This window comes from Marmota flaviventris, chromosome 2, assembly GCF_047511675.1.
Source record: "Marmota flaviventris isolate mMarFla1 chromosome 2, mMarFla1.hap1, whole genome shotgun sequence".
Taxonomy (NCBI): domain Eukaryota; kingdom Metazoa; phylum Chordata; class Mammalia; order Rodentia; family Sciuridae; genus Marmota; species Marmota flaviventris.
Genome location: NC_092499.1, coordinates 80,797,428 through 80,941,606, shown reverse-complemented (window position 1 = coordinate 80,941,606; position 144,179 = coordinate 80,797,428). Strand labels below are relative to the sequence as shown.

Below are 144,179 nucleotides of genomic sequence, written 5' to 3'. Positions count from 1 at the left end.
TCAGGCTCCTACAATCCCTCCTACAATACCAGGCTCTAGCTCCTATCACCCAGATCCTATCAGGAGGGAATGTGGAATCTGTGATTGCCAAGGCAAGCACAGCTTAGTACTGTTCCACTCACAGATCCAATAGTCAGTCCCCTGAGCAATAGTGGCTGCTCTGGAACACAGCCAGACTACGAGGAAAAGATCCATGGATTCTAGAGATGCTGCTGCTGTTATCCCCCAGGTCCTCTAAGCTGTGATCAATGGTGTCACTATTGCTGGGGCCTCATAGGAGTTCACAGTGACTACAATTCAGCCCCACACCAACACTTCCACAGAAACTAGGAAGCTATCAGTCATGAAGCTGCTTCTTTGGAGCCATCATCACAAAAACTAGATGTGCATGGAATTCCTGCAGCTCCAGCATGTTCTACTTTAGCCATGGACACTGCAGGCACCACACACATCTCTGAATGATACCACTTCCTCATTTCCTCTATGGCAGTCTCTGGACCTCCTGTGGCCACCCCTGATGACTCTACCCTAAATGTCTCTGCCCATAATTAACAGTCCCCAATTAGGTTAGTGAGCATGGATGGCCCCACTCTTCTTTAGCTATATAAGCATCATTCTTCCACCCTCATCAGGTGAATCCGAGAACTCCTTTCTATGGACTGTCCACTGTGCTACAGTTTTGACCTCAATAAATTCTTATTTGGATGGATTTTATTGTCTAGTTATGATCTTTGTCTTGGAAAGAATGGGCTGAGGTGGTTACAATAAGAGCTGATAATTCCAAGGGTTAATAACCCTGAGAATGCCTAGCAGCCTGAGAGCAGTGGAGAACTTCAAGGATCTGAGAGCTGTGGGAGAAACCCAGAGAAAAGGAGTTCCTGCTACCCAAGGATGCTGAGGATATTCCCAGAAATGACTAGGAAATCTGCAGACACCAGCAGCCAGAAACTGCTGGCGCTCAGTACACAGAGCTACACTAAGAGCCAAGAGTCACTGGTAGTCATGCTTAGAGCTGCTAATATTCAGGTAGATACATTTTTTCCATTAGTGATTTCTATCCTAATTAAGCAGAAGGACCCTCAACTGATTGGTAACAACACTGGTCGTACCACTACAATAGTCTCTATGGCAGGCTCTGACTTGGTTTCAGAAACTTTATTTTCTGAATTAGTATATTATTACTAATTATACAACTGCAGTGGTCTTTAAAATTCTGTGGGCTCTGTTTTGATTTCTGGAACTCTGAATCTGCAAACATTATGTTTGGCAAGCATCTGTAATTCTGTTGTCCCTTGCTGCCCTACCTGTGGGGACCCAATATGTGGTCTGTGTATATGGTTAAAAATCAGCACTTTAAAACCCTGGAATCTCTGTCTCTGCCTCTTTTTCTTGTCTCATGATACACTATCATTTCTATCTCTCAGTGAAAAGAATACATATGAAATAGTATCTCATAAAGTTTTCTGCTCAGTGAAATAATTAATGAGGATCAGTTTAAATCAGAGGTTTAAAGAAGATTGTCTCAACATAAATTGGTAACCAGGAGCACCAGCCACAAATTGGGTCTTTGAATTACAACACCAGACTCCAACTGGATTTGTTCTGCATAAAGGAGGTAAGTGAAGTTTAGAAAGCCCAGGATTGTATGAAGCTCTTTCTGGACCCTAGATTAAGGAACTTCTCTTGGTTTTATGTAATTGCCCACAGAAAAAAATCAACATGGACATCCTGACTGACTCTTACTTCCATCCAACACCTCACAGGTAGATTTCCATGCTTCCTCTGTACCCAGCATGGGAACCTGTAGCACCTAACATGGGATCACATCCTTTTCCCCCTGAGTCAGTTACTATCTCTCCTTCCTCCTCCTCTTTCTCCTTCTCACCCATGGCAGGTGCCTCTTCCTCTCTGTTTTCCCTGCACACCTATCCCACCAAGCCAATTTCCAAAGGAATTTAAGGTCAGGAAAAAAGTTGCACCCTAGCTTACTAAAAGGAATATTTTTGCTTAAATCTAATATGGATATGGGAATCATCAGGGTACATGCTCTCTTTTCAATGACAGGCTCAGCATAAGGAAAAGTCTTGTAATTTTCAGAAAAGCCTGGTAGATTCAGGGATGAGTTTCTTAAGCTGAATTTGATGATTATAGGAGGGATGTGGTTGCAGTGTTGACTCACCACTGCAACCTGATGAGAGAAAGCACATCCTTGAAAACACTGCTAACGTAGCTGATGGTCCAACAGCAACACATTTGCCATGATGTCTCAAGGCTCATTGACAATGTGGTCCTTGTACAGAGACTCCAAAAGAGCTCTGAGGGCCCTATTCATAGAATTAGAGTAGAGCATCCCATCCCTTGCATCCCAGAGGGGATGAAGAGATGCTTAGCTTAAGCCTGTCCATTACCACAGGGTCAAGGAGCTGACAAAGGAGGATAAGAAACCTGTGGTGTTCTTAAACTGCTTATCAGAGGCCACTGATGATGATGGATCCAGAATACTTGGAATGAGGGAACTTAATATCCATGCTTTCCATGACATAAACTGCTCGAGTCATTCAGAGGAAGATACAGAAGCTTGAGGCAGAACCCCAACCCTACTGTTGATCTCAACAGAAGATGCCTTCAATGTTTCCTAACAGGGGTTAGGCAGGGGAGGGGCTAAGGAGGATAGGAGAACAGAGAAAATTGCAACTTTGGACATCTTAATTATCTTATTATTCATGCATTATACATGATAGATTTATTATAGTTTACTTAAAATTATTATTTACAACTTCCTAAACAATGGTGAAAACAAGAAAAATTTTATTTCATTTGTCTAATTACACTTCTTTTTATTGTCAATTCAGCTTTACATTATGAATATTGAGATTATTTTATCATGATTTTTGTGTAGTTATTTTGTACTCCATATTTATACTTGCTGGTTCTCTTTAATTCTTCCTGAAACTTTGTGTTTTCATCTGGGACCATTTTCTTCATCCTATAGAGCTAATTTTATTGTTACATATAGTATTAAAAGTCTTCCCATAATGATTTTTTCCCTAATAATATTTTTTTTACCTTAGGAGCAACATTTTGATGTACATAGAATTATATATTGATAATTTTTCCCTCCCTTTGTTTGCTTTATAGATATCGTTGTATTTACTACTGCTTTTAATTGTTTCTACTAAAAAGTTTTCATCAGTCATAGTGTTTCTCCCCTAGAAATAATATGACTCCCTTTCCCCTTGGTTGCTTTATAATTATTTTCTTTGTCTTTGAATTTCAGAAATATTCCAAGTATAGTTGAACTTGTATATATCCTACTTAGGCTTTCCAAAGCATTATAGGGTGACTGCTCAGAAAATACTATAATTCTGGATTTAAATCAAATTAGAGTCTTTTATTATCTGGCCAGAGACTGTTTCTCCCAGAGTCCAAGTGACCCTAGGGAGAACAGCAATAGTCTGCAAATAGGTCAGAGTATTTAAAGGGAGGAAGCACATCGTATGAAATCTGCAAGTTGCAAGCAAGCATATACCTCAACTTGCACATTCAAGAAACTCTGTGTTATGGTCTGAGCTTAATCAACATATATTATAGATTATAGGTTATGAAATATTAATAAGTAGGATAATAGAATTATGTGATAATTATGGGTTGATAGCTTTGAATTCAAACACCTGCTGCTCTGCGATGGAAGCAATATGGGCATGATCAGTAGCCTTGAGGTGCCAGCTGTCAAGAGCTACAGAAAATATCACCCAAGTAGATAAACTCTAACTAGCCTGTTCCTGCTGGACTTAGCTTTTTGTTTACATTGAAGATGTTTTTCTCACAATAAATCCTTTTGGTGTTTTTTTGCCTATGAAATAAAGCACATGAAGCCTCATTCTTTGTTAGAGGTCAGATCCATGTGGCTGACCAACCCACTGGCCCCTTTTTAAACTGTTTTCATGTATTTTGTTTTTATTACTCTTTCTGATCTTTATTTTCTCAACCAGCTGACAACCTGCATGTGGTTAACTACTCATTCGCTGTACAGGACATACACTTTGGAAGTATAGATTCCAAATGAATGTCATAGATCCTATAAACATGGTTTTCAGCTTGGTCAGTATTCATCTATCTCAGTTTAGCCATTTATTCCTGATGATCATCCCTTGATTCTTGAGCTAAATGCTCTTATCTAGGGGTGGTCTCTCTGTGGGAATGAACTGAAAGTCAAGGTCTCTCCATCGAGGCAGGACCAATGATGTTCCTTCTGAAATGTTTGCTTATTTGCATAGTTTGTTAGCAGTTGTTTTTTACTAGACAGTTTAGAGTCTTGTCTTGTACATCCATAGTTTAGAAATTAATCAAGGACCTGAGATAGATTTTGTATAGTTTTTTTCTCTCCTTTTATTTAGTTCCTTCCCCTTTAGAACCCTTCTCTCCAAATATCTGCCATTTTAATAGTTGCAAAATCATAAGTGGCTCCTTTCAGAGAATTTCACTTCCTCCTTGGATGCTTTTGCTATGATTTACTTGAGAAAATACCCTGAAGAAAGAAGCCAGAGATGATGTGGAATTCACATAATAGACTCTCTTCTAAAGAATCATAGCCCTACCTTGGTGACTAGGCCTACAATTTTGTATATACTCTGTCTAAAAATTTGCAGTAATTTATGCTGACAATGTAAGACTGATAATGACTACAGTCTCTTGGTGAGCCTCCTAAAAAGCCGTATCTCAGTAATTCAGCACTCTTACCAGTACTCTTTTTCTTTTAATTTTTAAAATTAGTTCTAATCAGTTATACATGACAGTAGAACTTTTCACTTCTCTAGTTGTACATGAAGTAGAATCACACCATTGTGCAATAATACATGTACCCAGGGTATCATGTCCATCTCATTCCACCTTTTTTCCTACCCCCATGCCCCCTTCTTCTCCTCCCATTTGTCCCATCCACAGTTCCTTCACTCATCCAATGCCCCCCACCCCATTATGAATTAGTATTCACTTATCAGAGAAAACACTCAGCCTTTGCTTTGGGGGGATTGGCTTATTTTGCTTAGCATGATATTCTCCAACTCCATCCATTTACCTGCAAATGCCATAATTTTATTCTTTTTCAATGCTGAGTAATATTCCATTGTGTATATATACCACAGTGTCTTTATTCATTCATCTGTTGAAGGGCATCTAGGTTGGTTCCACTGTTTAGCTATTGTGAATTGAACTGCTGCAAACATTGAAGTGGCTGTGTCACTGTAGCATGCTGTTTTTAAGTCCTTTGGGTATAGCCTGAGGTGTGAGATAGCTGGTCAAATGGTGGTTTCATTCCAAGTTTTCTAAGGAATCTCCATACTGCTTTCCCAAGTGGTCGCACCAATTTGCATTGCCACCAACAAAGTATTATTATACCTTTTTCCTCCACATCCTTGCCAATACTTACTGTTGCTTGTATTCTTGATAACTTCCATTCTGACTAGAGTGAGATGAAATCTGAGAGTAGTTTTGATTTGCATTTTTCTGACTACTAAAAGATGTTGAACATTTTTTCATATATTTGTTGATTGATTGTATATCTTCTTCTGAGAAGTGTCTGTTAGGTTCCATAGCCCATTTATTGATTGGGTTGTTTGCTTTTTTTGGTGTTAAGTTTTTTGAGTTCTTTTTATATCCTGGAGATTAGTGCTCAATCTGACAAGCGTGTAGCAAAAATTTGCTCCTAAAATGTAGACTCTCTCTTCACCTCATTGTTTCTTTTGCTGAGAAGCTTTTTAGTTTTAATCCATCATATTTATTGATTTTGAATTTTATTTATTGTGCTTTAAGAGTCTTATTAAGGAAGTCAAGGCCCAATCCTACATGATGATTTAAGCCTACTTTTTTTTCGATTAGGCACAGGGTCTCTGGTCTAATTCTTAGGTCCTTGATCCACTTTGAATTGAGTTTTGTGCATGGTGAGAGATAAGGGTTTATTTTAATCTTCCTGCATATGAATTTCCTGTTGTCCCAGCACCATTTGTAGAAGAGGCTTTCTTTTCTCCAGTGTATGTTTTTGGCACCTTTGTCTAATATAAGATAACTGCAATTATGTGGGTTTGTCTCTGTGTCCTCTATTCTATACCATTGGTCTACCAGTCTATGTTGGTGTCCAAACCATGCTGTTTTTATTACTATAGCTTTGTAGCATAGTTAAGTTCTGGTATTGTGATGCCCCCTGCTTCACTCTTCTTGCTAAGGATTGCTTTGACATGTCTCTTACCACTGGATAGAGCTTCCAAACAATAAGTAAACAAAGAAACTATAAAACATAATAAAACAATAATTTAGACTTAACAGACATATATAGAGTATTCATCCATCAATGAATGAATACACTGTTTTCTCAGCAGCACATGGATATTTCTCTAAAATAGACCATATGTTATGCCACAAAGCAAGTCTTAAGAAATATAAAAAATAAAAAATAAACATAGATGTACTACCCTGCATTCTATCTGACAATAATGGGATGAAATTAGAAATCTATGATAAAACAAAATGGAAGCTACTCCAACACCTGGAGACTAGATAATACACTATTAAATGATGCATGTATAACAGAAGACATCAGGGAGGAAATAAAAAAAAAATCTTAAAGGTAAATGAGGAGTCCAATACAACATAACAAAATCTCTGGGACACTATGAAGGCAGTGCTAAGAGAACAGTTCATTGCATTAAGCACATTTATTAAAAGAATAAAAAGTCAACAAATAAATTACCTGACATTACATCTGAAAGCCCTAGGAAAGTAGAACAAACCAACACCAAATGTAGTAGAAGACAGGAAATAATTAAAATCAGAACTAAAATCAAAACAAAAGGAACAGTTCGAAAAACTGACAACACAAAACACTGGTTCTTTGGGAAAATAAAATTGACAAACCCTTAGCTACATAAAGAAGGCGAGAGAAAACTCAAATTACAAAAATTTGGATTGAAAAAGGAAATATCACGACAGACACTATTGAATTACAGAAGACAATTAGAAATACATTGAAAACTTATATTCCAATAAAAAAGGAAACTTCAATAACACTCACAAATTTCTAGAGACATATGATCTACCCAAACTGAATCAGGAGAACACACACAATTTAAACAGAAATAGAAGATTCCATCAAACGCTTACCCATCAAGAAAAGCCAAAACCAGACAGATTCTCACCCAAATTCTACAAGACCTACAAAGAAGAACTAAAACCAATACCCCTCAAGTTATTCCATGAAATAGAAGAGGAGGGAACAATTCCAAATTCGATAAATGAGGCTATTATCATCCTGATTCCAAAACCTGACAAAGGGACATCAAGGAAAAAAAAAGTTCAAACCAATATCCCTGATTAACATAAATGCAAAAATTCTCAATAAAATTCTGGCAAATTGCATGCAAACACATACTTAAAGAATAGTGCACCTTGATCTATTGGGGTTCACTAAGAGATGCAAATTTGGTTCAACATAGAGAAATCAATAAGCATAATTCATCACATCAATAGACTTAAAGATAAGAATCATATGATTATATCAATTGCTGCAGAGGAAGCATTTCACAAAATACAGCACCCTTTCATGTTCAAAACACTAGAAAAACTAGGCATAGTAGGAACATACCTCAACATTGTAAAAGCTATCTATGCTAAACCCAAGGCCAACATTATTCTAAATGGAGAAAGAATGGAAACATCCCCTCTAAAAACTGGAACAAGACAGGGATGCCCTCTTTCACCACTTCTATTCAACATAGTCTTTGAAACTCTAGCCAGAGCAATTAGACAGATGAAAGAAATTAAAGGGACACAAATGGAAAAAGTGGAATTCAAACTGTCATTATTTGCTGACAACATGATTCTATACTTAGAGGATCTAAAAAATTTCACCAGAAAACTTACAGAACTAATAAATAAATTCAGTAAAGTAGCAGGATATAAAATCAATGCCCATAAATCAAATGTGTGGGAGACCAACCTTACATGTGACTGGGTCACACTCCCCGGCTGGGTGCTGAGGTGCTCATTCACAGAAATGTGGTCGGTGTCTCGTGCATGGGTGTGTCTTGTTATAGCCCCATGGGTGAAGTTACCCTCACCTGTTCTTTTGTATTATAACCCCTTGCCCTGTTTAGGATAGAATCTTCCATGGAAGTGCCTTGTGTGTATCCCCTTCTCTTACTGTGCCCTTGGGTGTGGCCTACCCAGGTGTCAGTCAACCTGCTGACAGTGGACATCATAAAGATAGACTCAGCCCCCTGAAACCTGACCCCTTGCCTCATTTAAATAACTTCTCAATAAAAGGTGTCAGCTCGTGCGCTCTCTCTTTCTGCGGACCTTTAAGGTCAGAGGAGCCGTCACAGCAACCCCAAAGAAAAAGGTATTTGTGTCTCTTGTGTGGTTATTTTGCACAGCCCAGTTAGCCCAGTTTAACTGGAGTGACCCCTGAGCCTTTTAGTCGCGAGAACAGAAACCCGGCACAAATGCATTTCTGTATATTAGTGAATAATCCTTTGAAAAAGAAATTAGGAAAACTACCCCATTCACAATAGCCTCAAAATAAAATAAAATAAAATACTTGGGAATCAATTTAAGAAAAAAGGTGAAAGACCTCTACAATAAAAACTAAACACTAAAGAAAGAAATTGAAAAAGACCTTAGAAGATAGAAAGACCTCATGCTTTTTTATAGGCAGAATTAATATTGTCAAAATAGCCATATTACCCAAAGTACTAAACAGACTGAATGTGATTCCAATTAACATCCCAATGTCATTTCTTATAGAAATAGGAAAAAAGCTCTTTATTATTAACATTTTAAGTTTTTAAAAAGTCAACAAATGTTAATCTCTTCTAAGTTTTGGGTTTTAAATCTCTAAATATTTTTCTTATGCCAAAATTATGGAAGTGATTTTGTGCATTTTCACTGTTAGCACATATTTGAAGTTTATCTTATTAAATAATCTAAGCTTCATTTACATAGACTAATATGGATTCATAACTTAATTTTTAAATTTTTTCAGATATCACTTTGTTCTTGTTTGAATTTAAAAAAACATTGTTATAAAGTTTTAAAAATTAAGTATGTTCATATATAATATACTATCCATTTGATTGGCTAATTTAATTTTAAATATGAATAATGTTGCTTTAAAGAACCATGAGCAACTTTTTATGTAAATATACGTTTTCACTTCCCCATGTTATATACCTAGAAGTGAAATCGCAAATTCTTTGATGATCTGTCAGATTATTTTCCAAAGTGCTGCACCACTATTTTTTAATCACATTGGCATTGTAGGCAATATATGGAAAATATCAATTTTCCTATATCACTTCCAGTGTCTTATTGTATTGTCTTATTATAGCCACTATGGAGGGTATGAAGAGGTATTTTATTGTGATTTTTATTTACACTTTCTTAATGATTAAATGTTGTTGATCATCTATTCATGTGCTTCTCAGCCACTTGTATGTTTTCCCTAGAGTAGGAGAAATACATATGTAAATCCTTTGACAATTTTAACTGGATTATTTGTCTTTTTGTTGTTGTTATTGAAGGTCTTTATTTATCTTGATACAGTCCTTCATCAGAAATATAATTCTCAAATATTTTTTCCTAAATTGTGGTTACTCTCCTTCTTTCTTATTTATATCCAAGTTTGATTTGTGATAAAATCCAATTTATCCAAGACAAGTGTCTTTTGTTATTATCTAATCCAGAGTAATAAAAATTGCTCTTATGCCTACTTATATCATTATTTTAATATAAATATCTCAAACTTATGTTTTCATTTTTTTACAGGTATTTGTTAGGACAAGAATCAAGTGCAAGTTACAAACCACTATTTGAAGTAAAATCTCCCCAATAACTTTATGGAATATTCAACTGTTCCAAAGTCTATAGGGCTTATGAGTCACTGTATAATCATTTATTTCTTATTTTGAATCTTTGGTATTACTAAAGACATTGTCTCATATCTTCAAGAAGACTATTATTTCTCTAAGACTATTAAACCTTGATCTAATATTCATATATTATAAAGATAATTTATAGTTAAATGACACATTGCAGAAACATTTAAAGCACTAATTCAGGATAGAAATACAGAATAAGTAAATTGTAAAATAACTAAATAGGAAAATTGTGAAATACAGAGTAAAAGAGTAGAGTTAATGGACTCATTATAAAAATTATTATAACATAGCCTTATAAAATAATTTTCTTTTACTACATTATGAAAAAAAAGAGATATGTAGCAAAAACTTACTGAATCTAAACTTTTGGTTATTGTTGTCAAAGTTTTTGTTCACAATTTTTTCTTTGCTTTTGTCTCTTCAAGATGGGTAATTTTCACATCATTCAATATAACTGTGTGGAAAACACATATTGATGAATTGATTTAAATAAATTGGCCTTCTCTTATTTTATTTTTTCATAATACTACTAGTTAATTGTTTAAAAATTGTAATATATTGCTACAGTTAAATGTTATATTGAGGGTACTTTTTAATTTTTTTAGTGCACATAGTTATATATAATATTGAAGTTGATTTTGACGTAATCATACATGTGTAGAATATAATTTGCTCCATTCAGTTTACAGTACTATTGATGAGTGCCAATGTTGCAGAAAATAGTATGTCTTAGTATGTGAGAGCAAGATATTAAAGCAGCTGGTCTGCTTCTCATTCACTCCCTTTACCAGGAAGAGCATCCCTTGGAGTGAATAAAATAATGCAGGGGAACTACATTACAATCACCACTGGATTCCAGATAAATCACTTAAAGACATTTTCCAGAAGAAATAGGCCTTATCTCTTAAATCCCTTTAGCAGAAAGTGAAGGCTAATGATTACCATAGTAAGTAGAATCCAGTATCTATAAGGCATGATTCCCTGGACAATTTCATGTAAGTTATACAACTCTTGGGAATGTAAAATGGAAATATTTCACCAAATTAAAATCTTTTAGTTATGTGAGAAATCCTGTGAAATTCAATTAGAAACCCTAATTTATTCTGGGTCAGAGAAGATTTTCTGAATTTGGGGAAAAAAAACACTTGTTTTACATAAAGGAAGTACCTAGGGAATGGTCCTTGCTGCTTCAGCAATTTCTTTCTTTCTTCTGAACTTGTTCATTACCTATAAGCCACATATTATTTATTAAAATTTATAATAGATAAAATCATGGATTTTTTTCAAGATTTGATAATCCAATTGTGTATGTTAGTTGGCTATAAAAGATAAACAATAAATGGCATGAAGAATATGAAAAATAGGAAATATTGAGATTTAAATGAGAAATTATTCAACTCTTACTTTTTTTCCCAAAAGAATTGCACTGTATGCATCTTAGTTTTTTTAATGAGAAAATTAATGTCTTAAAAGTATATGAAAATAAAAATACAAACACTATTCATAGTAAGATAACAAACTACAGATATTCCACATGTAATTCACAATGCATATCATATAATAAAAAGTTACTAAACATATATAGAAGCAGAAAAAATGAGATTCATAAACAAAAAGAAAAATAAGCCCATAAAATAGAGAAGTTTGAGATCATGGAATGAGATGGCATGTCCTTAAAAAAATAATTTTCCAATAAAAATAATTAAAGAGAAAATTAAACACATTAAGAGGACATAAAATTTCTAAACAGTTATGTACCTAAAATTAAAGCCTCAGAATTCTTATATAATGCAAGAATTTATAGAACTTCAAGGAAAAAGTAAACCAACTTGCAATTATAAGTACAGATAATAATTAGCATAGAAAATAAGCATAGAAGAGGCATCTTTTAAATATCCAATTTTCATTTGTGATAAAAAAAATTCAACCACTTGAGAATTGAAAGGAAACTCCTCAGAATAAAGAGAATCCACAAAAACATCCATAACATTACACTTAATGATAAAAGACTGAATATTCTCACACTTTCAGTATCATACTGGAAGTTCTAGCCAGTGCAATCACACAAGAAAATGATATAAAAGACATCTAGCTCCAATGGCACAATCAGTTAGCACAGAGTACTTATAAATAAAAGACATCCAGATGGGAAAAATAAATAGTAAAACTTCATTTGTAGTTAGCATGTTTATCTATATAAAAAATCTGAAGGAATATACAAAAGGGTGTCTCAAAATAATAACTGAGTTTAGCAAGGTTTTAAGCTATGGGAATGCTATTATCAATTATATATACTGAATACTAACAGCAAAAATGTCTATGTACTATATAAAATACAATATCAAATAAATTTAAAATTTATTTTAGCAACATCACCTACATTGGCATGTAATGACATGAAATACTTAAAAAAATCTGAAAAATAAATGAAAAACTTATACACTAAGTTGGAAAATATTACTGATAGAAATGAAAGAAATTCCAAAGACATGCAATTTCTGTTCTAAATATTAAATACTATTAATATCCTCCCAAATTAATCCATAGATTAAATATAATCCCAAATAAAATTGTCAAAATTGGAAAACTCATTCTAGAATTTATTTGTAAATGTGAAGTACCTAGAAAAACCATCATAACAATAAAATTTTGTAAAAGTAGAAAATTGGAGAAATAAATCTACCTGATTTCAAAACTTATTATAAATATTTAGTAATCAAAATATTGTGAATTAATGTAAATATAGGCAAATAGATTTGTGAAGTCACATAACTCAAAAAATGGCCAAATGAATACCGGCCAGTACAAAAAGATAAAGATAGCATTTTAAATAAACGATGTTAGAATAATTAAGCAGGAAACAACAAAAGCAAACCAAGAAAAACAAACAAACAAGCAACAACAACAACAACAAAAAGTTGACCCACACCTCACAAAGTAAATAATTTAACTCAAAATGGACATCAGATCAAACTGTAAAATCAAAAATTATAAAGCTTATTGAAGAAAACGAAGGGGAGGGTAGAGAAGAAGATGGCAGCGAGGGGAGTGCATTGCCCCCGCGTCACTGTGGGGGAGAATGACGAGTCAGGACGGCTAAAGGCTATCTTGTTAGGAATTTCCAGCAATAGTGGGGTGCTCCAGAACCTGGAGGAAGGATTTCCATCGCACGAGGATCGGCCACGGGGACTCAAACGCGAGAGATTTGTCGCACGGAGGGTAACACTGCTTATTCAGCAAATAGCCCCACGGCTAGAGTCTGCAGCGTTCGCTGGGAAACGAGGAGATAGCGATGCAGGGATACAGCGCTGCAGTTTCTGCCAGCCGTGCAAGCACCGTACTCAGTGCTGAATTCTGGGTTCGAGACGGGGGAAGGAAGCAGTCCAATTCGGTTCTCCACACCGGTCAGACCACAGAGGAGGCCAGCAGCCACCATCTTGGAGAGCTGACATCACCATCCTTGTTTTGGACTGACCGCAGCTCATTCAGCCATAGAACAGGTAATTTCAGGCTGCCATTCACCTGCAGCTTGCAGACAGATTACTCAGGCTCAGTGCTAAATAACCCGCGGAAACTGCTTCTTGGAGCCTGCTCTTATCAGAGCATACACCGAGCACGGAGCGGCCGAGTTCCAGCTCCCGGAACTGCTCTGGCCCAGGGCTAAGGAGCCCGCGGAAACTGCTTCTCGGTCCGGGTCCTGCTGAGTACTGTGGAGGTAAATACCAACCAAGCCTTCCTGGGCAGTAGCAACAGGACTGAGACGGGGCCTGTGAGGGCCAGTCAGGACTCACCCATTGCTTTGGTCACCCGGCAAAGGGAACGAAATGCTGCCATTCGCATAGGATACCAACATGGCAGAGATCTGATGTCATCAGAAAGTGGCGGAGGAGAGAACTTCATCAATACCAGCGGCGACAGAAACAGTTGGCCTCCTGGTAGGGAGGGTGAGTCACAGACACCCGAGTCTCTCTCACTTTGTCGATGAGCCAGAGGTGGGGAGCCGGGCCGCCGCCCGCTCCCAGAGCAGGCCCAGCGGCTCGCTGGCGTGGTGGTCGCGTGACCTCAATTGGAGAGGGGGCGGAGCGGAGCCGCCAACCGCGCCCACAAGGTGGGCAGACCTGTGACCCAGTGGTACGCGGGCGTGGTAGGAGGGGCAGGGCAGAGCCGCCACCAGCGCCTGCAAGGTAAGCAGACCTGCGACAGACTGGCGGGTCAGGCCCAGCGGCCTGCCAGCGTGGTACACACGTCACCCCAACTGGAGTAGGGGCAGAGCAGAGCCTTGGCCCATGCCCGGATCAGGCCCCGCCGGTGTGGTGGTCACGTGACCCCAATTGGAGTGGGGACGGAGCGGAACCACCACCCATGCCCGCAGGGTGGGCAGACCTGCGACCAACCTGCAGATCAGGCCCAGCGGTCCATGGGCGTGGTAGGAGGGGCAGGGCAGAGCCGCCGCCCGCGCCTGCAAGGTAGGCAGACCTGCAACTGACCAGCGGGACAGGCGCAGTGGCCTGCCGGTGCGATAGACACGTCACCCCATTTGGAGTAGGGGCAGAGCAGAGCCGCCACCCGTTCCCGCAAGGTAGGCAGACCTGCGACCGACCGGTGGAACAGGCCCAGCGGCTGGCCAGGGTGGTAGGCACATCACCCCAATTGGAGTAGGAGCAGAGCAGAGCCTTCGCCCGTGCCCGGAACAGGCCCAGTGGTCCGCGGGTGTGGTAGACAAGTCACACCAATTGGAGGGGGGGCAGAGGAGAGCCGCCGCCTGCGCCTGCAGGGTAGGCAGACCTGCAACCGACCGGCGGATCAGGCCCGGTGGCCTGCCAGCGTGGTACACTCATCACCCCAATAGAAGTAGGGGCAGAGCAGAGCCGCCGCCCGCGCCTGGAACAGGCCCAGTGACCTGCCGGCGTGGTAGTCACAACACCCCAATTGGAGTAAGGGCAGAGCAGAGCCGCCTACCGCGCCCGGAATAAGCCCAGCGACCTGCCGGCGTGGTAGACACGTCACCCCAGTTGGAGTAAGGGTAGAGCAGAGCCGCCACCCGCGCCTGCAAGGTAGGAAGACCTGCGCCGACCGGCAGAACAGGCCCAGGAGTCCGTGGGCGTGGTAGACACCTCACACCAATTGGAGGAGGGGCAGAGCAGAGCCGCCGCCCGCGCCTGCAAGGTAGGCAGACCGCCGCCCGACCCTGCAAGGGAGACTTTTCAACTATACAAGAGCAATATAAATATATAGGGGAAAAAAAAAACATTTCAAAAACACAACAGTTTCACCAAGCAGAAAGAAATGCAAGCAGTATGAAAAGACAAGGAAAGAAAAGACCACAAGCAATGCAGTTCAACTCAACTTTAGAAGAGGTAACAGCTGCAGCAGATGGAATGTCAGATAAAGAATTCAGGATATATATGCTTCAGATGATCTGGAGTATCAAGGAAGACATTAGACAGCAAAATCAGACAATGAAAGATCACTTCGACAATGAATTACACAAACAAATCCAGGAAGCAAAGGATCAACTATACAGGGAGATAGAGGTTATAAAAAACAAACAAACAGAAATCCTAGAAATGCAGGAAGCAATAAACCAACTTAAAAACTCAATTGAGAATACTACCAGCAGAGTAGAACACTTAGAAGATAGAACATCAGACAATGAAGACAAAGTATTTCAACTTGAAAAGAACATAGACAGCTCAGCAAGACTGTTAAGAAACCATGAGCAGAACATTCAAGAAATATGGGATAACATTAAGAGACCAAACTTAAGAGTCACTGGGATACAGGAAGGTATAGAACTCCAAACCAAAGGAATGAGCAATCTATTCAATGAAATAATACGAGAAAACTTCCCAGACTTGAAGAATGAGACAGAATCCCAAATCCTAGAAGCCTACAGGACGCCGAATGTGCAAAATCATAAGAGATCCACACCTAGACACATTATAATGAAGATGCCCAACATACAGAATAAGGAGAGAATTTTAAAAGCTACAAGAGAAAGGAAGCAGATTACATTTAGGGGTAAACCAATCAGGATAACAGCTGATCTTTCAACACAGACTCTGAAAGCTAGAAGATCCTGGAATAACATATTTCAAACACTGAAAGAAAATGGGTTCCAACCAAGAATTGTGTATCCAGCGAAATTAAGCTTCAGGATGGAAGATGAAATTAAAACCTTCCACGATAAACAAAAGTTAAAAGAATTTGCAGCTAGAAAACCCCCTCTTCAAAACATCCTCGCCAAAACATTACAGGAAGAGGAAATGGAAAATAAGAATGAAAACCAACAGTGGGAGGTAGGACACTAAGGGGGGGGGGAATAATCAAAGAGGAAAACAAACCATGTTTAGAAACAGAAATAAACAAATATGGCTGGAAGAACAACCCATATCTCAATAATAACCCTAAATGTTAATGGCTTAAACTCACCAATTAAGAGACACAGGCTAGTAGAATGGATCACAAAACAAGACCCAACAATATGCTGCCTACAGGAGACGCATTTGATAGGAAAAGACATACATAGGCTGAAGGTGAAAGGTTGGGAAAAATCATATCACTCATATGGACTTCGGAAACAAGAAGGAGTGTCCATACTCATATCAAATAAAATAGATTTCAAGCCAAAGTTAATCAAAAGGGATAAAGAGGGATACTACATACTGCTTAAGGGAACCATACACCAACAAGACATAACAATCATAAATATATATGCCCCCAAAAATGGTGCAGCTATGTTCATCAAACAAACTCTTCTCAAGTTCAAGAGTCTAATAGACCACCATACAATAATCATGGGAAACTTCAACACACCTCTCTCGCCACTGTACAGATCTTCCAAACAAAAGTTGAATAAGGAAACTATAGAACTCAATAACACAATTAATAACCTAGACTTAATTGACATATATAGAATATACCACCCAACATCAAGCAGTTACACTTTTTTCTCAGCAGCACATGGATCCTTCTCAAAAATAGATCATATTTTATGTCACAGGGCAACTCTTAGAAAATATAAAGGAGTAGAGATAATACCATGCATCTTATCTGATCATAATGGAATGAAACTGAAAATCAACGATAAAAGAAGGAAGGAAAAAGCATACATCACTTGGAGAATGAACAATAGGTTACTGAATGATCAATGGGTTATAGAAGACATCAAGGAGGAAATTAAAAAATTCTTAGAGATAAATGAAAACACAGACACAACATATCGGAATCTATGGGACACATTGAAAGCAGTTCTAAGAGGAAAATTCATTGCTTGGAGTTCATTCCTTAAAAAAAGAAAAAACCAACAAATAAATGATCTCATACTTCATTTCAAAATCCTAGAAAAAGAAGAGCAAAACAACAGCAAAAGAAGTAGAAGGCAAGAAATAATTAAAATTAGAGCTGAAATTAATGAAATCAAAACAAAAGAAACAATTGAAAAAATTGACAAAACTAAAAGTTGGTTCTTTGAAAAAATAAACAAAATCGACAGACCCTTAGCCATGCTAGCAAAGAGAAGAAGAGAGAGAACTCAAATTACTAGCATACGGGATGAAAAAGGCAATATCACAACAGACACTTCAGAAATACAGAAGATAATCAAAAATTATTTTGAATCCTTATACTCCAATAAATTAGAAGATAGTGAAGGCATAGATAAATTTCTTAAGTCATATGATCTGCCCAGATTGAGTCAGGAGGATATAGACAACCTAAACAGACCAATATCAATTGAGGAAATAGAAGAAACCATCAAAAGACTACCAACTAAGAAAAGCCCAGGACCGGATGGGTATACAGCAGAGTTTTACAAAACCTTTAAAGAGGAACTAATACCAATACTTTTCAAGCTACTTCAGGAAATAGAAAAAGAGGGAGAACTTCCAAATTCATTCTATGAGTCCAACATCACCCTGATACCTAAACCAGACAAAGACACTTCAAAGAAAGAAAACTACAGACCAATATCTCTAATGAACCTAGATGCAAAAATCCTCAATAAAATTCTGGCGAATCGGATACAAAAACATATCCAAAAAATTGTGCACCATGATCAAGTAGGATTCATCCCTGGGATGCAAGGCTGGTTCAATATACGGAAATCAATAAATGTTATTCACCACATCAATAGACTTAAAAATAAGAACCATATGATCATCTCGATAGATGCGGAAAAAGCATTCGACAAAGTACAGCATCCCTTTATGTTCAAAACTCTAGAAAAACTAGGGATAACAGGAACATACCTCAATATTGTAAAAGCAATCTATGCTAAGCCTCAGGCTAGCATCATTCTGAATGGAGAAAAACTGAAGGCATTCCCTCTAAAATCTGGAACAAGACAGGGATGTCCTCTCTCTCCACTTCTGTTCAACATAGTTCTCGAAACACTGGCCAGAGCAATTAGACAGATGAAAGAAATTAAAGGCATAAAAATAGGAAAAGAAGAACTTAAATTATCACTATTTGCAGTGACATGATTCTATACCTAGCAGACCCAAAAGGGTCTACAAAGAAACCATTAGAGCTAATAAATGAATTCAGCAAAGTGGCCGGATATAAAATCAACACGCATAAATCAAAGGCATTCCTGTATATCAGCGACAAATCCTCTGAAATGGAAATGAGGACAACCACTCCATTCACAATATCTTCAAAAAAAATAAAATACTTGGGAATCAACCTAACAAAAGAGGTGAAAGACTTATACAATGAAAACTACAGAACCCTAAAGAGAGAAATAGAAGAAGATCTTAGAAGATGGAAAAATATACCCTGTTCATGGATAGGCAGAACTAATATCATCAAAATGGCAATATTACCAAAAGTTCTCTATAGGTTTAATGCAATGCCAATCAAAATCCCAACGGCATTTCTTGTAGAAATAGAGAAAGCAATCATGAAATTCATATGGAAAAATAAAAGACCCAGAATAGCAAAAACAATGCTAAGCAGGAAGTGTGAATCAGGCGGTATAGCGATACCAGACTTCAAACTATACTACAGAGCAATAGTAACAAAAACAGCATGGTACTGGTACCAAAACAGGCGGGTGGACCAACGGTACAGAATAGAGGACACAGAAACCAATCCACAAAACTACAACTATCTTATATTTGATAAAGGGGCTAAAAGCATGCAATGGAGGAAGGATAGCATCTTCAACAAATGGTGCTGGGAAAACTGGAAATCCATATGCAACAAAATGAAACTGAATCCCTTTCTCTCGCCATGCACAAAAGTGAATTCAAAATGGATCAAGGAGCTTGAGATCAAATCAGAGACACGCCGTCTGATAGAAGAAAAAGTTGGCTACGATCTACATTTGGTGGGGTCGGGCTCCAAATTCCTCAATAGGACACCCATAGCACAAAAGTTAATAACTAGAATCAACAAATGGGACTTACTCAAACTAAAAAGTTTTTTCTCAGCAAAAGAAACAATAAGAGAGGTAAATAGGGAGCCTACACCCTGGGAACAAATCTTTACTCCTCACACTTCAGATAGAGCCCTAATATCCAGAGTATACAAAGAACTCAAAAAATTAGACAATAAGAGAACAAACAACCCAATCAACAAATGGGCCAAGGACCTGAACAGACACTTCTCAGAGGAGGACATACAATCAATCAACAAGTACATGAAAAAATGCTCACCATCTCTAGCTGTCAGAGAAATGCAAATCAAAACCACCCTAAGATACCATCTCACTCCAGTAAGATTGGCAGCCATTATGAAGTCAAACAACAACAAGTGCTGGCGAGGATGTGGGGAAAAGGGTACACTTGTACATTGCTGGTGGGACTGCAGATTGGTGCAGCCAATTTGGAAAGCAGTATGGAGATTTCTTGGAAATCTGGGAATGGAGCCACCATTTGACCCAGCTATTCCCCTTCTTGGTCTATTCCCTAAAGACCTAAAAAGAGCATGCTACAGGGACACTGCTACATCAATGTTCATAGCAGCACAATTCACAATAGCAAGACTGTGGAACCAACCTAGATGCCCTTCAATAGACGAATGGATAAAAAAATATGTGGCATTTATACACAATGGAGTATTACTCTGCATTAAAAAATGACAAAATCATAGAATTTGCAGGGAAATGGATGGCATTAGAGCAGATTATGCTAAGTGAAGCTAGCCAATCCCTAAAAAACAAATACCAACTGTCTTCTTTGATATAAGGAGAGTAACTAAGAACAGAGTAGGGACGAAGAGCATGAGAAGAAGATTAACATTAAACAGGGATGAGAGGTGGGAGGGAAAGGGAGAGAGAAGGGAAATTGCATGGAAATGGAAGGAGACCCTCAGGGTTATACAAAAGTACATACAAGAGGAAGTGAGGGGAAAGGGAAAAATAATACAAGGGGGAGAAATGAATGACAGTAGAGGGGGTAGAGAGAGAAGAGGGTAGGGGAGGGGAGGGGGGATAGTAGAGGATAGGAAAGGCAGCAGAACACAACAGACACTAGTATGGCAATATGTAAATCAATGGATGTGTAACTGATGTGATTCTGCAATGTGTATATGGGGTAAAAATGGGAGTTCATAACCCACTTGAATCAAATTGTGAAATATGATATATCAAGAACTATGTAATGTTTTGAACAACCAACAATAAAAAATTAAAAAAAAAAAGAAAACGAAGGGGAGGACTTGTGTTTCCTTGGATTAGGGGAAAATTTTCTTACATATGATACAAAAAGACTGTTCCTTAAAAAGCATATTAATAAATTAAGTTAAAAATTAATTCAAAATTTACCTTTAAAATTACAGTGCAAAGAAAGAAGAACAATGGGGCTGGGGATGTGGCTCAAGCGGTAGTGCGCTTGCTTGGCATGCGTGCAGCCCGGGTTCGATCCTCAGCACCACATACAAAGATGTTGTGTCTGCTGAGAACTAAAAAAATAAATAAATAAATATTAAAATTCTCTCTTTCTCTCCCTCTCTCTCTCTCTCACTCTCTCTTTAAAAAAAAAATTAAAAAAAAAAAAGAAAGAAGAACAAGCCCAAAACTGGGAGAGAATAATTAAAAAGCATATCTGATAAAGAACTTTAATCAAAATAAAAAATTCACAGACCTTAATAATTAGAAAGCAAAGTACCAATTATAAATGGCCAAAAGATTTGAACATTCACTTCACCAAAGGAGATACACAAATATTTCAATAAGCATAGAATAATCCCAATATCACTGGGATTATTGTAATTAAAATTATAACCATGTGGAGTTGTTACAGTACACCTCCAGAATGATCCAAATACAAAAGGCTGACCCCACACAGTGTTGAGAAGCAAACAAATGAACTGAAAAAAATCCACATGTATACATGCAAACACATACACATTGTACTATAAGGCATTTTTCCAACAAAGAAAAATAAGAAATTACATATTTGCACAAACTTGTACACAAATGCTGGTAACAACTGCATTTAAAATTTAAAAAAAAATGAAAGCAAAAGAAATGCCTTTCAACAGGTGAATGGACACAGAAAGTGTAATATACACGTACAACACAGGCTAGGCAGATTAATGTCTCCCTCAAAGATACAGTTTAATCCCCATAACCTGTGAGTATTTTTATTGAAAGGTGAAAAGAATGTTGCCATTATGATTAGGGGTATGGACCTTGAGATGGGAATCAATCTAATCATGTGTATCCTCATAAATGAAGAACACTTCCTAGATGTAGTAAAAAGGGAGAAAGGTGTGATGACTAAAGAAAAGTCGTCTTGCTATTTTGGAAGATTGAAGGAAGTGGGCCATCAAGCAACAGAATTCAGAAGGTCTGTAGAATCTGTAAAAAAAAGGAATAGATTTTTCCCTACAGACTCCAGAGAAAACAATCCTATGCATAGCTTAGGTTTTGCCAGACAGACATACACTAGACTTCTTACCTCATACTTGGAAGATAAAAATTTACATTTAAGCTCCCAAGTTTATAGTAATTGGTCATGGCATCAACATAAAACAATTGAATTTCACTAGGCAATAAAAAGAATCAGAAATTTCTATATGCAACAATACATATGAATCTCGAAATGATTTTGCAGATTGAAAAGACAGACATGATTCTATGTATATAAAACTCTACAAAATTCAAACTGATCTTAATTGACAGAAGGATAGATCATTGATTATTTGGGAACAGGGTAGAAAGGAGGGATATTTTATCATTAGGAGGAATCTCTTGGGGTGATAGATGTGTGGTGATGTTTTGACATATTTATGTAACATTGTTTACTTGCTGCTTGCTTTCTGTGTCTCCCACTAAAATTCATGGTCTATGGCCAAAATTGGCAAATTATGGCTCCAAGGGAAAAATATGGCTTATAGTCTGTTTATGTATGGCCCAAAATCTAAGAAGGATTTTTATATTTGTAAGATTTAAAACAAAAAAGAAGAAGAATATACAACAGAAAGTATATGGGCCTCAAAAGTCTAATATTTACTACCTAGCCTGTTACAGAAAGCTTCCCAATCCCTATCCTATTTGGTCAGGTATTTGGTTTAGTATGGTAAACCCAAGTACAAAAGGTGTAAAAGGTGAAATTTTAATCCATTAAATCCAAATTTTTCAATTCTGTGAACATAATAAATTCAAATTTTGTTTCAAAGTTACCGTAAGTGATGGGTTTGTTTATTTGTTGCTTAATTTAGCTTTCTACAGCTATTCCACAACTGGGATAATGGGACACAATGGGTTACTCTGTGCATGTAAGTGTGTGCATGCAACTGTGTACATAATTACTGAGATCAGGAAGAGGAGAAACTACTCCAAGATGATTGCTTAACAATACAAAAGATAGTCAGGTGTGATGGCACATGTCTATAATCGCAGCGGTTGGGTGGTTGAGGCATAAGGATTGAGGGTTCAAAGCCAGCCTCAGCAAAAGTGAGGCACTAAGCAACTCAGTGAGACCTTGTCTCTAAATAAAATACAAAATAGGGTTGGGGATGTGGCTCCATGGTCAAGTGCCCCTGAGTTCAATCCCTGGTACCACTCCGCAAAATTATTTTATCAGTATTAGACAGAAGTTAACATAACAAAATATAAAATTCTTGTGAGTAAATTTGTTCAGTGACTGGTTTTCCATGAACCATGTTTATTTAGTAGCCACATTGAGTAAAGACTTGTGAAAGTGCTGAATAAAATGATTTCTGCTGGTTATTCATGTCATTTCAACATATTACCAACAGGAAACAGAATTGTCTTCATTCACCATCACCTACATACAGTGTGAAATGAATTCTTATCAAGGAAAATAAAATATTTTATATCATATTATACATGTAAATAGATATATTATCTTTGTGATCTAGAGATATATGCCTATGATTAATACAAAGTTGACATCAAAGTGGCACTTCTTTCAGAGTGAGAGAAGGTCTTTATTAATCATTGGAAGTTTTTACATAAACAAGGAAAAGATGAAAATAGGAAGCAAAAGAAAAATACACAAAATTTTAAAAAATAATTTAATTGCTAAGGCTGTTTTTATCACTTTTTATTATCAGATTAATTCAAGTAAATCTTTCAGACCAGTCAAAATTATTTGCTTTAATATTACAGTAATTCCATTTAGAAATGTCCAAAGACAAAGCCAAAATGTGAACAGTCCTGTGAGTTTACTTTGTTTCTAGGAAAAGAGCCTTTCTTATCATTACAGAAACCTGGCCAGGCTTCAGATATCAACTCTTCAGTTTGGACATAGCTACTTTCATTTTTTTGTTCCTCAGAGTGTAGATAACAGGGTTTAGGACAGGAGTAAAGATAGTGTAGAACACAGCAAGGACCCCCAACACCTCCAGTAGGGAGACCCCTCTAACCTGAGTGTTGGGGAAGTTCTCCACCACACCCAGGTTAGAAGGGACTCCATCCTCCAGGGGAAAGACCCCCTAACCTGAGTGTAGGGGGCAGCTCCCCACTGCACCCAGGATACCGGGGACACCCCACTCCAGAGTCCAGACACCTCTAACCTAGGTGTCAGAAGGAGCTCATATACCATCGAACCCAGGGTAGAGGGAACTCCCACCTTCAGGGGTGAGACCCCTGTATAGTGGGCGTTGGGGGAGCTCCTATAACATAGTACCCATTGTAGAGGTGACTCCCCCATAAAGGGGTGAGACCCCTCTAACCGGGGTTCCTGGTGGAGCTAGTATACCATCATACCCAGGATAGAGGGGACCCACCTCCCAGGGGCGAGACCCCTCGAACATGTGTGACTTGGGGAGCAAGTATACCATTGCACCCAGGTTAGATGGGACTCCCCCTCCAGGGGGGAGACCCCTCAAACCTGGTTGTCCGGGGCAGCTCCCCACCACACCAGGGTACAGGGGACCTTTCCCTCCAGAGGCCAGACTCTTCTAACCTGGCTTTTGGGGGGAGCTCCTATAGGATCGCACCCATGGTACAAGGGACTCCCCCTTCATGGGGCGAGACCCCTCTAACCTGGGTTGGGGGGGAGCTCCTCACCGCACCCAGGGTACAGGGGACTCCCTTCTCCAGTGGGAGATCCCTCTAACCTGGGTGTCGGGGGAGCTCATATACCATCGCACTCAGATTAGAGGGGATCCCCTCTCCAGGGGGGAGACCCCTCTACCTGGGTTCCAAGGGGAGTTCGTATACCATCACACCCAGAGTAGAGGGAACCCCCCCTCCAGATGGGAGACCCCTCTACCCTGGGTGCTGAGGAGAGTTCGTATACCATCACAACCAAGGTAGAGGGGAACCCCTTCCAGGAGGGAGACCCCTGTACACTGGGTGCCGGTGGAAGTTCCTAACTATCGTGACCTGGGAAGAAGGGATCCCCACCTCCGGGGGAAGACCCCTCTAACCTGTGTGCCGGAGGGAGCTCCTATACTATTGCACCCAGAGTACAAGGGACTCCCCCATCCAGCGGGGAGAACCCTCTAACCTGGGTGTCATTGGATCTCCCCACCTCACCCCCGGTACAGGAAACTCCCCCCCTCTAGGGGGAGACTCCTCTAAACTGGGTGTTGGGGGAGCTCTTATACCATCGCACCCAGTGTAGAGGGTACTACCCCCTCCGGGGGAAGACCACTCTAATGTGAGATTCAGGGGAGCTCCCCACCGCACCCAGGAAGAGGGGACTTGCCCCCATGGGTGTCAAGGGGGAGCTCATATACCATCTCACCCAGGGTAGAGAGGACTCCATCTTCTAGGGGAGAGACCCTTCTAACCTGGGTGTTGGGGGGAGCTCCCCACTGCACCCTGGATAGAGAGTACTGCACCCTCTAGGGGGAAACCTCCTTTAACCTGGGCGGGGGGGGGGGGGGGGGGGCTCTCCACAATACTCCGGATAGGGGGGACTCCCACCTCCGGGGGCGAGACCTCTCTAACCTGGTTATGGCGGAAGTTCATATACCATGGCACACAAGGTGGAGGGGATTCTCACTTTAGTGGGGAGACCCCTCTAACCTGTGTGTCCCAGGAGATTTGCGCCGCAACCCAAGTAGAGGGGATTTTCTCCTCAGGCGAGATCCCTCAAACCTGGGTGTTGTGGGGAGCTTGTATACTATCCCCCCTCCAAGGGGAAGACCCCTCTAACCTGAGTGGGGGGAATCTCCTCACCACCACCCCTGGGTAGAAGGGACTCCCCACTCCAGGGAGGAGACCCCTCTAACCTGGGTGTGGGGAAAGCTCATATACCATCACACCCCTAGAGGAGGGGACTCTCCCCTCCAGGGGCAAGACACCTCTAACCTGGGTGTCTGGCGGAGCTCGTATGCCATCACACAACTGGTGGAGGGTACTCCCCCCTCTAGGGGGGAGACCCCTCTAATCTGGGTGTCGGGGGAGCTCCCCACTGCACCCAGGGTACAGGGGACTCTTCCCTCCAGGAGCGAGACACTTCTAACTTGGGTGTTGGGGGAAGCTCATATTACCATGGTACCCAGGGTACAGGGGATTCCCTCTTCCAGGCGAAAAACCCCTCTGCACTGGGTGTCAGGGGGAGCTCTAATCACTCACACCCAGGGTAGAGGAGACTCTCCCCTCCCAGGGGGGAGAAGCCCCTAACCTGGTTGTCAGGCAAAGCTCAGATCAATTGTACCCAGGGTAGAGGGGACGCCTTTCTCCAGGCGTGAGACCCCTCTAGCCTAGGTGCAGGGAAGGAAGAGGGGACTACCCCCTCCAAGCGGAAGACCCTTCTACCCTGGATGTCCAGAAGAACTCGGATCTTTGCACCCAGGGTAGAGGGATGCCCGCCTCCAGGAGGGAGACCCTCTTCCCTGGGCGTTGGGAGAGTTCGGTTCACTAGCACCCAGGGAAGAAGGGACTACCCCTTCCAGGCAGGATACCCCTCTTCCCTGGGTGTCGGGGAGAACTCAGATCACTCGCACCCAGAAGGAAATAGGTTCTACCCTGGGTGTCGTGGGGGGAGATCAGATCACTCGCACGCAGGGTAGAGTGGACTCCCCTCTCCAGCGGGAGACCCCTCTACCCTGGGTTTCGGAGGGATCTCGTATCACTTGCACCCTGGGTAGAGGGGATGTCCCCCGCCAAGCAGGAGACCCCTCTAGCCTAGGTGTGAGGGGAGCACGGATCACTGGCACCCAGGGTGTAGGGGACTCCCTCCTCCAGGAGGCAGACCCCTCTACCCTGGGTGTGGGACGGATCTCTGATCACTGGCACCTAGGGTAGAGGGGACTTCCCCCTACAGGCGAAAGACCCCTCTACCCTGGGTGTCAGGGTGGGGGGGGGGTCGAATCACTCGCACCCAGGGTAGCGGGGATGCCCCAATCCAGGCAGGAAACCCCTCTACCCTGGGTGTAGGAAAGAACTGGGATAACTTGCACCCAGGGTAGAGGGGACTCCCCACTCCCAGGGGAGGAGACTCCTCTAATCTGGGCGTCGGGGAGAACTGGGATCACTCGCATCCAAGGTAGAGTGGACGCCCGCTCCTGGCAGAAGACCCCTCTACCCTGGGTGTCGGGGGGAGCTCGAATCATTAGCACCCAGGATAGAGGCATCTCCCCCCTCCCTCCAATCTAGTTGTCAGGAGGAGCTCGGATCAATCACACACAGGTTAGAAGGGATGCCCTTCTCCAGGTGGGAGACCCATCTTGCCTAGGTGTAGTAGGGAGCTCGAATCACTGGCACCCAGGGTAGAGGGGACTCCACCCTCTAGGCCAGAGATACCTCTACCCTGGGTGTCGGGGTGAGCTCGGATCAGTGGCACCCAGGGTAAAGGAGATGCTCCCCTCCAGTAAGGAGACCTCTCTACCTGGGTGTTGGGGGGAGCTTGGATCACTGGAACCCAGGGAAGAAGGGACTCCCCCCTCCAAGCAGAAGACCCCTCTACCCTGGTTGTCGGGAAGAACTCAGATCTCTCGCACTAGGGTAGAGGGGACGTCCCCCTCTCAGAAAGGAGTCCGCTCTACCCTGGGTTTCGTGGGAAGCTCATATCACTCACCCCAGGGTAGAGGGGACGCCCCCCACCAAGCGGGAGACCCCTCTAGACTAGGTGTGAGAGGAGCATGGATCACTGGCACCCAGGGTATAGGGGACTCCCCCCTCCAGGTCAGAGACCCCTCTACACTGGATATCGGGAGGAGCTGCGATCATTGGCATCCAGAGTAGAGAGGACTCCCCCTTCTATCCTGGATGTCGGGAGGGAGCTTGCATCACTGGCACCCAGGGTAGAGGGAACTCCCCACTCCAGGCGGGAGAGCCCTCTTCCCTGGGTGTCGTGAGAGCTCGGATCTCTAGCACCCAGGGTAGAGGATAAGCCCCGCTTCATGTGGGACACCTTTCTACCCTGGGTGTTGAGGAGAGCTCAGATCACTGGCACCCAAGGTAGAGAAGACTCCTCCAGGTGGGAGACCCCTCTACCCTGGGTGTCAGGGGTAGCTCGGATCACTGACACCCAGAGTAGAGGGGACGCCCCCACTTGGCGGGAGACCTCTCTACCCTGGGTATGGGGCGGGGGGAGCTTGGATCATTTGCATTCAGGGTAGAGGGGACGCCCTTCTCAAGCCGGGAGACCACTCTAGCCTAAGTGTAGGGTGGAGCTGTATCACTGGCACCCATTTTACAGGGTACTCCTCTCTCCAGGTGGGATACCCCTGTACCATGTGTGTCAGGGGGAGCTCGGATCACTCGCACACGTGGTAGAGAATCCAGGTCCAGGTACCAGGCAAAGGGAGTATTACAAAGGACAGGGGCCAGGAGAAGGGCAATGGGAGGGCCTGGTGGGGGGCTGCGGTGGGTGAGGAGAGGGGCAAGAGCCAGGACCCAAGCAGGAGCCCAGACAAGGGACTCATCTGACCAAAGAGGATGAAGAAACCAAGAAGCAGCAGACAGGTGCATCAGGGGAAAACCTGAGGGGAAGGGGAGAAAGGGGCTCGGCTAGGACCAGGAGACAGCTGGCAACACAAGAGGCACAGAGGGGAGCGTGCTAGGGGGCCCAAACAAGGGGCCGCAAGATCAGACTTGACAGGAAGTGGCTCTGTGCTACCCCATGCAACACTAGGAACTAGTCAGGGGCTCAGGCAAGCGCACAGGCCTAGGAATGGAGCGCAATGGGTTAGGGTTAGGGAGGGCTGGGTTGGGGTAGGGGCAGCATGCAAGGCAAGAGGACAGGGGAGAAAAGGGAGGGGATAGCGCAGGGCAAGGTCAGCACAAGTCCCAAGTTCACTGCCAGGTGTCAAGTTTCAGGGGGCCCAGGCAAGGGACAGGGCTGAGTTTCCCATAGAGAGCCCTCAGCACCCAGACCAGCCAATTCCATTCCTCTGTCCAAGATGAGTAGCTCCTCAGAGAGGGACCTGGACCAAAGGAGGGCCAAAGGAGGGCAATGTGAGGGATACCTTGCCTCCGGAGGTGGAGGGCACTGGTGGGAAGCCAGGACCCATTCCAGGAGCGCAGGATAGGGAGAAGCAGGGAGTGGTGTGGGTCTGGGCAGTGCCAGGATACCACAGCACAAGGGGAACAGAGGGGAGGCAGAGGAGAAGGCCAGAAAGGGGGCCTGAAATCAAGGAACAGGGACAGGGTCCTAGAGAAGGGAAGCCTGGGGCTCAACAAGGAGCCAGGCCCAGGAATGGAGAGCCAAGTGCAAGGAAAGGCGCCTCAGTGCATAAAAAAAGAACAGGGCTGGGGAGGAGAGGGAGGTGAGAAAGGGAGTTGGTTGGCCCAGGGGGAGGAAGAGTCAAGGCCCAAGTCGACTGCCAGGTGTCAGTGATCCAGAGCCGGGGCAGGGCTGAGGGAGGCCAAAGGGCCCAAACAAGGAGCAGGGCTACATTTTCCCAAAGAGAGCCCTCAGAGCCAAGAAGCCAGGTCCAGTCCCCTGGCCAGGGTGAGCATCCTGGGAAAGGGAACAGGAAAAGGGGCCTGGCAGGGACAATAGGAGGGCCAGAGAAGAGCACAGCCTGAAGGGCCAGAGGATGGGTGTACGTGGGATGGGGGGCCAGGACCCCAGAAAAAAACCTCAAGTTAGGGACCTAGAGGAGGGCACATGCCAGGGGAGAACAGGGAAAGGTGGGGCAGCACTAGGATACTGCAGTACAGGGAAGCCAAGGGGAGCAGGGAAGCAGCCCCAGAGAGGGGCCCTCAGACAAAGCCCATAAAAGCACGGAGCAAGAAGGGCCACCAGAGGCTCAAGCGAGGAGCCAGGCTGGGGAATGGAGAGCCAAGGGCCAGGGCTGAGGCAGGGGGCTCAGGTCAGTGGCCAAGGTTGGGCAGAGAAAGCAGAGGATTCGGCAGGAAGTATGCAGTCTCCAGGCCCAGGGCCACTGCCAGATTTCAGGGTTCCTGGTGCAGGACCAAGGGCCTGGAAAAGCAAGGGGCCCAGGCGAGGGGCAGGGCTCTGTTTCCCATAAGGCACTCTGGCCCAGATGAGAATCCAGGGCCAGGGACCAGGCAAAGCAGGCCTGGCAAAGGACAGGGGCCAGGAGGAGAGGGACTGGAGGGCTCTGAATGTGGTCACAGTGGGTGAGGAGAAGGGAGAGAGCCAGGACCCAAGAAAGGAGTACAGACAAGGCACCAACCACACGGACCAAGGATGAGGGAACCAAAGAGCAGGAGACCTGCGTGAACCAGGAAAAAGCTTGAGGGGAAGGGCAGGAATGGGCTGCACCAGGACCAGGAGACAGTGGGCTGAGCAAGGGGCATCTAGGGGAGCACGTTAGTTGGCCCAGGCAAGGGGCCCCAAGTTCAGGAAAGACAGAAAGGGATGCCAGGCTACCCCGTGCGACACTAGGAACATGGTCAGAGGCTCAGGTGAGTGGCCAGGCCCTGGACTGGAGAGCAAAGGGTCAGGGTAAAGGAGGGTAGGGTTGGGGTAGGGGCAGCATGCAAGGCGAGAGGTCAGGGGATGGAAGGGAGAGGTCGCTCAGGGCAAGGTCATCGCAAGTCCCAGGTCCACTGCCAGGTGTCAAGGTTCTGGCAGCGAAAGGGGCCCAGGAGAGGGGCAGGGCTGTGTTTCACCTTGGGAACATTCAGGGCACAGAGTCCAGCCAATTCCATTCCTCTGTCCCAGATGAGCAGATCCTCAGAGAGGGACCAGGACCAAAGGAGGGCCAAAGAAGGGCACTTGTGGGGAAACCCTGTATCCAGATTCTGGGGCTGCGGTGACTGGGTGGGTGGGGAATCAGGACGCTTTGGAGGAGCCCAAGCTAGGGAGAAGCAGGGGGAGCGGAGAGTCCGGGCAGTACCAGGATACCACAGCACAAGGGGAACAGTGGGGAGGCACAGGAGGGGGCCGCAAATGGGGCCTGAAATCAAGAGACAGGGACAGGGTCTTCCAGAAGGGTGGCCAGAGGCTCAAGGAAGGAGCCAGGCCAAGGAATGGAGAGCCAAGTGCAAGGCCTGGGCCATGGTGCATGAAAACAGACAGAGGTGGGGAGGGGAGGGAAGAAAGAAAGTTGATCAGGTGGCGCAGAGGGAGGAAGGCTCAAGGCCCAAGTCCACTGCTGGGTGTCAGTGATCGGGAACAGAGCCCAGGCTGAGGGAGGCCAAAGTGCTCAGGCAAGGGGCAGGGCTATGTTTTCTCAAAGGGACCCAGAAGGGCCAAGAGACCAAGTCCAGTCCCCTGGCCCGGGTGAGCATCCTGGGAAGGCTATCAGGAAAAAGGACCTGACAGGGACAGGAATGACAGGAAGACCTAAGAATGACACAGCCTAAAGGGCAGGAAAATGGGTGTTGGTGGGTGGGGGCCAGGACCTCAGCAAGGAGCCGAAGTTAGGGACCTAGAGGAGGGCCCAAGCCAGGGGAGAGCAGGGAAGGGCAGGGCAGGCCATGAAGGCAGGGTGGCACTAGGGCAGTGCAGTACAGGGAAGCCAAGGGGAGCAGGGAAATGGCCCAGGCTAGGGGCCTGCAGTCAAAGCCCAGGAACTCATGAACAAGAGGGGCTGCCAGAGGCTCAAGCGAGGAGCCAGGCCAGGTAATGGAGAGCCAAGAGCCTGGGCTGGGGCAGGGGGCTCAGGAAAGAGGACAAGGCTGGGGAGAGAAAGCAGGGGATCTGGCAGGAGGGAGATAGGCTCCAGGCCCAGGGCCACTGCCAGGTTCCAGGTGCAGGACCAAGGGCCCGGGAAGAGCAAGGGGCCCAGGCAAGGGGAAGGGCTCTGTTTCCCATAAGGCACCCTGGCCCAGATGAGAATCCAGAACCAGGGACTGGGCAAATGGGGCCTGGAAAGGGAAGGGGGCCAGGAAGAGGGAGATGGGAGAGAATTGCTGTGGGTCGCATTGTGTGTCAGGCAGGAAGACAGCCAGGACACAAGCTGTAGGAGCCCAGGCAAGGGACTGACCTGACCAATCTAGGATGAGGGACCCAAGAAGCAGGAGACCTGTGAGCGCCAGAGGAAAGCCCTAGGAGAACAGGAGAAAGGGGCTGCACAAGGCCAGGAGACAGAGAAAGGAGCAAGGGGCACCGAGGGGAAGGCGCTAGAGGGCCTAAGCAAGGGGTCCCTGAAGTGGCACCCCCTTTCTCCAAAGAAAAGCCCTCTTCTCCGTGGCTGATTTTAGGGCCGTCAGCAAAAGAGTCTCTGCAAAAGAGTTCAATGTAGATAAACTTCCTATTTCCGTGTCGCCCTGTTTACTTGGCCACTGGCCAAGAAGATACCAGCACTCCAGCTGCTGGACACCCCCTTACTAGTTTTTCACAAACATATCCAGTATAGTACTTTGAAGAAATGTGCAAACAAGGCCTCTGGCCTTCAGCTGGGCTTCACAGAGATGTCTACACTTTTAAGGTAAGTTACAATTGGACTCCATGGTAACAGCTGGCAGGGGGAGGAAAGAAAGGGGAGAAGAAGCTCTCCCCTTCTCAGGTGTTGTCCTTGAAGAATTAACTTGCCCAGGACAGTGAAAGAAAAAGCTGCTTTTATGTGAAGTTCTGCAGACTGTGAACTTCTGAGCCCCTCCCCTTACATGTTGAGTATAAAGTTCTGAGACTCCCTGAACTCAGGGTTCAGGGGATTAATTGATTACAGCAAAAGCTGTGCCCTCTGAACCTGGCTGCAGACAAATAAAACTGTTTCCTGCTGTCTTTAGTGCCTTGCCTCGTTTGTCCCTACAACATTTTTGGCAGGGGCTGGGGATTTGGCTCAAGCTGTAGCGCGCTCGCCTGGCATGCGTGCGGCCCGGGTTCGATCCTCAGCACCACATACAAACAAAGATGTTGTGTCCGCCAAAAACTGAAAAATAAATATTGAAATTCTCTCTCTCTCTCTTTAAAAAAAAAAAAAAAAAAAACATTTTTGACGAACCAGATTGGCCAGAGGAGGTCGGGATGGCTATTCTGCCTCTCTTGTCTCCAGGGACCAGCTTTCCTGGGTCAATGGGGGACAGTGGTCCCCTAGGCATGCCCAGGCCACTCTTGGCCTGAAGGAGGATTGACTCACCCAGCGCCCTGGGGCTGCCACCCCAGAGCACAATGGAACCCACCAGCAGCAGGAACCAGAATTAGTGTTTTAGAGCACTGCCCAACTGAACAGGTAGGACCAGGATCCATTTGGTTTAGCAGTCCACCTGACTTCCCCTTCGAGGCCTAAGTGGATGGAAGAGAGGCTTGATCAACCTCTGTTGGGTCCCGAGTACCCTCCAAAGTGATTGGAGCTGAAACGAACCCGAGTAGTCTCTGTTTGGGGTCAGCGAGCAGAGGGGAAACCGTGACTCCCTTTTTGTTTGGTTTGGAATTGTTGGAATTTGGGCAGTATAGAAATTCTGTCCTGAACATGTCTGTGTGAAAGTGTGAGAAAGTGTGTGACTGAGATGGACAAAGGCAAGGGTTCCGACACAACCCGAGGGCCAATGCAAGTGCAGAGTCCTGATCCGTGGTTCCATGGAACCTCATACAGTCTATGGCGGAATTTCACCAACCAACGTCTAGGTGAAAGCTCCAGGTCGGGGGTTGATACTGACCTGCAAGGCTAAGAGGGCCCTAAGTCTCTGCGAGGGGAGCAGCCGGAGACGAGTCTTGTCCTAAGTGTGTTTTGTTCTAAGTGTGCAACACCGACGCAGGGTGGAACATGGGAGGCACACTAAGGAAACTGAGCCTTCTGAAATGTGTGTTAGAAACCTTCAGGAAGGTTTTCCTGGTAACTGTGGGGTGAAACTCACTCCACAAAGGTTGCATACTCTGTGAATTAGAGTTGCCACCCAAGATGTGGGCTGGCCACCAGAAGATTCCTTAGATGAGAAGTCATTGCTGAGGTCCTTTTGATTGTTGTTGGAACCCCTGAACCAATTCTCTTACATTGATTGCTAGCAAGAGATAGTTCAGAAACAACCCCCTTGGTTGACAGCCTGTCTAGATGGACAGTCCAAGCTGATGTTAGCCAGGAGCATAGTGGTCTCTAAGACCCAGCGGAAAGCAGCTAAACAGAAGACCTGACTAGGAAAGACAAGAAAGAAAATAGTTTTCCCCGTGAGCCAGAAGAGGACCCACCACCTTATGTGCCACTCTACCCAACTTTGCCAAGACCACTGGGACAACAGACTGTCCCCTAGCCTCCTTGTCCTCAGAGGCAACAAATGATGGCCCCCAATACTGACTATTCCTTCCTCTGTGATGTCTTCAGAGCCAATGGCTTCCTAGGACCAAAGACTCTTTCACCTCCCAAGATTAGTGGGAGATTTGTCCCAAGACTAGAGCTACAACTCAGATGAGAACCCTCCAGATGTTCCTGCAAGAGACTAAAGGACCTGCCCATATTGACCAGAGGGAAGCACCTGAGACAAGGAAGTTTTGTATGCCAGCCTTTCTCCACCATTGAGCTCATAGGCTGGAAAAATCATACTCCCTCCTACACAGAGAAACCCTGGGCCATGACTGATCTGATGCAGCCCATTATCCAGACCTAGGACGGGGCCCCAACAAAGAAGAAGGTCTAAAGATAAAGAAATGTCAAGAAGCCCTCAGAGAAAGTCTGAAAGAATAGAAAAAACAGAACAAAACACACTGTCTGCCCAAGAGTTAGAAAGAATCAGAGCCAGCCCTGAGCCCTAGCCTAAGCCGAGCACATCTGCAGACAAACAGAGCCAAGCTAAGCCTCCCACTGCTCCAGCATCTCCCCTCTTGCACCTTTGATAGCCCTGAACATTTCTCTCGGCCTAAGAAACTTAGGCCTATGAAACTGGCAGCAATAATCGAAAGAGATGTGCCCAACTGACTCAGAGCTAAATGTCCAGGCCACTGCTGCTGCCGCCCCTCTCCCTGCCCAGAGGCGCCCGGGGGAGGAGGGGCACCACAGTGCAAGTTTGTCAGTGAAGAAATGCACAGACACAAGCGACAGGTGATCAATGCAGCCTTTGTGGGACAAGCTCAGATAGCCATTTGCCAAAAATTACAATCCTAGAGGACTTTACTGAAAAGTGTGCCAGTGAGCTGATTAAGGTGGCCACTACAGTTTTTATCAATCAAGATCCAGAGACTCAAAGACAGGCAGACCAGAAAGATAAAGAGGAGGATGGATCTCCTTACAAACCCAGAGGTCACTCAAAGGGGGGTCTCACTAGTACAAAGCCAATGGTCCAAATGTTTATAAGGAAGAAAACAGCATGGCCAGACAAAAGGGGAAGCCTCCAAAGGCCCCTTATAGCCCACTATTGGCTGTTAACATGAACATATTCCTGGTTCATGTGGGGGCTTGCAGCACTGGGTCTCATGCATCAGATGCAGTTGTGTGTGTCTATGGGACCCCTGCCATATTCATCAATCATCAACTTCCAAGTAAGTGGGAAGAAGCTGAAAGGAGGAGCTGGGGCCAAAGTCTTGGGGGAAAACATTTACTCCTTCTCTGTTCAAGTCTTAGCTTTTGAGCATGGCAGTGGGCCATAGGGTGCTCACTCCAAAAGGACATGCCACCCTGGCTCCAAGCCACATTCTGTGAGCCACCAGCAGGAAGGGCCACAGAGCCCCATGCACCCAGGCATACTGAACAGGGCACACAGGCATAAGCGGGGCATCTACAATATACAATTAGAGCAGGATCCCACCTGGCTGGAGGATAAAGCCACATAGACAAAGAACAACACCTAGGTGGGCACGATGTGGCTGCCACACTGGGACCTGCAGCGGACCACACTGCTGCCCTCCATCCTTTGCAGACGGCCCACAGAGAGATTGACATAGGTGCCTTTTACACAATGATGCCCCAGGTCATCAATCTCTGCTAAGATTTATATTAGATTTAAGAGTTGGAGAATCCTAGCAGCCAAGATCCTGCACTGGGAGATAACAAAAAAAATTCCTGCATCTTAAAGCATCAGACACTCTATGTTCACCTCCCTTCCCTAAATGACAGTTCTTTCCACTGGCTTGAGTACACCATCCTTGGGACAGCACTGGACTCTGACTTAAAAGCCCATATCTATCAAGAAAAAATTCAAATACCTTGGTTACCATCTGACTCAGCAACAGAACAGATCAACCACTGGGCCTCAAAAGAAACAGGAGATCTGCTCAATTCCAGTCCCTTCAACCTGCCATCAGACTAGAAAATTCCTGGGGGCTACTGGATTCAGCCATGTATGGATCCCTAACTTTTCAATTATGACAAAACCCCTCTATAAAGCCACAAAGGGGGGAGAATGGGATCCTCTAATATGGAGGTCAACTAAGCAAAAGGCCTTTGAGGACATTAAACAAGCACTCACTAGTGCACCTGGATTAAGGCTCCCTGACCTCACAAAGCCTTTCTTTCTGTATGTCCATAATTGATCTGGAGTGGCTATGGGAGTTTTGACTCAGATGCTGGGGACATAGCCCTGTTCAGTAGCCTATTTGTCCAAACAGCTGGACTCTGTAGCCCAGGGCTGGCCACCTTGTTTATGGGCCCTTGCAGCCATAGCTGTTCTGTTGTAGGAAGCTGATAAACCAGCCGTGAGACAAGAACTGGTTGTCAGAATTCCTCATTCAATTTGACATTGTTAGAATATAAAGGACACTATTAGTTGACTAATGAAAAAATGTCAAATATCAGGGCATGTTATGTAAAAACTCATGTATCCACGTTGAGGTCATCAGAACTCTAAACCCAGCAACTTTGCTGCCGGACCTGGAAAACCTGATCACAAATGTGTTGAGGTCGTGGATGAAGGGTTCTCCAGCAGACCAGACCTAACAGACCAGCCTCTCAAGGACACTGATGAAGAGTACTTCACAGATGGAAGCAGTTTTATAAAAGATGAGGTATGTTTTGCTGGATATGCAGTGGTCACTCTGGACTCGACTCTACTGTAGAGGCAGAACCTCTGCCTCAGGGAACTTGAGCACAAAAAGTAAAACTTATTGCTTTGACTGGAACACCTCAATTGACAGCAGGAGTCTGTGTGGATATTAACATAGACTCAAAATATGCATTCATTACCTTTCATGTTCATGGGGCCTTATGTAGGCTAATTAACTCAGGAGAGAAAAAAAAGGGGGCATTGAAAGAATTCCCCACGCAAAGACACTTCGCCGGGAGAATTCCAATTTTATTGCAAAAAGCAGTGTGCTTATATAGAACTAAGGGGGAGATGGTAGGGTTTAGATAAATGGCAGGCAACCCGTTTATTGGCAAGTTCTTTCAGATATCAGCTCCGGAGCCCAGGAATTTGTTCTCATTGGGGCTAAGGTTCCCCGCCAGCGAGATTTGAAATTGGCGCTGGCGGGAGAGTTCACACGGGCGGGAACTTTTCGCGCCACTGCAGAAAAGAAGAAGGTAGGAAGAAGAGGTGCTTAGGCACCATGTTGGGTTTTTTTCTCTGGGGTATGGCTGCCGTTTATACTTTTCCCAACAGGCATGATGTATGGGCAAGAAATTCTTAAACTTTTGGATGCACTGTGGGCTCCCAGGAAAGTTGTGATTATGTATTGCCAAGGTCATCAAAAGGGAAACACTGTGGTTTCTCAGGGCAACCAGAGAGCTGACAGACAGGGCAGGTTAGCTGTCTGCAAGAAATGGGAAGAAAATCCAGTCCCAGGTTTAAATGCTGCCCTTCTGTCTGGCCGACTATTTAACAGAATGGGAGCCAACATATTTCCAACATGAAAGTAAGTGATATAAGACTGAACAAGAAAATTTTCTCCCAGGAGGATGGTGGAGATTTTCTGATGGCCAGCATAGTCATCCCGGGAATTCTAGCCCCAGCCTTTATCAGACTGTTTCACAGGAAAACATGTTGGACATACAGCACTTGAGACAGTTCTGAGTTGACATTTCTATGTCCCCCAGCTCACAAGCAACACCTGGATGATCTGCAAACAATGTGAGGTTTGTACTCACAACAATTCTTGTCAGGGGCCAAAGCTTCCACCAGGAATCCAATCTATAGGAGGAGCACCTTTTGAAGACTTGGAAGTAAACTTTACTAAACTACCAGGCTCACAGGACTGTAAGTAACTTTTGGTTTTTGTGTGTTCCCACTCTGACTGGGAGGAAGCCTTTCCTACCTGCACTAAAAAAGGCTAGGGAGATACTAGGATGATTCTCTGGGAAATTATTCCCAGATTTGGTGTCCGAATAACTATTGGCTCAGACAATGGGCCAGCTTTTGGGCAGAAGTGATATGATTACTGACCAAGAGTTTAAATATCAGATGAAAGTTACATACTTCCTATAGGCTGCAGAGTCCTGGTAAAGTTCAAAGGATGAACAGGACTTTAAGGCTCAATTGGGTAAGCTGTGTCAGGAGACTCACTTACATTGTGATGAACTTCTCCCTATTATACTGCTGAGGATTAGATCCACTCCCACTAGGAGGACTGGATTCTTTTCTTTTGAAATAATATATGGGAGGCCCCCCTCTTATTAGGAGACTTAAGAGAGATAGGAAAATTCACCCTGAGACGACAGCTTCAGGTCTTACAGAAAACTTTATAGGTTCTCAACCAATGGGTTAGAGAAAGATTGCCAGTAAGTTTGACCACAGGTGCACATTCCTTCAAGCCAGGAGATTCAGTCTGGGTCAAAGAATGGATATTCAATTCTAAACTTCTTTGGAAGGGCCCTTTCACTGTTATTTTATCCACCCCAACTGCAGTTAAGTTTGCAGGGATAGGTCCCTGGATTCACTTCACCAGACTCAAGCCTGCATCTTCGGACTGAGAGTGCTCTCCAGATGGTGATACACCCTTGAAGCTGACCATCCTGAAGAAAAAGGAGCACCAGAGAAGCTTAAGGATCAGAAGGACAACAGTCCTGCTCCAGTCACTCCGGAACCTGGGTCTATGCAAGCACGGCCGAAGCTTGAGGAGACTATGGCTCTGTTTCAGCCACATGGGAGGGACTGGCTGATCAATGCACAGTGAAAGATAAACTTCCCACCAGGACTAGTGAACTCTTTCAATCTCTAAGATAGTTCTTATACTATAACACATTGCCACCCCTTGCTTCTAGATAAATAAATAGTTCTCTGTTTGGGTTTTGCTACTGGTTTGATAATAGTAACTCCTACTGACTGGACTCTGGGTAACAAAATTTCACTTATACTTTTTTATCTTGCTTATATAAGTTTTCTAGGATTTGTTTGGTGTTATTAGTTTGGCTTTGTTAATTTATGCTGTTTAACTTACGCTAACCAAAATGTTAGTCTATTATTTAGTTTGGTCTCCTTTGATAACCATAAGGGATTCTGCCCTACTCCTATTCCAACCATGGAGATCATGTGAACCATGTGTCAAGACAATCCATTATAACTAAGAGGTGGTAAAAAATTTATTTAGGACCTGTCCTGCCAGAGGAATGCTATAGATGGATGACTGTTTGGAAAGGAAAAAGAGGTCCATTGGAAAGAAACTTGATTTAGAAGGTGACCAATCTTGGGGTGAAGGTAACTGGCCACTCCAGATTATTGCCACTTATGGTCCTGCTACCTGGGCACAAAATGGCAGTTGGAGTTATAGAACTCCTATTTACATGTTAACAGAATTATTCACTTACAAGCTGGACTAAAAATTATTGTTATTCAAACTACACAGCCTTTGACCTTCTGGCCACACAACAGACCAGATGCGAGTGGCTAACTATCAAAACTGCTTGGCATTAGATTACCTACTACTGGCTGAGGAAAAAGAAATATGTGGAGAGTTCAATAGCTCAGATTGTTGCATCCAAATGGATAACAATAGGCAGTTAAGAATATAGCCAAAAACACAAGATAACTAGCACATGTGCTAGTTCATACCTAGAAGGGCATTAAAATTTGGGTCCCAAACATGCTTTTGGGAGATGGTTTTCAACTCTTGGTAGATTTAAAAGCTTAACTGGTATAGTTGATAGTCCCAACCTGATTTTCTCTTAAAATTGAGAGCCATCTCGCAACAAAGCCATGAAAAGATAATTTCGGCTTTACTATAAATTATTGCAAATTCTGAACTAGCTTGGAATGCCTGCTCTTGCCTTGAACTCGCCCATGCCAGGCTCTCTGACCAGACAGCAGCCCTCTCTGAAACTTTAGTGATGTCTCATCAATCTTGGCCTTCCCTGGCCAGACAATGACCCTTTCTGAGGCTCTAATGACCTTCATAAATTCTGATGTTGGGGCCAGAGTTTTGTTATCTGTAACCCCCCTTTGTGTAACTTTCTGGGCTATAAAGCTGGGCTGCAGGAAAGCTGCGGCTGCTGTCTTGTTCCCGTGGTTTGGGGAGGGAGAGGAAGCCTGCCCGGTCGAAATAATAAGCTTGCTTTAATTTGATTTTAATTAGAGTCAGTGGTCTTTTCTTGCATCCTGGTCTAACATAGTGGATATTTTGCTGTTAACCTGTTCATTGCTACCATGTTTGGCTCCACTGTGCATTAAACTATTGGGTCCACTATAGAAGCTGCTGTTGAAAGGATGACAACAATTAAGGTTTTGACATTGTATAAGGCTTTAAGCCAAGATAACGGTAATGATGCTCTTAAATTTAAAGGATTAAATTATGGGGAGCATCATTAAAGGGGGGAATTGAAGTGGCACCCCCTTTCTCCACAGAAAAGCCCTCTTCACCATGAATATTTTACCAAAAGAGTCTCTGAGAAAGAGTCCAATGTAGATAAACTTCCTATGTTCATGTCGTCCTGTTTACTTGGCCAAGAAGATACCAGCACTCCAGGTGCTGGACACCCCCTTACTAGTTTTTCACAAACATATCCAGTATAGTACTTTGTAGATCTGTGCAAACAAAGCCTTTGGCCTTGAGCTGGGCTTCACAGAGATGTCTACATTTTTAAAATAAGTTACAATTGGGTTCCATGTTAACAGCTGGCAGGGGGAGGAAAGAAAGGGAAGAAGCTCTCCCCTTCTCAGGTTTTGTCCTTGAAGAGTTAACTTGCCCAAAACAGTGAAAGAAAAAGCTGCTTTTATGTGAAGTTCTGCAGACTGTGAACTTCTGAGCCCCTCCCCTTACATGCTGGGTATAAAACTCTGAAACTCCCTGAACTTGGGGTTCAGGGAATTAATTGATAACAGCAAAAGCTGTGCCCTCTGAACCTGGCTGTAGCCAAATAAAATTGTTTCCTGCTATCTTTGGTGTCTTGCTTCGTTTGTCCCTACTACATAGTGACGCATAGAGTTGTAATGCCAGATTTGTGGGAACCCCCAATAGACCTTCAGGAGCCAAATCCAATGCAATCACACAAGAGTCTTTATTGCAAGCTCGAGCCTGGACTCAAAATCATTTCCGATACAGGGTCCCGAGGAGTGAGTCCCAGCCCTTAGTTCAGTGAGGATTCATAGGGTTTTGGGGGATATTCTGTGTGTCACAAAATCACACAGCAAATCATTTCACACTGCGGGAAAAATCAAACAACAACTCTTAACATTGATTAGTACATTCACTGGCAGGAACAAGTTGGGTCAGAGTGATTGGTTAGTTCAAGAGGTGGATATATTTGAATTGATTGGTTTAAGCTGAGAGGGGTGTAGGCGCTAAACTACATGGTTTCCTAACAAGTTATCAATCACCTAAACTACTGGGAAGGTCCCTTGGTATTTCAGGCATTTTTCCCTGTTGCTGATTGGTGGTTGCTAGGGGGTTGCTATGGGCCCTTACCTAACTGAATCAGAGACTGATTTATTTACAGACAAACAACTCAGCATGGTGAGTATTTGCCTAGGAGTGCTCTGTGGGTTTTTCTGAGGACAAGTGTCTTGCCCCGTCCCTCTGGACAGGCCTTGAGGTAGAAGCTGGTTTCTCAAAAATGAGTCACATCAGTTTCTCAGAGTATCCCCCAAAACTTATAAATCCTCACTGAACTAAGGGCCAGGACTCACTCCTCAGGACTTCTGCATTGGAAACGTGAGTCCCAGCTCAAGCTTGCAATAAAGACTCTTGTGTGATTGCATCAGATTCAGCTCCTGGAGGTCTATTGGGGTCCCACGAATCTGGCATTACATGGGCACACCTGGGAACCCAATCCCAGATTTCAGCACCAATGAAAGGAAATCGAGAAAAAACGGGGAGAGGGACAAGCTAGAAATGAAAGATGGAGACCAGGCAGAGATACAAGGGGGAGATTATTTGTCAAAGCTGACAAATAAAGGCCATCTCTCCCTAGACAAAGACAGGGTTGGGGTTGGAGACTTTTAAGGGAGCGGCTCAGAAATTAGAGCCAGGTGGGTCCTAATGGGCAATTAAGGGTGTGGTTGATATGCCCTTGGGTGGGATAGAATGCAGGTGCTGAAGGGTTGGTTTGATACGAGGGAGTGGTGAGCCATTCTCAGAAAGGCCCTAGGGAGGGAAAGCAAAACCTTTTCTTAAAATGGCTGCTGTCACTTTACATGGCCACGCAGATGCTAAACAAGGATCTTAAAGCTTCCAAAGCCTCTTTTGCTTTGGGGGATTCCTGCCTTCCTTCCTTGAACTATATGGATTGCTTCATCATCTTGGTCTACTTTGAGAAAAAGGAAACTGAACACAGTAAAATTACAACACCGGTGGCCATTTGGTAAGCTCCCTGGGTGAGCACCTCGAGACCCTTGATTCTACCCTCCTGGTTCCCCTTTGTGGGAACATCTGATTCCCATTTTTGTGGGGACATCTGTGGTGCTGCTGGTGTAGAAGTCGTGGCTAAGCAGGAATTAGGAACTTAAGGAGTTTTTCACCTAACTGGTCTGTTTTAAAAGTTCTGGTCTGTCTTCCATGGTTTAGGGATCCTCTCAGTCTGTCTCTGTTTTTTTGTTTATATCTGTTTCTTGTCCTTTAAGACATGGGCAATACTGTGTTGATCCCATAGAAGGTTTCTTGGGAAAGATCTTGGCTGAATGGGCCACCTATAGGCATAAATCTGTCTAAGAAAAAGATGATGTTTTACTGTAACAATCTGGTCTTTACATGGTTTTCTGAATTATTGTACAATCTTTCAACTGGAAGTTGGTCTGTCAGAGATAAAATAAGTGAAAGATTCTGTATGCACAGGCATGTATACAATAACATAATAAGGAGTCTAAACAGTTAAAAACTAAGTTGGATGCAAAAAGGTGCTGTGCCACTGTCCAGCTGGGCAAATAACCGGGAGGTGACAAGCAACTTGAAGGTTGAAATGGGAACTGCTTTATTACAGAATAACAGTGGTATATATACCTAACTGAATTACACAAAGCTTGACTCAATTAGCATCATCCAGATACAGCAATCAGCCAATAAGGAATCTCCACCATCCTAATGGCTCACTGGCGTTGCCTCACAAACCACTCCTCCTGGCAAACTGCCAGGCACCATCTTGACTTGATTTGCATCCCCAACATCTCCTCCCTTTTGTTTTATTAAACAACAAGTATGTGGCGTAGGGACCATGCCTGTTTTAGGTTGTCCAATACTACATATGGTCCTTATCCGTCATTGGATGGTCTGACCTCAAATCGTCAGCCTCCTGTCTTAGGTTGGTACCATTGTAATTGGATCTTACCCGTCTTTGACTACCGGCCCAACATTATGTAGCCATACTTGTGGATAACGACCATAGTGGTTTTTACACAAACACCATAAACAACCTGCCACAAGCAGAAAGAGGAGGATACAAAATGCCACGATACCAAGCCATTGACTGCTCCAAGTGAGAAACCCCTGGAAAAACTGCACCACAGATGACACCATCAGCAAAGATACCCTGGTACAATTACAATTTGTTGTATCAGTTCATAATGCATATAAGTGATACACAGTCCAGGTAAGTTCCGCAAGCAGCTTAAAGCAAAGGAATCCATTAATATGTCTATTTCTTCTTGAAGTAAATATTGATGCAACAGTTTGTACAGTTTGTGTGATAGCTATCACAGAAGCTTCAGTAGCAGCAGCAGAAACAGCAACAGCTGTGATGATGGTAGCTGTAATTCCTTCTTCCTGTAACTTGCATGGGGGTTTGAAGGTATTCCCACAAGTAAGCCTCAAGGTTTTTTACATTTGAAATAGGCCTTAATGGTGCTCATTATTCATTAGCCTCCAGGTGTGGGAGAACCATTGTCACAGATGTAAGGATAGCTAAAATGGAGTTCTGGATATCAGCTGTTATGGATTTGAGCTAAATCATCTTCTTTTTGGTCTGTAGAAATCGCTTTAGTTAGTCTCTCTGGAATCCAAATTGGCTGATGTTCTCCCTGTTGAAACACACAAACAGACCCTCAACTCCAGACAATCACTGGGTCAGGACCTTTAATGATAATAACTGTAAGCTGGTGCAGCTGTGGTGAAAGCTGTAAAATACCAAAGCATAGCATTCTGAACATTTGTATCCACAGGAATAGTGAGGAGTCCCGTGGCAGCACCTGCAGCAAATAGGGAAAAACTGACAACTCATTAGTTATTGGCATTGGAAATGGCCAAACATCAGGGGCACCGGGCGCATCCTCCGCCACCGGCCACAGTGTCCTGCCCCCCGAGCAGCCCCATGGAGGGGGGCGGGGAAGAGCCTGCAGCCACCACCACTACTGACTGGAAAGTCCCTGCTGCGCAGCAACTGGCTTGTGCATGCGGCAGCCGCCGCACCATGCCGCTTCACGCACCCTCTTGGTAACGAAAAGTGTTTAGTAGCAGCCTTTTGTTGTAACTCCTTCCCTGATAGTCCTTCCTCCTCTGAACTTTCTTCCTCTTTCTGACTAGAGTTCCTGGGCTTTTATCAACGTATGCCCTAACTGTTCTTGGTTTTACTGGGGTGCTACCTTCCTTTAGCAATTTACTTAGCACCCTTTCAGTTTGGTTCCCACCAACTTCTGATCCCATATTTCCATAACAAAGACAATACAACACACCAAGACAAAACAAAACAAAAACACACTGTATCAATCTTCTCCATTTTCTTGAAATGGCCATTCATCCTCTCGCCCTATCTGCTTCCTCAGGGGTGAGCAGGTTTCCTCCTGTCCTATCTATTTCTAGGGACAGGCAACTTTCCTCCCATCCTATCTATTTCTAGGGACGGGCAACTTTCCTCCCATCCTATCTATTTCTAGGGACGGGCAGCTTACCTTGTCACTTATGCCGGAGTGTCCCGGGGTTCCCCTGTACAGGCCACCATTTGCTGCTGTCCGGCTGGGCAAATAACTGGGAGGTGACAAGCAACTTGAAGGTTGAAACGGGAACTGCTTTATTACAGAATAACAGCGGTATATATACCTAACTGATTACACTCAGCTTGACTCAATTAGCATCATCCAGATACAGCAATCAGCCAATAAGGAATCTCCACCATCTTAATGGCTCGGTGGTGTTGCCTCACAAACCACTCCTCCTGGCAAACTGCCAGGGCCATCTTGACTAGATTTGCATCCCCAACAGTGCTGCCTCTAATGTGTAAGAATAGCAGGACACCAAAAGAGGATTTTTAAAAAATGTTTTTTAACCCAGTGCTGACAGTCTGAGTACTGCTTCTCAGCCTGGCCCCTGGAAGCTGCAAATCATTCTGCTGTGGGTGAAGGACATCAGTCTTGGTGATATTGTTATGCCAGATTCATGGGACCCCAATAGACCTCCAGGAGCCAAATCTGATGCAATCACACCAGACTCTTTATTGCAAGCTCAGCCTGGACTCACAACCATTCCTGATGCAGCAGTCCCAGGGAGTGAGTCCCAGTCCTTTGTTCAGTGAGATTTTATAGGTTTGGGGGGTTCTCTATGCATCACAACATCACACAGCAAATCATTCCATACCGCGGGAAAGTCAAACAACAACTCTTAACATTGATTAGCACATTCAATGGCAGGAACAAGTTGGGTAGGGGTGATTGGTTAGTACAAGAGGGGGATTTCTTTGAACTGATTGGTTTAGGTCACAAGGGGTGTACGTGCTAAACTATATGGTTTCCCAACAGGTTATCAACCACAATAAACTACTTGGGGGTCATCTGGCATTCCAGGTATTTTCTCTGTCTCATGCGGATTGGAGGTTGCTAGGGGGGGTTGCTATGAGTCCTCACCTAGCCTAACTGAGTCAGGGACACCTGGCACTGCAGACCTCTCCTGTTATTTACAGACAAACAGCTCAGCAGGGTGGGTAAGTGCTTAGGAGTGCTGTGTGAGTTTTTCCAAGGACAAGGGTCACTCCCCCTTCCTTAGGACAGGCGTTGAGGCAGAAGCTGCTGTTATTTATTTATTTTTTAAAATGGAGTCACATCAGTTTTTCAATATTGCCAGTTATCAGAGATGAGTTCTGCTTCCTCAAATGTTGAAGTTTGAACATTAGAGAAGCACCAAGCATATAAAGCAGGTTTTATTTTAAAAATAGTAACACAGGGGCTGGGGTTGTGGCTCAGTGGTAGATCGCTCACCTCACATGTGCAAGGCCCTGGGTTTGATCCTCAGCACCACATAAAAATAAATAAAGTTATAAAAAAATAGTAACACAGGGCTGGGGTTGTGACTCATTGGTAGAGTGCTTGGCTGGCATGTGTGAGGCACTGGATTCAATTCTCAGCACTATACAGAAATAAATAAATAAATTAAATAAAGGTATTGTGTCATCTACAGCTAATAAATAAATAAAAGATCAGAAAAGATCAGGGAGAAGAAGGCTGGAAAACATGTAAATTTCAAAGCCAAAAGGGATATAGTCAAAGCATCTTCAGCATTACACAGTGAAGGTTATTTTTAGATGAGTTTAATTATTAAATCAATAGATTTTGACTAATGCAGATTACCATCCATGATGGGACTTGAGCCTTGATAATCAATTGATGGTTAAAGAGGAGTGTGGAGGCCAGACACCTTGTCAGGAGGGGGTAAAATTGTGATGTATGCAGTTGAGGGGAGAAATAAGGAATGTCCACGCGCTTCTGCCCCTTTAAATGCTTTATTCACTCAAATTACTCAAAAAAATTTCACTCTATAGGTTCTTTATGAAGAAAACGACAATCCTTAATGCTAGGCACTGCAATAGACATAATCAATTCACAGCAAACAATTCTAGATTAATTCTAAGCACTGCAAAACACACTTAATCGTGACAGTCTAATGACAGACATTTCCTCTGTGTGCTAAGTTTAAAAGTCTTAAGCCTTAGGCTTTATGTCCAGACGATGTACACTCACTTAGACCAAGGTGACCAGGTCTGGAACCAAGGCAGGCTTTTCCTGGTGTGGAGTGGACAACTGGTTGAGGAGAGGGTCATAGGGAGAAGTTGTGACTCTCACCAAGGACCAGCAGGTGGTAGAGTTTGAAAGCAGTGAGGATCACACAGAGTATCAGTAAACGATGACAAGTGATGGGATGTCAGGACCTCATCAGGCTCTCCAGCTCAAGTGCATCTTTGTTTTAGCTGGCTGAATCCCTGTTCATCAACTCTATTATTTATACTAAATTGGGGGCTTTTGACCCCCCCTTTCAATCCTTATGAGCTACCACCGGATTTCTCCATGATATCATTTACCCTGGGGTCAGAAACATCTGGTCTGGTGGTCTCCATCCTGATCCTCTCGCCTTTCCCTCTTACCAGGCTAGGACAGCCTGCCAGGGGCTTCACACTGTTTATCAGGTGCCGCAGTCCGGCTGCAGCAAAATAACCGGAGGCTGACGAACAACTTGTGTACATTGATACAGCAGGAGTGGGAGCCGTTTATTGTAGGACAGGAGGGGTATATATATATACATTCCACACAGCTTATCTAATTAACATAAACGCGATACAGCAGTCAACCAATAAGGAATCTCCACACTTAATGGCTTGCTGACGTTACTTCACAAACCACTCCCTCTGGCAAAATGCCAGGCGCCATCCAGACTTGTTTACAGACTCTAACATTTGCCAGGCACCATCCTGACTTGTTTACAGACTCTAACATTGGGTGAGGGGAAATAACTTGTTTGAGGTCATACTGGAGGTCTCTGTGATTGTGCCTGGTGAGACTGCAGGTTTCAAACTGGAGTTTTTAAAATGGAGTTGCTTGGGCTCAGGCCTAAGGCCATCCTCACACACCTCCTGAGAAAAAGGCTCTCTATTGGTTACGTTACTCTGGAGAGCCATGACTAATACCAAATACTATTTTTTTCTTTCATTTTGGTCTAAAAACTCTTTCCTTGTACTCAGTCATAATGTGCATGGTACAGCTGTTGCTAACAATTCAACTAACTCACAGGAGAACAGAGGGGCAAATTACTGATGCCATTAGATTCTCCAGCCCTTCCCCACAGCCCCTCAGTCCCTATGCCTGAGAACCAATTCTTGAGGATGGCAAGAGCCAAAATATCTCTGAAGAGAGAGACCAGTACAAAAATGGTTAAGATATTGTTGTGCCATTTTTAGGAAGAACCATAGAAGGAACAGCCACCAATTACCCAGAAACTTTAGACTGTGCCTATGTAAATTCCCAGCAAAATGATTTATAGCCTATGCTAATTAAATGTTATCAGGTAAGGTTTCTTGTTAACAAAGGTTTTCTGGATCTTGTCAAAGCTCAGGTGAAAGGTTTTTAATTTGTTCATTATTATTTCCTCCTCCTCCTCCTCCTCCTCCTCCTCCTCCTCCTCCTCCTCCTCCTCCTCCTCCTCTTCTTCTTCTTCTTCTTCTTCTTCTTCTTCTTCTTGAAAATTGTTTTTGTTTTGTTGTTGTTTATTACTTATGTGGTGATGGGGATTGAACCCAGAGTCTCATGCATGCTAGACAAGTGCTTTACCACTAAACAGACACCCAACCTCTGCTCATTTGTTTTCAATGAAGTCAATATGGAAGTCTCCTCTAGAGCAATGTCTTTAATTGGAGAGTGCTTCCTTATTCATGAATGAACAATGTGTCTACCCAGGTCATTGATAAGATTCCCTCAAATGAGCAGGAAACTATGGTGGTGCTCTATTCAGGATTGCAGAAACATCTGGAATATTGCTCTGTAACAAGAGCAGAACATTATGGGAGGAGAAAAGTCAGAAGACAAATTATTTTTAAAAGGTAAGAAATGAAGAAAAGAATCATTAAAATACAAAGCACCATGATCAGGTTCAAAGATAGGTCCATGACAAAGTCAGTTGTGAAAGAAAAGTGAGGAGAGATGGAGGAGAGAATGAGAGGCACTGACATTCATCTGAGTGGCCAGTGGTTTAAGATATTAGATCTTTTGTTTCTCCTCATTACAGGAGATGAATCTTCTAGATGAAGATTCTCAGATACTTTGCTGTCCTTTAAAATGTTTCTCTTGAAAAAGACCATGTAAAAAAGTGATAACCATGATTGTGAAAAAAATGATCACTTTTATTAATTAAATAAATATAGGCAATCAAATTTAGTAATTCAAGTAACCCCTTCCTGGTCTTATCCATCTTACATCTTATTTTTAATTTCATTTCATTTATTTACATTTGAGTCATACTAGGGATTGAAATTCACCAATGAGCTACATTCCAACCCTTTTTATTTGTTGAAACAGGGTCTCACTGACCTTGAACCAGGTTGTCCTGCCTTCCTTGTTTTTATTCTTTTTTTTGTTTTTTTTCTCCAGGATTGAGGATTAGACCCAGGGGTGCTCTACCACTGAGCCACAACCCCAAACCTCTTTATTTTTATTTTGATACAGGGTCTGGCTAAGTTACTTAGAGCCTTTCTAAATTGGTGAGGCAGCTTTGAACTTGGGATCTTCCTGTCTCACCTCTGAGTCACTGGGATTACAGGTGTGCTCTCTTCCACACCTGCCTCTTCTTTTTGTTCTTAAATAATCTCACAGAGAAAATCAGTTTCCCTTTCTCTCCCCACCCCCTCTTTCTCTGTCCCTCTCTCTCTCCCTCTCTCGCTAGCTCTCTTTTTTCCCTCTGGTAATAGAAGTGAACCCAGGGCCTCAGGTATGTTTATTTTACTTTTATAAGCACATAGACTTTAAATTTATTAATATTCATATTTTAAAAAATAATTTTAGTTGTAGTGGACACAATACCTTTATTTTATTTATTTATTTTTATGTGGTGCTGAGGATCAAACCCAGTGTCTCACACATGCTAGGCAAGCACTGTACCCCAGCCCCTGATACTCATATATTGACACTTATACTCTTTTAGTTCCAGAATTGACTACATCTCTATAGAGAAATATCTAAAATTTATTCAGTGTTCATTATATACTGAGCATTGATGGATGGTTTGCTTATGCTATCTCATTTGATTTCACAATAATCTAACATGGTAGAGATCATTGACAGATGAAAGAGAGGAGAAGAAAGAGTTTAAGAAACTTGTCCAAGGTGATACAGGTGTTTGACCATAAAAGAAAAGAATTAACATTTTAGGCCAAGGTTGATTGATTTAAAAAATGATCCCACCCTCCACCCTGGGTATCAGGGGGAGCACCCACTGCACCCAGAGTAGAGGGGACTGCCCCCTCCAGGGAGGAAACCCTTCTAAACTGGGTGTCGAGAGAGCTCCCAACACACCCATGGAAGAGAGGATTCCCCGCTCCAGGGGGGAGACCCCTCCAATATGGGAGTCGGGGGAAGCTCCCACTGCACCCAGGATAGAGGGGATTACCCCCGCCAGGGAAAAGACCCCTGCAAACTGAATGTAGGGGGGAGCTCCCACCCCAACAGGGTAGAGGGGACTCCACCATCCAGGGGGGAGACCACTACAACCTGGGTATTGGGGGAGCTCCCATAGCACCCAGAGTAGAGGGGACTCCTCCCTCCAGAGGGGAGCTCCCACCACACCAAGGATAGAGGGGAATCTTCCCCTGTAGGGGGGAGACCCCTCCAACCTGGGTGTTGGGGGGAGCTCTCATCACACCCAGGGAAGAGGGGATACCCCCTCCAGGAGGGAGACCCCTATAACCTGGGTGTCCACAGGAGCTCCTAAACCATTGCACCCAGTGTATAGGGGACTCCCCCCTCAAAGGGGGAGACACCTCTAACCTGGATATTGGGGGAAGCTCATATACCATCACACTCAAGGTAAAGGGGACTCCCCCTTCACAGGGGAGACCACTCTAACCTGGTTGTAGGGGGGAGCTCGTATACCATGGCACCCAGGGTAGAGTGTACTCCCAGCTCCAGGCGGGAGTTCCCTCTAACCTGGGTGTCGGGAGGAGCTCATATGCCATCACACTTAGGATAGAGTGGACTCCCTCTCTAAGGGGGAGACCCCTCTAACTGGGTATTAGGGGGAGCTTATATACCATTGCACCCAGAGTAGAGGGGACACCCTTCTCCATGGAGATGACCCCTCTATCCTCAGTGTCCAGGGAAGCTCATATACCATGGCACCCAGGGTACAGGGGACTCCCCCCCTCCAGGGGGAAGACACCTCTAACCTGGGTGTTGGGGGGAGCTCGTATACCATCGAACCAGGGTAGAAGGGACTTCACCCTCCTGAAGGGAGACCCCTCTAACCTGGGTGTCAGGGGGAGCTATTATACCATTGCACCCAAGGTAGAGTGGACTCCCTCCTCGAAGGGGGAGACACCTCTAACCTGCGAGTCTGAAGGAGTTCATATAACATCGCACCCAGGTAGAGGGTACTCCCCCCTTCAGCAGGGAGACCCCTCTAACCTGGGTGTCGAGGGGAGCTCATATACCATCACACTCTGAGTAGAGGGGACTCCCCCCTCCAGGGGGGAAAGACCTGTAACTTGAGTGTTCAGTGAGAGATCCTATACAATGGCACTCAGGGTATAGGGGACTCCCCCTCCCGGGGAGAGACACCATGAACCGGGTTGTGGGGGAAGCTCCTATACCGTCGCACCCAGGGTAGAGGGGACTCCCCCCTGCAGGAGGGAGACCCTTCTAAACTGGCTGTTGGGTGAAGCTGGTATATCATAGTACCCAGGGTTGAAGGGAATTCCCCCTCCAAGAGAAAGACCTGTCTAACCTAGATGTTGGGAGTAGCTCATATACCATTGTACACAGGGAATAGGGGGCTCCCACCTCCAGGGGGGAGACACCTCTAACCTGGGTGCCAGGTGGAACTCCTATACCATTGCACCCAGGGTAGAGGGGACTCCCCCCTCCAGGGGGAAGACACCTCTAACCTGGGTGTCGTTGGGAGCTCGTTTACCATCACTCCATTAATAGAGGGGAATCCCCCCTCCAGGGAAGAGACACCTCTAACCTGGGTGTTGGGGGGAGTTCAAATACCATCGCCCACGGTAGACTGGACTTCCTCCTCCATGGAGGAGACGCCTCTAACCTGGATGTCAAGGGAGTTCGTATACCATCGCCTGTAGGGTAGAGTAGACTCCACACTCCAGGGAGGAGACACTTCTAACTTGGGTGTTCGGGGGGAGCTTGCATACCATTGCACCCAGGTAGAGGGGACTCCATTCTCCAGGGGAGAGACCCCTATATCCTGAGTGTCATTGGGAGCTCGTATACCATCGCATGAGGGTAGAGAGGACTCCCTTCTCCTGGGGGGAGACACCACTAACATGCGTGTCATGGGGAGCTCCTATACCATTGCACCCAGGGTGGAGGGGACTCCCCTTGCAGGGGATAGACCCTTCTAACCTGGGTGTCAGGTGGAGTTGGTGTATCTTGGCAACCAGGGTTGAGGGGACTCCCCAATCCAGGAGAGAGACCCCTCTAACCTGGATGTTGGGAGGAGCTCCTATACCATCCACCCAGGATAGAGGGGACTCCACCCTCTTGGAGGAAAACTGCTCTAACCTGGGTGTATGGGGGAGCTCCTCTACTATCACACCAAGGATAGAGGAGACTCTCCTCCAAGCGGGGAGACCCCTCTTCCTCCAAGGGTGTCAGGGGGAGCTCCTATACCATCGCACCCAGGTTAGAGGGAGCTCCCCCTTAAGGGGAGAGTCCCCTCTAACCTGAGTGTCTCTGGGAGTTCATATACCATCGCTCCCAGGGAAGAGGGGACTCCCTACTCCAAGGGGGGAGACCCCTCTAACCTGGGTATGGGGGGAGCTCATATACCATTGCACCAAAGGAACTCCCCTCTCCAGGGGAAAGACTTTTCTAACTTGGGTGTTGGTGGGAGCTCCTATACCATCCATCCAGGATAGAGTCGACTCCATTCTTCAGGGGAGAGACCCCTCTAGCCTAGGTGTCGGGGTGAGCTTGTAACCATCGCACCCAGGGTAGTGAAGAAGCACCAGGGGAAAGACACTTCTAACCTGGGTGTTGGGGGAAGCTCCCCAAAGCACCCAGTGTATAGGGGGCTCCCCACTCTAGGGGGGAGAAACCTTCAACCTGGGTGTCGATTGGAGCACCCCATTGCACCCAGGGTGGAGGAGACTCCCCCCTCCAGGGGGAAGATACCTCTAGCCTGGGGATCAGGAAAAGCTTTCCATCGCACTCAGGGTTGAAGGGACTCCCCCCTTCAGAGGTGAGAGCCCTCTCACCTGGATGTCAGGGGAAGCTCCTATAACATTGCACCCAGGATGGAGGGGACTCCCCTCTTCAGGGTGAGACCCCTCTAACCTGGGTGTCAGGGGGATCTCCTATACCATCAATCCCAGGGTAGAGGGGACTCCCCCCTCCAGGGGGGAGACACCCCTAAACTTGGTGTTGGAGGGATCTACTATACCATGGCATCCAGGGTATAAGGTACTCCCCTCCCCAGGGGAAAGACACCTCTAACCTGGGTTTCCGGGGATCTGTATACCATTGCCCACAGAATAGAGGGAACTCCTCACTCCAGGGGGTAGACACCTCTAACCAGTGTGACTGGGAAACCTCCTATACCATCCCACGCAGGGTAGAGGGGACTCCCTTCTTTAGGGGGAAGACACCTCTAACCTGGGTGTTGGGGGGATAATTCACATACCATCACATTCATGGTAGATGAGACTCCCCTCTCCAGAGGTGCAACCCCTCTAACCTGGGTGTCAGGGAGATCTTTCCATCACATACAGAGTAGAGGGGACTCCCCCGGCCAGGGGTAGACACCTCTAACCTGGTTGTGGTGGGGAGCTCCTGACTGCAACCAGGATAGAGGTGACTCCCCTCTCCAGGGGAGAAACCCCTATAACCTGGGTGGCTGGGGAAGCTCCCCACCAAACCCTGGGTGGACAGAACACACCCCTTCAGGAGGGAGACAACTCTAAACTGGATGTCAGGGGGAGCTCCCCACCACACCCAGGGTGTAGGGGAATCCCCACTCCAGGACACCCCTCTCCAGACATCTCTAACCTGGGTGCTGGGGTGAGATCCAAATTGCACCCAGGGTGGAGGAGACTCCCCCCTCAAGAAAGGCACACCTCTAATTTGTATGTTCAAAGGGCTCTTTACCACAGTTAGGGTAAAGGGGACTCCCCGCTCCAGGGGGGAGAAACCTCTAACCTGCGTGTCATGGGGAGCTCCCCAGAGGCACCCAGGGTGAAGGGGACTCCCTTCCTCATGGGGGAGAAACTTCTAACCTGGGGGTTGGGGGGAGCTCTGCACTGCACCCAGGGTGAATGGGACTCCCTTTCCATGGGTGAGACACTGTTGTAGGGACAGACAGGCAAGGCACCAAAGATAGCAGGAAACAGTTTTATTTGGCTACAGCCAGGTTCAGAGGGCACAGCTTTTGCTGTAATCAATTAATTCCCTGAACCCCAAGTTCAGGGGGTTTCAGAATTTTATACCCAGCATGTAAGGGAAGAGGCTCAGAAGTTCACAGTCTGCAGAAATTCACATAAAAGCAGCTTTTTCTTTCACTGTCCTGGGCAAGTTAACTCTTCAAGGACAACACCTGAGAAGGGGAGAGCTTCTTCTCCCCTTTCTTTCCTTCCCCTGCCATCTGTTACCATGGAGCCCATTTGTAACTTATCTTAAAAATGTAGACATCTCTATGAAGCCCCAGCTCAAGGCCAGAGGCCTTGTTTGTACATTTCTTCAAAGTACTATACTGGATACGTTTGTGAAAAACTTGTAAGGAGGTGTCCAGCAACTGGAGTGCTGGTATCTTGTCCGCCAGTGGCCAAGTAAACAGGGCGACATGAAAATAGGAAGTTTATCTACATTGGACTCTTTTGCAGAGACTCTTTTGCTGACAGTCCTAAAATCAACCATGGTGAAGAGGGCTTTTCTGTGGAGAGAGGGGGTGCCACTTCAACACCTCTTACCTGGGTATCCAAGGGAGCTCCCCACCACAAACAGGGTGGAGGGAACTCCCCTCACCAGGGGGTAGACACCTCTAACCTGAGTGTCAGGGCCTGGGTGTTTGTGGGAGTTTTTATACCATCGCTACCAGGGTAGAGTGGACTCCAAGTGGGAGACCCCTCTACCCTGTGTGTCAGAGGAGCTCGTATACCATGACACCAAGGGTAGAGGAGACTCCCCTCTCCATGGGAAAGACACCTCTAACCTGAGTGTCTGGGGAAATTTATATTCCATCGCACCCATGGTAGATGGGACTCCCTTCTCCAGGGGAGTGACAACTCTAACCTGGATGTTGGGGAGAGCTTGTATACCATCACACCCAGGGTAGAAGGGTAGAAGGGACTCCCTCTCCAGTGGGGAGACACCTCTAACCTGAATATTGGGGAGGAGTTTATATACCATCACATCCATGGTATATCTACAAGGGGGCAACCCCTCTAACCTGGGTGTTGGGGAGAGCTTTCCATTGCACCCAGGGTAGAGGGGACTCCCAGCTCCAGGAAAAAGACACCTCTAACCTGGGTGTTGGGGGGAGCGCCCTACTGCACCCAGGGTAGAGGGGACTCCCCCCCTCCAGGGGGGAGATACCTCTAACGTGGGTGTCAGTGTGAGCTCCCCACCGCAACTAGGGTGGAGTTGTCTCCAACCTCCAGGGGGCAGACTCCTCTAACCTGGGTGTCATGGGGATCTTCCCACCACACCCAGGGTACAGGGAACTCCCCCTTCCATAAGAAAGTATCCTCTAACCAGAGTTTTCGGGGGAGCCCCCAATGCACCCAAGGTAGTGGGGTCTTACCCCTCTAGAGGGGAGACACCTCTAAACTGGGTGTTCGGGAAAGCTCCGAACCGCACCCAGGGTGGAGGGGACTCCTAGCTCCAGGAGGGAGATAACCTAATTTGGGTATTGTGGGGATCTCGCCACCTCACCCAGAGTGGAGCAGACTTCCCCCTCCAGGGGTGAGACCCCTTTAACCATGGAGTCAGGGGGAGCTCCTTACCGCACCCAGGGTGGAGCAGACTCCTTTTTCCAGAGGAGAGACCCCTCTAGCCTGGGTGTCGGGGAAGCTGGTATACCATCACACCAAGGATAGAGGAGACTCCCCACTCAAGGGGGGGAGACCCCTCTAAGTGGATGTTGGGGGAGCTCTATACCATCGCACCAGGGTAGAGGGTTCTCCCTTCTCCAGCGGGGAGACCCGTCTAACCTTGGTGTGGGGGGGGGGAGCTCGTATACCATCTCTTGCAGGGTACAGGGGACTCCCTTCTCCAGGGGAAAGACACATCTAACCTCGGTGTCAGGAGGAGCTCCCATCGCAACCAGGGAGGAGTAACTCCCCGCTCCAGGAGGGAGACACCTCTAACCTGGGTGTTGGGTGGAGCTCCCCACCGCACCCTGGATAGAAGGGACTCCCCTCTCCAGGGAAGAGACACCTCTGACCTGGGTGTTGCACCTAGGGTATAGTGGAAAGCCCCCTCCAGGGGAAAGACCCCTGTAATGTGGGTATCGGGGGAGCTCCTATATCATCGCACCCTGGGTAGAGGGAACTCCCGGCCCCAGGGGGGAGACCCCTCTAACCTGGGTATCAGAGGAGCTCCTATACCATTGCACCAAGGGTACAGTGGACTCCCATTTTTAGGGGGGAGACCCCTCTAACCTGGGTGTCCATGAAAACTCATATATCATTGCACCCAGGGTAGGGGGCTCCACCTCCATGAGGGAGACCCATCTAACCTGGGTGTCAGGGGGAGCTCATATACCATTGGTCCAGGGAAGAGGGGACTTCCTCCTCCAGGGGGTAGACACCTCTAACCTGGGTGACAGGGGGAGATTGTATACCATCGGACCCAGAGTAGAGGGGACTCCCCCCTCTAGAAGGGAGACCACTCTAACCAAGTATGGAGAGGAGCTTCTATACCATCGCACCCATGGTAGAGGGGACTCTCCTCTCCAAGGGGGAAACCCCACTAACTTGGGTGTCAGGGGCAGCTCATATATCATCACACCCAGGGTAGAGGGGTCTCCCCTTGTGTCAGGGGGAGCTTGTATACCATTGCACCCAGGGTAGAGGGGACTCCCCTCTCCAGTGGAGAGACATCTCTTACCTGGGTTTCGGGGAGAGATCCCCACTGCACCCAGGGCAGAGGGGACTCCTTCCTCCAGGAGGAGACACCTCTAACCTGGGTGTCCGGAGAAGCTCCTATACCATCTCACCCAGGGTACAGTTGAAGTGGCACCCCTTTCTCCACTGAAAAGTCTTAACTGGGCCTCTCTAGAAATCTTCACCTAGACTGACTGTAGGACTGTCAGCAAAAGAGTCTCTGCAAAAGAGTTCAATGTAGATAAACTTTCTATTTTCGTGTCATGTGGTAAGCCATTGTTATAGATCGTGGCCGCCATTAGAAGATGGCGCCGGCTCCCACTGTGGCCTGTGGTAAACAACTCCTTTTATGGAGAGTTGGCGCGCAATCCCTGACCGCCCTATGAGAAAGATCCACGTGGCGGCTTAAGATTGGTATGCGGGAGGCTTTATTAGGCTATGCTTGGGCGCTCGGCGGGGGATCGCTAGAAGATGATACTTGAATCAAGGCCTGAATAAACTGCTGAAAGAAGAATCTTGTGTCGTGTTTTCCCTTGCCGGCGAGGGGTCGCAACAGTGTCACCCTGTTTTACTTGGCCACTGGCTGAGAAAATACCAGCACTCCAGGTGCAGGACACCCCTTACTAGTTTTTCACAAACATATCCAGTATAGTACTTTAAAGAAATGTGCAAACAAGGCCTCTGGCCTTGAGCAGGGCTTCACAGAGATGTCTATATTTTTAAGATAAGTTACAATTAGGCTCCATGGTAACAGCTGGCAGGGGAAGGAAAGAGAGGGGAGAAGCAGCTCTCCCTTTCTTAGGAGTTGTCCTTGAAGGGTTAACTTACTCAAAACAGTGAAAGAAAAAGCTGCTGTTATGTGAACTTTTGCAGACTGTGAACTTCTGAGCCCCTCCCCTTATATGCTGGGTATAAAACTCTGAAACTCCCTTAACTCGGGGTTTCAGGGAGTTGATTTGATTACAAATTATTTCAGGTAGTTTAATTGATTACAGCAAAAGTTGTGCCCTCTGAGCCTGGCTGCAGCCAAATAAAAATTTCCTGCTATCTTTATTGCCTTGCCTCGTTTGTCCCTACAACAGTGGACTCCCATTTTTAGAGGGGAGACCCCTCTAACCTGGGTGTCGAGAAAATTCGTATATCATCCCACCCAGTGAAGAGGGGAATCCCTCCTCCAGGGAGTTGACCCCTCTAACCTGGATGTCAGGGAGATCTCCCCACCATACCCAGTGTAGCAGGGACGCCAATCTCAAGGGGGGAGGCACCTCTAACCTGGATGTTGGGGGAAGCTCCTATACCATCGCACTCAGGGTAAAGTGGACACCCCCATTAGAGGGGAGATCCCTCTAACCTGGGTGTGTGGGGGGGAATTGTATTTCATTGCACCCAGGGTATTGAAGACTGCCTGGACCAGGAGGGAGACCCCTCTAACCTGGGTGTGTGTGGGGGGGGGGGGGGGGGGGAGCTCGTATACCATCTCACCCAGGGTAGAGAAGACTCCCCTCACTTGGGGGGAGGCTCCTCTCACCTAGGAGTAGGGGGGAGCTCCTCATTGCACCCAGCGTAGGGGGAGTCCTCCCTCTAAGGGAGAGACCCCTCTAATCTGGGTGTTGGGGGGGGGGGGGGGGGTAGCTTGTATACAGCGCTCTGCTATGGGGATCTTGCGGGTCACGCCGCGGCCAGGCTTCCCGCAAGGTCCCAGGGCATGCCAGGCTTTTGCTGAATACCAGGGGCTCCAAAGCCGAGAAGGTATGTGCCTATGTAAGTGCGTGTGTGTGTATGTGTGTGTGTGTGTGTGTGTGCGCGCGCGCGCGCGCTCGTTACTATTGGGCCCTGAAGGCGTGGACTGAACCTTTATGGGCCGGGTAGGGCGGGGCATGGCTGCCTTGGATGGAAGGCAGATAGATGTGAAGGGTCCCCATCCTCGGACCTGGGAGCTCTCCTCTGCACAAAGCCAGAGGACCCAGCCCCGCTGGTGTGCACCCTTCAATAGCTCAGCTGGAGCGGAAGATTGTAGACTGGACAGACATCTGGGGACATCCTTAAGTCGCTGGTTCAAAGGAAGTGCATGGGGGAGGTTTTACCCCCATGCGCGCGGACACGCCCGCCTGATGAAGCCCCTGCCACTGCAAGTTGCACCCTGCCTTCTTAGCCCAGAGCAGGCAGACTCTCTCTCCAGACCGCCCACCTCTTCCATCGCTGACCCCCGCACTTCCCCCCTATCTCTCCCGTGCTCTCAAGGAGCTGTCCTGCCTTCTGCTGCCTGCCAACGCCAGGCCCCAGTTCTTGGACTGCCCATTCTTCACTGGACGCCCAGAGACACTCCTGTTCTCCCGCGATCCCCACCCAACCGTGTTGCAGCAAGCAACCCATCACTCCTGCCCCCACATATCACACCCCTACCCTTGGCTCCCAATGCTGCCACAGCCAAGGATGCCGTCACAGGCCCCGCCACCTGGGACCCTGAACGGGGCTTCAGGGGCCAGGCTGGTAGGCACCGGCGGATCGCGGTGTCCAACAGACCCTGCAGCGGGGGTGGAGCTGTGGCTGTGCTAGGTGCGCAGCCGCCTCCTCTTGTCCCATCTGGTTCTCCTCCATCCCCAACCCACACCCGCGCGGTCTCCACATCCCCGCCTTCCCCGCGGGGACGCAACCTTCCCCTGGGTCAGTCTCAACCGGGTGCCCGGCCCCTGGCCCTCTCAGGCCGCCTCAGTGCCATCCTCTTAGACACCAGTACAAGGCGGGACGCAGAGGGTTGGCAGAGGGGCAAGAGGGCAAGAGCGCAACAGGCAGGAGCCCTGCGGCGGGGATCTTGGCGGTAGCCGCCAGGCCAAGCCCCCCGCCACCACCCAAATCATGCCAGGCTTCCGCTGGATACCAGAGGCTCCCATGCCGAGTGGATGTGAGCGTGTGTGTGTGTGTGTGTGTATGTGTTTGTGTTGGTACTGGGCAGGGTAGGGCGAGGCAGGGCTGCCTGGGATGGAAGGCAGACAGATGCGATGGGTCCCCACCCCTGGACCTGAGAGCTCTCCTCTCCCATCTGCACAAAGCCAGAGGAAACCGCCCGGCTGGTGTGCACCCTTCGATAGCTCAGCTGGTAGAGCGGAGGACTGTAGACTGGATAGAGAGAAGTGGACATCCTTAGGTCGCTGGTTCGACTCCGGCTCGAAGGAGGTGCCCCAGGCTTTTGCCCGCACGCACGGGGACACGCCCGCCCGAGGGCGGGGGGGCTGCCAGCCCGAGAGGGGGGACTGCCACTGCCAGCCCAGAGCACGCAGAGCCTCTCCAGATTGTCCACCGCCGACCCCCGAACCCCGCCTCCTCCTAATCCCCCCTCACTCCCGAGGAGCTGTCCTGCCTGCTGCTGCCCGCCAACCCCAGGCCACATTTCTGGGACTGCCCATTCATTCTTCGCTGGCTGCCGGCAGGGGCTCCTGCTCTCCCCTCCAAACACGCGATCCCCACCCAACCGCCGCGCTGTGACAAGCAAGGCAAGCAACCCACCACCCCTATCCCCGGCCGCTGACGCACCTCCCCCGCTCCTGCACTTTTAACCACACGGCATTCCTCCAGCGCCTCAGCGCCTGAGGCTCTTGACAACACAGAGGCAGGCTTCCATGTCAGTCAGCCCTTCCCACCTGGATCATCATGGACTTGGCTCTTGGGAGTAGCGAAATGTCCAGAGCCATGGATGTGTTGCTCAGCGATCACCCTGGCATCCTCCCTGAGATCGCCACATTCCATTCTTCTCCACAACTCGCCCCGCACGGGAGCCACTAGCCATGTGCCACCACCTCACGTCTGCCCTCTCCATCTTTCTCACTTTCTGACTCTCTCTTTCATCTTCTTTCATTTCCATGATGCCCTGCCAGCTCTCTCCTTTCCTCCCTCAGTCGCCTCCATCTCTCCACCCACAGGAAATCAATCTCTGTCTCTGTCTCTTGCGCCATTCCCCGCCTTCATTTCTGTCCCCCACGCTAACCCCTGTCTCTGTTCCCCTCTTTCTCTGTTTATTGGTGAGAAATGTGTGGATGGATAAGGTAGGAAAATGTTCATCCCAGCTTGGTTAGGTGACCTGGTGGCCTCCGTGGCGGTGGCGGTGGCATGCGTTCAGTTTTCCCTTCCTGTGAGTGTGCCCCTCCCACCCACAGGCCACCAGCCTCACCTTTCCTGACCCTTGAGGAATAGGGTTGGAGCCACAGCAGGACTCAGTTGTCCTCCTGGAAGAGCCAGCACAAGCCAGGTTCTGCTCTTCACCTCGGGAAGGTGGCAAAAGCACCTACCTGTTGCCGTCGTCCTGGTAGGGGTGAGCTGAGTGGGGAGTGAGAGGGAGTGAGAGTAAAAGCCGAGTCAGGCAAGAACTCAGGGTCCCCTCCTCCACAGGGAGTGGAAGCTGGTGGTTCCAAGGCAGGCAGCCAAATGACCACGGGGGGGGGGGCGCTATTGTCTGGCAAAGGGCACTGAATCGCACCCCCTTACACAGACCACTGGGGTGTGAGCAGCTTGGGAGCTTGAGCGCCCAGTTGGAAGTGGAGCTTAGCAAGAAGATGCTGAGGACCAGCCAGAGAGTGTGCAAGAGGCAATGGGCTGGGCTTTGGACAATCAGGAGGGGATGGGGTGGGGGCGGCCAGAGCAACACCCCGGAGTGTCCCTTGATCTCAGCCTTTCCCGGAGAAGAGATCTCCAGAGCCTGATGTGCACAGAAATCCAGTCACAGACAGGACAGTCAGTGGAACCTGCATGGGAGGCAGCTCAATGCAGCCTGGGGACAGGAGGGGAAGGGGACAGCCTTGAACTTCCATGTCCCCTGGTCGCTTGAAGGCTCTCATGGAGGGCAGGTGTGGTGTGTGTGTGTGTGTGTGTGTGTGTGTGTGTGTGTTGTGTGTGGTGTGTATGTGTGAGAGAGAGACAGAGACTGGGAGGGAGGGGGCAGGTATGTGAAACTGAAGGACTCAAGGGGTTGTTCCTGTCTACCCGTGGAGGCCTCCTAGCGGCCTGGCTCCCTTTGCAGCACCCCTCCCTGCAACACTGTGTCAGTACCTCTAAGCAAAAGAGATCAAGCATCAGTGGCAGCGGCACTGCCTGGCACCCAGTGCCAGGGTGAGACTGTGACGCCCGCACGGCTTCAGAAGGATAGAAGAGTTGTGCAGCCAGAGAGAGTCCCCTACCTTGAGTGACCCCATCTACAAAGACCAGCCAGCAGGGTCCAAAGGTAGAAGGAATGGCCTTTTGGGAATCACCCCTGGGCCTTGGCCACTGGTTCCTGGCACCTGGTTTTGTTGCTTTGGCTTAGAGCAAGGGGGTCCTGGAGGCTGCTCTTGCTGCCCCACAAACTGACCAGCTGAGCAGTGCTAGGTTTGGGGAAGCCCCTGGAGCTGGGCCCCTCCCCTCTCCCAGTACGAGGGGTTTTGGTGTGGGGTTGGTGAAGCGAGTGAAGGGTTAGGGGTTCCCTCAGGGCGAGGGGGGGCCCTCTCCAGCCCCGGCGCCTGAAGAACCTGGGCAAGACAGCCTATCAGGGGCATGGACACACACCGGCAGGGAGGGTTGGGTCACTGGGGAGGGGCCGGCCTGTGCCTCCCCGGGGATCTGGGCTAGGCGGCTGGGAGAGGAAGGCGATTTGGGGCCAAGAGTGGGCGCACAAGAATTGGGATCCCATCTAGGTGAGACAAGACTTGCTCCCTGGGACAGGAGCCCAGCCCCACTTGGCCGCCTATGTTCTGTCCTTTTGGCCTTTCTTGGAAGCACCCAGGACCAGGTGGGGTTATTTGGTGAGGAGAGGCAGCAAGCCAGGGCCTCCTGTTGAGAAACTGATGTGACTCCATTTTTGAGAAACCATCTTCTACCTCAAGGCCTGTCCAGAGGGGACAGGATGTGACTCTTGTCCTTGGAAAAACCCACAGAATGTTCCTAGGCACATACCTACCCTGAGTTGTTTCACTGGAGGGATCTGCAGAGCCAGGTGACCCTGACTCAGTTAAGCTAGGTGAGGACCCATAGCAGCCCCCTAGCAACTACCAATCAGCATGAGACAGGGAAAATACCTGGGATGCCAGGTGACCCTCCCAGTAGTTTTGGTAATTGATAACACGATTAGGCCACCCTGCAGTTTAGCATATACACTCTTTCCACCCCTGTCGGCCTAAACCAATCAGTTCAAATGTATCCACCACTTGAACTAACCAATCACCCTTACCCAACTTGTTCCGCCAGTGAATGTGCTCATCAATGTTAAGAATTGTTGTTGATTTTTCCCCGGTGTGAAATGATTTGCTGTGTGATGTTGTGACGCATAGAGAATCCCCAAAAAACCTATAAACTCTCACTGAACAAAGGACTGGGACTCACTCCTTGGGACCGCTGCATCAGAAACGGTTGTGAGTCCAGGCTCTGAGCTTTCAATAAAGACTCTTGTGTGATTGCGTTGGATTCGGCTCCCGGAGGTCTATAGGGATCCCACCAATCTGGCATTACACTGTGCCCTGCCAGGGCTGGCTCCCTGGCACCGGTATCACTGATGCTTGTGCAAGGTCAGGACGGGGCGCGCCAGCGCAGCTGCCCCTTCCCCTAACCCTCTGTCCTTTCTGCTTGCATGTGTGGCCTGGACTGAGCCAGTCTGGGCAGGGTAGGGTGTGGCATGGCTGGGCTTCCTCCAATGGTAGGCTGTCATCTTGGAGGAGACTTTACACTGGACCTTTGTACTTCCGGGAAGCTCTTCTTCCACATCTGTACAAAGCCAAAGTACTTGGTCTGGCTGGAGTGCGTGGTATGATAGGTCAGCTGGAAGAGTGGAGGATTGTATAGTGAATAGAAAGCTCTGAACATTCTTAGGTCGCTGATTATTTTCTGCCTGGGAGAATGTATCCTATGCTTTTGCAAGCACATGTGTGTTTTTGTCTTCTTACATGTGCCTTGAGACTTCCCTGTAGCAATGATTCTCTGTACTAACCATCCAGTTTGCCTACCTGCTTCTTTAATGACTTTTTCTTTTCTTTCCATGTTCCTCTGTTGTGGTAACTGTTAGGTGCAGGACAGACTGAACTATGTTATCTGCAGGGCAGGCTGAACAAAGGTTAGCTGCAGGATAGCCCACGCACTCAAACCCCCCTCTGTCTAGTCCTTTATCACCTGTTTGTGTCAAGGTCTGAACACTCAACCCTGCTCAAGGCTGAACACTTAACCCCCCCACCTTGTGCCAACAAGGCAGCTTGCAGACCAAGAGACCCCATTAGATTTGGGCTATAAAAACTCCCTCCTGCTGGGCCCCTCTCTCTCTTGCTCTCTTGCTCTATCTCTCTCTCTTGCTCTCTCTGTCTCTCTTGCTCTTGCTCTCTCTTTCTTCTCTCTCTCTCTCTCTCTCTCTCTCTCTCTTTCTCTTTCTTTCTTTTCTCCTTTGTTGCACTGCTGCAATAAAGATCTCTTGGTCGCTCCCAGTGTTGTGGTCACTTTCCTTTCAGTAACTTCGTTATTCTTGAAGTAAAAATATGTCAAAAAATAATAATAAAAATAAGCAGAATATGTTGAGCACTACTTTTTTGTAATGGTCTGTTTTCTTATTTCAGTTGATTTTTGCATTTGTAGTTTTACAGTTTTCTTTTCCTTTCATTTGAAATGTTAATGTGGAAATGTTTTTTTGAGTTTCCTTTATGTTGACCCTACTTTCTTTGTTTCCTCTGCACTGTTCAGATTTTTAATATAGTGTTTTGTTATTGTTTTATTTTTTCTTTTCTCAATTAATATTCATTTTTTTGAAAATGTTAACTCTGAAAATCTGATAGTGAACTCATTAACTTCATTAATTCATTTTTTGAAAATTACATGTCTGTCCTTCCTTTTTGGCTTACACAATTATTCTGATTTGTTCTGTCAAAGACTGTAAGTGGAAGTTTTGACTTTTCTTCTTTTTCCGCCTTTTTTTTAATTAATTTTTTTTTTTTTTTGGTATTTTTTTCAGGATAATCTTTTACCAGAGTGCTTTTTACTCCCCATTCTCAATTTGATTTTTGTCTTCTCTCTCTCTCTCTCTCTCTCTCGGTGTAGTTGGACACAATGCCTTTATTTTATTTATTTATTTTTATGTGGTGCTGAGGATCAAACCCAGGGCCTCACAGGTGCTAGACAAGTACTTTACTGCTGAGCTGCAACCCCAGGCCCCTCATCTTCTGTCTCTCTGTACTCATTCGTTACTTAATTCTTCCCCCTCATTACTGTGTGTTGATATTGTTATTTGATGTCTTCATGAAAGGAATTCCTTGAAATCTGAGACAATGTAATAATAATTTTGTTATCACCATTAGCTTTCAGAGTATCTTGCACCACAGAGGCCCCTATAACATGTTTCATTATGTTCTGGCCTTATGATATTTAAACTTCAGTTCAAGGAATATGAGAACCTGAATAAATCATTACATCCTCTAATAATGAATAGAGACCTACTTAAGTGGAAAAGAAAAAATAGCTCACAATCTCTCCTAAGACAATGTGATCAATTTCAGGCAATGGTCCACTATCTTTTGTGATAAAGAAGCAATAGGGCTGAGTATATAGCTTGGTTGGTAGAGTGCTTGCCTCACCTGTACAAGGCCCTGGGTTCAATCCTCAGCACCAATAAATAAATAAAATAAAGCAGATTATAGAAGTTACTAGTAGGATATTCTTGTCAATTATATTACCAAGAAAACTTAAATCATGGTAAAATATATAAAAACATGTTCTCCAATGATATTGGAGAAATAATGAAATAAAAACTTTAGACAAATTCTGGAAAAGGTCCAAAGGCACTAATCCACATTGATAATACTACAAAAATTCCTAGATATGTCAATATAACTCATTTTAGGAAACCAAAATGTATCTTTTACTAACAGTAGAGTAAATGAAATGAAAGAGGTATTCACTAATGTATTCAGCTGTTTTCAGTCCCACAGGCCTGTAATCCCAGCAGTTTGGGAGGCTGAGGCAGGAGGATCATAAGTTCAAAGCCATCCTCAGCAGAAGCCAGGTGCTAAACAAGTCATTGAAACCCTGTCTTTAAATAAAGTACAGAATAGGCCAGGGGGTGTGGCTTAGTGGTTGAGTGCCCCTGACTTCAATCCCTGGTACCCCCCAAAAAATATATGGATGTTCAAACTATAAACAAAAATTGGCAGTCACAATAAAGCCAAATATAAAAACTATGGCTAAGGGGGAAAAACAAAAGAAATTAGAATAAACACAGGTTACCCCAGGAAAAAAAATATAAAAGCTATGCCTGACAAAATTGGAGCTATTTTGTTTTAGGATTGATTTTACATTAGAAAAATTATCCAAGTTACCATACTCACTGATGAAAGGAAAGAAGAATACAATTATCTTAACAGATTCCAAAATTACATTTAATAATTTGAACATATTTTATGATAAAATTATGCACAATGTAGGAACAGAAAACAGTTTTGTTTGATAAAGTGTGTCCCCAAATATTCAACTCTTATTTTAACAAACAGAGTATTTAATGGTAAAATGATACCTTTGGGACTACAGCCCCCTCCTACTCTCTTTTTGCTTACCAGCATGAGGTGAGAAGATTTGCTCTACCACAGGCTTCCCACCATTGCCATATGGCACACTCACTAGAGGTCTTAAAAGCAGTGGTTCTACCCATCATGAACTGGACCCTCTAAAACTGTAAACCAAAATAAACCTTTTCTCTTTAGAAGTAGATTATCTCAGGTATTTGTTATAGTGATAGAAAGCTGACTAATACAAGGTTGAAACCCTCATGAGTAGGATTAGTGACATTATAAGAGATGAGAAGGCTAACATGCTCTCTTTCCACAACATGAAGACAAACAAGTAGCTGACCCTCTGTAAACCAGGAAGAGGGCAGTCACTGATAATCTGGCAATGCTGTCACCCTTGTATCAGGCTTCTGGCCTCAACTGTGAGCAATAAATATCTGAGGTTTTTGTTTGTTTTCTTTCATATTTTGCTTTTGTGAGATTGGAACCTAGGGTGTTGTGTATACTAAGCAAGTGTTTTACCACCTCTCGCCCATAAATGTCTGTTTTTTAAGACACCCAGTTGATGGTAACTTGATATGGCAGTCAGAACTAAGATATCCTTTTACCATAGCACTTTCTGATGGCACTCTGTCTTGTTTTCTCATGTTGTCAAAAATGAAAAAGGAAGGAAAGAAAAAATATTTTAAGGCATTAGTCATATTGGAAAAGATAGGCTTCTATACTCCATCTGTTATTTTAATTCTATCTCCTAAACTCTGATTTTGGATCAGAAAACAGGTTGTTCCTGAAAGGGTTGAATTCCTCTTGGAGTTGGTAGTTCATTATAGTTTTACATTTTGTGGGCTCTGGATAGCCCACATGGTATTTGACATTCCCCAGTGACTGGCTGGTTAATTTTGTAGAATTAGTTTCCATCTTCGGGGAAGTATTTTTGAGATTCATTAATTTTTAACCAAAAAAAAAAATTCTTATATTTATAAAAACTATAGTCTTCTTTCAGGTATTTGGTGGTCACTATATATTTCTAAGGCATTTTATTATGAACAATTTCAACCTACAAAAAATAGCTAGAATAGTTATAATGAACCAATTCATGACTAAGCTAGCTTTTATACTTCCAACTTTATTTTAAAGAAAATCCTAGATATATCATTTTGCTATGACTTATTTTTATTTACACAGTGATAATTAAATTTTTAAATACTTTTTTTTTAGTTATACATGGGCACAATCTTTATTTTGTTTATTTTTATGTGGTGCTGAGGATGAAACCCAGTGCCTCACATATGTGAGGCAAGTGCTCTGTCACTGAGTCACAACATCAGCCCAGATAATTAAATTTTTGATAAAAGTCTACCATAATCGTTTTTACAAATAAGTAAACCTGAAGTAAAAGAGATACGGAAAAATAGAGAAGTATATTTTAAGAATGTTGCAATTGTTGCCCAGTAGATTTGTGGTATACTGGTAGTCTCTTAGTTTAAATATTTTCCCTTTGCTCTTGACATACATAAAGGGAAAAATGTCCAGGGCATCTTAAAATTAAGAAACAAAGTTCAGACAATGTAAGAAAGTCACAACTAAATAAATATTTCATCATTTGCTTGTATATACCCTTCCCTCCCCAAAGAAAAATAATAAAAGAGTGCATATTAAAATAATAAAAATGGTTAATTAAAGAAGTTGGTATGGAGTGGATAGGAACAAGGGGGCACTAAGACTTTTTTCTTTTCATGGTTCTAGGGATTGAACTCAAGGTCTAGTGCATGCTAAGCAAAAGCTGTACCACTGAGCTATACTCCCAGCCCTATTAATCTATATATTGTTAATTTTAACTTTTGAACCATGTGAGTATACTTCAAAAATACATTAAATCTAGAACATCACATTGTACATCTTTAAGATAAACAAATAAATACAATCTTTGCTTCTAATATGCTCTACTGTTAGGCAAAAACTAGGAAAATCTTATGGACAGATAGGTTTGAAAATATTATTCACCAAATACCGAAGTCATTGTCAATTGGAATTGGAAAAGTAAATCCATTGTCATTGTCAATTGGAAAAGTAAATCTCTAATTTTTAAAAAACTGTTTGACCTTGATCTCATTCATCTCCTTTTACAGTACTCTTAATTATTATAGCTCAATTAAGATTAGAAGATGTGTATTGATTAGTGATCTTTACTAGTTCTTAGATTTTGTGCATATCTTTTTCTTAGACCCCGTCTTTCCACAGCCCAACCAACAAGGGCTCATTTCTGGTATAGTTTAGTTTTATTTGACTCAACCCAACCAATTCTCCTAGTCTTTGCTCCCACCTCCTGCCCTTAGAATCTAGTGACAGCACTTCCTTTACCTTACTTCTACTTTTTTTTTAGCCATTTTCTTTTCTCTAGAAAGAATTATGTCCAGTAGGGATGGAATGCAGCCAAACTGAGTCCCAGAGGGCCCTTGTATATTCTTCTTCCCTGCTCAACACTTAATTGGTGTTCAACTCAAAAGAGCAGCTGCCCCTCAAATCTGGGGTTCAGTGCAGTTCAGTACACAGGCCATCTTTTCCAGCATCTAGTATGTGCCAGGCACTCTGATCACTATTAGAAATGCAGGCATGTTATCTCTCACCATGCACAAAAGTTAACTCAAAATGGATCTAGGATCTAGGAATTAAATTAAAGAGATTTTGCGTCTAATAGAAGAAAAAGTAGGCCCTAATCTTCATCAAGTGGGATTAGGCCCCAACTTCTTTAATAAGACACCATAGCACAAGAATTGAAACCAAGAATCAACAAATGGGATGGATTCAAACTAAAAAGTTTTTTGTTTTTTTTTTTTCTCAGCAAAAGAAATAATCTGTGAGGTGAACAAGGAGCCTACTTCCTGGGAACAAATTTTTACCCCTCACACATCAGATAGAGCTCTAATCTCTAGGGTATATAAAGAACTCAACAAGATAAGCACCCAAAAAACAAATAATCTAATCAATAAATGGGCCAAGGACCTGAACAGACACTTCTCAGAAGAGAATATACAATCAATCAACAAATATACAAAAAATGCTCATCATCTCTAGCAATCAGAGAAATGCAAACCAAAACTATTCTAAGATTTCATCTCACTCCAGTAAGAGTGGCAGCCATTATGAAGGCAAACAACAACAAGTATTGGCAAGGATGCGGGGAAAACGTACAGTCATACACTGCTGGTGGGACTGCAAATTAGTGCAGCCAATTTGGAAAGCAGTATGAAGATTCCTTGGAAAGCTGGGAGTGGAACCACCATTTGACCCAGCTATTCCTCTTCTCGGACTATACCCAAAGGACCTAAAAACAGCATACTACAGGGACACAGCCACATCAATGTTTATAGCAGGACAATTCAAAATAGCTAAACTGTGGAGCCAGCTTAGATGTCCTTCAGTAGATAATGGATAAAAAAAAATGTGGCATTTATACACAATGGAATATTACTCAGCACTAAAATAGAATAAGATCATGGCATTTGCAGAGAAATGGATGGCATTAGAGAAGATTATGCTAAGTGAAGTTAGCTAAACCCCCCCAAAAAAATGCTGAATGTTTTCTCTGATATAAGGGGGGTAATTCAAAGTGGGGTAGGGAGGGAGAGCATGGGAGGAAGATTATCTCTAGATAGGGAATAGGGGGTAGGAGGGAAAGAGAGGGGGAAGGGGAATAGCAAGGATGATGGAAGGTGATGGTCATCATTATACAAAATACATGTATGAAGATGTGAATTTGGTGCCAACATACCTTATATACAATATACAATCAGAGATTATAAATTGTGGTATAAAGGTGTATTAAGAATTGTAATGCAAAAAAGAGAGAGAGAGAGCTCATGTATAATGGCATAATTTGGCATGAACATACTTTATATACAGAGTTACGAAAAATTGTGCAGTGAATGGATAATCATGAATGTAATGCACTCCACTATTGTCATGTATGTAAGAAAGAAAGAAATAAAAACAAAAAACCTCAGTGTAACAACCCTCAGATTTAACTATGTCTTCAAATCTTCATTTATGAAGGCACCCATGTCACCTAAAACTTACACTAAATAAATGTGTATGCTTTTCTCTTGTTATAAATAAATAAATGAATGAAAAGAAATGCAGGCATAAAAATATTCCTACCCTAGGGACTCATAGACTGGCAGGGATACCAACAAGAAAGCAAAGTTATAATAAATCAGATTAAATACTGAGTTTGAGGTCAGCCGAGTTTGTCATGGTTCAAGTTGAAAAGTGGTTAGAATGCTGGGATTGAGAGGGATGAGTAGGAAAACCCTTAGAACTAAGTAAACTGAATTTTGAACATGAATGAGAAATAGTCAACTCTTTAGTTAGGCGCATAGAATGTACATGGATAGAAAAATGTAAACAATGGTCCAGAATTTTAAATAATATTTTGGGCATGTGGAATCATATATACTTTTAGTAGGGGATAAAGTACAAGTCAAGCAATACAGGAAAATAGGGATGAGTCAGGGAGTCTTCCTCTATCTTAACATGCATGCCCTTGGGGCTCTCATCATTTCTTAACCCAAAAGCCAAGAAAGCGTTTCCCAACATCATTTTATGTCCCCAGGGGAAAGAGATGATTTCTGTGTTACTTGGGATACAAACATTTCCCTTGAGTTCCATGTGGGAGGGAGGAGGGTGATGGGCATAGCCTTCTATAGTTGATCAAACCCCACACTTTCTCTCATTCTCATTGTTAATGTTCCTATTGCACCTACCTGACTTGAGGTTGATGAAAGACAAATGCAGAAATATTCCCAGTCACTGTTTTCTGAATGAAGGCTCAGTCTCCTTTTCAAATTTCCCCTGGCACAGTCTGGGAAATTTCCGTTGAATTGCAAATCTCACCTGGGTCTCTTAGGAATTATTCCCTCTCTTTCCCCATTCCTCTTATTTTCTCATCATCTGGCTACCCTTATCCAGCTAGCACTGATGCTAGCTGGGTTCCTGATGTCTGAAACATCCTTATTTGAGAGTATCTCCATTGGAAACTGAAGTTATACATAAAGGATCTACATTTCAATAGAGTCTGGTTAGAAGCCAGAGACTTCAGCCTTCTTCTTCTCTACTCTCAGGAAGGATGGGGCCTAAAAAAGAAAACTGATACTTTGTACTTAAAATCATCAGAAAAAAAGTGAAAGCATGGCTGTGAATGGGACAGTTTTCAATCACTGGAGATAAAGAGAGCCATAGGTAAGTGTGACAAATCTTTACAGAGATAGATGAGCTGTGTACTTCTCCATATTCACCCCTTGTCTTCCAGCCCACATAGTTCATGTAATGACATACCTTGGAGCAATTTGAGATAAGTGTCTCTCATTTCCAATGTGCCTGGTGAAGCCTATGACAATGATCACATTGTAGAAGACCATTCTTTCTACAGGATGACTTGCTTCTGACCACAAGAAGGGGCAACGTGGCACAGCCTCCTTAGGACCAAAAACCCCTTTGTTCACCGGGCAGAAGATCAGCAGCTGAAGAAATATACCCGGGAGGAAAGCCCAAGAGAAGAAGCAGATTACCTGACTTCGACTTGCTTCCCAAGTGCTGTGCTCATCCTCTAGAACTCTGAGGATACCAGGCTTTTGTCAGGATCACAGCACAGGGCATGGGAAGGACTGCAGGGTGGAGCAGAATGTTTGATCATAAACAGGGAAAGAAAATTATTTCAGGATGACCCCCATCCTCCTAGAGACATCGAGTCATGCAGTAAGAGGAACACCTTCCATATTCAGAGTTGGGACTCAATTTTTCCTGTTAATTCAGTAATAGGGTTTACGTTTGGGACAGTGGCGTGTTTTCACAGGGCATAACAGGGCACCAGAAAGAGTACCCTTTGAGGTGACCAATGCTTTCTCACTATACTTCACCCCTTATGTTTGTACATTAGCCTAAATGTACTATATTTACATGCGATTCTTTTTCACTCTCCTGTCAATGCCATACTCATTTTCTAGCACTTATTTTAGTCATCACCTTTCTCCAGAATACTGCCTGTCTCTCCAAGTCTTACTGCGGTTCCCTTTCTGTCTCCTGCAGTACTATATATGTATCCATAGCATTCCATTTGACACACATCCTATTTTTTTTGTCATCTCATAAGGCAGGAGCTACACAAACATACCAACCATGTCTTCCTCATCTGAGTCACCAAGTGAAGCATTTGGTATATAATGAATACAGAGCAAAAGTCAAATCTGACAATACAGCAATTTCTATAGAAGCTGGAGAGAGCCTCTGGATGAATGCCTAAGGGAAAAAAACCACAGAACTATTTTATCCTAGACAATAGGTCCAAGAATATTCCTACTCACACATCTGTGACCCACGGGTGAGAAATTGTAAGTTAAGAGCCTAATGTTTGTTGGGAACAAAGACTGACCAGCTGTGCTAGAGAATAACAGAACCAGCAGAGAACCAAACATCTTAAAATCAAGTCTTATACTCTGCATGGTTACAGGGGATCAGGAGGGTTTTTTAAAACAAGATTTCAGAATATTATTGATTTGGTTTTTGTAACTCATTGTGATCTCCAGAACTGGAAGGATTTGAATCAAAGGGTAAGGACTTCATTTCTTATTTCACTAATAATTTGCAGCCCCAAATCCATGATTGTATCTTTGACAAATCATCAAATAGAGCCCAAATTTGTGAAAAGGTCTTAATTAGTAGCTCAGTAGACTAAAATATCATGGATTTAAAAAGTTAAGGAACAATTTTTTGGGGGGGCCGGGAGTACCAGGGATTAAACTAGGGGTGCATAAGCAAAGGCTGGCTTTGAATTTGTCATCCCTATGCCTCAGCCTCCCAAGCCACTGGGATTACAGGTATGTACCACCATACTCAGCAAAAACTCCTCTTAGTATCCTTCAAAATACTTAAGTAGTATGGAAAACTGATTGATGGATTGAATTCATTAATATAGTTTATACCTATTTTTCTTTTTTTATTAATTCAGGTTTTTAAAATATTTTTTAGATGTTGGTGAACCTTTTTATTTTGTTCATTTATTTATATGTGATGCTGGGAATTGAACCCAGTGCCTCACACATGCTGGGCAAGCACTCTACCACTGAGCCATAACCCCAGCCATAATTTTCCTTTTTTAACATGACACAACTTGCTTTATAAATGCAAGCCCTTTATGGAGATCTGAGTTTAGTAAGTCCCTTGGGTTGTTGGGAAAGTTCCTCACGAAAGGGTGATTTAATTTAATATGTGTGCAAAATGGCCTAGATGCTTGTCACACATGTTATAGCTGGGAAATTGAAGTATAAACAGGGGCTAGAACTCCTTGATATTTTTCCAAGGTAGCAGCAGGACAAGCCTAGATTGTGGTGTCCTAACTTATAGCCCAGGGCTTTCTCTTACCACATCACATGTCAGTTTAATCTTGGAAACTCTTTTAAATTCTTGCACTGTTATTTCATTTGTTTCTTACAGAATATTACAATTTTAAAGAACATAAAGAACTACTCAGTCAGTGAGTGGAGATGTAGGGATTCAAAGATAAGCCATCTGGCTCAAGTTCTGATCCTGATTGAATGGGAGTCATGTTCTTCACAAAATGATTTTTCTGTTGTTTTCTCCAAATAATATGCTAATGATACTATTATAATCACAAGGTATTACAATGTAAGATCTGCGAACAAGGAGTGTGAATATAGAGGAGGTTCTTGGCATTTTTTTTAAAACTTAAGCTTTAGTTATCCTTTATTGAAAAACCTCTCCAGCTCTAAATCCAAATGATGATCTTGGGAGCTTTGAATATTAACAGGATCTGTGATTGATTGGAGAAAGTGGAGATATATGTGCCATACCATGGCAAAATAAGCTTTAGGACTACTAAGAAGAGGACCCCCTCTCACCAGTGTCATGTTCATATTGTCACACAGGAAAAAGATAATGGCACCAAGTGGGAACCAGACCAGTGGTATGACAGAGTTTGTCCTTGCAGGCTTCCCAAATCTCAACAGTACAAGAGTGGAACTGTTTTCTGTGTTTCTTCTTGTCTATCTGCTGACTCTGACAGGCAATGTATTGATTGTGGGGGTGGTAGGTGCTGATACTCGTCTACAGACCCCTATGTACTTCTTTTTGGGTAATCTGTCTTGCCTGGAGATTCTGATCACTTCTGTCATCATTCCTAAAATGCTGAGCAATTTCCTCTCAAGGCAACACACTATTTCCTTCGCTGCATGTATTACCCAATTTTATTTCTACTTCTTTCTTGGGGCCTCTGAATTCCTGCTATTGGCTGTCATGTCTGTGGATCGCTACCTGGCCATCTGCCATCCTCTGCGCTACCCCGTGCTCATGAGTGGGTCCGTGTGCTTTCGCATGGCATTGGCTTGCTGGATTGGTGGACTCCTCCCTGTGCTTGGTCCTACAGTAGCAGTGGCCTTGCTTCCTTTCTGTAAACAGGGTGCCGTGGTACAGCACTTCTTCTGTGACAGTGGTCCACTGCTCCACTTGGCATGCACCAACACCAAGAAGCTGGAGGAGACTGACTTTGTCCTGGCCTCTCTTGTTATTGTATCATCATTGATGATCACCGCTGCATCCTATAGCCACATCATCCTTGCTGTCCTACGTATTCCTTCTGCTTCAGGTCGTCAGAAGGCCTTCTCCACCTGCACCTCCCATTTGATGGTAGTGACCCTCTTCTATGGGAGTGCCATTTTTCTCTATGTGCGGCCATCACAGAGTGGCTCTGTGGACACTAACTGGGCAGTGACAGTGATAACAACATTTGTGACACCTTTGCTGAATCCATTCATCTATGCCTTACGAAATGAGCGAGTGAAGGAAGCTTTGAAGGACATGTTGAGGAAGGTGGTAGCTGACTTTTTAAGAAATCTTTTACTTACTGAGAATTTGAATCAGAAAGCAGTAAGGTGAAACTGAAGGATCTCAGTAATTAGTCTTAAGTCCAGACATTCTCCATTTTCAGTCTTTCCATCATCATGGACCTCACCAAAAGATTGAATTCTGGAACCACGAAAAAACTTCAAAGTTATCGGGTCTGCCCTTTTCCACTTTCAGCCAAAATTTATTGATTCTATAATATACCTAATAATAACCCAAACAATTTTTGATGTATCTGATCAACATCATTGTCATTTTATAGGACTTTCCAACTTGTAAGATCATAAACTAAAGATTTATTATCACTCAGGGAATCTAATGATGTTTCAGAAAAGTTATAAGCCTAATTAGATATCTAAATTTTATGTGTTTGAACACATATGTATTTTTCTGGGTAGGGGATCCATAGCTTTAGCCCAACATTGAAACATATCTGTGTGTATCTTCAAAAGTTAAAAACTTATCATCTCAGTAGAACCTTCCAATTGTTTATACAAATCAAGAATTTTAAGGAAAAAAAAGTGTCATTATAATTGAAAAGAAAATAAAATGGACTTTTTAAAATTTTGTATGTTGAGACAAGTTCTTACTAAGTTTCTTAGGGCCTCACTAAGTTGCTGAGGCTGGCCTGGAACTTGCAATCCTCCTACTTTCACCTCCCAAATTGCTAGGATTTAAGGTGGATGCCTCCATGCAGGGAAAAAACAAATATACTCTTATTTTGAAACAGTGTGTTCTCACAATAGTCTTGTTCTTTGGTTTCCCTGGGACTATAATTGCCTGATTTTCTCTCATTTCCAATTGCTTTTTTTTTTTTTTTTTTTTGGTCAATGGACCTTTATTTTATTTATTTATATGCAGTGCTGAAAATCGAACCCAGTGCCCCACACATACCAGGCAAGTGCTCTACCACTGAGCACAACCTCAGCCCCTTCAGTTGTTTTCTTTTTGTTTTATTCTGTAAGTGTATCCTCCTCAAAAAGTCATTAAATAATAGGGTTTATGAAGATATAATCTTAAGGGTTCTTTCCTTTTTTTAAATTTTTTAATGGTAGTTAGACACAATACCTTTATTTTATTTATTTATTTTTATGTGGTGCAGCGGATCTAACCCAGGACCTCACATATGCTAGGCCAGCGCTCTACCGCTGAGCCACAACCCCAGCCCCATGGGTCCTTTCCTTTTGTCCTTATACTCTGCTAGGAAATTCTATCCTTTTAATAAATATGCAATGATGGCTGCCATATTTATATTTCCAGACCTAATCTATTAGCTTCAGACTCATAGATGTTACTGCCTATATCACAGCTTCATGGAGATGTGTCACAATCAGTATGCCCAAGACTGAACTCAATTCTTACCTTCTGTCTCCAATCTTGATCATCTTTCTTTGTTCTCTAAGTAAATGTGGTGGAGCAATATTCATTACATAAATCAAAAAACTAGGCATTTGATCAATTTGTTCTTAAATCCAGTCTATTTCCCAGGACGTATCCTTACTAAATAGTTCTCAATTCCTCCAGTTCTCTTCATTTCCATTTCAACCTGATTGATCTTTTCAAAAGTACATTTGATTATGTCATCATCATCTACTCTCACATGGCCACTTCAGTACTTTTAATGGCATTCCACCATGATAAGATAAATCCCCCAAATTGATTGTAATCTATAAGACCATGCATGTTAGGTTCTTTGCCTACTTCATGAGAATTTCTCACAATATACATGTCACCATTACATCGTTACACTTCACTTTTCTCATAGATTGGCCTTCATTTAATCCCTCTCTTCTTCCAGGAGTCCCTTTGTATATATCTACTGCTTTTTCAGAGGTTCAGATACCTTCTTAAGAGTTGTGCCCTTGGGCTGGGATTGTGGCTCAGTGGCAGAACCTTCAGAGCCTTGCCTCGCAAGTATGAGGCATTGGGTTTGATCCTAAGCACTACATCAAAATTAATTAATTAATTAATTAATTAATTAAATGTATTTGTCCATCCACAGCTAAAAAAATATTTTTTAAGTTATGCCCTCTATAAACTTTCCATATTGTCCACTTAACTTTAGGACAGATTTCTGCTGTAAATTTTTATGGGATTGCACTACTTTGCTCTGGAGAAGTTAGCCCCATTTTTAGGAAAATTACCATTAAACTTTATCTATTCCCATTCTTTTGTCTCTAAACTCCATAATAGAAAGATTGTCTTCTCATCTCACTATTATAATAAATGGTTAACATTGTGCCAACATATTGTAGGTACTCAGTCATTACTTGTTGGTGAAAATAAGGTAAAACACAAGAAATAAATCATTTCTGGAGGCTTAAAGAAGGCTCTAGAGAAGAGTTCTCAATTTGTTGCATATTTAAAGGAATATTTAGAAAGGGGCTTGCTGACCAGAAGGATAGACAAAGCTGACACATATGAAAATATGTGGTGTTTTTTCAGATACCAAGCAGTCTGATCTAGGTTGGATTATGGAAGGAGAAAAGAAAATGAGACTGGAAAAGAAGTTTGTGATCCAGTTGGAAAAGACATTGAATCTTCCTTTGTAGACCTGAGAAACTGAGGAAAAAAGTTGATAACCGTGACATAATCAAATGTATGCTTTTAAAGTAAACTCCAACTGTACTGCAGATAAAGAATAGGAGTGGTAGAGAATGAAAGAAGGCCAATGAAGATGCCATTGTAGTAGTTAAGCAATAATAAAGGCCTGAAATTACTTTTCTAGTAATATGGCATACTAGATAACCTGAAAAAGTATTTAACAAAATATACTGATAAGTATTTTAAAATATTCTTTGAAAAGTTATCTAACTTTAAAAAAAAAAAAAAATAAAGCCTATTTCCAGAGTTCACAAAGAAAGAGGAAGATGACTATGTGTCAAATACCTAGAACAGAGTCCAGAAAATAGTAGGGGCCCAAGAAATATTTATTGAATGAAGGAAACACTAACGAGCAGATCATGGCCCCTTTCCTGAGAGATACCATGAACCTCATATAATGAAGAGCTTGATAATTGCCATACTTCTTACTCCAGTAAGGGTTTGAAATGGAATCTCCCTCATACAGTTCTAACTCTTATGAGGATGCTGTCAATGAAAAGCGTGACCCAGATGAAACTTTTCCTTGCTATAAAGGAAGACAATCAATAAAACTTTCTGCCATAAAGAAAAAGTCAGTAATTTTCCTTACATTTCAACTTTTAATTGATGTTCTGCCTTCATGTACAAAATTTGTGTCATCTGGGAAATGCCAAGCTAATATATTAATGTAAGTGTTGTTTCTAGCTAATAACACCTATAGGCAGAATGTTTACAAAACTTCTCAGGGAGATCTTACCTAAAACCCAGACAGCACCAGACTCCCTTAGATAAGGCTTGCTTGAACACAAACTCACAATTCAGAATGAAAACACATACAAAGAATTTCATCAAAACTTAAAATTTTGTTCTTCAAAGGATACTGTTAAGAAAGTGAAACGGACATCAACAGAATGGCAGTAAATATTTTAAGTCATATATCTGATAACGGACTTGTATCTAGAATACATGAAAGCACCCATTCAATGATACAAAGAGACAAAGTAAAAAGTGCACAAATAGGGCTGGCCGTATAGCTCAATGGTAAAACATTTGTTAGCATGCACAAAAATCTAGGTTTGATCACCAGGATGCCCAAAAGCAAGAAAGCAAACATACAATAAAATGCAACAAGAATGGAAAAAGAATCTGAATGAACTTTTCTCCAAAGAAGGTATACAAACAAGTAATAAACACAATAAAAGACTCTCAACATAATTATTCAGCAAAGAAATGCAAACCACACCACAATAAGATACCACTTCATGCCTACAAGTATGGCTATAGTCAAAGGACAAATAATAAGTATGGAAGAAGATAAGAGAAACTGGAAACCTTACACATTTTTGGTGAGCATGTGAATGTTGCCTTTATGAAACAGTTTGCCTGGGAACACTCTTGAATCAACACAGGAGCTTTTGAGGGATACCTTATATCCAAATGTTAATATAAGTAACAGGACTCTTAAGCACAGCAGATAAACAATAAAACATAATTGTTCTTTTTAAAACTTTGATAATGTAATCATTAGAAACAGATTATAAATTAAGAATGCTACACTGTAGATGTAGCTCAGTGGTAAAGTGCTAGTCAACATACACAAAGTCCTGAGTTTGATCCCCAGCACCACAAAAAGTTAAGAAATTAAATTATTTTAAAAAGTTAAGAATGCTATGGACTGGGGGTGTAGCTCAGTGTTAGCGCACTTGCCCAGTATGTGCAGGGCCAGCGGTTCAACCTAGGCCCCATTTTTTACAATGCTAAAAATGTTTAAAGAAATAAAAGAAAAATCAATAGCATTATAAAAGACAATATGGCACAATTTTTAAAAATAGCATGATAAGCTATATAAAATAAAAATAGAGGCAATTTTCAAAAAGAAACAATGGAAAGTCTAGAATGAAAAATATTGTTGAAATTAAAGACTGAATATCTTACATAGAAAATTGGGCAATATTTAGGAAACCAACAATAGATCTTAAGAAATTTTTTATATTATTTTTAAAATATTTTTAATTGTAGATGAATACCTTTAATTAATTTATCTATTTTTATGTGGTGCTGAGGATCCAAACAAGTGTCTCACATGTGTAAGACAAGCACTCTACCATTGAACCACAGCCCCAGCCCAAGAAATTATTTAAAATGCAGTATATAAAGAAAAAAAGGCTTAGGAAACATGTAAAGGAAGCTGATTCTCTAGTACAAGTTTTATAAGGACAGAGCAAACAGTTTAAGTGGCAACTTCACAGTGTGACATTTTATGGAAGTTGGAGCTAAGTTATATGAAATGTTCTGAGTAGAGCTAGATTTCCTCGACGGTTCCATATGAAGAAATTTGTAGTGAGATTTGGAAAGTAAAAAGATTATGGTAGATACCATGTTCTCACTTGCTGACAGGGGCTGGAAGTGGGTCTACAACTTTTCCTCCAGCAAGCCTTGGTACAAGTGTGTAGATAGATAGGTCCAAGACAAAAGTTTCCAGCTTCTTCAGCAGGTCATCCACATCCACAGAGTTGGAGGCAGTGAGAGACAGGTAGAGATTCCAGTTTGTTCTTGTGGATTTTGTGCGTCAGTTTGCACTTACTGTCTTCATTTCATATCTATATTTTCTTCCCAACTGCCCATCCAAAAATTTCAGGACCAATTCCAGTTACAGAATCAAAAATCTTGAGTAGACTTTCTGTCTAGCTCCCACAGTTATGTGAGGGTGAGAAATTGATGTGACTCCATTTTTGAGAAACCAGCTTCTACCTCAAGGCCTGTCCTAAGGAAGGGGGCGTGACCCTTGTCCTGGGAAAAACCCACAGAGCACTTCTAAGCACATACCCACCCTGCTGAGTTGTTTGTCTGTAAATAACAGGAGAGATCTGTGGGGCCAAGTGTCCCTGACTCAGTCAGGCTAGGGGAAGACCCATAGCAACCCCCTAGCAACCATCAATCAGCATGAGACAGGAAAAATACCTGGAATGCCAGATAACCCCCCAGTAATTTATGGTGGTTGATAACATGTTGGGAAACCATGTAGTTTAGCACATACACCCCTCGTGGCCTAAACCAATCAGTTCAAAGGAATCCCCCTCTTGTACTAACCAATCAACCCTACCCAACTTGTTCCCTCCAGTGAATGTGCTAATCAATGTTAAGAGTTGTTATTTGACTTTCCTGCGATATGAAATGATTTGCTGTGAGATGTGACACATAGAGTATCCCCCCAAAACCTATAAAATCTCATTGAACAAAGGACCGGAACTCACTCCCTGGGACCACTGCATTGGGAACGATTGTGAGTCCAGGCTCCAGCTTGCAATAAAGACTCTTGTATGATTGCATTGGATTCAGCTCCTGGAGGTCCATTGGGGTACCACGAATCTGACATTACAAGGGCAACTTCCCGTAATAAATCTCTATGATCACAATAGTAGTTCTACTTCTTTGATTGAACCTTAACTCACATACTTATTCTTGCAAAAATTGGCACCATTTCCCATTTGCCCATTAGATTGCAAATCTCTTGATGACAGAGACAGTGTGACAGTTGAGTTCATTTTCCTGCCACCCATATTTGGTACATAGCAAAGTCTCAGTTGTGGAAGGTAAAATGACTTAAGAGATGTGAAAAGGAGTGTCAAATAGCTATGCTTACTGGTCATTTGTTATGAACTCCTTCTCACATTCAAGGCAGGCATTGTTGATGACAGTATATAGTACTAAAGGCCCACATAAGCATAGAAGTGTCATGGTTCTTGCTCAGGAATGAGGAAGACACAGTGTACCCACTCTATCTAACTGAGATTGTTCAGGCCTTATCTCTACTGGCTGAGTTCCTAAGTGGTGTATGGTGCAGAAAAGTTCAGTACATGAGCACAGTCAAGTCCCTCTTTAAAGATCCCCATTTCATGAAACTATGACTGTGAAAATTTGCATATGGATAACTTTCTTGGATCTTTTTTTTTCTTTTTTTCTGAAAAGCAGGTATCTGAAACAATTTGAGATTTGTCAATACATTTGCATACATTAAAGTTTTCTAGGAACTAGGCTTTCTCTGAGACTCCTAACATTCCTCAGGATGAACTGTTGGATCTCAGCTCCAAGAAGAAAAAAAATTACTTGCCAGAAGTGACTCCAAACAGACTCAGCTGTGGAAGCTGGTGCTGTTCCACTTAGACAAAGCCCAGACAGTCAAACCCAATTCCTGTATTCCAGAGAAGTAATACCTACTGAATCTTCCACCAGATTTTTCTGGTTCCCAATGGACATGAGTTTCTTTTATTTTCTCTTTTGGTTGGGGGCAAGGGTGTACTAGAAATTGAACTTAGAGAATTGACCTGAGTTGACCAGTGAACCACACATCCCCAGCCCTATTTTGTAATTTTATTTAGAGACAAGGTCTCACTGAGTTGCTTAGCATCCCACTTTTGCTGAGGCTGGATCTGAACTCAAGATCCTCCTGTCTCAGCCTCCTGAGCTGCTGGGATTACAGACTTGCGCCACCACACCTGGCCCAATGGACATGATTTTCTTAAAAGAAAAAGGATCTTATTTGGGTTTTGGAACTCCCACCTCTCTTGCAACTAAAATTATCTTAAATCTTCTTCTACATTTCAAAATTAACTCTCTTTTCACCTTCCTCTTCAGGCCAAGAGCTCTTCCTTATTAATTATCCCTTGTGCATTTTTTCAAGTGTGCCAAGTTATTCCTGTCTTAATTGGGGATCTGGGCTAGTGTTTCTGTCTCTTATCATAAGAGAAGGAGTACTGCTATGACTTTCATCTGTGCTGGTCATAAAAGCCCTGAGGAATCAGAATGACATACTTATGGCAGGGATCACACTCTGACTGCAGTTTCAGAGCATAGAAAGAACTCATAAATAATAATGGAGCTACCAGCCCGATGTATGTCCTGTGCATGTCTTCCCCTCCACAGCCAAGTTCCTAGAAATAATTATCTTCCTACAGGTCTTCACCTTCTCCTCATTCTTAAACCTACCCGGCTCTGCCATCTTCCTGAACTTTCTGCTTCAAATGCTGGCACAGATTGTTAATAGCCCTAGAGTAACTCAGTTGTTAGAGTAAGTGACTACCATGAAACTTCCTTCTTCAATTTCTTCACTCAAGGCTTTGTGTTCTCAACATTCTAAACACTGGTATTCGTCAGAGTCCTGTCCTTACATTTTCTTTCTGTGAATACTCTTCCCAGTGGGAGTTTTGCACAAACCAGTGTTAATCACAGCCTTCTGGTTTTGATGCCTCAAATTTCTTTCTTTAGTTTGGATTTTTCTCTCAAACCCCAGGACTTTAAATCCAATTTTCTATTGAGCATCTCTACTTAGGATGTCATTGAATAAACACAGAATCCCATGCTAGACATAACACATTCCCACAGAACAACCAACCTGTAAATCAAGGCATCTTCCTTCTCTCTACCTTTCCTCCAATCACAAAACCCTTTATTCTCTACTGGACATTTGTCTCTTCCTAGCAGAACTTCAAGAAGGTCAAATATCATGAGTCAGACATGTCAAAGATTAACTGGATACAAGCAGTTTAGAAAGATGAGCACTCTAAGATTACAGGTGGAAGCGTTTGGTGTTAAAGGGGAACAAAGATCACTAAAATGTCTGGTCAGGTTTTTGCCAGACATAACCAAAATGACTAACACTTTGTTATATTGCATTTTGGAAAAATAACAATAGGAAAAAATTCAATTGTATTCCTTTTGAACTCAATGGATGTCTGTGCCCTCTGAACCCTAGGATTCTTGGGCAGCGGATTTGCGTTTGGACCAAGGTGACAGCAGTTACAGCGGTTGTAGCACTTGCAGCTGCGGGATTGACGGTTTCGTAGGACCCGTAGGCAGCTCGGCGGTTGCAGGGACCAGACTTTGCCCTATCTGGCCAGCTTAGCACGGAAACCCGGGTCTCAAGAAGTGGATTCTGCCCCGACTTTATGACCCCAACACACCATTCCCTCCCCCACCTTTGTGCACTAGCGACAAGTGCCCTGATTCCCTGTCTCCACCCCTGCTGCAGACAGTGTTATCCTTTCTGAAATAGCAGGTCGGTGCCAGACTGGGGGTTAGCAAATAGACTCTGCTAGCATCCTTTTTGTCCTTGAATCTTTGGACAGAAACCGTCAGTTTATTTTACAGTCTTATCTCGACAGGATAGATCGCTGAGATGGTTAAAAAATACACAACTGGGCTCGTCCGGGATTTGAACCCGGGACCTCTCGCACCCAAAGCGAGAATCATACCACTAGACCAACGAGCCACATACAGACCACCCCCCTTCCTTTTTGGAAAGTTCTTTTCTGTTGTTAGTTGTACCACAATGCTCAGTTTTTGTTTTCTTTTCTTCAGTCCAGCGAATTCTTCCAAACTGCAGGAGTACCAACGTGCCAGGTGGGAAAGACCTGAGCTGCAACATTCCAGAGGTAGAAATATTCATTTCAGGACTCGCACAGCTGGTCTTTAGACCCAAGAGTCTGAGAGGACCAGCACCATCTCTGGTAGCTTGGGGTTAGACCCCCCCGGGAAAAATAATTGTCAATTTCACAAATTAGGAGAGAAGCCCGAACTCATGTACCCAAAGGAGCTGAACTCTAAAAAACTCTTAGTCTTTTCAACTACATCGTGTGCTTTATGCTTGTACTTTTGCCACTTCCTTTCAGTTTTATTTGGTTAACTGTGTATTACAGGAATTGCAAGAGAGTGCAGGAGGTGCCCTCAGAGAAAAGGTGCTGGTGGGGGAAAAGATGCTGGCTACAGTCTACAGAAGAAGCCCACTTCTCCACTCCCCAAAAGATAGTAGATGGTCCGGGAAGGGCTTGTCCTTATTTTGCATGCTCCTGGGCTGTGGCTTTAACTTCCCCAGCTGAAGGCAGTGTTTGCCTTAGTAGCATTGTGTACCCTAGTGCTACGCTAAGCACTGGGTGAGAAGCTGTTGGATGAATGACTGAATTCCTTAATCTAGCGCCAGACTCCAGCTCAGGTTGAGACCAGAGGAGAGAAAGGGAGAAGAGAGGCTTTTTCCCCCCCAACCCTCTTGATAAGACGCCATTTTCCATACATTCTAGGCTTCTAGCTGGGAGCTTAGAAGAGCCCAGAGACCCAGAGAAAAGGGGCTGTCTCCACCTCCCCTGCCCGGCAACTACTGAGTTGTTAGGAAGAGAAAGTTTAAAGGACTAAGGAAAGGGCTAGTCCTCTTCTAAACTTACAGGAATCTGTCTCTGAACCTTACTCTGCTGAAAGGACAGCAGAGGCCTGGATGCTTTCCAGCCCTCACTGTCTTTAGGTCCCCCAAACTTTAGGTCTGAAGGGTGTGTTCTGTGCTGGGAGAAAGCTGCCTCCACTCAAAACAAACCCTCAATTTTAGTCTAAGTTACTTTTATAAGAATCCATCCAGGCTGGTGGTCTTTCTTGCACCCTTCTCTTCTATAAAGCACTGCATTCTGGCCTGCTGTTGCTTGAGCTCCGGGACTTGTCTGGCCTAAGGCTGAAGAGCATATATTATGGACTATCCATCCTCCAGGAACTTGCATACCAGTTTAGGCCTAGTTTAAAAAAAAAAAAAAATCCAAAACAAATTCCGTTTGGTCTTAATTATGTGTCAAAATCCACTTAGGCATAAATGCCATTTGCTTGACATTTTTATAAATTTAACAGGACCAGTGGTAAGGGTTGTGGTCTGGTGGCTTCAGAGTTCAGGGTTTAGCATGGTAATCCTCTATGGACTGGGGTTTGCGAGTTCAAATCTCACTGGAAACACTGGTCTCTTTCTAGGTCATTGAAGGGATGCGCTCTCATTTTGTCTACGGCTGAAACAGACTTGAAGAAAGGAAGCCCTTTGTGGTCTTTCCGTAAAATAAGATCCTGGAGATTGGGGGAGGAGTCCATGATGGATCCCGAGAAAATGGAAATTTGTATATCTTTCCGCACGTGGGGAAAAAACTAGGATTCTCGGTCTCTTGGAGAAAACTCCGGGAGTTAGTGGAGTCCATCTTTGCGTTTGTGGAAGCGATGGAATTCACCTTGGCTTAGTGGTACCCCTGACTCCTGGAGACAGGCGCACTTTCCCTCTTGACAGAACGCTTGGCGCCACAGCTCCTCCTGCGCTCCTGACGCGAAAATGGGTTTGCAGATAACTTTGGGCCAGCTAGTCCAGAAGCTACGCGTAGTCCAACGTATGCAGATTTTCATGTTTCCCTCGTCGGCTTCTCGTTCTCAGACCTCGCCTGCTACTGCCTGAAGAATGTTCCCAGGATCTGTTTTATCTAGATCCAGCTTTCTGGGAGCCTCTTGAACTTCTGTCTGAATCAGAGCCTGGAATGCAAAGAAGCCAGACCTCGCATTAGCTACTTCTAAGAACACAAACTTCCACACTTGCAAAACCTCATGGTCCCCTTCGATAGCTCAGCTGGTAGAGCGGAGGACTGTAGTCACCTGTAGTCATCCTTAGGTCGCTGGTTCGATTCCGGCTCGAAGGAGGCACGTGGGGCTTTTGCATTCTGTAAGTTTCCCAAAAGTAGAACCTTCTAACCCCCTGAAATTTTGCTGACCATGAACCTTACTTTCGCTTGTTCTCTTTGTGATCCCGCAGAACATTCGATCCTATTTACTCAAGACTTGCGAATTAATGACGTTCTTTTTAGATTTAAAATCGTTAATCTCGTGCTGGAGTTGTAGCTCAGTGGTAGAGCACTTGCGTCTGGTTCGATCCTAGCACCACATAAAAACAAATAAAGGCATTGAGTCCATATACATTAAAAAAAAAAAAGTTAATCTCCAAATCTTTCAGACTAGCATGCATTGACTGAATTTCGAACATAATTCTTCATCTTCATTCCTACCCTTTTTCATTACCTTGAATAATTCATATGGTAATTCACGGTTCAAAGAGAAATATTTTAAAAAGGTCTGCTCTTTGAAAGGATATAAATAATAGAGATAATAAACAATGTATATGGAAAGTATTCCTTAAGAAGAAAGAAATACTAGTTAAAACAAAGGGATTTATTTGTCCACCAAAGTACTTATTAATATTTAATACAAAAATGCAATGACAAGGACGTTCTCATAGAATGTCAACGACTTTCTTGTAGAATGTCACTACTTTCTGGAGAACAACTAGCCATTGTAAATCAAGAAAGAAAGTTATTCTGCTTCTAGAAATTTGTTCTAAATGATAAAAGTTATCATTTAAAAATTGAAAGAAGGGAATATGACATTTGTCTGTGGGTAATTAATATTCTTTATACTTTTATGTATTTTTCAAAATATGCCACTCATATCCATTACACTTAAAAATAATTTTGTTGTTGTTGTTTTCTTTTAGTTTACAAAATGAAGTTTAAAAATACCCTGCACTATTATGGAGGACAGTTTTACAGTTTCTAACAAAATTAAACATACACTTCCCATGCAACCTAGCAATCACATTCTTAGGTACTTGCTCAAATGAGTTAAAACTCATGCTCATTCGTTAACCTGCATGTAATGTTTATAGAAGCTTTAGACCTAATTGCCAAAACTTGATAGCAAACAATATGTCCTTTGGTAGGTAAATGGATAAGTAAACTGGTATATACAAACAACAGAATAGTATTCAGTGTAAGAAGAAATGAGTTATCAAGCCATTAAAAGACATGGAGGTAAATTCAAATTCATATCACTAAGTGAAAGAAGGCTACATACTGTGTGATTCCAACTGTATGACATTCTGAAAAGGGCAAAACTATGTAGATAGTAAAAAGAACAGTGGTCTTTAGGAGTTAGGGAGAAGAAGGAATGAATAGGTGGGGCATAGAGGATTTTTAGTATGAGGAAACTACTCTGTATGATACTGTAAGGATGAAGGGTAGATGTCATTATACATTTGTCCAAAACCATACAATGTACACCACCAAAAGTGAAGCCTAATGAAAACTACAGACTTTGGTTAATGATGATGTTTCCATGTTGATTCCATGTTGGTTGAAGCAACATATACAAGTGAGGGAGACAGTATGTGTTGGGGAGAGGTTGGAGTATGTAAGAATTGTGTCATTTCCACTCAATTTTAGTATAAACCTAAAGCTACTCTTTAAAAATAAAGTCTAGCCTGCATCAGCAGTGCAGGCCAGCAGCTTGGGAGGCTGAGGCAGGAGGATCATGAGTTCAAAGCCAGCCTCAGCAAAAATGAGGCACTAAGCAACTCAGTGAGACCCTGTCTCTCAATAAAATGTAAAATAGGGCTGGGGATGTGGCTCAGTGGTCGCGTACCCATGAGTTCAATCCCTGTTATCAAAAATAAAATAAAGTCTAGCAGGGTCAATAGCACATGCTATTGGGAGGCTGAGACAGGAGGATCAAAAGTTCAAGGCCAGTCTCAGCAAATGAGTGAAGCCCGGTCTCAAAATAAAAACTAAATGAAGAACCCCTTAGTTTTATCCCCAGTACCAAAAATAAAGCCTATTGTATTTTTAAACTGCGACTTGCATAATTTGCAGTTTAGTTGGAGGAACTATGTAGGTAATACTGTGTTTATCTACTGATACTACCAGTAAACATTTACAACACAATATGGGAGCACAATTAGGAAAATAAAAAGGAGCCATCAGAATGATAAGGAAAGACAAATGGAAGAGAATTTTCAGCTAGAATTCAATAGAAATATCAGTGGGCTGTTAAGCCATTAAGTCCCAAGTTTTCAACTGTGCAAATATTTCAATAAAACTGACATAGGTGCATTAAAATAAGATAGAAATTATAATTATATATAGTATTATGTTAATTAATATCAATTACAATTTTTATAATTATATTCTAAACTGTATACTACAAGTTTTTATAGGTGTTCTACATATGGGGCTATGGGACAAAATGGATTAAGTGCGTAAAAGGGTTTTAGGTATGTATGTGCGATAGAATGACAAAAAAATCGGGGAGGTGGATATGTTGGGAGAAGTGACAGCCAGAGTGCCAGAAAGGAGTGGGGGTAGAGGATGTGGCAAGGCGACAGGGTATATAGCTGGAGGAATGGCAGGAGATTTCAGGAGGAAAAAGAAAAGGGGACACAGGGAAGGATAAGAGTTCAGGATTAATTTAACAGTAGCAGTAAAAAGGCAGGGAGGAGTGAAGTGTAAGTGAACGGGAACAGAAGCAAGGAGCATCCTCCCGTCAACAAGAGATGGTATTGACTGGCACTAAGAGACAGTAAAGGTACTATGGACACAAGAAGGCAAGGAACAAACCAACACAAACAAAATCACTCCAAGGTGGTGCTCTCCAGAGGCTGGGAAATGCTTTTGTCATTGGACAACGGTGGAGAGTCCTGGGAAAGGGTCTGACCAGGAGCATGGGAGGGGGATGAGAACAGGGCTCCCAGTTCACTCTCTTTTGGAGGAAGATGATAGCCTAACAGGAGGCATTCTCTAAGGCCTTGAAAACATCAAACTATGCTACAGAGTGTGGGGTGCAGGCCTGTAATCCCAGCAATTAAGAAGGCTGAAGCAGGAGGATCACAAACTCAAAGCCAGCCTCAGCAATTTAGTGAGGCCCTAAGGAACTTCGTGAAACCCTGTTTCAAAAAAAAGGTCTGAGATCTCAGTGATTAAGTGTCCCTGGGTTCAATCCCTGGTAACAAAAAAATAAAAAATAAAAGGACTGGTAATGTAGTTCAGCAGTAGAGTGCTTCTGGGTTCAATCCTAGTATAAAATCAAACAAATAAATAAGCAAACAGTAATCAAAGTAGATCTGATAACGGGGCTGGGGTTGTGGCTCAGTGGTAGCGCTTACCTAGCATGCGTGAGGCACTGGGTTCTATTCTTAGCACCACATACACATAAATAAAATAAAGGTCCATCAACAACTAAAAAATATTAAAAAAAAATAGATTTGATAGGACTCATTAGAGATGAACAGAAAACAAAATCAAATGAATCTTGGGATAATGCTCAGAATTAGAGTTCAGAACAAAGGGAAAACAAACATTAGAAAACAACAATTGCCCTGTGAAGAAAGGAAGGGCAATGACATGGAAATTATGCAAAAAGGGAATTTTACAGAAATGTCAGGAATGTGCAATTTATCCATAGGTACAGGGTTTTATTTATTTATTTTTTACTTTGGGTGATGGGGATTGAATTCAGCATTTTGTGTGGGCTATGCACATGCTCTATCTGGGTGCTATATTCCCAACCTTCAGAGCCCCCCACCCCTACCCAGTAGGAACTGGGAACAAAGCAAGTTTGGTCTCTCAATTTCTGAGACAAAAACAAAAAAAAAACAGCCTCTTTGTTGAGAATTTGGAGTGAGATGGGTGAAGAAGAAAGGAACTTGTTTGGAGATCTTTGTGGGGGTGGGGTGGGCAGCCTCCAAAATGAGTAGATTCACTTGGAAGGGGCAGGAGTGGGGCTGAGCCAACAACATTCACAGCATATCCCCTGGGCCCCACATCAGCATGGCATGGAGTAGTCAAGAATCACCTTTTATATATTTTGGAATCTGATAAAAGAAAAATTCTGAAATGCCCTAAATTTAATTGCAAAAGGCAGAGGATGAAAGAGAGACATAAGGGAAGTTAATCAAGTATCAAGTCACAAGCCTAAAAGAACAACAGACTATTTCACATTCTTGACTGTATGTTAAAACATTAAATTCCATCACCATTCTCTAGGCACAACCATTCTGCTTACAACCCTAAATGATTCAAAAACAATTACTTCTTCTTGTGTACTATCCTCCCATCCCAAAGTTTCCCCCTATTCATGTTATCACAGCCCTCTTATCTGTAGCCAATGTAGGTTCAATGTTAACGATTTATGTCTTCCTTCCCCCGATTTTTGTTATAAAAAATATTCTTAACTTTTGTCCACTGGACATTTTCCCAGATGCTATCTGGCCCTGCTGCTGGGGGCTCTGAGAACTTATCCCAGGACTAGTCCCCCCCCCCCATTTTTTTCTTTCCTGTGACTGTTAAAATCTCAATAAACCCTTTTATTTCAGACATCTCTTGATCTCAAGAGTTTTGGTTTAACAAATCATACTTAGCTGCAAAATCAAATTCAAGTTAACTATCTACCTGGCTATTTCTTTCCCATGGCATAATGATACCTGAGTGAGAGCTCCAAGCCCACTAAGGTTTGGCTTTCGGGACTCTCATTCATTCCTCATATTCCATTACAAGAGTAATGCTATTTAGAACCGAAGCAGGGTCTCTTCAGGATATTTCGGGAGCACAGAACTGCACCCCTTGAAGGAGGCTGCGCATGGTGCCTAAACCAGATCATGAGAATGATTCAGTGTGAACCATGAGTTTTAGGAGAATGGAAAGTGGTCCTGATCGAGGAACGCGAAAGCAGTGAAAACCTTGGGTTGAAGGAGGCAGGCTCAATTTAAGAGTCAGTCTAGGGGCTGTCAGATGACACTGCCCTGACATCGGAAGGAAATTTTTACAGGAAACCGGGATTATTTGAGAAGCAAATAAAGATTTCAGAGTGAACCACACCTGGTGACTGGAAAGTACTTTAGTTGGAAAGCAGCTTTTCCAATTATCGCACCTACACTTTTAAATCAAGACTATTAATTGTTCGGAATTGGGCTCAACTAAAAACGTACAGCTGGCAGTGGTGGGATTCGAACCCACGCCTCCGAAGAGACTGGAGCCTAAATCCAGCGCCTTAGACCGCTCGGCCACACTACCACGTGAGACCCTACTTGTTTCTATTACCTTTTTCATCTTTGGGCACTTTGCCCCAGGGTGAAAGCATGAAATTCTGACTGTTTTTTTTTTCCCCTGGTGGAAGTAGAATGTTTTTATTCATCTCTGGAAATCTAAGCAAACCTGGAGACTAGATGACTCATTGTATTCTCGCAAGCTCTGGGAAATGCGTTAGATAGAAGGTGCGAAAGAAATTTGAGAATTATTAAAATTACACTGAGATCTCATACTAGTCAGAAGGGCAGTCAATCAAACCGGAAAATTATGAAGGAAGAATTCTTAAGCATGATTGACTGATGATAACCAGGATTCTGCCAGAACCACAAACTTATAAGAGAGGCCACCATAAACTTATATGAAAAGTATTTGTGCAAGGACAGTTGCTTAGGAACTATCTGTTCAACCTTAGATTGACATTAATAATTGTAATCAAAAATTATTATTTCAGTATATCTGATGTAATCTTCCACATTTTTGTTTTTTGAAACTCTGCTTTGCCTTAACCCCTTTGAATATGCCCCTAGTTTAGTATGGCATGCATATTTCCCTTATAATGCCTTGCTATCTCAGATAAATATTAGTATATCAATATTCTTTAGAGAATCTCTCTAATTTTTTTTTTAGATTGACACAGGCAATCAAAAATTATCAGTATAAGTGTCCTTTGAATCGTTCTTTTTTCTTTAAAAAAGCAAGAAGATCCAGAAGGGGGTGCGCAGGGGGTTGGGGTGGGGGTTTCCCTCTGGGGACTCATTGAAAGTTATTAGAGAAAATGGAAGAATAAGAAACTCGTTGCTGTTAGGTGGAGGGTCTGTGGATAGGAATTTTGCTTAGAGTGCTATGAGTCCAGGTCTCCTCTGAGCCCCCTTTTCTTAGCGAATCTGGTGAGCCTGTCCTTGTGCTCAAAGAAAATTCCTTGGCCTCCTCCTGTAGGTTCAGAATGGTGATGTGGAGTCTAACTTGTCAGTAATTGAGAATGGCCTCTCTGCACGCTGGGTAAACTGAAGCCGGAGGTCACTGCTGTAGCACCAGAACGATGTGCCTAGGGAGCAATCACATTTCAAGACCACTCTCAGCTCAGAAAGGGGCAGTTCCCAGGCTTCCTTTGAGCCCGGGGCTGCTTACTCTGCATTTTTTCCTTGGAAAAGAGCAGAGGGTAAGCTCGAAAAAGTTTAAGAGGTGATACTAAGGATTTCCTGCAACCAAAGTGAGAATCACTCACTGCCAACGAATCCCACTCGGCCCAAAGTCCTGGTTTATGTATTATTTATATTCTTGGTCATCTCTGATCGGCCGTTTCTTAGTCTCTTGCAATTCCCTTCTAGGAGTCTAATCAATGTTTCCTAAACTTGAGTGCAAGTCACTGTCTCTCCTTGCTGAAGGCCTCTCCTCAAGGTATCTCCTCAAGCCCTGTGGCCTGAGGGGTCCAAGGTCAGGGTAGGTAGAGAAGGGCAAGGTTGTCCTTTGCCAGATCTTCACGAGGCGACTTTCCTTCCAGTTCAGGGTCACCCATGCCAGGAGTGGGAGGTGGTGAGAGAGAAAGAAGTTGAAGAAAACTGCTTAGAAACAGGACTCAGGAGCACAGGATAAACGTTGATCTAAGACAAAGAGGCAGGGACCATACGAGAAGCTGTCCCGGCCTTAGGAGGTCGAAGATGGGTTTTCCTCCAGCGTCCACCCCGCAGTCCCGGTATGCGGCAGTGGACGCTCCCGCACCTCTCAAACCCACAGGGTTTGTTCTCACCTCTTCTTTATTCCTTGTCGCTCCCTGGTATTCCCCTTTCCAGCTCACAGGCATGCAGAGGTCTCTAACGGAGCTGATGGTCCACCCGTAGGCCCTGACCAGGTTCTCTTTCTCCCCAGAAGCTACAGGAGTCAGGAGAGAGGCACCTGCTAGCAGGTGGTCAGCGCCCAAAGCCTGGAGCGCACCGAGTTACATGTGTCAAATCTAGCAGCATGTTAAGAGTGAGGCTTCCCTGGTCACCTGGGGCGGAGGGATTCAAATCACCTACTGTCCTCAGCCTCTTTGCCTGAAGAAACAACTTCTAAGAAATTTCACTTTGTTTTCAAAGTGTTTGTCTGGCACATGGCTATTACTTAAGACTTCAGAATGTAAGTAGTCTAGACTTTAGCATTCTACAATATTGCTAGAGAGTTTAACCTTAAAATTCCTGCTGTCCTCACCTTATTAATAATCCAAATGATGACAAGAAAGAGATTTACTTTTTTAAATTTTATTTTTTATTAGCTACATATTACATTACAATGATCTTCTCAATTCATACATTTGAATCATTGGGATATAATTTCTCATTTTTCTAATTGTACAGATTGCAAGACCTTTCTACTAAAAGTGTGATCCAGAGACCACTGCTGCTAGCAGTATTTCTTGGTAGCATATTAGAAATGCAGATTGTTGCGTCTATTAAATTAGAATCTTAAGTTCCTCAAAAGCAGTTGGACACTTGAACTTTTGAGAGGTAGCTAAGTACTAATCTATGTACCATATATTCTACACTCATTTAGAACTTTCAAATGTTCTAAATGAGTGTAGAAAGATTCCCCAGCAAATCTTTCTGGATCAGTCTTCAGCAGGAGATACATACTACATTGCAATGGAAAGCTCTGTCCCTACCTCTAATAGAGACCCCTATGCTGTAGGCTGGAGGAATCCTTCTACATGTGCTACAAAATCTTGCTAAAAATTCAATACCAGTAAATAGTCTGTTCTTTTTGATGAATGCACTATAGCAATCCCTGAATAGCCTTTGCTTACTTTTATTTGGTTTGCCTTTTTAATTTCCTTAAATTAAATCAGCTTTTACGTAAATATTTAGCTTCTATATGAACTTGTATCTGTATCTCATTGATCATCACACTAATGCAAAACATTGTAATGTACTTAAAATTTTTCTAATATAAATGCCCTAAGAAGAAAAAGGAAATATATTTGCACTTTTTTCTTAAATTGTAGGTGGACACAATACCTTTATTTGTTTATTTTTAGGTGGTGCCTGGGATCAAACCCAGTCCCTCACACATGGTAGGGAAGTGCTCTACCACTGAGCCACAACCTCAGCCCCTGCACTTGTTTTTATAATGTTCTCTAGAGTCCATGGTCTCCCATAGACCAAAGAGATTTCAGAAGCAATCTTATCAAATTGATCACCGTGGAAAGGTTTAGGTGAAAAGAAATGCAACCCTGACCTAGGGCATGGTCAGCAGGAATAGAAAGGGGAAGGATATGAGACATTTTGATTTATTTGTTTCTGTTCATCTTTATGGTATCAATGTCCTCCTTCCCCATTCAGAGCCCACAGATATAATAGTCTGGGTGTTTGGGATTTAAAAAGATAAAGTCTATGTATAACTGATTTTCTCTTTGATTTCTCTCTATTGCCTTTTTCTAGCCCCTGATTCCAATTCCACAGAGTACCAAGTCCTCAAACCTAAGTCAGCTTCTCAATAAACACACAAGAGTGCATTTAATGGATTTAGTCTCTCAGGGCCAGGCAAATGGAAACATCTTCTAGAAATTCTTTTGGGACTTGGAAATACGATCTTCCTTCAGTTCTTCAAAATAGCACTCAGCCCATTTCACATCCATCAAACAAATCTGTTTTATTATACTCAAAAAAAAAAAAAACTTTCCTCTAGTATGTGCATATACAATCTCCAAATGGCCAAACCATATATTAAAAAAAAGAACTCTAATCCACAACTTACATTTGGTTCAGAAAATCAACCAATTATCTACAATGACTAGCCCAGGAATTCAGCCTACTCTCTATACACCAGATTTACAGGAAGTCAGACCACTATCTCCAACAACCAATCTAGTGACCAAACAATAACTTACATAAAAATCAGCTCCAAGTAACCCCAGGGAGGCTGGGGCAAGAGAATTGCAGGGTTGAGGCCAGCCTCAGCAACTTAGCAAGATACTATCTCAAAATTAAAAAAAAAAATGAAAAGGACTGAGGGGTAACAGTATAAAGCACTCCTGGGTTCATCCCCAGTACCCCCCAATAAATAAATAAATAAATAAATAATCAACTCCAAACAACAAGGCTTGATTAATGATTAATGGCTTATCTGGTATTTTTTCCTGCTTCTAACTTAGTATCAACCAGAGAAAGCCAAATATGTATGTCTAACCACATACAAATATGTATGTCTAATCACATAAGATGCTCTGCATCTATGTAGCATCTCTAAAGGGGCAGTGAGCTTACCTACAGTTTCTCCCATGCTTATATACTCCAATATGGCATCCCCCAAAGCATTTCCTTTGTCCACTAAAAAGTTTTCCCACTCTTCTGCCTGCTATTGAGCCTCTGCTAAAACTCAAGGGATGTGACTCCCTTGCTACAGCCAGCTATGAATAGCCTTTATTTGTTCTCATTTATTTATTTGGTCTTTTTTTTTTTTAACCTCCACACTAGGATTAATGTTTTTCAAAATAAAAAGTTGAGGGGAAATGAAAGAATTACAAACAAACAAACAGAAAAGTGATTAAAATGTTCCTATGACCCCAACAAGGGATGAAGTTGCTCAGGGAAAGAGGTGCTCGGGATATGCCAGAGCACACTGAAACACCCAGGTTCAAATCTCATAAACTAGCAGAAGGGGCTCTTGGGGTCTCTTGAAGTCAGACAGGCCAACTAAAGTGAGCTGTGTGTTCTGAGGGTTGGGAGAGTATAAGAGTTTGACATAACTCTTGGGACAATCATTAAGGGTAGGAGGTCAACTGGATGTATATAGGGTCTATTGGACAGAGGTTTATTTATGTTGACAGAAGAGTGAGAATCCTATCCCTAAAGATAACTTCTGTGTTGGAAAAACAAAAAATGTCAGTTCCATAGTTGTTACCCTGGCTTTCTCCTTGGAATTCGTCTTTGAGCATTTTAAATTCCTCTTAAATGTGGTAAATCAGTCTACGTTAAATCAGTCCAGTAGGGAATAGAAGTGAGCTCACCAAGTTGGGACAGGGTGAGAATAAGGAAACATATTCCAGAAAAAGGAAAGAGAAGTCAAGAATATGATCAGAGAATGACAAGTAAAGAAAGGAGGAGAAACAGCAAGGAGGGAAGGAGGTGAGAGGTAGTTTTGACTGTTTGCCTAAGGCTAGTGTTATGGCTTAGATATGAGGTATCCCCCAAAAGCTCATGTGTGAGATAGAGCAAAAAAGTTTGGAAGTGAAATGATTGGGTTATGAGAGCCTTAACATAATCAATGCAATGATTCATTTGAATGGAGTAAATGGGTGGTGACTATAGGTAGGTAGGGTGTGGCTGCAGGAGGAAGGTCACTAGGGGGCAAGCCTTTGGGCTTGTCTCTGGTGAGTGGATCTCTCTCTCTCTCTCTCTCTGCTTACTTCTCACCAATTCCTGGTACCATGTTCTGAGCTGCTTTCCTCTGCCATGCCCTTCCATCATGTTGTTCTGCCTCACCTCAGTACCAGAGCAATGGACTTGGTTGTCTATGGACTGAGACCTCTGAAACTGTGAGCCCCAAATAAACTTTTCCTCCTCTATGTTGCTCTTGTCAGGTCTTTTGGTCACAACAGCAAACAAATAAATAAAAAACAAAAACAAAGCAACCCACCCCCCAAAAACTGACTAAAACAGCCAGACTTTCTGAAAATTAAAACAATAACAAAGATCATAAGAATGATGATAAAAATGAATGCTCGTTGCTGTGGCCCCATCTCAGTCATGGCTGTTAATGCAGGGAAACACCAAGCAAGAGGTGATGGGGGATTGAGAAAAGATAAATAGACACACACAGAGAAAAGGCTAAGGCCAGGTGGGACATCATCCTCTAAGGGAGGATGATGACCCAGAGCTAGTACAGCATGTTCATCATATAGGTTTCATCAAAAGGTTATTTGTGAGAAAGTTTCATCTGAAGGACACAGGACTAGCAAGACATTAGGGTTATCTTGTTATGCTCAGAATTCTCTATCCCAGGGAGTTGGTGCCTGAGCTCAAGGTCCTGACTGACACACACTGCTCTGTGTCTTTTTGAGAAAGCCTCCTCAGGCCTATGTTACCATAGCAACTGGGCCATCTTGATTTGTACCTTTGCACAAGAAGTTCCCAGTGCAAAAGCCACGAGGCAATCAGAAACCATGGTTCATGTCACTGCTTTCCACAGCTCATTTCCAAAACAAGGACACTGAGACATGGCAGAGTTAAATAACAGACCAAACTCAGGTTTTTTTTCTAACCACTGCACTATGCACTCAATGTCTACACACTCCAACATTCACATTCCATCTATGACCCACTTTGTTTTGATTGGGTTTTCCTGTTCTAGAAAGCCAGGCAACACTACTTCCTGAAGTTGTGAGGCCTCTCTTTAGTTGCAAGGTCCAAAGAGATCATCCTGTTGGAGGTTAACTGCAAAGAAATGCTTTGTAGGCAGCGGGATACAGAGACCTCCTTCTTGATTCAGTTAAAGCCCAGTCTTGTTCTCTTGAGAACATGGAGGCCAGTGCCTGGCATAGGAAGACCAAGGATTGAATGCTCACGAGTTTTGGGAACAGCAGTGCTTATCAGGACACAGAGTATTCTGCAGTCTTTCTCCGGTGTTGTGTTCCTATTCATCTCACCTAGACTCATCCCCATTAGTTATCTCCAACCTCAGAATAGTTGCCACTAATGCTTTATTTTGCCTATACCTAAATAGAGAATATCTGTTCCTTAAAAATTTGAAAGATCAGCAGCATTGTTTAAAGGAGACCATCAGAAATTTACAGATTTCCGACAAACTTTGTGATCTAGGACAAATGAAAACATTAAAAAGTAGTGAGTTTAAGAGCAGATTTGCGACAGAAAACTCTCTTACTAAGCAAACTTGGTTCACTTCTTGGGGTTGCACCAATTAGGCCTTTTCTGCAATTCTTATCTACAGCTATATTTGCAGTAAGAAATAGACATGATTATTATCTAAACAAAAATTTCAAAAGTTGGAAACACAATTTTTAAAATAAAAACCGTATTCTTTTTATACCGAAGATATGTAAATCTGTGTATATCTTTAGAGAAAGATTAAACTCTTTCTCTCCAACACTCTTTTTCCTTGTTTGCTCCTCCCGTTTGATCTTAGGCATTCACTCTAAAAACGCAAAATTAAAGGTTTGTCGTTCTGGATTCAGAAAGTATAAAGCCTCTCACCCCGTCCCTGAATTTTCCCACCGCTTGAGTGAGAGGAGTGAGCTCTATTCCCTTTGACAATCAGCCTCCAGATGCCCTCTTATAGCCCAGGGGGGATCTTCCAGACACCCCAATATCCTGAATTATTATCTCTGCACCATAGAGGCACAGCAGGCGACGTTTCAGCAACAATGATGAGTAACAGTTTCAGTTTTGTAGCAGAATACGGTGCCCTGCCCCTTTGTTTGGAATAAAACAACGTTCAGTACTTCGGAATGCTAGGTTTACAGTATGAGTCTATAAGACAAGAGAAAGAGGCCTTACTTACAGGTGATGGCTCCATAGCTCAGGGGTTAGAGCACTGGTCTTGTAAACCAGGGGTCGCGAGTTCAAATCTCGCTGGGGCCTGCAGTAGCTTCTTTTGTTCTCTTTTGCACAGAGAGAGATGAAGGGATAGTGAGCCCCGGATGGCTGGTTCGGCACGTGTCCACAATGCTGGTGTCAACTCAGGAAATTCTTCAGCAAATCCGATTCAGTTCTGCCTGCGGAAGCCTCCGGTTTCATCTAGCTCTGTCACAGAAAGTGAGCTCAGCTTCTGTGTGAGGCCCCAGCCTGCTGTGTTAGCAAACACACATTCCCACCGATAGAAGGCACTCCACCCATCTTTTCCCAGCCAAAGGATGCCGTCAATGAGCCTTGAGGCAAAATCAAAGAAGTTTTCAGACATGGCTCGTTGGTCTAGGGGTATGATTCTCGCTTAGGGTGCGAGAGGTCCCGGGTTCAAATCCCGGACGAGCCCAAGTTTTCTTCCTATCTTTGCTTTTAAAAATGGCATATAAAGTCTCTGTGTAGGTGTGAAACAACAAACTGAAGGCATCCCAAATTATCCTCTGTTCTTTCTGACAAAGTGCTCCCCTCCCGTATCGGCTTAAAGAGCAATTTATTCTCAGGGCCTCTCAGTGCGTCTGTTGTGCTTGGAAACTTGCTCCTTTCCCTCCAGGAATCCTGTTCAGCCAAATTTCTGGGAAACTCTAGCCCTAGGTAAATATAAGGAGCTGTTTTCTTTCCTGGGAAGGAATTGGCAGCTGATACACATTAATATTACCACCTTCTGTAAACGTGTGATGTGCTATCCTTTTAAAAGAGGTTTATATTCTGTCACATAATAATGATCTTTTCTTTTCCTTTCTTCCCTCATCACCCTCTTTTCTCCCTTCCCTTTCTTTCTTAAAATATTGTAGATGAACACTCAGTAACTTTACTTGTTTTTAATGTGGTGCTGAGGATTGAACCCAGTGCCTCACACATGCAAGGTAAGAACTTTACTATTGAGCTACAGCCTCACCCCTCTTTCTTATTCTTTTTCCACCACAATCCTGAGATAAGTAATGAATTCTGTTAACTACAGTGAAACAAGACAGTATTGAGGGTCTATAAATTACCAAAACAAAAATTAAATGTTAAATTAGAAAAGAATATTTTGTGGGCCCCTGGGAACCTTCTTTATTGTATAAATCACTATTAAAGACTAGAATGACCCCATTAGAAGGGAACTACATCTTCTTCCTGGCCGCAGATTGACCAACTTATTGACACTCATATTCTCCTTTCTGTCCTCTTACTAGGCTCATCATCATTCACTTCTACTTAAGGGCAGCTCCTCCAGTTGCACCTCAGATGACTCCCATTCCCTCTCCCCTACCCTAGGTCTTGGTTCCTGCAATGACATGCCCCCCCCCCCCCAGCAACTTCCACCCCAATACACCCAGCAGCTATTTTTCTCAGTGTGAAAGTTCAATCCTGTTAGTTTACAAACTGTAAGTATTGCTAATCCTAAAACTAAATTCCTTCTTAACTATCTTTTCCATCTGTCAAACCAATGATCTTTTATTAGAAGAAAAAGTTCTTAAAAGTTATGCATTTTGTGTCTCTGTTTCCTCCCCTATGTTCTCTTCTCAACAAAATAGGATAAGGCTTTTTTTCTCCACCATTCCACCAAAAGGACTCTTGTCGAGGTCACTAATAACACTGATGTGCCAGTCCCCATTTTTATCCTACTTGCCTTTTCAACTGCACAGGAACACTACACTACTCATGCAGGAGGCTACTTTCTTTTGCTGGCTCCTCCTTTCCTTACCTCCCAATTCTACTGTTTTCTTGCCCTCCTTTTTGGCTGTCTTTCTATACTTACTCATACAATCATGTGGCTTCTCCTAATTTTATATCACAAACCTTGTTAATAACTTTGTACATATTATCACCAACTTACCTCATGTGAAGAATTATAGGCATCTCAAAAATTAATTTTAAAAAATGATGCTCCTCTTCCTACTGCTCTATCACCACCACCTATGGAAATAGCTTCTGTTATTCATCCAGTTCCCCCAAACATCATGTGGAATCCACCAGTGAACCATGTTGGCTACCTCTCTTCATTTCCCAACCAAGTCACTGCTATCACCCTAAACTCTCCATCTCTCCATAGACTCCCACAACTCAGCTTCCTACTTTCTTTATTTCCTAAAGAGCAGCCAGATTTATGCTATAATTAATATTAGTAGCATATGCAAAATAATATTCTCCCCAGCTTAAAACAGCCAGTAACTTCTCCTCACACTTAGAACACATTCTGTGATCTTCCACTTGTGTGTTGTGGCCCTATTCCAGCTATCCTGACCTTCTTGCTGCTCCAAAAATAAAGGGTCCTTGTGTCTTGTTCAGGACCTTTCACTTGCTTTTACCTCTTCCTTTGGATATTTGTATGACTTTCTCCCTATTCTTGAGTTCAAAGGTCACTTCTTTAGTGACATCTTCCTTGACCACCTTTTTCAAAACAGCCTCCAAATGTAACTATACCCTACCAGACTTTGCTTTTCTGCACAGCACTTATCACTCCTGAATATTATTATGTACCATAGTATATATAACATTGTTTCATGTTTTTCTTCTGCTTTCCCTACTAGGATAAAGCCTCAAAAGGGCAAACATTTTGTTGTGCTTACTTCATACCCTCAGGACTTAGCAATGTGTACGATTCATGGCAGGTTGTTAACAATGATTGAAGCAGTATTAATACAGTTCCAGCCACACCTGCTGGTCTCCAAAGCCACAATTAAATAGGATTTATTTCTGTTTTTTGTAGATTCGGATTGGAATCTTCTCAAGAATAGGGGCCATGGCCATGGGCTTACATTAAAAAGAGAAAGCCTAACTTGAACTTCCTCACTCTGTTCTAAGCAACTTACATGTTTTACTATTTTTCATATTAGAGGGATATGCTGTTCTCTCCACTTCACAAATGAGCAGATGAAGCCTAAAGTCACACAGTCAGTAATGTGCACTGGAACCCAGCCATGCTGACAGTCAAATCACGCTCCCTTTGCCTTCTTCCCCACACCACCACACTGCCTTTCCCAATACTGTATTTATTTTCCGATGATGTCCTTACATGTTTCAAGACCATTTTGAAATTGTAGGGTTTACTTTTCCGGTTTGGCCCGTGAACTTCCCTTTTGGACAGGCATTATATTCTATTCATCTTTCTGTACTCCTTAACAATTATGAAAGGGCCAATTACAGGACAAGTGCTCAAAACATACTCTTCAGCTGAGCCAACAAATGCAAAGCAAAACTTACAAATTTATGATGTTAAAGACCTAGCATTTTGTTTCTGGGAAACAATGATTTCCCAAAGGCATCTATGGTGCTGTTTATTAGGTATTGTGCATTATGAAAAACTTTGAAATATGACCAGAAGAGTGAATATATCTTTTCTATCAAGCTGAGACAAGAAATAAGACACCAAAGGAAGGTGAAGAAACCTTGTGTTTTAAGGTGTCAACACCATCGCCGATAGACTGTCACAGAGCAAAACCTTATGGCAGCGGTGGGATTCGAACCCACGCCCCCGAAGAGACTGGAGCCTTAATCCAGCGCCTTAGACCGCTCGGCCACGCTACCTGCTGGTTGTCTGGGGGAAGCATATTCTCTACCATTTTCTTCTGCCCCTCCTCCCACCTCATGGTGCATATTTATAAATTTATCGGGTCGTGTCATTATTTTATATTTTCTGTCTGGTTTGTTTAGCTTTCGTTCTTCATTTAAGCCACGGTACTCGAGGGTGGGGGAAAGAGCCGAACAAGTTTGGGAGGAAGTTCAGAGAAAAGGAAGACCACTTTTGGTGTAGCCTGCAGGCCGCGCTTCCTGCGCCGGGCACAGGTCGGGAGCCTGGCTGGGGGCCGGCCAGGGCGACCTCCCCAGCCTCGGGCGCTCGGTGCTCGGCACCGCGCAGCCACAGCTTCGCCACACCAGCCGCCGAATCGAAGGGTTCCGGGTCAAGGGAACCCTCCCGTCGCTAACTCACTGGGACTGTCCCTGATTTCCTTCTCCCGATTCCTGCAGCATCTCTGGCCCATTTGGAATAAAAACACGCATCACAATTGTTCTCGCTGACGTCTAAAAAATTCTTCCAAAAAATAATCTAATTTCGGGATCTCGCTTTCCGGAAATTGGCCAAGGAAGACAGCAGTTACTTGCTTCATCCACTAGGCGTCACCCCATACCCATAATTATTAAAAACTCTTGCAACCAACTGTGGATGTGGCTAAAAGTTTTCTTATTGAAGTTATAAAATCCAGGAGACCTTTCACAAGTGGCTCGTTGGTCTAGGGGTATGATTCTCGCTTAGGGTGCGAGAGGTCCCGGGTTCAAATCCCGGACGAGCCCACGTTTTAGATCCTTGTTTTTCAACTGTGCATCATCTCATCAGTACATCCACAAATCTATTGACATTAAAGTCGCACTGAGTATATCTTCGCACAAATTAGGAACCATCTACACTTAGTATTACCATATAAACACCATTTTATGCTCCAGTATTTCAGATTCATACGCTTGATCCAGAAATTGTTCACTCAGGACTTAGAGATGCTTATTTTATATTAATAGTTTTACATAATCCTCGGTTTATCTCCACTGTTATTACAAGGGCCCATCTTTGGATGCTGTAACCTGTGTGGGGAAGCAAATGTTGTAAGGTGTCTGGTCACCTAAAGCCTGGGTTCGTTCTTAAATTCAGGCCATTTGTGTGGTTGTAGTAGTGGGGTTAAAAGAGTCTAGAGTAGTGTACCCCTTGGGAAGGAACCTTTCAACAGATTTTCAAGTCTCATTACACTGACTTGTGGAAATTTTTAACCTTTCACTTCTGGGTCCAACCCCATAACAATTAAGTTGGAATTTTTGAGGATGGGGCCATGGGTCATGGTAATTTCCTAAGTGACACCCCAGGTGTACTTAGAGATGCCCTAGGAGTTATAGATTCTACCAAAATGTTCTATAGGCCCTGCTGAAGACCACACCTTGTATCCTAGCAGCTCTAGGCACACTCTGCGCCCCACTTCCCCCTCCTCGGACTCATTCCTTACATTGGTACCTTGTCTTCCTTGATTAAGTTTACTTCTGCATCCTTCATGTGCCACATATAGTTTGTCTCTATGATCCTTTTACTTCTCCAAGCCACAGAAATGGGCTGCATTAAGAGCAAGCAGGAAACTCAAAAAGAGAAAAGAAGCAATGCAGTGGTTCAGCCTACTCACTTGAGGAGAGTATATGGATATATGGGGGAAGCTTTCAACCCCTATGGCCTGCCATTATTCTCCTCACTTCCATTCTCTCCCTTCCTGCTGGGTATATGTTCACTGCCTGCTCTGCAGCCAGATGTTATCAACTGATGAGCAATGGATTGAAGCCCCTTTCAAAAACTCCCTTCTAACAATGTTGTTGAGCATTTAACTTCTGTAACTCTTCCGCTCTTTGAAAGAACTATGAAATAAACAATTTTGGAATCATCCGTTACTCCTCTCTCTTACAACTTGCATTTCCATTTCATTCAGCACAAAATCAAAACTCCTTGCTATAGCTCTAAAAAGCTCCAATGTGATTTTGCCACTTCTTGAATGTTCTTTATTTCTTTGACCTCATCTCTTTTTTCTTTCCTTGTGCTCATTCCATTCCAACTACATTAGCGTCTACTGACCCTCTGAAATGTCCAGCTCAGTGCCCCTGTAACTGCTCTTCTCTCTGTCTGGATTCTTTTCTCCCTGATTCCTGTAAGGATCAGTCCTTCACTTCCAAGACATCTGCTCAGATGTTACCTTTCATAGCTGGCTTCTCTGACCCCTCCAGATAAATAATCTCTTCCCTTTTCCTCTCTATTTCCTTTCCCTACTTCAATTTTTTTTTATTGCACATACCACTGCCTGACTTTTGCTGCTGGCTTTTTGTTTGTTTTGTTTCTAAAGATTAATTCTTAGCTGGGCATGTTGGTACACGCCTGTAATCCCAGGCAACTCGGGAGTCTAAAGTAGAAGGATAGTGAGTTCAAAGCGAGCCTCAGCAAAGGTGAGGTGCTGAGCAACTCAGTGAGACCCTGTCTCTAAATAAAATACAAAATAGGGCTGGGGATGTGGCTCAGTGGTTTGGTGCCCCTGAGATCAATCTCCAGTACAAAAAAAAAAAAAAAGAGTAATTTTCTCACCCCCACCACTAGAACTGAAGTTCCTGGGGAGTGGAGGTTTGATTTACAACTGGAATATCAGAGGCTACAAAGTTAGTTAGCACCTAAAAGATACTCAATAAATATTTGTTCAATGAATTGTGTGGGTTTTTAAAAAATTATGTGTGCATTTTAATTACACAACATAATGGGTTTCACTGTGATGATTTCATATATACATATCACATAGTTTGGTCACATCCATCCTCCCTATTTCCCCAGCCCTAGTCCTCTTCCTTGTCCCTGGTAATTCCCCTTTTGCTTTCACGTGATCCTTCTTAAAAACTTCTGGATTCTATATATGAGAGAAAACATGTGATACATGTCTTTCTGTGTTTGTCTTATTTCATTTAACATGATAAGTTTCCAGTTCCATTCACTTCATAGAAAATGTCAGGGTTTTGTTCTTTTTTTGTGGCTGAATAATATTCCGTTATGTAATATACCACATTTTCTTTGTCCATTGATCCACTAATGAACATCTGGGCTGATTCTATAACTTGGCTATTGTGAATAGTGCCATGATAGAGTTATTGCTTTAAATCAAAAGTTATAAAGGCTGTTAAGGAAGACTTGATCTTGTGACATTGGGGGATATAAAAGCAGAGCTGCTTTAGTACAGGGCTGCATGAGGCTCTTATGACTGAGCAAACTGTGAACCACATGGTGTTTGGGGTCACATGGCAGGGTTGCATGTAGCAGGGTCATTCTAGGAAGGTCTGTTAGAACTGATTTAATAAGATGAGAAACAAAACTCCATGCTAGGGAAATCTGAGAGGAAGGGAAAGACTTAAATTGGAGAAGGGCTGGCGAAACCCAAAAGGACTTTATCAATCTCACTTAACTAGGTTTTTGTGATGGGGAATCAATTGCTATGTAGTTCTGAAAAATACTGCTGGCATGTGGAGATGGTGGAGAGAGGAATATAAATGGGAGAGTGAATGAGAACTTACTGCTGGACACAAAACACACGTGAATAGGACAAGTGTCTGCTTCTGCCTCCAAGTCAAACTGGAAACTTCCCCCTTGTGGACAAAACAGGTATGGTCATGGGTTTTCCATTTAAGGTTTTAAAGAATCTGTAGATGGAGTCTTCTAGCCACTGCACTGCTTTTTGCCCATGGTCTGTATACAGGAGGTGGATATGGAACTCATAGGGAAGAGAGCTGTGTTGTTGTCTAGCAAGGTGGTGTTCAGGCTACCTTACTTATTAAGGTGTTCAGGCCACAGTTACTTACTAAGGTAGATGGCAGACCATGGATAGGGAGGGAGAATAGCACAGCTAGAAGGAGCCAATAGAGACTGATCTAGTTTTTAACAACTGAAATGAGGGATTCAGAGAAGTGTAAGCCCTTGATTCACCTAGTAAATAGAGGTGAATCAACTTTTTTTTTTTTTTTTTTTTTTTTTGCTTTTATTGATCTTTCTGACCCTACGTCCATATGGTACTATCGGGTCCCACCAAAGTAACCCTCACAGAAAAAGTATTGAATTTTATAAAGAATAGCTTGCTGATATTGTAGCTAAAGTGCAAATATCATTCTTTTAGGCCATTCATTCTCAATACATACTGAACAACATTTATGAAACATCTGTTGTACTCCAGGCAGAGATTGAAACAGAGATTACTGCAAAGAACCAGAGAAATGCGGCCTCTGCTGTCATGGAACAACCAGATAATTTTTTTTTTTTTAAACAGAGAAATATAATTAATTTAGGACGCCAGTGATTTGGGCCACAAAGAAAAGTACAGGGGTTTATGCAGCAAAATGGAAGCCACTTATGTTCTCTGGGATTTCTGGGAAAGTGTGTCTAAGGAAAGAAAGGATTAACCAGGCAGAATGGGGAGAGGGTGAGCAGAGTCAGGAATATTCCATGACAGGAGAATGAGATGTATTAAAAAATTTCAGTGGGAAGAAAGTCTGATGAATTCAGAAAATTAAAAAGAGGAGGGTCTAGCAGGAATATGGACATGGAGGGAGAGAAGATTTTAGGTGAGGCTGACTCTGCAAGACCTAGTAGGCACAGGGAAGAACAGTGGTTGTTATATTAAGACCAAGGAAAAGTTACCACCATGTTTTAGGTGGGGATGGGAGTGGGCATCAGAGGCAAACGACTGGATTTGTGTTCTAAAAAAGATTTCTGTGATGCACGAGGGTTGACAATTAGACACTGAGACCTAGGTCAGCTTTCTAATAGACAGGCAGAGCCTTGCTTCAGAAAAAGGATTACTCATGAGCTTCAGCCAAAACTCTTAGCGATTTCCATCTCCTCAATCCCACCAGTTCTGCCAACACCCAGACACTTTGGAAGGAAGCCAGAGAGGCCCAGGGAACTAAGTTCAGGGTCATGGGGCTGGTTAGTGGCAGGGCCAGTTTTAAGGCAATAGCCCAGCTTTCATGCCTCCTAGGCAGTTGCTCATCCTGCCCCACTGGGAGCTTCGAATAGGGAGGGTTTTTTATTTATTTGTTTTGATTTCAACGTATCTGGGTGCTTTAGAACCTTGATGATTATTTGGGGTTAAAGCAAAATTGTTTATCTTTTTTTTCAAGAAACTTTATCTGATTTTCAGGGAAATTGGAACTGGTTCAAAGAGGAGGGCAGAGCCTGGAAGTTCTTTGAAAGATCTGAATGTCCCAAGAGGCACTAGAAGAGAAGTCTGGGTTAATGGTCCTTCTGCCGTTAGCATTCAGAGGGGGCTGTTGAGAGATCAGCCTAAGGGCACACACAGAAAGTCAAATATGCAATAATCAAAGCATTTTTACAGGTAGAAACTGAAGGAATGGGCCTACCAAATATCTGTTAGAAGGCATGCTTAGGGCAACCTGTCTCTCTTAGGCTATTACCTGGTGGTAGTCATTTCAGGAATACAAGAGAAGTTATAAAACAAGAAATGACCTGGTCTCCCCACAGGGAGGAACAGGACCTCCCATGTGCATAGCCTGGGGCTGCAACTACAAGGCCAAAATCTATAGCCCCTGATTCGGAACATGTCCTCTCCAAGATCAGGAGCAACTTGTTCTTGGATATATGCAGGCTCCAGTCTGCTGCCTCACCTGGATAAGGGAATAGGTGAGGTAGTGGGAGGGGAGTTGGAAGAGTGCCCAGGAACTTGTAAGGGTATTGCATGAATCCTTCAGTTACATGTCTAGAAAACTGCTCTGCAATTTCCAAAGGTAATCAATGAACCCCTCCAGGTTAGGGGTTCTTCATACATTTTCCCACAAATAGTTATCATTTTTGGAGGTGTCCCACTGACCAGTTTGCCAATACCATAGGCCAATTCTTAGGAATAGTCTTCCATACTCTTAATCAAGGTTCCCCATTTCTGGATCTGCATCTAGTTCCCTCACCTCCTGCTTCCTCACTGCTCATCCTGACTCCAGGTTGGGAGGCAGAGACCACCTCTCTATTCCCTCAGTGTGCAGGGAAATAGAACTCTTAGCCAGAGTATTGTCATCTTAAGAGAATGTCAGGTGGGTTGTTTTAATTAAGCTAGCACCTTAGTTTGTGAAAGCAAAGTGGGAATTTATAAACAGTCAAATTCTTCCTTTATTTGTTCCTACCATCCTCGTTTTAAAGATGAAGGAACTGGGACTCTGAGAAGTAACCTCACTTTCTCACAATCACACAGCGAGTTAGTATCAGAAATGGGACAAAACCTGATATCTTTTACCTACTCCACAAGCATTTGCCATCTGAGAAGTACCAGGAATACAAGTACCCTTGTTTTAGCTCTTTAAACACACAGGGCATGTGGAGAGAAGGCCAGGCAGGTAGCTGGCAAGCCTGTATAGCAAGTTATGGAAAGAAGTATGGAGGAGGGTTTCTTAATGGACATTCATGCATGAGAAAACCAGGGTTCCTGGAAGAGTTGTATTATACTCGGAAATGTTTCTTGATATATGAGCTTGCAATGAGTGCCTGAGAGCTCCTGTAAACCAGTGGAGAGTTCCAAATGGGCGTATACTACTTCTGTAGTTAGAAATATCCTCAGAATCTTATCTGATCCTTTGTCACCAGGGTAGTAGGTGAGAATGTATGGGAAGCTCTTAAGGGAATGTGAAAAGGAGAGGAAATAAATCAGGTCTCAACCTTTTTTGTTGTTGTTGTTACGGGGATTGAACTCAGGGGCATTAGAACACTGAGCCACATCCCCAGCACTATTTTGAATTTTATTTGGAGACAGGGTCTCACTGAGTTGCTTAGCTCCTCACTTTTGTTGAGGCTGGCTTTGAACTCACTATCCTCTTGCCTCAGCCTCCTGAGCCACTGGGATTACGGGTGTGTGCCATGCCACTGTACCCGGCTTTTGCAACTTCTTAATTGTAAGTGGTATCCTAAGAGATGGTTTCTGGGTGAAGGAGAAAAGGAAAGGAAGGTTAGAAAATGGAGGAGAGAGGAAGGAACTTTGTGCTTCTTATGATCTTCCCCAATCCAGGGCATTCCCAGCTTCTGCCTCGGTCTCCTTCCAAACCCACTGGTAGATTCTTCCTTCTTCGTTCCATGTGCAGGACCTGGAGCCTCTCTCCCTGGTGAACTCCACTCCTAGGTCACTCAAGCTCATCTCCAGGACCTGATGAATTGGCTTCTGGAACTGCTAAAAAAATATGCAATTTAGAATTTTGGAAAATACAAAACAACTCTCCTCCTGCAGTGAATGTTTAGGAGGCAGACCCAGAGTCCAGGGAAGAACTGTTCTGATGAGCTGTTTTGGTCCCGTGGAAGCTCTACACCAGGGCAATAATCCAGACACAGAAGTTTCCTACTGGGCTACTCAGGATTCCCTATACTCACAAATGGGTTTTGTTTTTTGTGGATGGGTGCAACTCTTTAGAAATGAAGATGCTGTTAACCAAGTTGAGGTTCATCCATTGGGAACTGATTATAAATGCAGCTTCCAGGGCTTTTCAATAGGTCTATAACCTGGCAAAGGCCCAGGTTTCTCTATTTATAATTCATAGCCACAAAACTCTCATAGATTTCACTTGACGACCCCCCCACCCCCCATACACACACTTCATTTGCTTCTTTCATAATCTACAGTAACCAGAAAGTCAGTGGCTGAGGGCTGGTGGTGGGGTCATTAGTTCTTCCCAATTATACTCTGTAGCCTCCTTCCATTCCCATTCTTTAATATGGGCAATACATGTTTTTTAGTTTTACATAAAATACTAAGAAAACACCTCTTTAGGAACAGAGTGGAGGGCCCTAGTCCTTCTTCTGGTATGATCCCATCTCCTAGGCCCTCCTCCATAGAAGCTCTTTTGGTCACCACTAAAGATGGGCCATGGGAGTCTAGGATTTGGAGAAGATTTAAACAGAGAATAAGGGGAATAAGCAATCCCCATATCAGACTAGCCAGTGCACAAAAGAGACAGTGCAGAAGACCTGTGAGGGGGAAGGTTAGGAGTAGTAGATAAATGATCACCATTTAGATTTTTTTTCCTTACTGGGGATTGAACTGAAGTTTTCGCTATCACTGAGATACAGCCTTAGCCATTTCTATTTTTTACTTTGACAGGTTCCCTCTAAGTTGCTGCTTGAATTTGAGATGCTCCTACCTTAGCCTCCTAAGTAGCTGGAATTAGAGGTATGTGCCACCATGTGGAGCCAATGCTAAGATTTTTATTACCTTTTGTAATTAAAAGTTTTCAAAAAGTCCGTTTAAAGCTCATATTCTTATGTTCAGTGTACATTTGAGAATAAAGGGCAGGGCCTGCATCCAGCCTTTGGAAGGATGGTGAGAGAATGAAGCAGACTAGAGATAGCTGTCGCACCATGGAGAAGCATGATGAGACACCAAGGATGGACTGTCTCCCTCTTTCTTCCCTCTCATGGCATGGGTAGGGAGATTGGAGGGGTGGGGGGTGGGGAGTATGGGGGGGGGGAACAAACCTATAATGGCTGGATCTACTCTGACCATCTTATTTAAAATTATGCATCACTTATCTTTAAACTTTTTAAATAAATATATGTAAATATATACAAAAAGTAGAGAGAAAAAATAATGTATCCCATCACACAAACACCAAATAATCTCACTTGTGCATGGAATCTAAAACAGTGGGATTTACAGACATGCATAGTAGATGGTGGTTACTAAGGTTGGGGGTGGAGGTGGGGGAAAAGGGAAATGTTAACCAAAAGGTACAAAGATTCAGTTAGACAGAGGAAATACGTTTTCAAGATCTATTACACAGCATGGTGACCATAGTTAATAATGATATATGATATATTTAAAAATTGCTAAAAGAATAGAGTTTAGATGTTCTCCCTATGGTTATGCTAATTAGCTTGAAAGAATCATTCTACCATGTATTTGTATATCAAAGCATCACATTTTACCCCATAAACATATATGATTATTATTTGTCAATTCAAAAAATGGATGCATAGACAATATGGTAGATATCCATCACATAACATAGTGAAATTAATTCTTAGATATTTTCTGAAAATTCAAATAAGATTCAAAATCTGAAAGTTCATATAATCTGTAACAATTTCTCCCTCTGTTTTGGCCATTGACTTTCTGAAGAAACTGGTCATTTATCCTGTGTAACGTCTCATATTCTGGATTGGTCTCATTGTTTTTCCTTGTGAGACTTTTTTTTTTCTTTTTTCCTTTTTTTTTTTTTTTTTTTGGTACCCAGAGGTGCTTAACCATTAAGCAACATCCTCAGCTTTTGTTTGTTTGTTTGAGACAGGGTCTCACTAAATTTTGGAGACTGGCTTTGAACTTGTGATCCTTGTGTCTCAGCCTCTGGAGTTACTGGGATTATAGGCTCCTTGTGGGACTTTCAATCTTGTGCTTCTTTTCCTTAAATTTTCTATGAACTGCAATTTAAACTCAATTCTTTGGCAAGAATACTTCATAAACCCTGTTATGTATTTCCTATCACACCATATTAGGAGGTACCAATAGCTAGCTTTCTTCTTCCAGTGATGTATAGGTCCAGTGATGTTGTAGGTGGTGACAGCCAGCCCTCTTCTAACAGTTTAATCACCCAGCAGGTAATTTTATTTATTTATTTATTTATTTATTTATTTATTTATTTATTTATTTATTTACTGGTGCTGAGGATTGAACCCAGGGCCTTATGCTTGCAAGGCAAGCACTCTACCAACTGAGCTATATCCCCAGTCCCAGCAGGTAATTTTTTCTTGGTTTAATTATTTCATTAGTGATTGCACAATGTGAATTTTCTGAATTTATAATTCTTTTCATATGTGTTTGCCACTATTCTTTTCTGAAGAATTTTCCCTCATCACATGAAAGCTGTTTGATTATTATGAAATATATATATATATATATATATATATATATATATATATATATATATATATATACACACACACACACACACTAATTTTTTTTTTGTAGTGTTGAGAATTGAACATAGGACTATACTAGGCAATTGTTCTACCACTGAACTGCATTCTGAATCCCCTTTTTATTTGGAAACAGAGTCTCCCAAAGTTGCCCAGCCTGGTCTTGAACTTGTAATCCTCATGCCTTGGCCTCTCGAGTAGGTGGAATTACAGGCATTCACCACATGGCTCAATCTGATATATAGTTCTTTCAGTCTAGGTGGAATAAAAATATAATTCTTATATTTTAATTGCCAATTTTCCAGGCCCAGAGGTAGAGTGCTTGCCTAGTGTGTGCAAGGTTCAAAGTTCAATCCTCAGCATCATAAAAAAGGAAAAAGAAACTAAAACTTTCAATTACCAATTTTCATATAGAGGGGTTGATTCAGAGTCACTGGGAGAGATAGGTATAGTTGTCTTTTTACTAATGTGTCCCAGGTGCCTAGTATAGTGTCTGCCTCATGTAGGTATGTTCAATATATATGTGAATGGTAAAAGTTATTTATCATAAGTGACAAAAACCTTATAAAGTAAGTTGTTAGAGCCTGTAAACAAGTCAAGATGGCACCTGGCATTTTGCAGAGGGAGTGGTTTGTGAGGTAACGCCAGTGAGCCATTAAGTGTGGAGATTCCTTATTGGTTGACTGCTGTATCTAGTTTATGTTAATTAAGATAAGCTGTGTGGAATGTATGTATACCCCTCCTGTCCTACAATAAACGGCTCCCACTCCTGCTGTATCAGTCTACAGAAGTTGCTCATCACCCCCCCCCCCCCCCGTTATTTTGCTGCAGCCGGACTGCAGCAGATGGTGGCCCGTACGGGGAGCCCGGGAACACTCAGGGTTAAGTGACGAAAAAAAAGCTGCCTGTCCCTAGATAGGACTGGAGCAAATCTGTTCGTCCCTAGGCAGATAGGGCGAGAGGAAAAATGGCCATTTTGAGAAAATGGAGAAGATTGATACAGTATGTTTGTGTCTTGTTTTGTCTTGAAATGTTGTATTGTCTTTGTGACGAAAATATGGAAGGGGTAAGAAGTAAATTACTAAGGGAAGAAGGCACCCCAATGGAACCAAGAGCAATTAGGGCATGTGTTGATAAAAGCCCAGGAACTCTAATCAAAAAGAAAAAGAAAGTTCAGAAGAAGGATTATCAGGAAAAAAGTTGCAGCAAAAGGCTATTACTGAATACTTTTCGTTACCGGAGGGTGCATGAATAGGCGGTGGCTGCCACATGCGCGAGCAAGGACTTTCCAAGCAGCGGCAGCCGGCTCTTCCCCGCCCAGGGAGCGGGATGCCACTGCCGAGACCCAGAGGCACAGTCTCACAGGCTCTTGCTCCCTGTGCCCAGTGGCAATTTGAGTCCAGAACACTCCCCGGACTCTCCCCAGGGCCATCTGGGGCTACCCAGGACATGCAGGCAGAAGATTTGGGCATCAAGGATCAGAAACAGCTGGGGCTTCTGGAGCTGCTGGGACATCTCTTTCTGTCCATGTGAACTCTCTTTGTGGTAATCTCAACATAGTCATACTTAGCACATAACAACTGAAGTTTCCCAGAGTAAATGTCCCAAAAGAGCCATCGCCAAGCTGTATGACCTAGCCTCAGAAGTGGTATAGTATCACTGGCACTATATTGTATTAGTGGGAGCAAGCACAAAAGCCATCCATGTTCACAGGAAAAGACATAGACTCTACTTCTTGATGAAGGAATGGCAAAGTTCTGGAAAAGAATGTCGGATGGGAAATGGTTTTTTTTTTTTTTTTTTTTTGATGTTGCTGGGGATTGAACCCAGGCAGGGCTTTATGCACGCAAGGCAAGTACTCTACCAATTGAGCTATATTCCCAATCCAGAATAGGAAATATTTTGTGGCCATTTTATTTTTTGCCAATAGTCTGCCACATTGCCTTAAAGTAAGCACAGTTGTGGAAATTACAGAAGCTGTGCAAGGGTGACCAACCACATTTGTAGTAGATTAAGTAAATTCCATAGTTTCTTGTGGGAGAGCTGAAACAGATGGAGCCAGGCATCTCTTTCTATCCCTGTGGTGTCCTTATGTGTCCTCACATCATCAGACTTTGTACACAGTGACTGAAGCCACCCAGAGCAGGTTTTCACTTCCTCTGTTATTATCTTGAGGCCACTGCCCAGAATCAATCAATACTGGAGCTAGGTATGTCTCTTGCAATCCTGCAGTGCAGTTTGCTCCTTTGACAAAATGCATAATTAAGGAAATTATTAATAGTGTTTTACATCCTGATACAAATTTTAGTTTCTAACAGCTGTTTGCCTTCTCTATTCTCCTTCTGTGAGTTGAACCAGGTCTTTATCCTTGTCCTAGACACCACATGGGAGTGAAATTTGCTGAAGCTAGAATTCAGGTGTTCAGCATTGAGAAAGTGAGATTCTTGTTACCCTTGTAATTTCTCATCTTCACTTTAACCTTTCTGCAACTTGTTTCCTTATCTGTAGCTCCTTCATGGGTTTGTGGTAAGGACTGATTGAAAATTTTAAAAGTGAGCAATACTGTGGAAAGACCACATCAGAACTCCACTAAATGTTGTGAAAAGTCCATGCTTGTATCATGAGAACCCATCTGGGACCTGCCTCACCTACCTTTCCCTCTGAAGGTAACTTCTCTTCCTTCCCAGTGGCACCCAAGCACACTGCTCTACAGGTCCCTCCCTTTCTGCTCTTTCCACTTTTGACCTCCCCACACCCAACTGGCTCCCTGTCAGTTATTGTCGGGCAACAGCAAGGCACCAGGGATTTTCTCAGCTCCATGATCAAAAGGATATGTTACCTGTGAGGGCAACAGCAAAAGGAACAGGTGAGAGAAGGGAGCACAGACCCAAGCAGGAGCCATACCAGGAGGAATTGAGAAGAACAGACTGGAAGACGTGACTAAACACATGTGGAATTGGGTAGAACTAGGGCCGAGAAAGCTATGGGGAAGGAAGTCATTCATCAGTATGAATAAAACAATTTGGCATGGGCATTTTTGAGCAAATTCTGTCTCATCGGCCCTGTGTTAGGCATTTTGAAGGCTTTGGGAGAAATAAGAGATGAAGTACTTGTTATCAAAGAGCCTGTAGAGACAGAACAAACAATGGAAATAACTAGAAAACCGTTAAATACAAAGCCAGGAGCTGATGTGGTCTGAGGGGCTTTTTCGGGGGAGCAGTCATTCCAATCAGATCTTACAGGTTCAACGTGATTTTAATTAGCAGAGAGTCAAAAATGAAGTTTCCTAAAAGGATGGGGGTGCAGCCAGGGGGTGGTGCAGTAAGAATCTGACTACCCTCTCTTCCTTTCTGTCTCCCTTACTTTACAGGAATTAAAGCTCAAAATGTAAAGGAAATCTTACCCCTGATGATACTAATGGTGATGGTTTTCTTAATGCTTCTGTTCTGGGAAAACGAGCTGAATGAGGATGAAGTGGGATCATCCATAGAGCACTTGAACGTGGACTACCCTCAGAATGCCATTCCTGTGAGGTACTGTAACCACATGATCCTGCGAAGAATCATCCGGGAACCTGACCACACATGCAAAAAGGAGCATGTCTTTATCCATGAGAGGCCTCAAAAACTCAATAATATTTGCACTGCTTCTAACAAGGTGACTTGCCGAAACCACTCCACCATTTTATGCTACCAGAGCACAATAACGTTCAAAATGACAGTTTGTCAACTAACTGATGGCACCAAATATCCTGCTTGCAGGTACCGAATTGCACCCCCCACAGAGGGGTTTGTTCTCATCACTTGTGATGAGTTGGGGCCAGTTAATTTCCAGGGATATGTTTTATAAGTTGAGATCAATACCTGAGTCTGCAATCCTCCGTGGTCCTCTCTCAGCAGCTCTTGAGCTGGTTGTCCCTGAGGCAGACCTGAACTTTGGATACGGGTAAAACCTTGAGTGATATAAGTAGCCATTAGTAATTAATTTGTCCTTCCAATGTTGCTGAGTTGGAATCATTTAATTCTGCATCAATAAAAAAAATTCACTGAATTAAATCATAAAGTCTGCATATGCTTCATTTTTTTTTTTTTGTTCCTTGTCCCTGAATCATTTGATGAGAGCCAAGAATGAATTCCATCCAGGCAAGTGTGGGATTAAGGTAAAGTGAGGGAAAGTAATTTAAGGTGCAAAATTTAAGGGGGCACTGCCTCTAAAACCCAGTCATCTGGATAAATAATATTTTAATTCAATATCTTCTAAAAATAAAAATGAATTCAAAAATTCTGATGTATAAAATATCTAAAACTTCGAAGAGCCAGAGTGACAAGACTAGGATTAGCGTCAGATTCTACTATTTAAATTTTTAATATTTGTATATTAAGTATTATATTGCATTGAATTTATTTTTATTTTCAACAGTTTTTAAAACATTGCATTAAAATATTATTTATCTTGATTACTGAGTGTTTTGACACCCCTTTATATTTTGTGCCTGGAGTAAGTGCTTCTTCATCACTTAATCCTAATCCCAGTCCTGACCCCTGATCCAGTGTAAAAGCAATTGGGATTACTCTTAGGGTCTTTTATAAGGATGGTACAAGCTCAAACTGCATCTGTTTCTATTCAATACCTCCTTCTGTGCTTCAAAAGAAAGGATAAAGGAGATCAGACAGAGCTTGAGGAATCAGAAACTATTCCCCTTAAAGACTGGAGAGAAATGGAGAAGGATCTCCCAGGGAGGAGTTGAGACTCTCAGAGCTCAGTGTTTCTCCCCTCTGCATCTCTGGAGGACACAGAAAGGACTTTGAGCCAGACTGTGAACTTCTTTCCCTCTTTAGGTCTTGCAACTGAATCCACTCTTTAGTTACCTGACATTCAGCTATGGGCATTGTAAGCTTTCAAGCAGAGGGAGAAGGAAGAAGAGAAGCTCCAAATTCTGGAAATTTCATCAGGTCCTGTTCGTCTCTGACCATTAGTTTCTTCATCTGTAATAGATCTCAACAAGGTAATCTTTGAGGTTTGTTCCAAGTCTGTCCCTCTCCAATTCTATTTCTGGCCTTGTTAGGAAGGTTTGGTATTTAGAGACAGTAAGAAATAAAGAGTTATTAGCAAGTAAAGGCCAACTTACGGGGTGAGAACTTTTGAGCCATGATGTTACAGTGCTATACCAGAGACTCACAGTGAACTGGAGCAGGCATGAGTGGTTCCCAAGCTTTAGAGGGCACTTTCTGTCCTGGTCTTTTCAGTTGAGCAACTTCAACTGTTGCACTGACCATTTAGATTAATTCAAGATCATATCCAAGACAGAGGTAGACCAATGCTAATTGTTAGCTCTGTCTTTTGTAAGCATCAAGCTCTGATGAAAACGAGGTTATTCATAGTGATAATACCTTCACTCTAGAATGACCCTATTTCCCTTTTCCTTTCTCCCACCTCTACAAATCTCCTTCTCTTATACATGATTACCTTTATGTCCTTCATAATCACTGTTCCTTGCTCCTCCAATTCCTTTAATACACCACTTTTCTAAAAACATTAACCTGGCATTGACCTCAAATAAGTGATTTTCTGCATGAGTCAATTTATGGAGGAAGAAAGTGAGATTATCAGTAAAGGATGCTTTATAGTCTTGTAAGTAGGCAAATCTTACCCATGGATAATGAAACTCAATTGGAAAACTACCCATCTGGGGGGGTAGTTTTCCAATTGAGTTTCATTATTCATTTTTTCTGTGGGAATTCTGTTTCATTGTTATCTTCAAGGAACTTTGGGTCTCACCAAATGAACAACCCTCAGCATCTGAACAGAAATTAAGAAGGAACAGGTAGTCCCTAGCATAGGACTTGAGTCTTGCTAGCTTCATTTCCTGTGCGAAACTTTGGAATAGATTAACATTCCTTTTAGGGCCCTGCTGCTAATTCTGATTCCTTTTCCTATCAGTATCCCTAGGTTTCCTCTCCTCTCCTTTCCTTCTCAGTGGTTTTTCTTCCCTGTCTTCCCCAACCTTCTCTCTTCTAATTAAAAACAAATCTTTCAGATAAATACATTCCCACTGCAGCGCAAGGAACTGAGACTCCTGTGGAATCTATCCTCAGAATACTTTCATTTAATAGGGATCAAAATTCAGTTCAAATGAATTATGACATTTTGGTCATTTGTAATTTAGGGGGTTATATATATATATATTTTAATGAGCACCTACTAATTTGAAATGAATCCCAGGCAGCTGTGCATTCTGCCCATTTGAAATACATATTTCAGAAAATCTGGGCATCTGTGCCTGCTCTTCTTCCTGTTTATTTTTCTCCTCATTGTCTTCCTGCTTTCCTGTTATCATCTCTCTATTAATGTCAATGGCAAAGGAAGTAGAAGTTTAGAAAAAATGATTCCCTTTTTTTTTCTTAACAACTTCTTCTTCCTTACTTTCTCCAATATGTACCAACATGTACTATTCTTAAGGTATCCTTTCAAGGTACACACATGAACACATCCACTTCTTTTGTTGTTCCTGGGATTGAACTCAAGGGCATTTGACCACTGAGCCACATCCCCAGCCCTATTTTTTGTATTTTATTAGAGATAGGGTCTCACTATGTTGCTTAATGCCTTGCTTTTACTGAGGCTGTCTGTGGACTCGCAATCCTTCTGTCTCAGCCTCTAGAGCCACTGGGATTACAGGTGTGTGAATCTGTCAATAATAATCAACCCAATAATTAAGGCTTATACATTCTTGATGCTAAATGTTTGCTCTAATTTTACACATAGAACATTTTAAAAATAAAATACAATACTTTAAAAAGTTTGTGTGTACTAATGTCAAGTTAGTGGTATAAGAAGTGAATGATAAATACAGAGAACTAGGACATGAATTTGATAGACTTAAAGGGTAGGAAAATTTGTCAAAAAAAGGATGGGATCTGAATTAGGATTTGAAGGATTCTAAGAGGCAGAAAAGAAAGAACAAAAAGGTATGATGTGTACTCAAGGAAGAGAGGGTCACACTAACTGACTGGAGCAGGTTTGTGTCACAAAATGATGGGAGATAAACCTTGAAGGGCAGCTTGGGATCAGATCAAGTAGAGACTTGGCTAGTGGGCTCATGGATTTTACTTCCTTTTGCAGAAATGAGGAATATTTAAAGGATTCTGAGATAGTGTCATTGCAAGTGGTGTTTTTAGAAAAGTGGTGTATCAAAGGAATCGGAGGAGCAAGGAGCAGTGATTTTTGAAGGACATAATGGTAATCATGTGTAAGAGAAGGAGATTTTTAGAAAGGAAAGGGAAATAGGGTCATTCTAGAGTGAGGGTATTATCACCATGAATAACCATGTTTTCTGGGATTCTTATGAATTTCCCGGCATTGACCTCAAATAAGTGATTTTCTGCATGGGTCAAGCCGGGCTATATTGTTAGCAAATACTGTTAAGGAACTAGTGTGTGTACTGTTCAGTACACTAAGCTGTGCAGAATGATGATGATGAATGAGAATTTGTGTTCCAGGCTCAAGGAGTTGTCAGCCTCAGTAAGGGGGTGGAGGGACTGAAATGTGCCAACTAACTAGAATAATGAAAAACATACAATGAAATGCACCATAATCCATGCTGCAGGGTTTCAGAAAAGAAAAGAAAAAAATCACTCTAGGTTGAAGTATTGATATGGGAGATTTCACAGAAAAGGAAGCAGAGGGACTTCCTGGGTCACTGAAATTCTGATGATCCCATGGACATTTTGTACAGTTCTTCCTTGGTTCCACATTAGCTCCTCCATCAATCTCAGAAAATCCTCTCTACCCCTTTCTTGCTCCTCCTTCCCTTAGTTAGATACAACAACAGAAACTCCCAGGAAACAGTTTCACTTGCCCTGCATCAACCTGGAATCTTTCTGTGCAGGATCAACTTGCCAAAGGATCAGGTACAGATGGATATCTCATGGATGAAAATGGGGGAAAGAAAGGATAGATGGGGAGATGGCACTGTGTGCGATTTTCTGCATGTGTGTTTAGTGTTGATTTTTTTTTTTTTTAAGTAACTGCCATGTGCCATATAGCCGGGCTAGAGGAGACAGTGAGGAATGTGTTAGATGAGATGATTGGTGCCCCACCATGGAGACAGTAGACCTACCATAATGGTGTGAAAAAGGGAAAAGGAAGGGAAATGAATCGTTTGTTCCAATACTTTAAGCCTATCACCATAATGATTCTTTTTCTTTCTTTCAATAGGTAAAGTGAAGTTATATGAGGTTGAGTGAATTGTTTTTAAGTGGATAATCAGGTATTTGAACCTGGGTTTAAAGACCACATAACTGAATTGTCTTTTCATTATATCATGCTTCCATTAACATATGGAGGAGTCTTACGTATAGGGGTCATTATGGGAAATATTTATTATAAGGATAAAAAACTATCTCCTTAACATTCTCCTTGTTTTTATCTTTTATCTTTTTATCATTACTGCAGAAGAGATTATATTAGATCTGAGATGGAGACCTTCTCTCTGCTGCTGCTTGGTCTGGGGTTGGTTCTTGCAGGAACTTCAGAAAGCATAACGGAGATCATTAAAGAATTTTCAAAGGAAGAGGTGCAATATGACATGGTAAAAAGTGGCCAAGAGAGGTATTAGTGAACTTGACCCTGTTAGATAAAAATACCAGCTTCAGCATGTCCAAAGACGTTTTTCCTTCCTTACTACTGACATTCAGAAAGTTATGTTACAGTGTTCCCAAGGGAAACAGGCCAGGTAATGACAAAGAGAGTTACAATAATATGACTGACTGGAGAAAAGTTTTAGAAGCTAATGGGTCATGCAAAATAAGCAATATTTTCATTCATGACTCCATGGAAGTGATCCACGGGGTCCACAAGGCCCCCAGCTGCACATGTGGACAGAGTCCTGGCATAAGCTGCTGTGAGAGCACAGAACTGGAGAACACTATGTGCCAGCTCACTACACGCAAACAACACCACCGGTGCCAATACCACAGTGTTACTTCATTGAAGAAGATGTTGATAGTGCTGACAGGTCATTCTCTGATGAGCTGGTTAGTTAGTGGCTCTAAATTGTAAATCTGACAAGGCTTTGGGACTAGGGTCCATGTAAAGGACATCTTCGTGCTCATTATTGTTTCTTTCCTTCTGTTATTCACATCTACCCCTTAACACTATAGGAAACTCGATTATTGATTCTAACTGGATCCGTGAAAAATCCAAAACTGGATAATGAAATTTAATTTATATCTGATCCTGGAGTTAAAATTCTGTCTCTCACATACACACATACTCCCTACCCCACCCCTCCACACACACACCTGCTCTTTCTTTGAACTAAACAGAATTCTGTTCTAGCTCAGCTATAAAGCCAAAAACCAGTCTTCCCCAATTAGGCAATTTAAGGAAAGAGGCTCTGAAACAAAATGGGTAATTAGAAGTTAATTGTATTGCCAATGAGACTGTTCAGAAAAATTAGTGAATGAGTATGGGAAATATTATTGCCGCTGCCCTTCAAAGAAGTGTGTGCATTGATGTGTGCAGACAGGTGAGCACCCACCTCATAACCCTGGATTGCCTATCCTCCAGGGGATGGCCGAGGGAAAAGACCCTTTGCCTTTAGCTGCTGCTCACAGTGTCAACAGCTCCAATACTACTCAGTCTCTATACCTTGGCCCTCTTCCTTATCTAATAGGTTGCAGTAAAGAGAAGTAATAAAGCTTTTATTGCATTTTTGTTTTTTTCTCAAGCAAAGTCTTGCTATTCTTGGGCCATGGGAAAGGAGTAGAAAACCATGAGGAATACAGAAAGATGGGAATAGAATGTCTCTGCTGAGTTCCAGACAGATGGGTTCTTGATTTGATGTTTTATAATACTGTAGTGAGTCTTCATGGTTCACCGCTCTGCTTGAAGCATGGCAAGTATCTTGTTCTTTGGTGTGTGCATAGATGCTCCTGTTTTTAACTCATACATCCTCTCTCTATCCTGAGACCACTCTTTTAATGTTCTAATTTAAAATAAATGCACATACATGAATGCTATGTCACTGTAACATTTTTCTTGTTGTACATATCTCTTTATGTCAATTTTCCCAATGTTTTTCACATTTGGTGCAGAATTCTCATTTTATTCGAATTGCAAAACTCGGACCATCAACCAATAAGCAGGACAATCACATTTTTTGTCCTTTTGCTGAGCTTTTCTTGTCAGTGTGGTGGCTGCTTAAATCAATATTCACTGTGGGTTTGGCCAAACAGGTATGTAATAAGCACTAAATTTGTACTCAGCAGCTGGAGGACAGCATCTTAAGAGCAATGCCTGACTCCCAAAGGCCTCTCCTCTGTAAAAAAAAAAACCTGGGATACAGGAAGGGAGAGGTACTTAACTGAGTCCATTGCAGGGATAGTTCCATGTAGCGAGTCTGATACTACCACTCATTCACCAAATGGAAGGGTAGGTTGTATTCACAGTACAGTGGTCCAAGCAGGCTTGATTCAAATTTAGTTCCCATTTCAGTAACTTCTTTCCAAGAGCATGTCTTCTGGCTCTGGGTAAAGAACATGTCAGCCCCAGAGACAATAACTATTTAAACTCTGCAACAGTTTTTTTTTTTTTTTTTTAATGTGTAAGTAAAAAACCTAGTTAGTTCAAAATTGAGTACATATTTCTTCCCTCACCAGAAAGAGGAGTAGGAATCCAGAACAAATACTTCTCTCTAGGCCAGGAGCATCCTTCAGAGAGGCTTAGTTAAGACCCACCTTCCACTTCTCTGAAGGAATCAGGAGTTCTGCCTTCCATTTCTTGGGTACCCTGATCTCCCAGGTTTTAGCTCATCATCATACTATTAGGATGTCTGAAAGGTACAGAACTTGAAGGTGCTGTAGAGAGCTAGCACTTTCGACCTTCAAAGCCCATGTCATAACGTGCAACCTAGATTCCCCCATGAGGCAACTGGCCTACGATTTTAGATTTTTCAATGTTACATTTTCATAATGTCCCATTTCTGCTTCCAAACAAGAGAGAGCTTCTTTGGTCTTGAAGCTTCATACTTAAGTCCCTCAGGCGGACTTTAAAGCCTGTAATGCTCTGTCTCATCTTGCTCAACCTGTCTCTGGGTTTTGAGGCTGCCGTCCTCATTGCAAAACTTGTGCCTCTGTCTTTTCACCCTTCCTTTCCCTTTACTCACTCATCTTAGTCCACATTGGGCTGGCCTCCTTAGTGATTTTTTTCCTCAATTGCACAAGGAGCATCCAACCAGTAATTGTCCAAGTATTCCTTTCACTTATTAAAAAAATAACTGAGACATAGACACATTATACCCTATAGATGAAAGGAAAAGTTAGAGGGAATGAAATGAGGCAATAAAGGAGAGAGATTCAATTGTAAAAATGGTCTGAAAGGAAGATTTGGATAGAGAAATGAGGCTGAGCTGTGCTGACAGGTTATACGGCATATGAAAATTCCCTTCTTGTCTCTAACCCTTCCCTCTATTTTCCCAGCATAAAGTGTACTAAATTTCTTTTAAGTGACAATTCTGAAATGAAATCAAGCACTTGGCCTCAAGCACCCGAGATGATATTGAAGGAAGGAAAGTCCTTTACCACCACAGATAAATCCTCATGTAGTTTGGGGGAAGGGGCTCACTCCTAAATGATATATCCTCACTGGGATTCGATTTCCTTATCTACGCCATGTGGATGTTGGACTAGATCTGGGTTCTTAGACTTTGGTATGAGTCAGGATCACCGCAGCAGAGTTCTCACATTTCTATCCAAATCGACCCTCCTTCTTCTCAAGACACAGAGGTGCAGTGAGGCTGCAGGCTTCCAGCCACACTTCCTTTCCCAGGCTTTCTGAGCAAAAGTGATGTCTTACAAGTTCAGGTCTTACCACACCGGACTAGCCTCCCCTGTGATTGTTCTCTCAATAGCTAGATCCCTAATGGATGTGTGTCCCCGTCTTCAATTGTGCCACTGCTGATAAAGTCCTAGGAACAGACTAGAAAGCAAAATGGAAGCCTCATCTCTGAGTAACTATACTAAGCAGAGTTATTTTGTAAATCTGTACTGCTCATGTTTGGGCTGTTATATGAGAGGAAAAGTAAACATTTATATTTTTAAATGCACTATACTCTAAAATTTTGTTTCATGAGCTTGCCCTTACCCTAACAAATTTAATAGCTTTAGGAGTCGTTATTAAAAGCCAACCCCTGGGCCATAATTCCAGAGATTTGTGTTCCAGGGATCAGAGGCAGGACTATAGTATGTAGTTCCCTCAAAACGATGTTAGGTTTGCTGATGGGCTACAAACTTTGAACCCCACTGACTAGATGAACTAAAAGCTTTCTTGTCATAACATATTTTGACTTTAGTTCTAAGGAGAGAAAAGAGGTTGCTGCCTAAGTACTCAGAGCCTTTGAGTACAGTACTGAGGCCAAAAAATTCAAATTAAATCAGAGTGTCCACCTCCTACACAACCTCCCCAAATAGCAAGGCATTCTTTTTATCCTGAAAGTCTCCAGCCATACATAAATCTGGAAGACAACAAAAGTGACTCATTTTTCAACCACAGTGGCTGAGAAGCTGGAAGAGATATTACACCCATGAAATGCACCCTTTTTATTCCTCTGACCAAAAAAACTGGTAGGTTTGGAATAAGACAATTTTAAAACCTTAATCCTGCCAGCTGGTGGCTTTTACCTGTAATCCTGGTGACTTGGGTGACAGAGGCATGAGGATCGCAAATTTGAGGTCAGCCTGGGAAATTTAGTGAGAACCTGTCTCAAAATTAAAAAAAAAAAAGAACTGAAGATGTAGCTTAAAGGTAGAGCAGCCCTGGATTCAACCCCAGTACCACCTAAAAAAAAAAAAAAAAAAAAAAATTCCTCAATCCTTCTTATTTGTAAAGTTTGCTGAAGTTTCTCAAAATCTCACACAAAAATTATCATGGGGCTGTACATTAGCAATAACCAAACAATTATTAAACAATAACAAAATTTGAGGTCTTGTGATGTGCTAGGCATGGGCCTAAGATGCACATATTCTTTTTATTCTCAGAACAACCCCCACAAGTAGATACTATTATTATTATTATTCCCATTTTATTGGTGAAGGAATAGGAGTACAGACCTTAGGCAATGTACAAAATCACACATATAATAAGTGGCCCCTTGGGAGCAAACAAAGACAGTCCAATTCCATAGGCCACAGTTTTAGTCACTCATCTTTATTTGATAGAAAAAAAGCAAACTTGCTCAAGCAATACAGAAAGAATTTCGGAATTCTCTGGAACAAATTCTACCTTACTACGATATTTTGAGGGTTAAATGACAGTTGTCATTATTATTTTTATTATGACTAGTCAGGGCACAGAGCTAATAAGTGAAAAATGATTTCTAGTGTATCTGCCTATCAAAGAGTTGATGTCTTTAATTTATAAAGAGGTCTTTCAGTTTAATTAAGAGAAAGATGAACACACCTACAGAAAAAATAAATGAGGGTCGCAAACAGAAAATTAACCAGAGAAGAAATAGTCATTTAACATTTGAAAAATGTTTTTCTTTCTATGTAATATAAGTAAAAACAATGTGCTATCATTTTTGATCCTGCCCAGTCTGCAGGTAAAAAAGGAAATAGCATAGTTCTGGCACAGGTATAGGAAAGGAGACCTTTTCATGCTCTCCTCCTGGTAAAACAAACGGCTTCATTTGCTCTTTCTGTACAGCAACTAGAGCTAAGCAACTGAAGCAAAGACCTCTGCATACCTGGCTGCTCACAGGTTGTTACAGGAACTTCATGTTCTCTGTGAGTGTGGACTGAGCCCTCTGACCTAAAAATGCCCCTTCTGAAGTGCTCCTGGGTACAGGAAGGCTGAGCCTCTTAAGAGAAAGAGTGTGGGGTGGGGGCAAGGCTGGGATGGTCTCTGGAACAAATCACGAACAACATGACCACTCTGCCTTCTTTCCCCTTGTCTCCTTCTCCCCACTCCTCAGCCAACTTCCAGATTCTCTCCGTTTGAAGAGACTGTGCCCTCAATTAATGTCTCCAGTTTGTACACTGCCACGGTGGCCTCTGTATTCTATTTTCCTTTAAGCATTGTACCATTCAACTTTGTGTTGTTTTTTTTTTTCTGTGTGGCTTCCTTTCATGCCTTATTACTGTGCAGCATGATAATGTCTATGAACTTCATTTAATGTGTGTCATATTACATTGATTTAATTTGTACTGTTTGAAAATCTGTTCATACATTTTTTAAAAAAATGTAGGTTTATTCCTCATGTCAGAAAGTCACCTGCCAATAAATTTAAAAAGTTGAAAGGCATACTCAATAGGCCTTGAGTGGTTAATTGAGTCATTAGACCTAGTGGAGAGAAACAAGATTAATGTGAAATGGCCTATTATGAGAGTAGAGTAATAATCAAGTAGTTAACAAACAGAAGATGGTTACAGGCCAGCAAGTGAGAAACTTTCATATATAAGTAATTGTACCAGCCACTGTGAAGATAAGGCACAAATAAGACACATGCCTTCAATGTACCAGGTGTTGGATATAGAACAATCATATCATATCTTAAGAGAGGAATATATCTCTGTGGTTCAAAGAAATCAGTTTAGGCTCCTGTAAAAGAAGAAATAAAATCTTGAACTTTATGGAAGTTCCATTGCAATAACTAAGATTTGAACAAAAAAGAAAAAGATACCGGAAATAAGAAGAAATACATGAGTCAGAGTAGGTGGGAGAGATGGAAGGAATCCTTGAGAACTAGGATAAATAATTTGTGTGTATATATACTTTCCCCTACAGGATTGTGGTAGGTCCTCAAAAATGTTAAGGTCCTAATTCCCAGATATTTTTCTCCACATATACATAGACTGGTGCCTTCACATAAGTGTGTGTATATACATTTTTAAAGCATAAATTAAATCATATTGTACATTTAATTCTGGAACTCATTTTTTTTCTGTAAAAATATGTTCTGGTGCTCTTTTATCTGACTTTTTTAACATTTTATTTTTAAAAAATTATTAAACAATGGGAGTTGTAAAGTTGTACATACTATCCCCCTTTACCCCCCACCCCATTTCCACTTCCCCTATGTTGGGTGCAGAGCAGGCTGAACTATGTTGTCTGCAGGGCAGGCTGAACAAATGTTAGCTGCAGGATGGCCCACGCACTCAAACCCCCCTCTGTCTGGTCCTTTATCACCTGTTTGCGTCAAAGCTGAACATTCAACCCCGACTCAAGGCTGAACACTCAACACCCCCCCCCTCCCCGCCTTGTGCCAACAAGGCAGCTTGCAGACCAGAGGCCCCATTAGATTTGGGCTATAAAAACTCCCTCCTGCTGGGCCCCTCTCTCTCTTGCTCTCTTGCTCTGTCTCTCTCTCTTGCTCTCTCTGTCTCCCTTGCTCGCATGCTCTCTGCTCTCTCTCCTCTCCTCTTCTTTCTCTCTCTCTCTCTCTCTCTCTCTCTCTCTCTCTCTCTCTCTCTCTCTCTTTTCTCCTCTGTTGCACTGCTGCAAAAAGATCTCTTGGTCCCTCCGAGTGTTGTGGTCACTTTCCTTTCACCCTACCCTCCCCCAATGGAAACATCTTATATATCTATATCACAGAATCAAAACAATACAAACTAGACTATGGTGAGTATTCATATTTTATCAGTCTTTTTTAAAAAAATACTTTTTAGTTGTCAATGGACCTTTATTTTTATTTGTTTATATGCGGTGCTAAGAATCAAACCCAGTATCTCACACATGCTAGGCAAGCACTCTACCACTGAGCCCCAGCCCCAGCCCCAAATTTTATCAGTTTTTACATGAGCTTAGTTTGTATGTGGTTTTATCACCACCAACGAACTGTCCTCTTCCTGGAAACTACTAATTTGTTCTCCATCTCTATAATTCTTAAACTTTGAGATAAAAGGAATCATATGGTTTGTAATATTTTTTGTTTTGTTTTTTAATTAAACTTCTAATTTTGGGATTATTGTAAATTATAAAAAATAATCCATAAAAAATAATCCAGAGTAATCCATGTATTACTCCAGTGCTAACATCACACAAAACTATAGTACTTTATCAAAACCCAGCTAGAACATTTCGAATACAGAACATTTCCATAAATTCAAGGAGCTTCATTTGTGGCATTCGTAATTTACTCTCTCACCAACTGTTTTTAACTTCTTGTAACTGCTAAGATATTCTCCTCTCCACTTCTATAATTTTGTCATTTCAATAGTGTTATGTAAATAGAATCATCTAGTATGTAGTTTCTGGGAGTTGATTATTGTTATTCAGTGTAATTCTCTGGACATTCATCCAGGTTGTTGCAAGTGTCAATAATCCATTCCTTCCTACTGCTCAGTAGTTTTCTATGATATGGATGAACCTCTTTGAACTATTCATCCATTGAAGGAAATCTGGGTTGTTGCTAGAGTTCAGCTATTAAAAATGAAGTTGCTATAAATATTCATGTAGAGCTTTTCATGTGAACTTACATTTTATTTCTCTGGAGTAAAGGCTCAGGAGTGTAATTGTTGGGTTATATGGTGGTTTAATGTTCAGTTTTCAGAGAAACTGCTAAACTGTTTTCCATAGTGGCAGTACCGTTTTATATTCCCATCAACAATATGTGAGTGATTTAATTTATCTACATACTTATAAACATTTGGAATTGTCATTGTTTTTAATTTTAACATTATGATAAGTATGTGATGATTCTCTTATTATGGTTTTCATTTGTGTTTCTCTAATGTTGTTGAACATCACTTCATGCCTTTATTTGCCATCTGTGTATCCTCTTCTATGAAATATCTCATGTCTTTTGCCCATTGTCTAATTAAATTATTTGTTTCTTCACTGTTGAATTTTGAGTCTTCCTTATATATCCATATATGAGTTTTTTATTAGATAAATAATTTCCAAATACCTTATCCAAGTCTGTACTGTATCTTCTTTTCCTCATAACAGGCCTTCAGAGACATGAGCTGGTAGGAGAAGCAAAATTACCTCTGGAGGCTGCAAAGGTGAAGTCATTGTCTAAGGATGATGAAGCCCTGGCAGGAGAACACCAGGAATAACAGACAGATCTTGTCAATCTCTGTGGGGCAATCTCCGCGGACACTGTGGACACAATCTCTGCTGAGATGTTGGAAGCTGGGCTCTGCTTTTCCTCCTTACACTCCTCATAATTGGCAGAGAAACATAATCTAGAGTTTATTACATAATTTGTTATTAATAAATACTATCACTAGTAATTCACCTGTTATTTTTCTCAAAAGAATAGAACTCTAAAAACATAAATATTAATTTCAAATTTACCATAAGTGATATATTTGTTGCTCAGTTTAAGTTTTCTTAGATATTCCATAAATGGGATGATGGAACATAACGGATTAAGGTCAAATACTATTGGCTCCCTCAATGTCATAGGCACTAATAGATCCTACACTAGCATAACCTCACGTGGCACCTGTTAAGTGTCATTCCTGATTGCTTTCTTATTTCCTATAAGACCAGCACACCAATCCATGCATTTCTCAGTTTTTGTATCACTGACTATAGATGGTCATTTGAGTGCAACTTTGCCAACACGCTTTTCTACTAAAGCAAAAAGAGAAACCATTTAACTGGGTGCAGTACCTGAGGCAGGAGGATCACAAATTAAAGGCAATTTTTAGCAACTTAGCCTTTGTCTCAAATTAAAAATAAAATGGGCTTGTCACAACCCATGTGATATTTACTATTTCCCCCAACCAGGGTGATGAGTCATATTAGAAATATTAAAGATATGATAAATTTAAGAAATTAAAACTAAACACAAAAATAAGTGAAACAGCGGGATCCTATGGGAACCAGCTCTGATGGTGACTGAATCTAACAAACAACAAGAGCCTGTGGTTTATTTTTATAGATAGGAACATCAAAGAGTTTCAGTGTTATAGGCTTCTTGAGAAAAACAGAATGAAGATGGCAAAAACAACTTGTTTGGCATTTAGCAGTTTACTCCCACCTCCACCTCCTGGCTGCTGTGATTTGAAATCAAGGCTTTTTGAATTAGTGAGTTCCATGACAAACACAGAATTTCCCCTCCTCAACAGGAACCAACTTACAAATAGTGTTCCTGAGGCACCCTCACACTGAGGGGTTCCCAAGGAGCAGCGTTTCACTGTCCAGGATTTCACATAGTTCAAAGCAATGATTTATCAACTGCCCAAGACAAGGGCTGAGGATGTAGCTCAGTAGTACAGCGCTCGTCTAGAATGCATGAAACCCTGGGTTCTATCATTAGTACTTCAGAGAGAGGTGCCATTTAGCTCCCTAGACTTGTAGAGAATATTTAGACAAAAATACTTCAGATTAATGCTTAAGTAAAAAATTTAAAATAAAAGAAAAAGAACTTGGATGATCTTCAGCCAAGATGGAGTGATATGCTTTATCTTCCCACCTGAAACAATTTTTTTAAAAAAATTAACAAAATGCTTGAAAATTATTTTCAAGACCCTGAACATAACACAACAAAGTACAATGGCTAGAGTCTCCCACCCGAACTCCATCTCCCACCACAGCCACCACAGCCAGAACTGAAAGCTTGGGACTTACTGGGTTAAATGGATCTTATTTGCACTGGTAAACTACCAAAGTAGAAGGAGCTGAATTCATCCCATTCCCAGGCTTGTAACATGGGCCTTGGAAAACCTGATGAGAACATCATTACTTTCAATAATTATTGCTTACTTTCTTTGTGATAATTATTGCTATATAGTTAGGATTACATTCAATAATTTATGTGAAAATAAAATGAAAAAAGTCTTAGTAGCTTAAGAGAGATTGAAGTTCTTCTTTCTCAAGTAAAAGAAACTTGGAGTTAAAGCTCTCTAGGACTGGCATGAAGGGTCCGTGTTTTCACTCAAATGTAAGTTCTTGTGGCTTCACTCTGCCAACCTCATAGTGTAGTTTCTATTCTCAGGAAAATTCTCAGTCCAAGATGCAGCCGAAATTTCAGTCAATACATGCATGTTCAAGGTCAGCATGAGAAAGCTTGGTAGGACCAAAGAGATCTCCCCCTCTTTTAAAAAACCATCCTGGGAGTCCTGCAAAAGAGCACTTCTACTTATATGTCATTGGCCAGCATTTGGTCATGTAAAAACCTTCATTGAGATTGAGACAGGGAAACTCAATCTATATAAGCTGAGTTTTGTTCCAAAGGGCAAGGGAAACATAAATGTTGAGGTTGGTAACTGGTGGTAGGAAAAAAAATAAAAGTCCTATTTTAAATAATAACTTCCATAAAGCCCATGTTTCAAGAAGCTTTTATGTAGAGGACATTTATCTTTTGTGCATTATTGAGATTTTTCAAGGAGCCATTTTGGTATTTTATTAGGATATAAAATGGCATTTCATTTTTATTGCAGTAGAAGCCTAGAAAAGAAAGGGAGAACTTCTTTATTTCTATAGCAGAAAGAAGTTGTCATACCTTGAAAGAAATTGTCTTGATGGTTCAAGTGGAACCAAAAGTTAATGGCATTTGTGTTAAATTTTTAAATTTTCAGGTGTCTGAAAAGCAGGGGAAACAATATTATACTCAATATTAAGATCACTTATAACAAGAGAAGCTGTGATAATGGCTATTGAATACCCACATAAAAGCAACTGAACTTTCCATTTTATTAGGTCAACCCCAGGTCCCTGGATTCTTTTAGTTTGGTAAGAAAGGTGGAAGACATCTAAAATAATAATTGAGATAAATTGTGCTATTACCCTTGACAGTTGGTGTTTGGGATATGTTGGCTTTAGAAAAGAAATTGGACATTTTTTTTCACACCTGTGTAAAAAAATTAATTCACACTGCAGAGATTTAGAAAATATTTTTCCCAAGTTGTTATTGGTCTTTCAAATTTATATTTGGTGGCTTTGACATTAGTGGTAATTATTTTGTTATAGGTTTTTGATGAAACTTTTTGTGTATTCATGTACATGAGTATGTGATTCAGTCAATGTGTGTGTAATCAAGTCTTTTAATAATTTACTTTGTGCCTATGCGCTCATCTTATTTAGAAGCATGTCTCTTAATGACTTTAAAACTATGAAAATATTCTGGTTTTAGTTAATATCCATAATTAAGAATTATTTTTATTTTTAATTCATCATCAATTGGGTAGAATGTGTGTCTGAGTTTATGTGAAGCTGGGGTATGAATACAGATATCTATGAAGTTTTTCCATAATATTGAGTCCAACATCTCACCAGGTATTTCCCTTTTCAGAGGCAAATTCAATATGATATTTTATCCTAATATATTTTATACTTCTGTTTTCAGGTTACTACCGATTTCTGAGAAAGACCAAAATATAAAATCAATCAAAACCAGTGGTCTAACCTTCAAATATTAATAATATATGTAATAATTATTTTGTTATTAGTTTTTAACATTATAGAAAAATAGCAAACATCTATCTAACATAATTTTAATTTTTTTTCTGGAATTGTGAAATAAAAAAGCAAAACAAGATTGGGCTGGAGATGTAATACAGTGGGAAAGTGCTTGATTAGCATGTGTAAGGTCCTGGGTTTGCTCCCAGAATCACAAGAAAAAAAAAAAAAAAAGAAGCAAAAGAAGATGTCAAAGTTACTCCTGAGCTCCTCAGCTGTGCTCTTTTTATTTTTAAAATATTTTTTAAATATTTTTAGTTGTAACTAGATCTTTTATTTTATTTTATTTTATTTATTTATTTGCGGTGCTGAGGATCAAACCCAGGGCCTCACACATGCCAGGCAAGTGCTCTACCAGTGAGCCATAATCCCAGCCCCATCAGCTATGCTCTTAAGGTTGATTTTTGTTTTAGTTTAAAAATATTTTATTTACCAAATATCCTTCATATACAAATGTAATTATTGAGTATAATTTTGACTTCTGTTGCTATATCATTCGTACTTGTCAGATCACCATTATACAAAATTTATTACTTAGTGTCACATAGTTTCCTTAATGAATAAAAACAATCATATTATGTTTGCTCAAATATACACTTCATAAAAAGATTACTCATCATTTTTATGCTCTAAGTTACACCTAAGTAACCAGTTGGTAAGTACTTGCTTCTTTCATTTTACTCAGAGCTTGTTGTTTCTATGAATAGTGAAATTTTATGTCTGTTTTCAACCAGAGTTTTATTAGTTGTTGAATCTAAATTTTTTTGAAAGTTCTCGAAACACTGGCCAGAGCAATTAGACAGACGAAAGAAATTAAAGGCATCAAAATAGGAAAAGAAGAACTTAAATTATCACTATTTGCAGATGACATGATTCTATACCTAGCAGACCCAAAAGGGTCTACAAAGAAACTATTAGAGCTAATAAATGAATTCAGCAAAGTGGCAGGATATAAAATCAACACGCATAAATCAAAGGCATTCCTGTATATCAGTGACAAATCCTCTGAAATGGAAATGAGGACAACCACTCCATTCACAATATCTTCAAAAAAAATAAAATACTTGGGAATCAACCTAACAAAAGAGGTGAAAGACTTATACAATGAAAACTACAGAACCCTAAAGAGAGAAATAGAAGAAGATCTTAGAAGATGGAAAAATATACCCTGTTCATGGATAGGCAGAACTAACATCATCAAAATGGCGATATTACCAAAAGTTCTCTATAGGTTTAATGCAATGCCAATCAAAATCCCAACGGCATTTCTTGTAGAAATAGAGAAAGCAATCATGAAATTCATATGGAAAAATAAAAGACCCAGAATAGCAAAAACAATGCTAAGCAGGAAGTGTGAATCAGGCGGTATAGCGATACCAGACTTCAAACTATATTACAGAGCAATAGTAACAAAAACAGCATGGTACTGGTACCAAAACAGGCGGGTGGACCAATGGTACAGAATAGAGGACACAGAAACCAATCCACAAAACTACAACTATCTTATATTTGATAAAGGGTCTAAAAGCATGCAATGGAGGAAGGATAGCATCTTCAACAAATGGTGCTGGGAAAACTGGAAATCCATATGCAACAAAATGAATCTGAATCCCTTTCTCTCGCCATGCACAAAAGTTAATTCAAAATGGATCAAGGAGCTTGATATCAAATCAGAGACACGCCGTCTGATAGAAGAAAAAGTTGGCTACGATCTACATACTGTGGGGTCGGGCTCCAAATTCCTCAATAGGACACCCATAGCACAAAAGTTAATAACTAGAATCAACAAATGGGACTTACTCAAACTAAAAAGTTTTTTCTCAGCAAAAGATACAATAAGAGAGGTAAATAGAGAGCCTACATCCTGGGAACAAATCTTTACTCCTCACACTTCAGATAGAGCCCTAATATCCAGAGTATACAAAGAACTCAAAAAATTAGACAATAAGAGAACAAACAACCCAATCAACAAATGGGCCAAGGACCTGAACAGACACTTCTCAGAGGAGGACATACAATCAATCAACAAGTACATGAAAAAATGCTCACCATCTCTAGCAGTCAGAGAAATGCAAATCAAAACCACCCTAAGATACCATCTCACTCCAGTTAGATTGGCAGCCATTATGAAGTCAAACAACAACAAGTGCTGGCGAGGATGTGGGGAAAAGGGTACACTTGTACATTGCTGGTGGGACTGCAAATTGGTGCAGCCAATTTGGAAAGCAGTATGGAGATTTCTTGGAAAGCTGGGAATGGAGCCACCATTTGACCCAGCTATTCCCCTTCTCGGTCTATTCCCTAAAGACCTAAATAGAGCATGCTACAGGGACACTGCTACATCGATGTTCATAGCAGCACAATTCACAATAGCTAGACTGTGGAACCAACCTAGATGCCCTTCAATGGATGAATGGATAAAAAAAATGTGGCATTTATACACAATGGAGTATTACTCTGCATTAAAAAATGACAAAATCATAGAATTTACAGGGAAATGGATGGCATTAGAGCAGATTATGCTAAGTGAAGCTAGCCAATCCCTAAAAAACAAATGCCAAATGTCTTCTTTGATATAAGGAGAGTAACTAAGAACAGAGTAGGGTCGAAGAGCATGAGAAGAAGATTAACATTAAACAGGGATGAGAGGTGGGAGGGAAAGGGAGAGAGAAGGGAAATTGCATGGAAATGGAAGGAGACCCTCAGAGTTATACAAAAGTACATACAAGAGGAAGTGAGGGGAAGGGGAAAAATAATACAAGGGGGACAAACGAATGTCAGTAGAGGGGGCAGAGAGAGAAGAGGGGAGGGGAGGGGAGGGGAGGGGGGATAGTAGAGGATAGGAAAGGCAGCAGAATACAACAGACACTAGTATGGCAATATGTAAATCAATGGATGTGTAACTGATGTGATTCTGCAATCTGTATATGGGGTAAAAATGGGAGCTCATAACCCACTTGAATCAAATTGTGAAATATGATATATCAAGTACTATGTAATGTTTTGAGCAGCCAACAATAAAAAATTAAAAAAAAAAAAAAAAGAATGCAAAGAATTGGGCTGGGATGTAGCTCAGTGGCAAAGTGTCTCCCTTGCATTGGCAAAGCCCTGGGTTCAACCCTCAATTCAGAAAAAGACAAAAAAAAAAAAAAGAATGCAAAGAATGATGTGTAAGATTGCACAAACCCCCAATTAAAAAAAAAAAAAATAAGAATGCAAAGAATGATGTGTAAGATTGCACAAAAATTCAAACATTTGGTTCTTTTCCAACCCAGGAAGAGCTCATTTTTTCTGTAAACAGATCACAATAGGACACATGGAAAAAATGATATATAGTTTAGTGCCAAAGAGAGAAAAAGGCTAAACAAATCACTATGATTTAATATATGAAAATTGGACAGTATTTTACATAACCTTTATTAATAAAATATGAAAAACTTTTGCAATACATTATACAAATAAATGAACACTAGAGTATATATTGAAAAACAAATAATCCATCCTGAGTCTGTTAATCTGGCAGTCAAGACACTGAGTAATAAAGAAATACTTTTAAAAAAAAAATTTTTAGTTGTAGATGAATACAATACCTTTATTTTGTTTATTTAGTTTCACTAAGTGCTGCGAATCAAATCCAGGGCCTCACATTCGGTAGGCATGTACTCTACCACTGAACTACAACCCTAGCCCCAAATGAAGAAATTCTTAAAGAAGTAAAAGTTTTTTAAGTGCTAGTGAAACAGTGATCCCTTCATCTTCTGATTGTAGCCCTCATTGCTCTGAGGCTTATTTTTTTTAAAGAACATTTTTTTCCTCTCTTCTGTCTTCTCCCCCCTCCCTAACAAGATTAGGAAGACAGTGTTATCTTTTCTTCCCCTAGTTAACTGCCCTTGAACACTCTCTACAGGAAGGAGATACCTGCTGAGGACCTGGGAAGTGAATATCTCCCAAATTAACAAGTGAATCCTAACCCACCATCAGGGTGCCCTGGGACCCCCCCTACCAGACAGAGCACACCTGGAATGTAACCCTTAAAAACACCCCTATCCCTTCTTTTGGGGAGAATCACAGCCTTTGGGACAGGAGTGTGTTTTCTCCTTTGCTAGCCAAGCAATAAATCTTCTTTTTCCTTTTTCTTACTGGATTACTTTTTCTTATTGGATTGGCATGGGGACAAGGACCCAGCTTTTGGTTACACTAGAAATAGGAAGGCAGTTTCTTGATAGTTGATTTCAGTGTTGAAAACTAGCCTTCTGGTTGCTATAAATGTGTTCATCAGCCATACAGTTGGATAACAGCCCTGTTGTTCATTAATGAAAGCAGTGTCTTCAGTCAAATCCAATGGTGTCCAGCAAGTCGGGTCACTTGAACTGCATCCTTCCTTGATGAGTTTCAGATGGTTAACCATTTGTGCTCTTACAGTGTATTCAGACTGAACATCTTTTCTGAGAATATGGCCGTAAGCAGAAAAATTTCCTCTTGTAGTAGGTATTCCAAATTTTTAATGCCTTCTGATGCTAAAATATTCCCCATGTCTACTAAGCTTTCCTACATTACAACTTGTGCCTGAAAATGCTCTCTTCAACATCTTTGTTCCTCACTCCTGGATACTCTGTTTATCTTTCTCTTAGAGATCAGTGCCCAGAACAGAACATAATGTCCAAATGTGTTCTGAAGGTTTGAGAATGTGGAAGACCACAGGTAAGAGGCAAATTTCTATGTCTTGTTTACAGGCATGCTAACCTAGATTCCGGAGTACCCAGAACGTGGTTGGAGTCCTCAGTTTTTTTCATTCCAGGAGAAAATGTATTCTCAAGTAGAGAGCTGAGAAACTTGCCTTTAGAGAGAAAAGTTGGATGATGTTAGAAAGCTCTACTGCATGAGCTGGAGCTAACAGTCTCCCTATTCCTCCTTCCCAGGGCAGGCTCCATAGCTGAGAGCTGTTGAGGTAAACTCCCAGGTTCAGGGAGGCCCTGCTCTGGGCACTGTTTGCAGAAAACAGCTGGCTGCTTGGAGCAGGACTTGAAGTAGCAGGATATGGGCAGCTGCCCCAGTCCAGAGCACAGTTCCAAAGCAAAGTTCAAATTTTTTTTTTTAATTATTGAACAATTTTTGTTTTATATGTGTCTATTCTGTGTACATCCTTCAGCTCTGACATTCAGCTATAGTGGCCATATGTGAGGAAATGTCTCACAATGAGCAAAAGGCACAATACATCAAAGAAACTGTTTATACTTAATTCCCTTATAAATGTAATTTTTTTCTTCAGATTTTCAAACCTGATACTATTATTCATTCATATGGTCATGGTTGTGAAGGTATGGAACATAAATATTGTCTCAAAATATTTGTGATAATATAAGTTTGAAACTGGTGAATGCCTAGATTTTTCTTACTAAATTTAATATTTAACAAGAGGTATCCTAGGATTTATCCACAATTATTCTAATTCTACAGATGGAAGTTTATACTCACTTTGTGCAACTCCACGAACTAAAGAATTGGCTATTCCTGATGCTGATGAAAAGTGGGAATTCCAGGATATCAGATTGTGAGTTTTGGGGAAATTGGTGCTTCACATTTGAGATCAAGCCCAATTGAGATCTTAAAAATTCATATCTTCAATAATGCTTTCTTTTTTGTATTTGAAAAATTGACAGTTTTACAGATAAGAATAAGAAATGAGCCAGAAGTGTATCATTCAGAAATAACACTTCATTAAGATTTTATTTTTTCTTTTCTCTCCTATGTAGTCTACATTTTTAATAACTTGGATCCTCTGTTAGATAGTTCAGTATTTTTATCTCTCCTCCCCGCTGCCCTAATTATTCACAATGTGCTTTTCCATTTGGTCTCTCTTTTTTCTTTCTTTCTTTTTTTTTTTTTTTTTTTTTTTTTTTTTGAGAGCAGCAGGGAACAGCCATGTTTTGAGCAGTTGAAATTCTGCTGGGGTTTTAATCCTGTGGTTCTGGCTTTACTTCTCCAAGAAGAGTATTTGTTTCAGGTTAAACAGTCAGAGGTCCCCAGATCTCTGGGTTCCTTCACGTGACAGAAACAAGGCCAATCAGAAGAGCTGTTTTCATGCTGGATGAAGATAGGACAGGATGGCATTTCCTACTCTTGCCCTAAATAAAAGGCCACAAAGGTGACAATAATTGACTCTGCCATTACATGGAGACACTTACACGGGAACAGATTTTATGTACAAAGAGTGGAGTGGGAGACAGTAAAAACAAGAGTCTAGTGAAGAATTTGATTTCTTCTTGCTGGTGTACCTCTTGGACTTCCATCTTCTGTGAGTCAATATAGTTCCCTTGAGTTTAAGGTATTTCATTTGGGATTTCTCTCACTATCAACAAGACACTGCTAGTACTGTGATATTGTGCTACCAAATACTTTATGTCTCTAAAATTTCATTCACAAATGTGTTTTTAGATATCTGAAGACATTTCTTTTTAAACTCTATTGGGCTAAGAATCATTTTATGCATTGGCCTAAAAATGCCAATTTCTGGACCCCACCACAAAGACTTTGGTTAGTGATGCACTAAGATGAGCCAAGAAGTCTACTGAATGTACTCTGTACTCTTTCCCCTCTTGTTTGTAGTTAATCCCCATTCCCTCTCCTTCCCCAAGTGCCTACACATCTATTTTTATGTATCTCTGTAGTTCACATTTCAATAAGAAGAGGAGTGAAGATTGCTTTAGTCTCTAAAGTAAAATGTCTTATAAACTGATAATAAGTAAAATAGCATATTACTGGCATAACAAAACACAATACAGTGCTCAGAAACAGAATTCCTTAATATATAAGGAAGCTTTTAAAATTCAGGGTGAACGAATGAATCCCCCTGCACCCCAGTATATATACTGGAATTATATATAAAGCATGTGGACAGAAAAAAAAAAGCCCCAACATCTTATCATACCTGATAATAAATTCCAGTTGAATAAAATGTTTTCTAGAAATCTGTAGAAAGAATCTAATAGGGTATTAATGTAAATACATATACTTTGAGATGAGAAAAATTTTGAAAAGCATGAAACCAAAGGTGGAATTCATAAATAATGGAGTAAGAAGCTTGGAGAAATAGAAAACAGAGAGTTTTCCTGGACAGGGCTGAATGTGTCCTCAGTAGGTCTAACAGGATCACTCTGCTGAGGAAACTCCCTGGGGTCCCCTGAGGAGGGTGTGAAAGCAGGGGTAGAGGAATGGGTTGTGAACATGGCCACACCAAGACTGCCCACGCTATATCACCACTGTGGATGAGTTCTTATTTTCTGTCCTATACTCTATGCTCCTGGGCTCCACTGTCCTATTCTCTCCAACTTCCAACATGTGTCCCCAGCATCACCCTTGCTTTATCCCCCTCATTCTGCAGACTTCTGTATGCACCTACACACAACCTACCCAACCTTGAGTCAGGGGCTCTCCCCCTCCAGCTTCAGCACATGTGGGCCAGGATCTCTGGATTGTCACTGTTACAGAATCACTCATGTTGCCCCAAGGGAGAACTTGTATTACACAAGAGCACAGTAGTTAAGAAAACCCAGGAATCTGCTTCTGCAATAGAACAGCTGGGCTTCCCTGAATGTGGGCAGATTCGTCACAGTACTCTAATGGCCCAAATATAGTCCTAGTGTGGACTGTTTTGGTGATCGCTGTGTTTCTCTTAGTCTATTCTCATTTAGTTAAAAAGTCAGCCTGGAGAGAGTGGTGGGGTGGGAATACAGTCTAGACTTTAGAGGGGAAAGTAGACAGATAGATAGCATAGAAAAGCAGCTGAAAACAGAGATGTGGAAATTATGAAGAACTGGACTTGAATCAGAATTCTGACTAAATATAATGCCAAGAATTTTTAAGCAATCTCTGTTCACGAAGAGATGCTAATTATAACAACAATAATAATACTAAGAGGCTTTTATCCTAAGGTTGTTTGAATGACAGTGATATGTGTATAAATAACTTAGCCTAGTGACTGAAACATAATTGCTCATTTTGCTATTATTGTTTATCATTGTTTTTACTTTGGGGTGACTCCAAGAATGTATTTATCTAAGCTGCTCAAACTTGGTGCTTGCTTCACTTCTTCCCCAAGGACAACTATGGCCAGATATGAGCCAAAACAGAATAAAAGGCCTAGTCAGGGAGTTTTTCTTCTCAAAGCGGGATGTTAAATGGGGGAGGCTCATTTCAGAGCAAATTCTCCACTCTTAGGAAGGACAAGATGCTTGTGTTCCACATGGAGAGAACATGTGAGCCTCTTCTCCACCTGGGTCCCACTCTCCCTCTGCAGTCTACATTGCCTGTTCCTCTCCACTCACCTCCATTTCTTCCTTGCTCCATCCCTCAATCTTTCCTTGTTTCCTTTTCTTCCTCTTTACTTTTCTGTGTTTTCTATTCTCCTTTCAAATTCTCCCTCCTTTTCATGTTCCTTTCTCACAATCCCTAGATGGGCTATTGACCTTATATGGTAATTTTTGTTCCTAATCCAGAGGAATTGAAATAGAGTCTGTGTTAGAATCTATTTAAATTCTTTAATTTGATTACATTTAAATTGATTCCAAGACAATTTTAAAATGGTGCAGAATTGTAGAGCTTAGAACAGTAATAGATGGTAGGAAATTCCCCTGCACAGGAAGTAGAAGCACATACATTATCATAATAGATCATATCTCTTTATCTCTTTTAGTCTCTACAGAAAAAATGATAAGGACCCTGGTGACCAAGCATCCACTGCTTCTGTTGCTATTGGTGCAGCTACTACAGCCACTAATACCTGACCGAGAATATTTGCGTGTATCAAGAGAAAACAGAGATGAATATGATGAAATTTTGGCGGAATTTTATGGTAAAGGGCCTATGAGATCTTACACCAAAGAAAAATTCGAAAAGTTTAGCATTATTGCACCTGGAAGACCACTGTCTGATTCCAGCTATTGTGATGACATAATCAAGGAAAGAAATGTTCAACACAGGAGAAACTGTATGACGGAACATTATTTTGTTATTATGGAATACAGTGAAATGCAAACTCTTTGTTACTCGCAGTATGCACCGTGTAAGAATGGAGTTAAGAAATGTAACAGGAGCAGGCGTCTAGTAAATGGACTATATTGTAAACTCACAGGAGAAGCTAAACTGCCAGATTGTAAGTATGAATCAGTTGAGAGGCGAGGATATGTCCTTTTCACTTGTCGATGGCAAGATGATATTAAAAAACTTGTTCCTAAGAAGATAAATGATATTATGGTGCCATCCCGACAGTAAACCTCCTTAGACAAAGAAGATTATTTTGTCAAAAGTGAGGGTGAAAACATCTACTCTAAGAAAGGAAAAGATAACTTTCACAATGAGGAAGAGTATTCTCTAAAAAAACAAACAGTGGCACACCCCTTAATCCCAGGGACTCAGGAGCCTGAGGCATAAGCCTCAGATGTTCAAGTTCAGAGCCAAGCCAGTTGGAGCAACTTAGCTAGCACCTGTCTCAAAACAAGAAGAGCTGGGGATGTAGCTCAGTGGTAGAGTACCCCTGGGTTCCATCCCCAGTAATAAAAAAAAAAAGTGTGAAGACATCACCCTGTTCATGTTGATCCATACCAATCAAACCTAAGAACAGTATCTTTGATTCCATTCATAGTCATCTTCTCATCCACCTCGTTCCCTGCCCCAATAGCACTCAGAGGAAACACAGGCCAGGTTCACAGACAGGTGGCTCTACACAGGTCACAAAGTTCAGAACGTTTGAATAAGCCATGACCCAGGAAGCCTGCAGTGAGAGGATGGCCAGCTGTAAGAGGACAGGGAATGATTGCCTAGTGTGCTGCTAGTGGCTTCGTCATGGGATTCACCAGTTTAGCAGCAAAAATATAAGTGCTTCAATCTAGAGCTGTGGCTCACCTTTGCTTATGTGGGGTTTCTAGTTTTGCAACTTGCTTCCTGTGTCATGTGCATTGCATCCAGTGCAGATATTTCAGTTGTCTTGTTCCTTCCACACAAGAAGAAAAGCTTTTATATGTTTAGGAAAGCAAACTCCCCAGTGTGCTATTCAATTGCCTGATGCTGCTTGTGTGAATTCCCACAGCTTTGCTTCAGCTGGGACAGCTGTGTCCACAGAACTACAAGCATTCCCTCACTCTCTGGCACAGTCACAATTACCACAATTCCTTTTCTCACTTTCCCACAGATGTGGCTACATCTGAGCACACGTTGCCTCAGGAAGAAGCTGGACAATCAGGATGATAGGAGAAGTCTCTCTGTCCAGTTTAAGAAAAAAAGCCTTCTCTTTCCTTCAGACTTCTTAGCATCTCTTCACTATTATTATTCCCTAAAATGTCCTGAGAATGGGGTAAGAGGTAGTGATGGTGGATGGCAGGAGCACATCTGTTATCCTTGGACATTTTATCCCAGTGCAATCTGTGTCTCCCCTGTTCCTTATCACTGTGTTTAGATTCAACATTAAACTCCTCATTTATCAATCCCTTAATATAAATAAGAGCCCACCAACCATGACTGCTAGATCCTATTTCAGTGACTAACAGAGGAAATCAATCCTCAAGATTCTGGGATGGTAAATTTATGTGTCAGTTTCACCAAGCTAAGGATTTCCAGATCGGTGGTAAAAAGCTATTTCTGGATGTGTCTATGAAAGTATTTCTGGGAGAGATTATCACTGAATCCAAAGACTGAGAAAGATCACTGTCACCCATGTAGGTGGGTGTCATCCAACCTGTTGATAGAACAAAAGGATGAGGAACCTGAATTAACTCTGTGTTTGACTTAGTGCATCTATCTTCTTCTGCCCTTAGACCTTGGCACTCCTGCTTCTTGGGTTTGGGATTTAGATTGGGACATATAGCATTGACTCCCCTAATTCTCAGACCTTTGGGTTTGGACTGAAACTACGTCGTCATCTTTTCTGGGTCTCCATCTTACAGACAGCAGATGGTAAAACTTTTCAGCCTAAGTGACAGTATAGGCTGATTCCTCATAATGAATCTTTCTATATCTTTAGATGAATAGATAAATAACTGATAAATTCTGTTTCTCTAAAGAACTCAGAATAATACACC

At 42.4% G+C, this 144,179-nt stretch overlaps 3 protein-coding genes, 1 long non-coding RNA gene and 8 other non-coding genes across 12 annotated transcripts; 9 read left to right on the top strand and 3 right to left on the bottom strand.

The window, feature by feature from the left end:
• The first annotated feature begins 37,593 nt into the window (after positions 1 to 37,593).
• LOC139704546 (uncharacterized) lies at positions 37,594 to 38,813 on the top strand. The gene is made up of 2 exons (XR_011706425.1): positions 37,594 to 37,776; positions 38,425 to 38,813. It is a non-coding gene; the product is annotated as an uncharacterized lncRNA (long non-coding RNA).
• A 21,226-nt stretch (positions 38,814 to 60,039) lies between these two features.
• Trnay-gua (transfer RNA tyrosine (anticodon GUA)) lies at positions 60,040 to 60,133 on the top strand. Its single transcript has 2 exons — positions 60,040 to 60,076; positions 60,098 to 60,133. It is a non-coding gene; the product is annotated as a tRNA-Tyr (tRNA).
• A 14,274-nt stretch (positions 60,134 to 74,407) lies between these two features.
• Or6s1 (olfactory receptor family 6 subfamily S member 1) lies at positions 74,408 to 75,403 on the top strand. The gene has a single exon (XM_027929426.1). It carries the CDS (start codon positions 74,408 to 74,410, stop codon positions 75,401 to 75,403), a length of 996 nt encoding a protein of 331 aa, XP_027785227.1.
• An 8,746-nt stretch (positions 75,404 to 84,149) lies between these two features.
• Positions 84,150 to 84,221, bottom strand: Trnap-ugg (transfer RNA proline (anticodon UGG)). The gene has a single exon. It is a non-coding gene; the product is annotated as a tRNA-Pro (tRNA).
• A 2,130-nt stretch (positions 84,222 to 86,351) lies between these two features.
• On the top strand, positions 86,352 to 86,436 carry Trnay-gua (transfer RNA tyrosine (anticodon GUA)). Its single transcript is given in 2 exon segments — positions 86,352 to 86,388; positions 86,401 to 86,436. It is a non-coding gene; the product is annotated as a tRNA-Tyr (tRNA).
• A 5,114-nt stretch (positions 86,437 to 91,550) lies between these two features.
• Positions 91,551 to 91,632, bottom strand: Trnal-uag (transfer RNA leucine (anticodon UAG)). Its single transcript has one exon. It is a non-coding gene; the product is annotated as a tRNA-Leu (tRNA).
• Positions 91,633 to 99,145: 7,513 nt separating this feature from the next.
• Trnat-ugu (transfer RNA threonine (anticodon UGU)) lies at positions 99,146 to 99,218 on the top strand. The gene has a single exon. It is a non-coding gene; the product is annotated as a tRNA-Thr (tRNA).
• Positions 99,219 to 99,537: 319 nt separating this feature from the next.
• On the top strand, positions 99,538 to 99,609 carry Trnap-agg (transfer RNA proline (anticodon AGG)). Its single transcript has one exon. It is a non-coding gene; the product is annotated as a tRNA-Pro (tRNA).
• Positions 99,610 to 102,688: 3,079 nt separating this feature from the next.
• Positions 102,689 to 102,770, bottom strand: Trnal-aag (transfer RNA leucine (anticodon AAG)). Its single transcript has one exon. It is a non-coding gene; the product is annotated as a tRNA-Leu (tRNA).
• A 693-nt stretch (positions 102,771 to 103,463) lies between these two features.
• Positions 103,464 to 103,535, top strand: Trnap-agg (transfer RNA proline (anticodon AGG)). Its single transcript has one exon. It is a non-coding gene; the product is annotated as a tRNA-Pro (tRNA).
• Positions 103,536 to 116,106: 12,571 nt separating this feature from the next.
• Positions 116,107 to 116,547, top strand: Rnase12 (ribonuclease A family member 12 (inactive)). The gene has a single exon (XM_027929413.1). It carries the CDS (start codon positions 116,107 to 116,109, stop codon positions 116,545 to 116,547), a length of 441 nt encoding a protein of 146 aa, XP_027785214.1.
• A 4,627-nt stretch (positions 116,548 to 121,174) lies between these two features.
• On the top strand, positions 121,175 to 121,758 carry Rnase11 (ribonuclease A family member 11 (inactive)). The gene is given in 2 exon segments (XM_027929430.2): positions 121,175 to 121,301; positions 121,304 to 121,758. Coding segments are annotated over 2 exon segments (582 nt in total).
• The last annotated feature ends 22,421 nt before the right edge of the window (positions 121,759 to 144,179 follow it).

Coding starts and splice junctions, on each gene's coding strand:
- Or6s1 (XM_027929426.1), top strand. CDS start 74,408: ATGGCACCAAGTGGGAACCAGACCAGTGGTATGACAGAGTTTGTCCTT.
- Rnase12 (XM_027929413.1), top strand. CDS start 116,107: ATGATACTAATGGTGATGGTTTTCTTAATGCTTCTGTTCTGGGAAAAC.